This window comes from Adiantum capillus-veneris, chromosome 11 (genome assembly GCF_014529385.1).
Source record: "Adiantum capillus-veneris isolate H3 chromosome 11, ASM1452938v2, whole genome shotgun sequence".
Taxonomy (NCBI): Eukaryota; Viridiplantae; Streptophyta; class Polypodiopsida; order Polypodiales; family Pteridaceae; genus Adiantum; species Adiantum capillus-veneris.
Genome location: NC_140941.1, coordinates 102513769 through 102657947, shown reverse-complemented (window position 1 = coordinate 102657947; position 144179 = coordinate 102513769). Strand labels below are relative to the sequence as shown.

The following is a 144179-nucleotide window of genomic DNA, read 5'->3' as shown; positions in this document are numbered from 1 at the left end:
AAGGCCAAGACTTTGTCCGTAGCACCAAAGGTACCATCATAGGTAAGGAAAGAGATGCTCTTCCCTCCCTCTTTGAATTTCTTCAGCTTGGACGACCTCTTCCATGCGGCATAGGATTTCCTATGGCCTCTTCTTTTGGATGGTTCAAAGGTTGCACCATCTTTTTCTTCAGAAGGTGAAGAATTTGAAGAAGGTGGAGAAGAGGGTGACCTCTTTCTCGCCTTTTTCTTGTCTTGATCTTTGTCGTCCTCACCATAGCTTTCATAAGAGGAAGAGGATGAAGAAGATGGAGAAGAGGGTGTCCTCTTTCTCGCCTTTTTCTTCTCTTGCTTTTTATCATCCCTCTTTGAATTATGGAGTGGAGAAGAGTGTGATGGTCTTCTCCGCTTTGGTGGTGATGGAGAGCATTTAGCCCGTCGTCTTCGTGGATCCATCTCCGCCGAGGTGGCGGGAGACTCGCTTCTTTCTCGTTCCTTCGGTGGAGGCTCTTGAGTTCTCCTTTGGAAAGGAGATGCATCGTCAAGAAGTAAATTCTTGAGCCCTTCATATGGATTCTCTTCTTCTTCCCGAATCAAAGAGAGACCTCTTTTGGTAGTCTCACAAGGAGGCTTCCTAGGTGTTCTCTTGTCATGGTGATGAGCTTGGAGAATCCCGTGAGCACGGAGCTGCCGTTGCACTTCACTTTGGAGAGATGGATTGCCCATGGCTTGTTGAAGCCTAGAAACAAGATAGTTAACAAGCATTGAAGCATCATTAGTAGCTTGCTCATGAGAAAAATCAAAGTTATCAACATTAATTTCACTCTCTTTACTATTGTCAGCCATTCTAACAACTTTTAGGTGTACTTTGGCACTTCAAGCCCTAGTGCTACTCCTCTTTACCCCTTTAGAAAAAGCACTCAAGCTACTGTACCCGCGGCTTGAATACCATTAATTGCAAGGAATAGAAGAGAGGGTCTTTCAACACCAAAACAGCACTGGCTCTTGTCAAGCTTCTAATAGCTCAATTGTGGTTAAGCCGTAGGCAAGCCCCGTAGGACTCCACTATTAAGACCATAGCTCTTGACGGTGATGCCCCGTTAGCTTCACGAAGGTAGGCGCACTGCAAGGCTGAAAAATCCCTATTCTACTTACTCACAGGTAATTAATAATACCAACCATTTGTAGCTAGCTTGAGGACCTCCCTTCATGAGCAAGAAAAGAGAAACCTTGAGCTCTGATACCAATGTAACATTTAATGGCCTAATAACTTATGTCTAGCGGAATTAGCATGAACATAGTGGAAATTTCATTAGAATAGATTCTTAATGAGAATTACAAGAGTGCTTGGGTGGAGAGAGCAACAAAAAGCATAACACCTAGTTAGATAGCATCGACAATACTTTCAAAAGAGAGAGAAATTAAGCTATTGACAACAGTTGAGGACCGGATTTGCATGGAGCCGGTCCCCCCTCCAAAAGGCTTTGTATTATGGTTTCTCCCATCAAGAGAGACATTGTACAATACAATTCTTTGTGTTCCTTCAAGACTAGCTACTACAATGAAGATGAAAGCTTCATGCACTAAGAAAAACACTTAGCAAACACAACTTTAATTATCCCTGTTCTCAGACCCAAGACCTCACACACCTTCGAAGATGGTGAGAGCTAGCAGGGTATGAGAGTAGATTGAGAGGAAGAAGGAGTATCTTATGAGAAAGATGTACATCTCCTCACATAATCACTCATATTAGCATAGCTTTAGCTTAGTAATTAGCTTGGTAGAGGAGATGAGCATGCATTGAAGCTTGGCTCTTGGTTGGATTTGCATCCACATGCCAAGAGTGTGTTGATGTAGGCTTCTATCTCACAAGCTTGGAGTAGGTGATGAGCTCTCCATTAAAGCTTGGGAAGAGATAGTCTTCTTTGCTTCACACATAGACTGTGTGTGAGTGTGTGTGTGATAATGCCTTGCAAAAATCAGCCCCCTCTCTCTCTTGGGCGAGCCCTCTTGCTATTTGCTCTTGCTCCAGCCTCATTGGCCCTCCCCAAGTTAAGCCAATGACTATTAAGCAGCATAAGTGATAGCCTTTTGACATGTGTCCCCCTTTCCCCTTTTGTGAGAGCTTTAGGTAATTTAATAATTAAACTAAACTCTCATTGGACCCCTTTTCCTCCTGGCCAATAGGAATCAGGCAAGCCATTGGGCTCCTGAATGCTCATTGGACCCCTTGGGAGACTGCCCAATAGTCATCTAGGAGACTTAATTCTCATTGGTTCTTTTTATTAAGTGTTTTTAAATTAATTAAACTAGATTTAATCTAGCCTAATTCTCATTGGTCCACCTCCAAGGCCATCTAATAGGAATTGGACACACCTTGTGGGCATTTGGGCTAGGGAGCTGACATGTGTCCCTAATTCCCTTTGTGTAAAGGGAGCCTGTGTGTGTGTGTGTGTGTGTGTGTGTGACTTTCTCTCTCATCCCCTAGAAGAAGGGATCGCCCCCTCCCATGTAGGGATTGCAAAGACCTTTTTTGGTACACACAAAGCATCCATTTTTCCCTAGGGTTGACCTTTGGACACAACCTTTGAATTTTGGAACCTTAGCATTTTGGAAGTCTTAATGGACTGAACCTTAGGGTCTTTTTAGCCCATTGTTGCACATGGCTCTTTTGCAGATGCCCCCCCCTTTGGATCCCTATTTTCCCTCCTTTGGATCCCTACTGTGGCCGGTCTGCTAGCTTAACCAATATTCTAGCTTTTTCTCCCATGGCACTTCCCCACATTAAATGATCAATTTAATATGAGAAAATCATTTAGGAGAATTAGATATTGATTATTATGACACTATTGCACTATCTTCTTGCATTGGATGATTTCCTTGAAAAACTTTTACATAAGTACCTTATGGCCTTAAGGCCATAGGGTGCTCTTTGTAGATATCTCTATGACTTTAGGATAGTTCAATATATATCTATTTATGGCCTTAAGGCCATAGGGTTAGGATTGCTATCAGTTTCAATGTATAAATAGATCTATGGCTTCAAAGCCATATAGTACTTTATTTATGTGCCACCCTATGGCCCTAAGGACATAGGTTGTCATAGGGCCACAAGATGCACTCTATGAGCACTAGTAAGAAACCATCTATGCTCTATGTTGGCACCTTATGGACCGAGGGCCACAAGCTCTACATTGACACCTAGTCCACCTTCTATCCCTAGTTCCATAGGGTGCCCTATATTCAAATCATTGATCATATGGACCTAGGGCCATAGGGTGCCAATGTATAAACTCAAGGGCCATAAGTTTATGTCTCTTGTAGTGAGAGATCATTTGACCCTAGAGACATAGGGCTCAAGTGCTTTAGGTTTCCCTCGTATAATGAGAGATCATATGGCCCTAGGGCCATAGGGTGCCAATACATAATCTAAATTCCATAGGCTTCCCTTTGTTCCACTGAGAGATCCTATGACCCTAGGGCCATAGGTCTACCATGGTGCCCATGTAGGTGCCTTTGAATGGCTTAAATGCTCTTGGTTGGAGAGCTGTTAGATTGATATCCTATATTTTTTGGGACACATTATGTTAATCATGGGTTTCTCTAAGAGTTAGTAAAAGCCTATAATACACCTTTTCATGGCCTTATGGCTATATGGATATGATTTTTATAGAATAGAGAGAACTCTATAACCTCAACGTTGTAGGGTAACTTTTTCTTGTAGCACACTATGGCCCTAGGGCCATAAGGTGGTCTTTGCATGTACCATTGTATGGCTCTAGGTCCATAGGGAATTTATGAAGTACTTTATACATAAAGAGAAATAATATATAGCCTTTGGGACAAATTATATACTTTTAATGAAACAAATCCTTTGCCTATTTACTTAGCATTATGTAGATCCTAAATACAAAGGTGCCCTCCATGTTTGTTAGAAACTTATTTCCCTAAGTCTATAGGGTATACAAGGTGCCTATTAAGAGAATAATGTAATACATTTGAAGAGTATCCAATGGCCCCAAGAATAATGGGTAGACTAGGTGTCCTTCTAAAGCATCTATATTGATATCCTTGGCAGTAAAATCATAGGGTACACAAAGATTTCTTTTAGGTATCAAAGGAGAGGATATTATAGTCCTAAGATTTTAGAATGATTTATATATGCTCTATGCCACCCTATAGACATAGGGCTAGAGGAGCTATATGGTACCTTATAGAGAACTAGCATAAATATATAGCCTTTGGGCATAGGATATATTTTGGTGATCTCACCACAACCCCTTGATCTTTTTACTCAACATAACATAGATCATAGTGCCAAAGGGTTTTTCCTCTTTTTTAGTTAGACGGAGAGAATTATAGTCCTAATATTGTAGAATGATTTATATATGTACCACCTATAGGCTATGGCTATAGGAACTATATGGAGTACCTTGTAGAGAAAATGAAATCAATCTATAGCCTTTGGACATAGGTTAAATTTTGGTCATCTCGTCACAACCCTTTGATATTTTTACTCAACATACTATAGATCATGGTGTCAAAGGGTTCCCTTTATGTTAGTTAGACGGCCCTATGGACTTATGGCCATAGGGTGGCAAAGGTGTCCTATGATTTAACATCTTAATGTACTATAAACAAAGAGTACTCAATGTCCACAAGATCATTGGTAACCTAATTGTATCTATAGGGGCTCTATATTGGGAACAATGGGCCAAGGGGAATAGGGTGCCCTTTGCATGGTTTGACCATAGCATGGTATGATTTTAACATAAGAGTCTGTAGTGTTACATAGATCCTATTTATCTTGGATTCTTAAGTGTCACTTGGACCATCACACAATACCCCCAAATATGCTAAAAACATGTGATGCCTAAAGACCGTAGGGTCCTTTGCAAGTGTAGACTATAAAAGGAGTTGGATTTGGACAATAATCTATGTCCTTATGAAAAGATAAAAGTACAAATAATACTAACAATAAATTTCAAAGTGCAAATGGGAGCATTGAAAAGAGAATCAACAATAGCCTTGTAGGTGCTCATTTTAAATGCTAGATAGTTTTCAAAGTCTTAAATTTCATGGTTTTCTTGATTTTAAATTCACATGATCACAAATAATTATTTCTTATATTATTAAACTCAATAACACATTTACTTTTCTCAATGTTCCTAATAACCTTGTATGTAAATTTGGTTGTCTCACAAAATCTTCAAAAATATAGAACGTTGGAATTTTTGAATGAATTGAAAGGGTGGCATATCTTTGATATGTTAGAAAAACATGCTCAAGAAACGAATCAAGGTCACAAAATTCAAAAGGAAGTTTTTTGAAAGTGCATACACATCCACAATGTTCATTAATAGGTCTAAGATTCTCATTTCAATGCATTTGGTTGTCTTTGATTTAACACCTAAAAGTACAATCCAATTTACAAACTTAAACAATTTTCAGACATTATGCAATCATTTTTTTGCAATAAACCTTGATACAAGTTCTGATTGTTACATGACAAGCTAAAAAATTGTACTAGTCCTAGCTTCCCTCTATTAAAAAAATTTCAAGATATGAATTTCAATTCTCTGCATCATCTAGAAGAAAAACAAAATCATAGTTTGGACCAAAATACTCGCACTTTATATCTTTGAATAAAATCTTGTTGCTATTGAAGAACTAGATCTTCACATAATCCAAGGGAAAAATACTTCATAAACCATTTGCACTTTGATACTCGATGTCTACTATCTAAGCAAGTAATTGGCATTTACAACAAATATTGAATATATGTTTAATCTAGTTATTTGCAATACAAAGATAATTATTTCAAACGCTTACATCATTAATTCACAATAGAAGAACTTATTTCATTCTCAATAGAATATCAAACCTTAATCACAAGCTAAGAAATATAAGTCCCTAATGTATATGAACCCTATGATTCCAAGGCAATAAGTTGACACATCTTCTCCCACATATTCTTCCATAAGTTTGGTCTGGTATTCGCACACTATGACCCTGAGATCTTCAACAAGATAGTAAGGCCAAAGAACAATGTTTTTGAAACACTTAAAGAGTCTTTAGGTGACCTAGAAGAACCAACCTATGGCCTAAAGGCCACAAGGTGTTATGTTATATTTTATAAGATGTGTCCATAGAGAGCTAAGTGATTTGCATCCATGGTGATCTAAGTGCCACTGTGGAGATTCTATGTCAGCACCCTACGGCCCTAAGGCCTTAGGGTATCCCAAATGTTATTGGATAACTTATGTTTCCTTTTAGAGATTTTATGTTGCCACCCTATGTCCCTAAGGCTGTAGAGTAGCCCAAATGCTTATGTGCCCTTTTAGAGACTCTATCTAATCACCCTATATTTGTAAGATTTTAGGGTAGCCCAAATGATTTTGGGGGATTCTATGTTGACACCCTATGTCCCTAAAGCTGTAGAGTAGCCCAAATTCTTATGTGTCCTTTTAGAGACTCTATGTAATCACTCTATATCCGTAAGATTGTAGGGTAGCCCAAATGCTTTTGGGGGATTCTGTGTTGACACCCTATGGACCTAAGGTTATAGAGTAGCCCAAATGCTTATGTGCCCTTTTATGTTACCATATACATGTGGTAGTGATGTGTGTGAACACACTAGGACCGCCGGGGCATTTTTTCCCTCTTTCGGAGGTTTTTTCCCCCGAGCATTGTATGTATGCCCTGTTGGGGTATAAAGCCCAATGTGGTCGCCCAGGTAAGTGGGCGGGCCGCCAGGTATGTACACATATTATTTTGTAAAAAACCTAATAAGAACTCACTATGCTCTACACATTACAGTAGAGCGAGTTCACCATATCGTCGTGCTCTTCTTCTCGCACTCTCTCTCGCGTCGCACTTCCGCTCGTACTCCTTCAACTGGTATCAGAGCTCAAATCGAGGCTCGGGGCAGCACAGCAGGAGGCTAGAGTCACCAACTCAGATTGGAGTGAAATTCGACAGGCGAAGACACGGCCCCAAATCTCGTGGGAAAGCCCAAAGGCCTGGGTGTTGTCAGAATTTCATTCTGAGGTCATCTCGGCCACCGTTCGGCTTCGACAAAGGTCTGCGCAGGCCATTTTCGACTACGTGGTCTCGACGGGTGCAGATTCGACTCTGCAGATTTGGGGTTTTTCGGCCTACGACTGCAGGTGTTGAGGATATCGACACTCGCAGAGTGTTGATTTGTGGCTGTCTACACATCGAAGGACGGCTCACAGTTCTTGGAGGCGTGTCACATACGACACGGGCGCATCTACACACAGACTATAGGCGACATCCACTAGTTCATCAGGTAGCTTGTGTTTGCTGCTTGATATTCCAGATTTCATTATGACATTGCAGGTACTTCCACATGGGATGTATTGTCAGAGATGATGTATGTCTGTTGAGGGTTTGCTGGCTGTGAGTCATGCAGCAAACAACCGCCGCAACGGTTACAGCATATAGTGGGAAATTTGTGGATGTATGACTTTGTGGGAAGTCTATGTACTGTCAGATTTATTGCAGCCTTTGTTGAGGGTCGAGTGAGGTTTTATTGAGCTGGGGGATTCTCGAATGTTGAGATCCTTTCGGTGATACAGGTCTTGGAGCGATCCCTCGAGCACCCTTAGATAGGCATCTAGGATGTATTGACTGTGAGTTAGACAATTGGGATTGCATCTTTGCTTTACTGCCGTTGAGGCATTGTCGCAGTCTATGCTTACAGGACAGTGATAGGACAGTCAGAGACAGTACAGGTGCAGGACAGGTTTACCCGCAGCTTACAGTGTCAGAGAGACTGTGGTTTTTTGAGCTATTTTTTGGTCTGTTTTTAGTACACCATAGCCATTTTACAAAGGAGACTCTGCCGAAATTTATGCAGAATCTGAAGCTTTCTTGGTTCATTTGACAGGTTGATATTGGTTCAGAGGTCAGTTTACAGGGGAAACTCTGCCGAATTTTTCCCAGGAAAGTAAACCACTGTGAAGCGTAGCTATGGCTGGATCACAGGACACTGCTCTTTACAATATCAAGAAGCTGGATGGAACCAATTTCCCATTGTGGAAGAAGCAGATTTGGCACGTGTTGGTACAAAAGAAGCAGATAAAACCTATAAAGCTCAAGGGGATAAAACCAGAAGATATGGACGAAGATGAATGGAGCGAAATGGATGAATTGGCACTTTCTACCATTATGCTGACTTTGGCAGAAAGCGTTTACTTCAATGTAGCAGACGAGATGTCGGCTTATCAAGCATGGTTAAAGCTGAGTGATCTTTATGAGAAGCAGAGTGCAGCTTCACATGTATACTGGCTTAAGAAGCTTGTTGACTTGAAGATGAAAGAAGCGACACCTATGTCCAATCATCTGAATGAATTTAATACAATCTATAGTCACTTGTCAGCTCAAGGTGTCAAGTTTGATGAACCTATTAGAGCTATGTTCCTGTTGATCACATTGCCGGAAAGTTGGGACACTTTTCGCACAGGTTTGAGTAATTCTGCACCTCCAGATGGTTTGAACATAGCAGGTGTAGAAGGAAGTCTGCTTACTGAAGAAACCAATAGAAAGACAATGGACAAAGGCAAAGGAACAGCCTTAGTTGTCAGGGGAAGGACCAAAGAAAAGTACAAAAGTGGAAAGAGGAATCAGTCTCGTAGCAAGTCCCGCAGTGCTAAAGGCAAGAGTGACATAGAATGCTACCATTGTGGCAAGAAGGGTCACATGAAAAGAGACTACAGAGAATGGAAAGCAGAAAAAGGCAAAGAGAAAGCTGAAGACCATGGTGAGAAGAACAAGTCCTCAGTGAAGATTCAAGAAATAAATGTGACAAACACTGTTGCAGAGGATGACAGTCTAGTGTCAGGAGACATCTACTTCTTGAAGAATACAATCGACTCAACTCTTCTTACAGCATCTGATGGAAATGCAATGAGTGACTGGATTATAGACTCAGAGGCATCACTTCATGTGTCTCCAAACAAGGAGTGGTTTACCTCTTATGTGACCACTAAAGATCATGTTTGGCTAGGCAATGGGCAGACATGTGAGATATTAGGTGTTGGAGATGTTCAATTGAAGTTTCAGAATGGCTCTTCTTTCACGCTGAAGAATGTGAGACATGTTCCCGCAATTACAAAGAGCTTGATCAACACAGGTTTACTTGATGATGCTGGCTACGTCACCACTTTTGGACAGAACATGTGGAAGATATCCAAGGGTTCTATGACAGTAGCACATGGAGTAAAGTCTGGAGGACTTTACATGATTTATGTATCAAATGTCTCTAAAAATGTAATCAATGTAACCGAGCAGCCGAACGTTTCTTTGTGGCATAGCCGCTTAGGACATATGTCCAAGAAGGGAATGGAAATCTTGTCTCGTTCTGGTTATTTGCCTGGATTTTCATTTAATGATTTTGAATTCTGTGAACATTGTCTGTATGGTAAGCAAACACAGCAGCCACATAAGCATAGAAGCAGTAGAAGAGATACACAGTTGGCACTTGTTCATAGTGATTTGTGTGGACCTATGCCTAACCTATCTCTAGGGGGAGCTTCTTACTTTATGACATTTATAGATGATTACTCGAGGAAAGTATGGGTTTACTTTCTCAAGCACAAGGATGAAGCGTTTAGTGTTTTCAAAACGTTTGTGACACTTGTGGAGAATCAGAGTGGCAAGAAGCTTAAATGCTTACGCACTGACAATGGTGGAGAGTATGTTTCAAAGGCCTTTCAGGACTTTTGTGAGTCAAAAGGTATAAAACGTGAACTTACTGCTCCTTACAATCCTCCTCAAAATGGTGTTGCTGAGAGGATGAATAGGACCATACAAGAGAAGGTCAGAAGTATGTTGTCTAATGCACAACTGCCAAATGGGTTTTGGGCTGAAGCTGTATCAACAGCTGTTCATCTTGTAAATAGATCTCCTAGCAAGGTTTTGCAGAAGGATTCAGTGCCAGAGATGGTATGGTCAGGAAAAATGCCCTCATACAAGCATCTCAGAGTCTTTGGCTGTGAGGCATATACTCACGTTCCAAAGGAATTTAGGAACAAACTTGAGCCAAAGAGTAGAAAGTGCATCTTTCTAGGCTATGGTAATTCTGGTGAGATGGGGTACAGACTCCAAATATCATTCTAAACCAGAGAGGGTTGAGGAGATTAGAAGAGTTGTCTTCCAAGAAGATGGACTCACGTTCCAAAGGAATTTAGGAACAAACTTGAGCCAAAGAGTAGAAAGTGCATCTTTCTAGGCTATGGTAATTCTGGTGAGATGGGGTACAGACTTTGGGATCCCGAATCCAGAAAGGTTGTCCGCAGCAATGATGTTCACTTTAATGAATCCAAATATCATTCTAAACTAGAGAGGGTTGAGGAGATTAGAAGAGTTGTCTTCCAAGAAGATGGACCTGCACGTGCAAGACAAAATGTCAGGGCTCAAGAGGAGCAAGGACATGATAGAGTGGAACCACAGGTTGTGGCTGAGCCTGAGCCACCTACTGTGCGTAGATCCGGATGTATCACGAGACCTCCTGATAGGTTTGCTCCATCTATGAACTATGTCATGTTAACTGATTGCAATGAGCCTTCATGTTACAAGGAAGCAGTGCAAATGAAGGACTCCAAGAATTGGCAATTGGCCATGCAGTCAGAGATGACAGCTCTGCTTAAAAACCAGACATGGAAGATAGTTAAATTACCACAGGGCAAAAAGGCTCTACCCTGTAAATGGGTTTACAGGTATAAGATCACCGCTCATGATAGTCAGCCAAAGTACAAAGCAAGGCTTGTTGCCAAGGGCTTTAAGCAAGGACAAGGCCTTGACTTTGATGAAGTCTTCTCTCCGGTGGTCAAGATGACTACATTGAGATGCTTTCTTGCATTGGTTGCCATATTAGATTTGGTGTTGCACCAAATGGATGTCAAGACAGCGTTCTTGCATGGCGATTTAGATGTGGAAATTTACATGCAGCAGCCAGAAGGGTTTGTTGAGAAAGACAAGGAAGATTGGGTATGCCAGTTGTTAAAGAGTCTTTATGTCTTAAAACAATCACCGAGGGCATGGTACCATAAATTCCACAAGTTTATGATTTCTCAAGGCTACAAACGTAGTGAGTTCGATTATTGTCTATATACAAAGAAGGCTAAGGATGGCAGTTGGCTGATCCTTATTTTGTATGTGGATGACATGTTGATTGCTGGCAAGCACTTGGAAGAAATTTCAGCTTTGAAGTCAAAGATGGCAAAATCGTTTGACATGAAAGACATGGGTGAGGCAAGTCATATACTTGTTATGCGCATTGAGAGAGACAGATCAAAGAAGTTGATTTGGTTATCTCAAACAGAGTATATTGACAAGGTTTTGCAACGTTTCAATATGGAGAAGGGAAAGGCATTGAGTGTTCCATTGCCACCATATGTGAAACTTAGCAAACAAGATTGTTTTGTGTCTGAGGAAGAACAGGCTGAAATGGATAAGATTCCATATGCGTCTGCAATGGGTAGTTTGATGTATGCAATGATTGCTACTCGCCCAGACATTGCATTTGCAGTGGGAGTAGTAAGTCGATACATGTCAAACCCAGGCAAGAAACATTGGGAGGCAGTGAAAGGAATATTGAGATACCTGAAAGCTACAAAGAGTATGCGTATATGCTATGGGAGTCAGGAGCTAAGTGTAAAGGGTTTTACAGACTCAGATTATGCAGGTGACTTAGACAACCGAAGGTCTACGTCAGGGTATGTCTTTACATTGGCTGGTGGAGCAGTATCATGGCGTTCTAGATTACAAGATTGTGTTACTCAGTCTACTACAGAGGCTGAATATGTTGCAGCATCAGAGGCGTGCAAAGAATCAATTTGGCTTAATCGACTAGTAACAGATTTGGGAATCAAAGAAGAGATGCATGTGTTATATTGTGATAGTCAAAGTGCTATACAATTGGCTCGCAATCCAGTTTATCACTCAAAGACAAAGCATGTGGATGTGAAGTATCATTTCATCAGGGAAATGCTCGAGGATAAGCAACTTCAGCTTGTCAAAGTTCACACCACATAAAATCCTGCTGATCTACTTACAAAAGGACTTCCCTCAGAGAGCTTTGCGCATTTGCGCAAGCAGTTAGGTGTAGGGTAGTACATCACTTCTCTACATCTCTTTTATATTAGCTTGTATAGTAGCTTCTCTCACACTTAAAGTACCACATTGGACTTTAAGTGGGAGGTTGTTGGGGTATAAAGCCCAATGTGGTCGCCCAGGTAAGTGGGCGGGCCGCCATGTATGTACACATATTCTTTTGTAAAAAAACTTAATAAGAACTCACTATGCTCTACACATTATAGTAGAGCGAGTTCACCATATCGTCGTGCTCTTCTTCTCGCACTCTCTCCCGCGTCGCACTTCCGCTCGTACTCCTTCATGCCCATCACTCTAGGGCTATCTATCTTTCTATTGCACGCTAAGTAACACTCTCTCTATTGTGTGCCTTGAGCTTCCTTCGTCTTCTCTAAGCTGTGTGTGTTTCTCTGCAACCCTAATTCCAACAATTGGTATCAGAGCAGGTCACATCCTCCTGGGCTTAGTTGCCAGCTGCTCCAACACACGCCTGCTCGCTTTCTCCGATTTGAGTGAGCTTTGGCGAGCGTTCGCAAGTTGACAAATATTTTGGGCTCATTTCGGCCTCCGTTTCCACTACAAGCACTATTGCACAGGCTATTTTGTCATTTTGTGCAGAATTTCTATCAGTGCCGTTTTTTGCATAACAGGTGCCTTATAGTCTTCTACGGTTTGTGCTATATAGCACGTGTTGTTCTCGCTCCGTTTCTCCTATTTTCGGGCAGTTTTCACATCACGTGCATCATTTACCATGGCTGACAACAACAACACAGATGTGTTCAAGATGTTTGCTGCTGAGGACAGGTTGGATGGGGACAATTGCCCTATGTGGGCTTATATGATGCAACATGTTCTTGTGTCAAAGAGCGTCTGGAACATTGTGCAGGGCATTGATGTACGTCCTGGTTCTGAGGATGTAGGCGATGTTGAGGATGTTGCAGGTCTTGCTGCAAGGATTGCTGTTGTTAGAGTTGTTTTGCCTACAGGAGAGCAAGCTGGTTGGGATGTTAAGGATGCGCAAGCTCATGCATTGATTGCGTTGTCTGTGAAGCGCACCATTGTTCCTCACATTCGTTCAGCAAAATCTACAAAACAGGCTTGGGATATTCTAGCCGGTCTTTATGCAAGTCACAATGAGGCTAAAATTGCTTTGCTGCGTAAAGAGCTAGAGTCAAAGATTATGCATGAGGAAGATGACATGGACACTTTCCTTGCTAGTGTCAAGGATATCAATGAGCAACTCATTTCTGCAAGTGAAGTCATTTCAGACAGTTCCCTAGTGCAGATTGTTCTTGATGCCTTACCAGATTCCTACCAGACTTTTGCTAGTACTTGGAAACTAATGACCCAAGGAAATCCTGAAGTTGTCAAGTTTGATGCATTAAGCACATTGCTGTTGCAAGAGTCACTCTCTAGAAAAAACAAGACTAGGCAGCGTGCAGTTGAACAGGCTTCTATTTCTTCTCAAAGAAAGGGTGGTAACAGTAATGCAGTCACTTCTTATGGTTCTGCTGCGAGTGGCAAAAATTCTGTTCCTAATGCTTCTACTGGCAACACTTTGTCTGGCAATTTTGGTGATAAGGGAAAAAAGAAGATGCCATTATTGTAAAGCTAATGATCACTTGATCAAGTAGTGTCCTAAGTTGAAGGCCAAAGAGGCTAAGAAGAAAGAGGGTGGTTCCATTGCAAATGCTGGCTCCACTACAAATGCAGCCATTGTTGAGTCTTCTGTGAAAGGAGACTGTAATGCTGATGTTGATGCAGAATGGGCTTTTAGCGCAGAATGCACTTACAATCCTGCTGTCCATGATGCATGCTTGTCAGTTGCTGCAGATTCACATGTGTGGTATTTCAACAGTGGTGCTACAAAGCACATTACCTCACATCATGAATTGTTTACCTCTCTCGAGTCTATCCCTCATTGGAATTCAGTCACTTGTGCCAACAACGCTTCTTATCCAGTTATGGAAATTGGAAAGATTGTGCTCACTGCTGCTAATGGCAGTTCCTTCACACTTGTTTATGCACTTTATGTACCTGTGATCAAGAAGAATCTCTTATCTGTATCCACACTTGCTAGACTTGGACTTGTAGTCAAATTTGTGGATGACAGATGTACAGTTCATGATCTCAGTTTTGGTGATGAAATTGTTGCATCTGGCATTTTTTGCCATGGGCTGTATAAGCTCACTTTGTATGACAAGTGTGGACAAAATTTTCCAAATGTTGTTGCAGATTCAAGGGCTATTTCAGATGCAAAACTTTGGCATGCATGTTTTGGTCATCTGAATTTTGCTAGTTTGCTACGTTTGCAGAAATCTGATATGGTTGCTTCTTTGCCGCCTCTTGAAGCACCTATCAAACATGTTTGTGAAGGCTGTATTTTGGGTAAGATGCAGCGTTCTAAGTTTCCAAAGGATGGTTCAGTTCGGGCCACATGCAGGTCGCAGCTTGTGCATAGTGATGTTTGTGGGCCCATGCAAACTCCGTCCTTGGGCAATTACCTGTACTTCGTGACTTTCATTACTCAAGGCATGCATGGGTATTTCCGCTTAAAGCGAAGTCCGAAGTTTTTATGTGCTTCAAACAATTTCTGGCTATGGCTGAAAATGTCTCGAAATGTACTATGGGCACCCTTCGTTCCGATCGAGGGGGGAGTATATGTCTCATGAATTTAATGCATTTTTGGCTAGTCGTGGGATAAAACACCAATGTACAATGCCTTATACACCTTAGCAAAATGGTGTTGCTGAGAGGAAAAACGGTCACTGACGGAAATGGCACGATGTATGGTCAAAAGTCAAGCTTTGCCGCATTCTTTTTGGCTTGAGGCCATCATGTGTGCCACTTATGTACTAAACATGTGTCCTACGAAAGCTTTGCAGTCTATTACTCCATATGAAGCATGGCATGATAGAAAGCCTTCTATTGAGCACATGCGTGTTTTTGGCTGTTTGGCATATGCTTTGGTGCCACAAGTGCAGTGCAGAAAATTGGATGATAAGGCTGTCAAATGTATTTTTGTTGGTTATAGTGCTGAAAGCAAAGGTTACAAGTTGTATCATCCTCAAACAAAACGTATTCTGGTTTCTCGGGATGTAGTGTTTGTGGAAGATTCTGTTCAGCCCTTGCTGTCATGTACTAGAGACAATAATGTAAGCTCACAGGACATTTATGACATTTTGTTGCCTCTTTTCAATGGTGGATATACGAATGTAAGTTCCAATGAGGCAAATGTACAGCCTATGGGGGTTTCTGTAAATGTTTTAGATCAGCCTATTACTGATGCAGATGTACATGATGTACTTGATGAGGAAAGGGCTGAAAATGAGCAGGCTAGAGGTATGCCAAAATGGCTAGAGCACATTTTGCGTGACAGTAAATTGGATGCACCTTTGTCTAGTCGTACTCGTTCAGGCTCTCACCATGCATCTTATGCATCAGATTGTTATGCTTTGGCTGTGTCTAGCTTACATGATGTTGAGGAGCCTCTATCTTTTGACGAAGCACAGAATTCAAAAAATTGGATGGCTGCCATGCAATCAGAATATGATGCACTTATAGAAAATGACACATGGACTTTATGTGATTTTCCTCCTGGCAAAAAGGCCATTGGTACGAAGTGGGTTTACAAGTTGAAACGCAAGCCAGATGGTGAGATTGATCGCCATAAGGCTCGACTTGTTGCAAAGGGTTATGCACAACAGAAAGGCATTGATTATGAAGAGACTTTTGTTCCCACTTTTCGTATGACTACTGTGCGTTTTCTATGTGCATTGGCAGCTCATTTTGGTTGGGATGTACATCAATTAGACATTGTTACCGCTTTCTTGAATGGTTACATATTTGAGGAAGTTTATGTAACGTAGCCTCACGGTTTTGTCATAAAAAGACAAGAGGACAAAGTGTGTAGATGTAAGAAGGCTTTGTATGGGTTGAAGCAATCTCCTCATGCTTGGTATGAGAAATCTGACACTCATTTGGTTAAACGAGGCTTTTGTAATAGTCCAACAGAAAGCACATTGTATGTAAAGCGTGAGGATGATGTACTTCTCATTGTGGTTCTTTATGTGGATGATTTGCTGATCACTGGACCAAATGAGAGACATATTGATGAATTTAAGGGTGATTTGAATGCTACTTTCAAGATGAAATATTTGTGGCTGTTGCATCATTACTTGGGTATATAGTTTAAGCAGTGTGATGGTGGTATTGCCTTGTGTCAGAAAAGTTACATAGAAACATTGCTATGTAAGTTTGAACTTGAGGACTGCAAACCTATTGCCACTCCCATGGAAACAGGTTTTAAGTTGAGTCTACATGATGCTGGCAATCCTCCTGATGTCACTCTTTATCAAACTGCTGTTGGCTGCCTCATTTATGTATGCAACACAAGGCCGGATATTCAGTTTGCAGTCTCACAGGTCAGCAGATTTATGCATAGCCCAGGGTCTAAGCATTGGCAGGCTGTCAAGAGGATTTTCCGCTACCTTAGTGGCACTTTACATCTTGGCGTGTTTTATCTCAAGGGGGGATCATTGCCGCCAGACTTACATGCTTTTTCGGACTCAGATTGGGTTGGTTGTTTTGACACGAGAGTGTCCACAAGTGGTTTTTGTTTCATGCTTGGTAGTTCATGTATATCATGGTTGAGCAAGAAGCAACTTACTGTGGCCACTTCGAGTTGTGAGGCTGAGTACAAATTGGGTTGGTTGTTTTGACATGAGAGTGTCCACAAGTGGTTTTTGTTTCATGCTTGGCAGTTCATGTATATCATGGTTGAGAAAGAAGCAACCTACTGTGGCCACTTCGAGTTGTGAGTCTTCACAGCTACGGTTGAGTGTGTATGGCTCAGATGCCTTATGGCTGATTTGGGTGTTGGACAGGACACTGCCAACACTATCTACACTGACAGTCAGAGCGCATTGGCAGTTGCAGGAACCCAGTTTTTCATGCTGGCACAAAGCACATTGAGGTGCATAACCACTATGTCAGGGAGAGGCTCTCAACAGGAGAGATCAGCTTGGCTTATGTGCCAACACAGGACAACCTTGCAGATCTTTTCACAAAGGCATTGTCTCGTGAGAAGCTTGAAGCTTTCCGCAAAGCTTTGGGCTTTCTCCCCTTTGTGAACTAATCATGTCCTCAGGGCATGGCACTCCCCTTTACTCATGTGCCAGCTCTCGTTCACCGCATCACTCCAGGGGGATTTGTTACCATATACATGTGGTAGTGATGTGTGTGAACACACTAGGACCGCCAGGGCATTTTTTTCCCTCTTTAGGAGGTTTTTTCCCCCGAGCATTGTGTATATGCCCATCACTCTAGGGCTATCTATCTTTCTATTGCACACTAAGTAACACTCTCTCTATTGTGTGCCTTGAGCTTCCTTCGTGTTCTCTAAGCTGTGTGTGTTTCTCTGCAACCCTAATTCCAACATTTTATAGACTCTATGTAATCACCTACGTTGGTGCAACCAAAATTGGTCCGAGCTAGGAGATGGTCTATGCCAAGTAGAGGCAGCATGTGAGTGCAGTGCAGAAGGCTAGGGCAGGTTCCAAGGCCCTAGGTAGCCCAACGATAGCGGAGGTGTATGCTCGAAGTGGTTTTTTAGGCCAAAGGTGTGCTGCAAAGAGCCAAGCAGGTTGGTGGACTTCTGTGCCCGAGGTGTGGGTTTTATGCGCTAGCATGTGGTCTTCAGTGTGCTTTCCAAGCCGGTCCAGACGGCTTGTCAAACGGAGCCCCGGTGCTCAAGATATTGCAGTTTAAAGAAAGAGTGTGTAGCAGATCCCCGACGGACAGGGCAACTGGGGACAGGTGGGCCAGGCAGGTGTCAGTGTATACATGTGTAGAGCTCGAGTTGTGGAGCATGCCTGTCTTCTCGGAATACACATCGGATCTTTGGATAGCAAGATATGGTCAGTTGAAGATTTTTTGGGGGCCAGGTCTGAGCCCATCTTGTTAAGTATGGAGCCTGATTTACCCTTGTAATTTTCTGTGGTAAAAGCGCACATTTGTAAGGCCCCCATTATGAGGAGAAGCCATCGTGCATGAAGGAAAATCACTCACCGAAAACCAAAATTTTCACGGACAAGAATCAGGGGCAACTTTAAAGGCCTCGGGGGCGGAGGCCCCCAAGACTTTTTTTTTCGCCGGAATATTATGGCCGGACGGCGGCCGGAAAGTGGTCGGAAAACAACCGGTCGGTTGGCCGGTAGTCAATGGCCGATGGCCGGTGGTCGGAAGTCAATGGCCGGTGGCCGGTGGCCGAATTCAAAAGCGGACTTGTCTTCTCAAGGGCGGCCACACATGGGCAGATTGGAGGGTCCGATTTGGACTTATTCGCACAAGGGCGGCTACACATGGCTGTCTCTCATAAGAGAGGGCAGCCCTTTTGGCCTATAAAAGGAGGCCATTTCTACACACATTTCGTAGTGTGAAGTTGATGCAACAAGGTGAGTGTGAGGTGGTGAGAGTGAAGCAAGGCGGGAGCTCCATTAAGGGTATAATCCCTTTGTAAACTACTTCTTGTTTTGAAATTGAGTGGCTGCTTTCTTGTGGATGTAGCCCACATTGGGTGAACCACGTATATCGTGTGTACTCTCTCTCTCTCTCTCTCTCTCTACTCTATAATCTCGTGTATATAAATCTGTCTCTCTCCATTAAGTAATCTACTCAATTATCTATTTAGCTACGTCTTATTTCCTAACACATCTGACTACATTGGGAAATGTGCCATCTAGCAGTTTTTGAGCCTTGTTAAGGTTCTCGAAGGTAGTATGCACTATGTGGAGCTAGTCGAAGTCGACTGCACATCAATCGGATATTCGGTCGGCCAGATGCAAGAAGATGAAGTTGGAAGCCTTGGACAGTGAAAGGTTGCAGATGATTTTTTCCGGTTTTTGTGGCCTCAGATAGCGAGCTCAGAAGAAGCATAGTGTAGTGGGGTTTGCATGACCCGGGGGGCAATTCAATGAAGATTTGGTCCGACTTGGCAATCCGGGTTTTCGATCATCCCACAAGGTAGTCGGGGCCAGGAGAAGAAGGAAAAAAAGAGGTTTTTTATATATGTATCTTTGGATATTTTTGGAGCTTGAGGGCCTTGGAAGGTGAGGCTGCCACGTGGCGGGTAAGAGTGGCCCCACATGCGCTGCCCGCGAGCAGTAGCACCGGGTATATGTCCGCAAGGGGGCGCCCATAGTGGGTATTGAAGGGAGTTGGAGAGCTTGTAGCTTCGGGCATGGTGCGGGCGTTGGGTGCTGCTGTGGAGGTGGTTGGTGGCGATCCGTGGTGGTTTTGGAGGCACGACAGGGCAGCACAGCTGGCACGTCCTCGAGAGGATACGGTGTCGATGATGACGACGTGGCAATGCCACCCGATTAGGGGGTGGTCCCGCGGCCCATGGGGCCCCGAAATTTTGAGGAGGAGAAAGGGGGCAATAGAGACATCGCTATTGCCTCCCCCCCTCATGTAAGAGTAAGATCCCATAGCTCGGGCAGAGAGCAAAGAGGGTGAATTCAAGAGCAAGGCCGTCGGGCCAAGAAAGAAGCCAAAAAGGGTTGTCCGGACCAAAAGGAGACCAAAGAGCCAAAGGAGCCAAAGGAGCCAAGGGGGAGTCGGATAGAGAGAAAGAGGGATTCAAAGTCAAGCCAAGGGGCAGTGCAGATGAAGGCCACAAAGGGGTAAAAATGAAAGGTAAAAAATAAAAAATAAAAAATCCAAGGGGGCAATAGCGACATCGCTAATGCCCCCCCCCCCCCCCCCCCCCCCCCCCCCCCCAAGTGCAAAAGAGAAGAAGAGAGCAGATGGAGCAAGGCGGTGCCCCCCTTCCCAGAAGATACCAAAAAAGGGTGCCCCATGGACCAATTAGATAGAAATTTCCCAAATTGAACCCCCCACCCTATAAAAGTCAAAAATTAATCAAGTTAGAGGCTTCTTCTTAGCTTTTTTTTTTGGCTTGTGGAGCCCGTTGGAAGCTACAAAGTGGAGCTTTTGGACAGAGGAGTGTGCCTGTCAAAGCCCTTTGTATGTCTCTTGTGTAAATGGCCATGGTGATGGCACTGTGAGTCTGAATGAGTGTTTGGTGAAGTGCAATCGAGCCGTTGTTGCCTCCCTTGCTGTTGTTTCCCCTTCCCCCCTTCTCTTTCTCTTGCTTTCATGGTTCTCCTCGGTGCCGACTGTGTGGAAGTGTGTGCCCCCCCGGACTGACGGTGTGTTGTGTGAGAGAGTGAGATTGAGTTGTTGTGATTGTGTGTAAGGGTGGAGAAAGGCCATGGAAACAAGTGTGCGTCGTGTGGTGGTTTTGTGAAGTGTGTGAGCAGTGGAAATAGAGCAGGCGGTGGTCTGCTAATGTGAGTTGTGTGTTTGAAGGTGTTTTTCGAGGGGATAGGTGTGCTGTGAATACCCTGAGCTATAGAGAGGCCCTTGTGTTTGTGCCGAGCGTGTTCCCCCATTCCCCCTGTCCATCTTCTGGTGCCCCCATTGAGAAGTATGCTGATGCTCCTAGTTGAAGTCGAAGTAGTGATTTTTGTGATGCCAAAGGTGCGGCCTTTGAAGAGCAGGTGCTAGTAGTGATGGCTTGGACGGGATTTCCCATTTTCACTGGGGTTGAAGATGCGGAAACTTGGCTTCAAGACTACGGATTTTTCGAGTTGGAAAGCGGTCTATCGAAAGAAGATGGTGCGGTGCAGGTGTTTCCGCTCCTGGTTCGTGGTAAGGCAAAGCTATGGTTTGATGGCCTTGGTGAAGAAGATAAAGCATATTGCGAAGCCTTGGAGGTGGATTTTCGAAGCAAATTCGTAGCGGATGCGCAGCTAGATGAGGTAAAGCGGAAGCTGGACAGTTTGAAGCAAAGCTTGGAGGGAGATTTTCAAGCGTTCGAGTGGGAGTTCGAAGCCCTTTGGGGGAAGTAAATCAAGGTAATTGCTACAGAGAATGTCAATTTTTTGAAGTTGTGTAAGTTCATGGATTGCCTGCATGAGGAAGTGCGAGATAAAGTGGAGGTAGATGGCCCAACGTTGTATGAGGAGGCGTTAGCTCTAGCGAGAGGGCGAACCAAAAATATTTTAAAGAAGCGTGAGGCTAGGCAGGGTTTGCCAAATGCAGTGATGCCAAAGCAGTATAATGCGGTGGTAGCCGAGCCACAGGTGGTGCAAAGATAAGTGCAAGTGCGAGAAGAACCAAGGGTTCTTTGGTTGCAAAGAGACAGGATGGTTCCTATGCCGAAGATGCCGGCTAGAGCGGTTCCAATTGTGGAGGATGTGCAGGTGGTTCCAGAGTGGACAAAGGAAGTGTTGCCAAGTTCGAGTGCGGCTGTTGAAGCTCCATTGAAGTGCGGTAAAGAGCAAGGATTGCGGTTTGCAGACGAGGTGGAAGCAGTGAAGCTAGAGGAGGTTCCTGAGCTTGAAATCGAAGAAGAGGCTGGGTCAAGTGGTGATAGCTCTATGGACGCAGACACGAGTTGGGAGACTGAGTCATTTCAATCCAGGTATGATGAGTTCGACCTCTTACATGTGAGTGGAGAGGCTATAAATGTGTGCGAAGAGCAACAGGAAGTGCAAGCCGAAGTGCTTATTGAAGACCAAGTGGAGCAGTTTAGGCCCACAGGTGATAAAGGGCAGGTAAAGCTGGTGTGCAGTACCATGCTAATGGCCATGTTGATGAAGATAGCAGTGGAGTATGCCATAGTGGTGCAGCAGGTGCAAAATTTTGCCAAGAGGGATAGAGCAGTTGTACCTATGGAAGAGGACGAAGAGGATGCGATAGAGAACGAGTTTCTCTCTTCATTGGCAGAGCTTGAGGATGCAGTGGTAGAAGAGCAGGTAATTGTAGTGGACAAGCAGGTGGTGATTAGTGACCTTGAAGGGCCAATTGACGAGGAGGAGCTCCACGATGCTGGAATTGAGTTCATGACTGGTGAGAAGGGCGGAGCATAGTCGAAGTTAGAGGTGCTTCCTACGCGTCAATGCCCTCTATGACAAGGGATGCAGATTCCAAGGTGGTGTCCAAGCTTTGTAAGGAGGTCTGTGAGTGGTGGCTGAAAGGAATGGTGATAAAAGCAGCTGTGCAGTATGCTGTTGAGCAGGTGTAGGATCTTCTAGATGAAGATCTAGCTTTACATGGATGGGAGGGCGGGTAAGATGTGTTAGGTCTGTTTGGTGCGAGTGATGATACAAGCAGGTGTTTGGAGGTAGCACGAGGGTGCTCTATTTGATGTTCTTGAAGGTGCTTTGTTGCGAGTGGGCAGTTTGCCAAGAAGTGCTTGGAGTGGTAGGAGCATGATGCTGGCAGTTTGGCTATGTTGTTGGATATGTGCCTTGGTGTGGTATTATGCAGGTTTGCTGCAAGTGGATGAAAGAGACCAATCCAAGGTGTTTGACCTTGGTGGGTGACAAGTAAAGCAAGGGGTTGGGCAACCCGCATGAGCAAAGACAACGGGTAGTGGGTGCCGGTTTTGTACATATGTTAGGTGGTTTTGCAATGTACAGTGATTCTGTTTGTGGTGTGCAGTTTTTTAGTGCAATAAGGCCATGGGTGGTTGAACATAAATGTTCAACGAGGGGGTGGGCAATGATGGTGCAACCAAAGTTGGTCCAAGCTAGGAGATGGTCTATGCCAGGCAGAGGCAGCATGTGAGTGCAGTGCAGAAGACTAGGGCAAGTGCCAAGGCCCTAGGCAGTCCAAGGATAGCGGAGGTGTATGCTCGAAGTGGTTTTTTAGGCCAAAGGTGTGCTGCAAAGAGCCAAGCAGGTTGGTGGCCTTCTGTGCCCGAGGTGTGGGTTTTATGTGCTAGAATGTGGTCTTCAGTGTGCTTTCCAAGCAAGTCCAGACAGCTTGTCAAACGGAGCCCCGTGATCAAGATATTGCAGTTGAAAGAAAGAGTGTGTAGCAGATCCCCGACGGACAGGGCAGCTGGGGACAGGTGGCCCAGGCAGGTGTCAGTGTATACATGTGTAGAGCTCGAGTTGTGGAGCATGCCTGTCTTCTCAGAATGCGGATGGATCTCTGGATAGCAAGATATGGTCAGTTGAAGATTTTCAAGGGGCCAGGTCTGAGCCCATCTGACTACATTGGGAAATGTGCCATCTGGCAGGTTTTGAGCCTTGTTAAGGTTCTCGAAGGTAGTATGCACTATGTGGAGCTAGTCGAAGTCGACTGCACGTCAATCGGATATTCGGTCGGCCAGATGCAAGAAGATGAAGTTGGAAGCCTTGGAGAGTGAAAGGTTGCAGATGATTTTTTCCGGTTTTTGTGGTCTCAGATAGCGAGCTCAAAAGAAGCATAGTGTAGTGGGGTTTGCATGACCCGGGGGGGCAATTCAGTGAAGATTTGGTCCGACTTGGAAATCCGGGTTTTCGATCATCCCACAAGGTAGTCGGGGCCAGGAGAAGAAGGCAAAAAAGAGGTTTTTTATATATGTATCTTTGGAGATTTTTGGAGCTTGAGGGCCTTGGAAGGTGAGGCTACCACGTGGCGGCTAGAGTGGCCCCACATGTGCTGCCCACGAGTAGTAGCGCCGGGTATATGTCCGCAAGGGAGCGCCCATAGTGGGTATCGAAGGGAGTTGGAGAGCTTGGAGCTCCGGCCGTGGCGCGGGCGCTCTTGTGGAGGTGGTTGGTGGCGATCCGTGGCGGTTTTGGAGGCGAGGCGGGGCGGCACAAATGGCACGCCCGCGAGAGGATCCGATGTCGATGATGATGATGTGGCAATGCCACCCGATTAGGGGGTGGTCCCGCGGCCCATGGGGCCCCAAACTTTTGAGGAGGAGGAAGGGGGAAATACCGACATCGCTATTGCCTCCCCCCCTCATGTAAGAGTAAGATCCCATAGCTCGAGCAGAGAGCATAGAGGGTGAATTCAAGAGCAAGGCCGTCTGGGCCAAGCGAGAAACCAAAAAGGGCTGTCCGGACCAAAAGGAGACCAAAGAGCCAAAGGAGCCAAGGGGGAGTCGGATAGAGAGAAAGAGGGAGTCAAAGTCAATCCAAGGGGCAGTGCAGATGAAGGCCACAAAGGGGTAAAAATGAAAGGTCAAAAATACAGAAATGAAAAAGCCAAGGGGGCAATAGCGACATCGCTAATGCCCCCACCCCCCAAGTGCAAAAGAGAAGAAGAGAGCAGATGGAGCAAGGCGGTTCTTTACTGTTTTACTATAAATAAATGTACGAAGAAAGCTTACCTGCGAGCGGTGTCGTGAGGCACTGCCGTGTTTGGGAGAGAGGCGCAGGGAGGAAGAGAGAAGGCGGAAGGGGCGGCGTTTAAGGACGCTGCGCATTTGAGAGAGAGGCTCAGGGAAGCGTTTGATGTCATGAGGTGTTGCACGCTTGAGAGGAGGCGCACGGAGAGCGACAATGGACGGATATTCGTTTGGCACTGTTCATTTGAGAGAGGAGGCATTCAAGAGAGGAGGTGCTTCGAGGAGTAGGGAGGGCACGCGGCAGAGGCGGTGCAAACGAGGTGTTTGGGAGAGGCACATGGAGGGAGGGCATTTGGGAGAGGTGCAGGGGACGTGCAGGGAGCGTTGTTCGAGAGAGCAAAGGAGGCGCAAAGAGGGCATTCGCGAGAGGCGCAAGGAGCACGTAGAGAGCACTGTTCGAGAGAGCAGAGGAGACGCAGGGAGGACGCACGACAGAGACAACACAGTAGGTTTTCAAAAAGAAAGAAAGAGAGATAGAGATAAGGTTAGTTAATTTTGTCAATTTAAAATTCAAAGTTTGAATTTTAAATTTTAAACTTAAACTTACTGCTCCTCTTTACTTTGAATTTTGAAGGGTTTAGAATTGTTTTTTTATGGGGAGAGTTATACCAATGGATTGGAAACTGCAAGAGCTTTTCGGAAAAAAAAAAAGAAGTAAGGAAATTCTTTGAAAAGTTGGCATGAGATTTTGTGAGTGTCCATATCTTCTCGCTACAAGTGGAATGATACCCATGGTTGAAATCATCGTCTCGGGACCAAAAATCGCATACTGAAAATACACTAAAAAGCAATTAAAATTAGAGAATTTTCGCTCAAAAAAAGTGTGCTATTTTTTGGTGTAGTGTTGACCAGGAGACTTGAAAACTCATTTTGGAAAAATTTGGGGTAAGCAAAAATAAATAAATAAATAAATTCTAGTTTTTTTTTGCACTTGCAATTGGATACTAGTTGCAAGTGTGCTTTGAAAGTGTGAGCATACATGCAATATATACATATTTATACCAATAGTATTTAAATGAGGAGGCCATATACTATAATGGGTTGCAAAGGTGTTGGTGCGCGTTTGCGAAAAGGGTTGTAAGGGTGCACATACGCAATTTGCTCACACATTTGATCATGCGATACGTGCGTACCGCCGTTTTTTATGTCTCTTCAAAAACGTAAACATATCATATGGATGTACATCCACGAGACTACTTGAGACACGGTCTCTAGATATAATCAATGGTTCTGAATGCGCCAGATGGTATATGATCAATCGATGTTCAATCGATGTGGATGCACCACGTGGCATATCTTGCGGGTCATACGACCCCCTTATGTGCTGGTGGGCTCTAGCTTTTGAAAATCACTATATATAGCACTCTATGGTCCAAAGTCCATAGGATGCATATATAGCTCACCACGAAACACGAATAGATAGTACCGTGTGGTCATAAATCCAAAAGATATATATATACTTAGCTAGAAACATCAACATATAGCGTCCTATGGCCTTTGGTCCGTAGGATGTTCATATACTCATCATGAAACACCTACGTATAGGGCTCTATGGACCTAAGGCCATAGGATGTATATATATAATCATATCAAGACACCTACATATAGCATCCTATGGACCTAAGGCCATAGGATGTATACATACTCATCATGAGACACCTATCATTAATCAACTACATACATTTCCTTATGGCATTGAGGCCATAGAATGTATACTTACTATACACAAAACATGTGCATAAAACATCATACAGGCTAAAGGCCATCGGACGTATATATACTCAACACAAGACACCTACATAAAGCATCCTACGGTCCTAAGGCCATAGGATGTTGTATACCCATCATGGAAAAACTACTTATAGTGCCCTATGGCCTTGAGGCCATAGAATATATATATATATATATATATATAGATCAACACAAGACACCTACATAAAGCATCCTACGGTCCTAAGGCCATAGGATGTTGTATACCCATCATGGAAAAACTACTTATAGTGCCCTATGGCCTTGAGGCCATAGAATATATATATATATATATATACATCATGAAATAACTACATATAGTGCCCTATGGCCCTGAGGCTATAGGATGTATACATGACACAACCCATGTAGTGTAAGAAATTTCGTAAGACCATATGATGTATATTTATTCAACACAAAACACCTACATAAAGCATCATATGACCCTAAGTCGAAAGGATGTATACATACTCATTATTAAACACCTATATGTTTCCTCATGAACCACCTACATATAGCATCCTATGGCCCTAAGTCCATAGGATGTATACAAACTCATCGTGAAACACCTAGTTGTAGTACCCTATGGCCTTAAGTCCATAGGGTATATACATACTCATCATGAACCACCTACACGTATGCATTGTGAAACAACTAAATATAGCCTTAGGGCCATAGGATTCCATGTACCCATCATGAGACAACTACATATAGTGCCCTATGTCCTTAAGGCCATAGGATGTATACATACGCATCGTGAAACAACTACATATAGCATCCTATGGCCCTAAGGCCACAAGATGTTATATACCGACCGTCATGAGACAACTACAAATAATGGCCCTCAGGCCATAGGATGTATATTTACTCAACACAAAACACCTGCATAAAACATCATACGGACTAAAGGCCATATGACTTCTATATACTCAACACAAAACACCTACATAAAGAATCTTATGGATCTAAGGCCATATGATGTATACATAATCATCGTGAACCACCTACTATGACCTTGGATGTGTGAATATGTATCGTGAAACACCTACATATAACATCATTTGGCCCTAAGTCCACAAGATGTTATATACCCATCATGAGACAGCTACATATAGTGCCCTATGGCCCTCATGCCATAGGATGTATATTTACTCAACACAAAACACCTGCATAAAAAATCATAGGGACTAAAGGCCATATGATTTATATATACTCAACACAAAACACCTACATAAAGAATCTTATGGCCCTAAGGCCATACGATGAATACAGACTCATCATGAACCACCTACATATAGAATCATATGGCCCTAAGTCCATAGGATTCTATATACCCATCATGAAACAACCACATATAGTGCCTTGTGCATATATATTCATCATGAAACACCTACATATATACTCGCAATGAAATGACTTTGTGATGGTTTTCTTAACAAATATTCCGCTTGTTATTCAAGGGATTAAGACATATCTTGAATTCTGGAAAAGATGGACTCTACAAAAGGGAAAGGAGCATGATTCTACTAAATACATGGAGCCAGTTATTATTTATTGGCAAAAAATAATTAGTGATCTTGAACAACCAACCAATTAAAAAATTGGTGAATATACATCATTTTGGCCAAAGACTACGGGGAGTCATTGAATGTAGCAGATAGAGGAAGACATAGACGAGTTTCAAGGATATGAAGAATTGAATGGTCATTATGTTGGTCATCAAAGTGCAAGGCCATAGGAAGCTTTTAGGCCTTAAATTGATGTAAGGAAAGGGGATTTTGTTCTTGTGAGACCCGTAGATCCAAAATATCCGATATGGCTAGGAGTTGCAGAGTCAGATATTGATGTAGACAGCTCATCTCCTAACTACAAGAAAGTTTTCATTCAATACTGGCAACCAAACATCAAAAAAAAAATCCCACAATCCAAGAGCAATATGAGGATTGTTGGAAAAATAATTGGTGCTACAATCTTCCCGACCCAAAGCGTTGGGAGTGTGTTGATGCAGTTGTGTGGTCATGGACTCCAAGGGGTGGAAGACTTGCAGAAGCAATTAAAATCCCATCCAATGTTGTGGAGAAATCATAAGCTAGCTTAATAGGAGAAACTGAATAGCATTTCATTTTCATATATTGTTTTTCTTGTTATCTGTGTCTATGTATGTTTTATAAAGTATCAATTAACACCAACATGAAAATACAATTTTGGATGAGAAAAAAAAAGGTGTTTCTCAACACCACCATTAGGCTTGAGAATCTATCTCGTTGTCTAATGTAACACAAGTTCTCAACAAAAAAATTATCTATAATATTCCCAAATCAAATGAAAAATAGGAATCCATAGGCACTGAAATCAGTCCCAAAGTTGTGGGATTTTTCCATTTCATCTAAAAGAGTCTTTAAGGTTAGCTATTTCACTTTGGTCATCTGTTTGTGGGTGGTAGGCCAAAGAGAAATTTTGCCTTGTACCTAGATTCTCAAAGAGACCCTTCCAAAAATTATTGGTCATTCGAGGATCTCTATCTGACATTATTGATGTAAATCTAGGATATGAAGAGGGTTGCCATTTGATGTGTCTTAATAGTCTTTTTGACATGTAGAAAGTGTGCTTGTTTACTAAACCTGTCGACTATTGTCCATATTCTGGTATTCTCATGGATAGACTTGGGTAATCCAAAGATAAAATCCATGTATATGCTCTCCCATGGTGAATTAGAAATTGGCAATTGCTGGAGTAATCCAGTTTCTTCCCTCTATCATACTTGGTCTTTTGGCATACCATGCATTTTGAAACATACTCTTGTATGTCTACTTTCATGGTAGGCCAATAGAAATACGTTTCTACTCCTCAAAGAGTAGGTTGAATCCCTCTATGCCCCGCATAGGGAGGAGCATGGGATTCATACATTACTTTCTCATGAAGGGAGCTAGTAACACATAGCCTATTGCCATGGAGAAGATAACCATCCTGCAAGGTGAACGGTTCTTCTTTCTCCCATAAGGCAAGAGCTGAAATTATATCTTTGAAATCAAGGTCAGTAGCATACTCATCTATCATAGAAGATATATCATTGTGAGTTGCTATAGACACTGCATTTACTTTAGGTTGTTGTGATAGTGCATCGGCCACGTGATTGTGCTTGCCATCAATATGAGCAATATGAAAATTAAATTGCGAAAGAAAAATTTTCCACCTCATTTGTTTGTCAGAAAGCTTGGTTTGCATCATGAAGTACTTTAGACTTTGGTGATCCGTTCGTAAGATGAATGGAGTCCCCAAAAGATAATGCTTCCATGTGTCAAGGGCATGTAGAACAGCTAGTAGCTCCTTTTTATATATACCCAATACTTGCTCATCAGAGTTGAGTCTTTGACTCTCGTATGCTATGGCATGCCCTTCTTGAAGCAAGATTGCGAAAGAAAATTTGCCCACCTCATTTGTTTGTCGAAAATCTTGGTTTGTGTCATGAAGTACTTTAGAATTCGGTGATTCATTTGTGGGATGAATGGAGTCTCAAAAAGATAATGCTTCCATGTGACAAGGGCATGTAGAATAGCTAGTAGCTCCTTTTCGTATATGTCCAATACTCGCATTGATTCATCTACTCTGGTATGCTATGGCATGCCCTTCTTGAAGTAAGATTGCTCCGAGGCAATCTCCACAAGCATCACATTGGACCTCAAATGGTTTTGAGAGATCTGGTAGTGTAAGCACAGGTTGAGAGGTTAGCTTTTCTTTGAGCTTGTCAAAAACATTTTTCTTTTTTGCAGTTCATGTATAAACATTCTTCATGTAATAGTCTTGCTATTTGCAAGAATTTTTCTATGAAGCATCTATAGTATGCACACATCCCATAAAGCTTCGTAGTTCATGTAGATTCTTTGGGTTAGGCTATCCATTTATTACCTCTAACTTTGTTGGATCCATACGGATACCATCTTGAGAGATAATGTAACCTAAGTATTGAATCTCTTGAAGGAAAAATTCACTCTTCTTTTTATTAATGAAAAGTTTATTCTTCCTCAAAGCTTGAAAGATTACTTGGAGATGTTGCTTATGCTCCTCGAGAGAATTGGAGTTGATGACTATATCATTAAAGAATACTCTAGTAAACGTGCAGTAGAGCCTAAAAAATTTCTCCATTAGGCGGTTGAATGTGGTCGGAGCATTTGTCAAGCCAAAAGGCATGAGAAGATATTCATAAAGACCAAATGTTGTACGAAATGCGGTCTTTACAATATCTTCATTTACTATCCTTATTCGATGGTAGCCACTTCTAAGGTCAATCCTACTGAAGTAGGTAGAGCCTTGTAGCTTATCATACATATCTTATACCCCCGGTACGGGAAATTTGTTCTTGATAGTAATCCAATTTAGTGCTCTATAGTCAACACACATAGTGTATGTGCCGTCTTTCTTTTGCACTAATAGGATAGGTGAACAAAAGGGAGAGGAACTAGGCCTCACCATCCCCTTATCCACCAGTTCATGTACTTGCCTCATAATCTCCTCTTGTTGAGCTTGGGAAACTCGATAAGGAGGCTTATTAGGTGGTGAGCTCCTAGTTAGAAGCTCTATCTTATGGTCATCATCCCCTTGTTTTGGCGGTAACTCTCCAGGGATATCATCGATAAAAACATCTTGGAATACATTTAGGAAATTAGACAACTCTAATTCCTCTTTATTCCTACCTTTTTCATTAGATAAGACAGTAGGATCATTTATGGACTCTTTGACAAAAATCACAACGCAAAAATTGAGCTTTTTATTGACTTATCAAAAGCAAGAAAATTTACAAGAGGTATAGTACGACCCATTAGCATCTATGTATATATTATTTTCCTTTTAGGTGAAATGAATTCTCCTTTCAGGGAATTTCATATTGGCAGCCATGTGGTTGAATCATGGTGCCCATAGGATAACATCCTCATGTTGGAGAGGGGAGATGAAAAAATCCTTTTTGCCGACGTAGATTTGGACATGAAACCTCAATTTCCCAATCAAGGGAGGAACAAGGCTTGTTGACTCTTGGAAGCTCCATCAGCAAGTCATAGTATCTGCCATCTCAAAAGCTTGTATGCCTAGCTTAGTGGCCAACTCCATTGATATGAAGTTGTGACTAGAGCCAGGGTCAAAAAGGATAAAGGTATCATGCTCCCTCACCTCTTCCCACGAATAAGACAGGGATGATCCTTTGTAATGAGCATCCTCTTTTGGAGCTTCGACCATGGAAGCTCTAGGAGTCTCATTGCGTGAATTCCTTTTGGGACAAGAATGATAGCCATGTACTTGCTCCCCACACTTGAAACATTTATGGTCTTTGCAAAAAGCTTTTAACTCTTCAGGAGAGAGTTTATTTTTACCTTTGTAAACTCCTTTCTCCTTGGTCTTGTTGTTGTTGTTCTTAGAATTGCCTTGGGAATAATTTTGAGCATTGTTCTTCCCTCTAGGTTCATTTCAATCTTTGGTTTCCATGGGCTTAAAATTTCTTTTAGCCCCTTGTTGGAAATTGATTTGTGAAGCGACCATAGTACGGTAAATCACTTTAGTGATGGTGGTCCGAGGCCTTTGAGAGTTGACATACTCGACCATATCTTCAGGTAGTCCCGCACAAAATTGTTGCTTTTGCTCGACGAAGTCTATCTTTGGGTAGACTGTGACTTTGAGATGTAAATCCCATAAATTGTCCACATACTTGTGGATAGACTCATTGGGAGATAGCTTCAAACTTTTCCATTCGGTAAGCACTTTGTCTTTGGCATCACTTGCAAGAAACTGCTTCATTATGGAAACTCGTAGAGTTTTCCATGTCTTGGGAGCTTCGCCATTACCTCGTAGACTAGCCCACCATTGTCAGGCAGACTTTTGAAAATGCAAAGCTACATGAGGTAGCTTGGAGGACTCCGTGAAGCCCTCATCTCCAAAGGCCGCAGCAAATTGTTGGATGAAGGACAAAACTTTGTCTGTAGCACCAAGGTGCCATCATAGGTGAGAAAAGAGATGCTCTTTCCTCCCTCCTTGAACTTATTAAGCTTGTAGGACCTTTTTCAAGCATCATAGGATTTGTGGTGTCCTCTCCTCTTGTATTCTCTAGGAGAAAAACTGATGCTTTCATCGGAAGAAGAGGAAGATGATAAATATGGAGAAGAGGGTGACCTCTTTATTGCCTTTTTCTTCTTTTGATTCCTCTTTTCCTTGTCAAAATGATGAGGAGAAGGACTATATGACAATCTTTTCCTCTTAAGGGGAGGAGTTGGGGATTGTCAAGACCGCCGTCTTTGTGGAGCCACATCTTCCGAGGGATTTGGAGATTCACTTATTTCGCTTTCATAGGATTCTTCCTCTTCTCTCACTAGAGAGAGTCTTCTTTTGGAAGTATCTACAAGAGGCGGCCTAAGCCCTCTCTCTTCTTGGGGAGTTTGGAGAATCCCATGAGTGCGAAGTTGTTGGTTAACTTCGGCTTGCAAGGCGGGGTTGCCCATAGCTTGTTGCAACCTAGTAACAAGATAGTCCACAAACATGGGGGCATCATTAGTAGTAGCTTCATGTGCAAAATCAAAGTTGTCAATATTCATTCTACTCTCTTTATTATTGTCATCCATGCTAACTAAATTTATATCTATGTTACTTTGTGCTTTGGCAACTCAAAACTTTAGTTGTTGCTACTCTTCTTTACTTTTAAAAATTAGCTCTCAAGCAGCCACACCCATGGTTTAGAGACTTTTGATTTCAAAGAGTAGTGGAGAGGGTGTAACAATTCTTGGTCGATTATGGTTTTTGTTGAGCTTTCTAGTGGCTCAATAATGGTTAAGCCAAAGGTAAGCCCTGAAAGACGCCATTATTAAGTCTATAGTTCCCAACGGTGTACCTCAAAATTAGTTCATTCCAACCGGGATAATAAATCCCTCTCCCACTTACCCTCTTGCAATGAACATGTCCAACCTTTCATGCACAACTTAAGGACCTCTCTTCTTAAGCAAGAAAAGAGAAACCAATAGCTCTGATACCAATGTAACGGAATATGTCTATAACATTGCTTGTAGAGGAGTTAAAGTAACAATAGTGAGCATTTCCTAAGAGAATTATTAAAGAGCATAAGGAAAGTACTTAATTAGGGGTAGCAAAATGAACATTATACCTAGTTATGTTGGTATGAACAATACTTGTAAAAGAGAGAGAGAGAGAGAGAGAGAGAGAGAGAGAGAGAGAGAACTAGAAAAATTGACAACAGTTGAGGACCGGATTTACTTGGAGCCGGTCCCCCCTCCAGAAGGCTTTTGTATTAGAGACTCTCCCTTGAAGAGAGACTTGGTATAGTACATACTTTGTGTTACTTGAGACCTTGTTGATGCCATGAAGATGGTAAGATTTATGCACCAATATTATGACCGTTACTAATCTTGTAAAAGCATTAACTTGTCCCCGACCTCAATCCCAAGACCTCAAACACCTTCAAAGGTGGAGAGAGGCTAGCAGGGAATGAGGGAAGGGAGGAGGAATAAGAAGTAACATACAAAAAAGGACTACTTTCCTCACCATATGTTACTCTTGGAGCTTAGCTTAGCATAGTAATATAGATGGTAGAGAAGATGAGCATGCCATTGAATCTTGACTCTTGGTTGGATTTGCATTCCATAGCCAAGAGGTGTTGGTGTAGACTCTCTAATTATCAAGCTTGGAGAAGGAGATGGAGTTCTTGCTCAACACAGTGAGAGAATGTGTGAGTGTGTGTGTGAGAATGAAAAAAATGAGAGTCTCTTCCTTGCCTAGGTCGAACCCTCTCTCTCTTTACTCTAGCTCGATCCCTATCGGCCCTTGCCAAGCTTGGCCAATCACAGGCTATGGTCATTTCAAGCAATAGGGGTAGCATTTGGACAAGTGTCCTTCTTTCTTCCTTTGAGAGAGAGAGTTTAATTAATTATTTATATGCATCTAAATTCTCATTGGACCTCCCTAAACGCCATCCAATAGGATTCAAGCACACCATCAGGGCAGCATGGGTAGGGTCTTCACATGTGTCCTTATTGCCTCTTGGGTCTTGGGCTTGCCTTGAGTGTATGTGTGTGTGTGTGTGTGTGTGTGTGTGTGTGTGTGTGTTCTCTCTCATGCCCCTACCTTTAGGGCTCGCCCCCTTCTTTGTAGGGATCCTTTTTGACTTGCACATCACAAGCACCTTGGTCATCAAGCATGCCAAGCACCTCTAGAACCTTAATCATCAAGCATGACAAGCACCTCAAGCACCTTAGTCAGCTCAAGCACGACAAGTACCTCAACCATCTTAGTGAGCTCAAGCACGACAAGCATCTCAAGCACATGCCTAGCTTGCCTCAGGTCTAAAGTACCTAAAGGTCTTAGGTCTAAGGAATTTTAACACTAACCTTTGGAGGTATTTAATGAAGCTAACCCTAAGGTCTTTTAATCTCCATTACTTGCTTATTGCTCTTTGGTAGACCATCTCCCTTTTGGACCCTTCGTGAGATGTAGCCTTCTCTCCCTTTGGTCCCGTGTTGAGATAGATCCAAAAGCACATATCTATATCCTAACTATTGTTCCCATTCGTTTTCCCACATTAAATGATCAATTCAATATGAGAAAATCATTTGGGATAGTTAGATATTAGATTTTATGACAACATGTCAATGAATCAAAGCTTGTGCAACTGAGAGTTGCAATAAGGATTTCTCGATTTTTTTATGTTAGTCACTAGGTTGAACAAGACTATACCATGGTGAAGAAAAGGGATGGTATGGTCTACCTTGTAGAAAAGTTTAGGTTTTAGCTCCTTATTAACAAGTTCACCCTCTTGTGGACCATCATGCGTGCTTTATTCTTCAACAAACTTAATCGCCTCTTGAATACTATGCCACCCATTCACCTGACCTTTGTGTGCAATGATCAAATTTGTCACTTTAAACACTTTTTCTTGCCTCATTGTTTGACTCAGAAGCAGTGTTGGAAAAAAACCCGAGGTCTAGTGTATCTTAATCGGTTGAAATCCTAAAATCCCGTATAGATTTTGAGCTTGCATGGAAGAAAACCGGGAAATTTTCACAAGTTTTAGTGTAATTACCGGCAAAAGATTCAAATTTTAATCTAAAAACCAGAAGAATTTCAAATATGCCCTTATTTTCTTCGGTTAGGAAAAATTATTTTTCTAGCCCTACGAGTCGGGAGGGTTTACCTTTCAAAAATTGTCCATATCATGTGCAGTCAAGAAGTATTTTTGAAATTCCTTTACGCACACGTTCCTCCATATATTAATGACTCATCTTCCTTCATAAACACTTTACACATTTTGAGGCGAGGACTCCCCCCCCCCCCCCCCCCCCCCCCCCCCCCCCTCCCGGTTTTGACAGATGCATAGTTGGCAAGACCTCCCCGTCACATGATGAGATCTTGCAAGAATGGATCAAAGGTGTGATTGATGATTGTTTTAGGGTCAAATCAACCACATTCAATCATAACATGTTCATCTCTAGTGGCCCATATATTCCCTTCTACGCTAGGCATCACAGGTTGTTCCATAGCAGTTACACCAAGCTCTTAACTAACTACATGTAGGTATTACTGGGTAACATTCATAGATCATATCTCGTACCCACATATAAACCCCACAAACCTTTTTCAACCAAAATATCCTTTATCATGAAACTCCATAAAAATAGTTGATGCATTTAGGTTATCTTTAGCTATAAACACTCCTAAATTATCCTTGCATTTTGTTTGAACAATAAAACAATGCACAAAAGAGAAACAAATCACCCATGAGATGGAAAAAACTCATCTTGCAATAGAGAATTTGTCACTCAAAAGTATTAGCAAAATCCAATACTACTCTTCTTGAAAAAACTATGTAAGGCACAAACCTCTAGGTCTAAGAGATTTTGCAAAGTACCTTTTACTACACAACAAGTTTTTGACATTTTGAAATGTTAGAAAGGAGCTCTTTTCTCATGATTTTTCACTATGGGGCTCAACATGATGAGCTCCTGCTTGGGAGGGAGCACATGCCTAGCTAGATGAGGTTGGGGGCAAGGGAGTGCTTGCCTGAAGTGGGACTCCCTTGCCCCCAACCGCACCTAGCTAGGCATGTACTCCCTCCCCGACAACAAATAACATTGTCATAGTCTGATTTTAATGAGAATTTGTTTAAACTTATTGTGCTATTTTCTCGGAGTAGAAGAGCACATACATTGATAAAGTCAAAATTTGGGATGATAATTAAGACTTATGGGATTATTAAGACCACTTGGGAAGTGATTGTGTTTGTATGGCTCATGCCTAGCGGTGTTGTTAAGGGTAGGGGAGTGCCGGCCCGAGATGGGGGCTGACACTACCCTATCCCAAACGGCACCTAGCTAGGCATGTGCTTCCTCCCTCACAACAACTCATGATGTTGTCTTGGTTTGCAATTTTGATGAGAATTTGTCTAAAACTTATTGTGCTATTTTTCTCAGAGAAAAAGAGAACATACATTGATTAGGTCAACATTTGAGATTATGATTAAGACTTGTGGGATTAATAAGACCACCTAGGAAATATGGCTCCTTCAATTCTTAAGTGTCATAGTTATGGTGACACATCCTGCTAAACCAATAGGAGAGACATTCTACTTGCTTATATGTGGTTATGTGCAAGTTGTTTGAGGATTTTTGGTAGGTTTTTTAGGGGACTTTGCATTGTATCATACACTTCAAGTAGTCTGGGCATAACAACCTTGGCATAATCTCCAACAAAACTTAATTAGAATTTGATCATCTTTAGGAAAATCTGAAACTTTTCAGACCACTTTGAGGTTGAGGCCATTCTCATATAACCTTTATGGTGTAGGAAATGATCCTCTAAGGACCATTCCATGTACTATACCAGAGCCGTGGTTGGAGCACATGATACGAGGGAATGGTCCTCTCCACCGCTTGACATGTGGTCACACATATTACTAGGGAATGGTCCTTGTAACAAGAGAATGGTCCTTGAAGGGATAGGGCATGGCCCCTTAGGGGCCATTCCTTGTAAAACTTGCAACCGGTTGGCGAACGATCGAGGCGGGGAGCCAGTGCTGGATGCAAGTTTACAAGGAATGGCCCTTGAGTGCCTGTCCCCTATCAAACTTGCGACCAACTGGCTGGGAGCCACAATACAATATAGTGACTTCATATGTGTAGTTGTTGCATAGGTCCGATGCCATTACAAGAAAATCATAGTGATGCGGACTTGTCAAGCTTGGGCTATGCCTACATGTTATGCTCTCACCCATTTGTGGTTACCCAAGTCATTGTTGACTACATCTTTATGACGTCCTCGATATGCCTTACAACTACCATCTCAATTACTTCTTTTGAGCCACGAGACTCTAGCTTCTCTACAATTGCCAACATCTCCTCTTGATTTTAATGGAACTCTCTTTATTTTGATTGAGAGCTTTCTTTCATAATTCTCACCTTGATCATGATATCATTAGAGCTTCTTCATATTTTGCACCATGCGTGTCACCTCAACTACCTCAATCACAACAAAATTGTACACGAGCCAATCATGACTAGTGATTGATCTTTGAAACCTTGATGTACCAAAACGTATAGCCATTTGAGAGAGAGAGAGTGTTTTCCATTGATTAGATTAATAGACTTGATCCACCGTGACCATAGGGTCGTAAGTTTGATTCCATCTTTAAAAAGAAAATTTTGGCATAACAAGACTTCAGGGTTGGTTATTTCCATGTCTCAAAGATTTGGGAGGAGCTCTTCTTTACTGGAGAATATTTGTGCCCAAGCACCTTGTACTGATAACAAGTTAGCCCCTAACTTTTTGCTTTCTACAACTAATGAGCTTAACATGAGAACACTTTTTTGCATCAACTCATGTATTATCGCTTTTAGCGCGAGATCTTTATATGACATCAAACCTTGTGATAACAAAATGGAAAAAACATATCTAGCTTATGTTACAATCTCGTCCAGCCATTTGAGTGTTTTCATCATCATCCGAACCTTCATCAACACCCATGTAGACAAGCTTCAAGTAATCATTGATTGTACTTTCATCGTTATCGCTCCCTTCATCCGCCTCTTCTCCCATCTCGCTTTCTCCTCGTGAATACCACCTTGCTAGTTCGGTTTGCACATGTCGCCTCTGAAGCCGCAACACATGCATGATATCGGATAGGTAAGGAGAGCCTTCCTCTCTACCTCTTTGATTTAGCTTCATGATCTGCATCATCGAATGCAAAACCTTAGTAAATGAATTCAAGTAAGGCCCTAATTCTCCTTAAAAGAAAAGCACAAGTTATTAATGCATGTTAGTTGTCAATTATTAAAGAACACAGCTCAATCATGCCTAATCGTGAATACATACTATGACACGACACCAGAATTACATTCTCCCGCATGCATGAGCCCATACAATGGTCTGTGAACTGGATTTGACTCATCCATCATGAAGCCTAGCACTAAAGAAATGCATGAGCCCATACAATGGTCTGTGTACTCAATTTGACTCATCCATCATGAAGCCTAGCACTAAAGAAATGCATGAGCCCCAATGGTCTGTGTACTCAATTTGACTCATCCATGACTAAGCCTAGCACTAAAGGAATGTTCCCACAAGCATGAGTCCATACAATGGTCTATGCTTAGCCTAGCACTGAAAAAATCGACTTAACAGAAAGTAGAAACCTTCTCGGCATTTCGAGGAAGAGCAACATAGTCTTCTGCAATGGGAGCCCATATTTTGGCAGTCTTCTCAATACCGCTTGTAGCAAGGATTGTGGCATGCGGATGCGGTTCAAGGCAGTTTACCACTTGCGTGTCACCCTTGAAAAGAGCTATTAAGTCAGCAGTCTTCTTCTTCCAGATGAAGATATTCCCACAGTCCGATCCACTCACGACATATTCTGAGTTGGGTCCAAAGAAACTCACTCCTTTCACAGTGCGGGCATTTCTATGCCCCTTAAAAGCTTGGGGCTCATTGGGCACTGGACTTTCCTTATTCTCCGTCGATCTGTTTGCCTTACCATTGTTTTCAAAAAGATAGATATGCTCATCATTGTACGACACCAGTAACTCTTCTTGATGAGAATATGCTAGAGCAGTCACATGCACAGGGCCCTTCCCTCTCAGATGTGCTGGAGCATAAGTGTCCACCGGAGTACTCTCTCTGTTTTGCTCCCCCCAACATACCATTCTGACGTCGTAAACTCTTGCATATCTATCCGAGCCACCAACAGCAAAGTAACTGGGATTCCTTCCATTAATTACCACGGCATTTAATCGAACAGGATGACTTCTGATCTTGGAGGACCCTATCAATGCTGTGCACTTGAAAGCTGTCTTATTGCTCCCATCCCGCAAATCAAACTGCAGATCAAACCTACCTCTCTCTCTCTCTCTCTCTCTCTCTCTCTCTCTCTCTCTCTCTCTAGTACTAGAGCTACATCCTGCCCCCCCCATAGACCCCATCACAAACCAAGATTTTCATTGTCCAGTATACTATGAGATACGAGGCTTTCTTTCACTGTCTATTCAGAGAGGGCTTTGGAACATTGGCTAGAGTCATGAGATATCACGGTTAAAGATGCCTCGGGTTGTTTTTGCTAGAGATGTGCAGACATAGGGAGAGTCGCTTGAGGAGATTAGATAGTGGGAGACATTCGATTTAAAGCCGACTTGAAGGTGAATGGATGGCGGCACGCCATCGAGAATGCACCTCGTCAAGTGGATGGCTCGCCAAAAATTTCGCATATTGGGGATCCTTGGAGTACCATAGCATTTATTGAGCACAATTGTCGACCTGCTGTTGACGCTACGTCTCCATTCTTTTTAAGTTGTGGGTGGACATGGACCATACTCCTCTTCTGATTCCTCGGAAAGGGGTCGGCTCCCATTGGAATCCCCATTGGTTTCTTCATTGCCCAAATGATCAGGTATGACAATTTCCTCTTGGCACGATTCTGAATCCATGTGTGCTGCAAGTAAAGGGATTGGATCCTCCGCAGAAGAAGAATCGTCTGAGCTTTTATACCACTGTAATAGACTTGGACAGTCCAAGCCAAAAATCTAATGCAACACACATGAGAGAAATTGAAACAACTGAACAAAACTCAGAGAGAGACGACAAGGCACGACAGAGTTCCACGCCCAAAAGCACTAGCCCCAAAGACTGGTGCCCGTTCTCGGTATTTCTTTATTTATTTATTAAGATTCAACAAGTACAATGTCTGAGGGTCCTCTCTCTGTCAAGCTCCCAAGCTAATCTGCTGGGAGAACGAGGCCTTGGTACACTTATAAAGGCCCTTGCCCTCGCTCAGCAGTTACATGAAAAGCATTAGTCTAAAAGCATCTGAAGTCCCAAAAGCTAGCGCCCCCAAGGGATGTCCGCATGGCATGCCATGTTAGGCTACTAGCACAATTTGTGCCGCAAACCGCGGACGTCCATACAACATGCCAACACAATTTTGGTTCCCTACTTTAATTTTTAAGGTTTTAGGCCTCTCCGGCGGGTTACCATAAGTTGGAAAATCTTTTGGGTTAGGTTTTTAAATAAAAACCTGACCTCTTCTGGGCCACTCAAAAAAGTTCTGTAAGTTGGTAAAACTTCTTTTGCCTCTTTTGCTATGCTTAAGGCCCCCTTTTGTCCTTTAGGCCATGCCACGTCATCACTTTGTGACAAGTAGCGTCCCATACCACAATATGCAAGAGGGTAGTGTTATGTCCTGCTCTCACAGGAGAGGGGATCTAGCCCAGATGCCGTCGGGATGGGCGTCCAGTGCCCGGGCAGACGTAGTGTGAAAACGGCCAGTGTGGCCGGCCATTATTATAAAAGGGAGGCCAAGGCCTCATTTGCAGTTATCGACCCCCACTGGCAGAGTGCCAGTGGTTAGCCCGCGAGGCTAGGAGTGCGCGAGGTCACCTCAAGGAGGTGAGGCCGGGTGGTGGGACGCTCGGTCTTACAGGTGCACGTCTATGTCCTCGGACGTTGGCCCTAGCATGGGGGAGCTGCCGGATGGTGGCTATGGTCGGGTGGTTTGTCCGACGCGTGTCTGTAGGCGGTCCATGTAGCCAGGAGATCCACTCTCCGCGTTCGTTTCATGGTATCGAAGCCGGCTTGGCTACGGGATGGACTGTGTGCACACCTACAGACTGGTTTAAGTCGGATAGTCTTTATTTCATGTAATTTATGATGAATTGGCTATTTAATTAATCGTTTTTCTTCTGATGAGCATGTTTGCAGGTGAAATTTAATGTGTTTTTCACTCATTTTTGATAAAATTCAGCAATTCAACAGGTGGAAGTGCTGAAAATCAGAGGATTCTTACTGAACTTACTGGTTTTCAATGAAGATCAGTGTATTTATCATTAACTTGCTGGTTTTAGATTAAAATTCAGCATACTGTATTCTTTCAAATCTCTCTGTGTCATGCTCCTTTGTGCGAAGTGTGCAGAGAGAGAGAGAGAGAGAGAGAGAGAGAGAGAGAGAGAGAGAGAGAGAGAGAGAGAGAGAGAGAGAGAGAGAGGCTCTCCTCTTTGTTACCCCCAAGGTGAATCGAAGAGTGAGAGAGGATCCTTGCGCAGAGAAATTTATGCCAGAGTGGATCCTTTTCCTTCTAGTGTGGATGCTTAGTTGAGCGCTCATTGCGTGTGCGGCATGAATTAACACGTGCTATGCTTCTCTACTTCCACGCGGCATCCGCAGGCAGACCAGTGCTCGATATTTTGTTAGCATGCGCTGAAGTCTTTTTTTTACGCTATCACTTAAACTTGGTTTGTCTAAATCAAGTGACCCTTTTATTTTAAGTGTGGCTAGGACACCTTAAGTTTTTTGAAAGGATGAATGTGAAACCTGTGATTTTTTAAAAGTCACTTACAGAGACTGAGTTTTCCCGAAGAGAAACTCATTTTTCAGCTCTCTACTTCTCTCTACTGCTCCTCCCTCTCACCTGTTGGCGCTCCCGCGCTCCTGCCATCACCTGCTCGCCTTCGGACGCTCATGCCGACGCGTAGAGCTCCTCGAAGTTCAACTTTTCACGATCGAAAAGTGCAGAAAAAGCCGAGTTTTGTGTGAAACTTCCAGTTTTTTCACGCACTTTGCCATGGATTCCTCCGGCTCAGATGTGCAGCACAACAATGTGCCAGGTAATGTTCAAATTCCATTCACGCATGCTCTCTACACATGGATTACAAGTAGTTTCCAGAGTTTCGACCAGCGTGTTACCGCTCTGGAAAATGCGAACGTTCAGACAAACCTTCGCTTGGCCTCTCTCGAAGGGGTCGTGCAAGGGCTTAGTTCTTGGCTTACTACTTTAGAAAATACGGCTCAGTCGACGATTGCGCATATTTTCGAGGGTGAAACCCATCTCCAGCAATTGCGGACACAGATTGCTGCTTTTGGGCGTTCACAAGGTGATCCCACTGCCACGATTCCGTACAAAACTACAAATTTCTCAGGTGAAGAGAAGAAGTGTACGGAATTGGCCGTAAATAACTGGCTGCATTAGTGGACCACGTATTCTGATCTTCAAGGGGAGCATGATGAACGGAGGATTCAAACGATTCCTCTTTATTTGCACAGTAAGGCGCTTACCTGGTGGCACGACATGACAGAGAAGCCTACGACGTGGCTGATTTTTGTGTGAAATTCAAGAGAGATTTCGCTAAAATGGACCCTTTGAAAGCTTATGCCAAACTGCAAAGTTTTTCGATGAAAACTTTGTCTTTTGATAAGTATACGACAGCTTTCAAAGAGGCGCTCACCTTCTGTAAGGTGGATTCTATGCACGTTGTGCACATGTACCTGCTGGGATTACATGAGGATTACCGTTGGGCCTTAATCAAGGACAAAGCCCCGACTAATGTTGAGGATGCACTGGCAAAGGCCAGGACGTTCCATTTGATAAATGGAGCAAACTATGAGAAGAAAAGCAGTAGACCATCAATCCGGTGAGGGTGCTTTGAGGAAGCGACCCCGATTCTAGCATAAGTCGAAATCCCCGCCAAGATCTTCTCAAGAGAAGAAGAAAGCCAAAAATGCTTCAATTGCTGATACAGTAAAGAAGGGGGCTTGCTTCGGATGTGGCCAGACGGGTCACCAAATCAAGGATTGCCCCAAGAAGAAGAAGACACAGAAACCGCAAGGTCGTCCTTCGGTTCAAAATCACGAGATCTCAGGTAACTCTGATGTCATTCAAATTGAAATTCATCACTTAGCGCACAGTTCATGCACTAACTGTACTTTTAGCACCGAAGTGTTTGATAAGCACGATCTTCTCCGTTTCCCCGGGAAGATCAATGGTCACGACGTGCCCGTACTCCTTGATAATAAAAGCTCACACAATTTTGTGGATGCAAAATTGGTGCAGAAACTGAGTCTACGGACGCGGGACAGTGACCATGAGTATCACGTGAAGGTGGCTCGTGGCGAGGATACGGATGTATGGAATCGGATGGTTCTAGACTTGTCGCTCGAGCTAGTTGATTACAAAGAGAACCTGGATTTCCACATCATGCGCTTTGACAGAGCAGATGTTATTTTAGGAATTCCATGGTTTTATGATAAATAAGACTCATTGTATATAGACTATGTATATCACTTTCTTGTTTTTGTTAAGCAGGACATGCCTCATGTATCTGTGTCGCTTTGTAATCAGAAGTCTGTAGATAATGGTTTTGCAATACCAGTTCTTACTGCCTTGGAAATGTATAAAGAAATAAAGTCTTCTGATGTTGACTTTTATCAATGTGTACCATCTGCTTGGTTTGATTCATTAGTACTTGGTACTTCTATCACTGAATTTCGTAAAAATGTTTCATGTTCTTCTGTTGAACTTCGGGATTCCGACGAATCCAACCTTATCTAAGGAACCATGACTGATTTCAAGGATGTTTTTCCTGATGATCTACCTCCTGGCTTGCCGCCTTCGAGAGGAGTAGATCATGGCATTGAGTTAGTGGCTGCTAGTCAGCCCTTCTCAAAGCAACCCTATCAATTTAGTAAAACCGAGGAGGACGAGATTCAGCGACAGCTGAAAGATTATCTTGACAGGGGTTTTGTTCGGCCAAGTAAGTCTCCATGGGGAGCGCCAGTGTTACTTTCTCGAAAGAAGGATAACACTACGCGCTTTTGCGTGGATTACAAAGGGTTGAATAAACTCACTGTTAAGAACAAGTATCCGCTCCCACGTATGGACGATCTGATAGATCGGCTCCATGGAGCACTGTATTTTACGAAGATAGACCTGCAATCAGGCTATCATCAGATACGGATCAAACTAGAAGATATTCCTAAGACAGGTTTCCATACGTGTTACGGTCACTATGAGTTCTTGGTCTTGCCTTTTGGTTTGACCAATGCTCCAGCTACGTTTCAACAGATGAATGATCTGCTGAGACCATTTTTAGGCAACTTCGTTGTTGTATTTCTCGATGATATCTTGATTCACAGCCGAAGTTTGTCTGAGCACCTAGTGCATATACGCACTGTTCTCGAAGTACTGAGAACTGAGAAGCTTTACGCCAAGGCTTCTAAGTGTGAATTCTTAAGAAAAGAGCTTCTGTACTTGGGTTACATCATTACTCGCGATGGTATTCGCGTTGACCCTGAAAAGTTGGATAAAGTGCGAAATTGACCCATTCTGAAGAATGTGCGCCAAGTAAAGTCCTTTCTAGGCTTTATTGGATTCTTTCGCAAGTTTATCAAGGATTACTCTAAATTTGCTGCTCCGCTTACGCTTTTAAAAGGAGGGGTAAAAGGGTCGAAGACTTCGGGTCCTCACCGTAAAGGTAATCCCCTTGTTGTCTGGAATGAGCGTCTCGACAAGAGCTTTCGGACACTAAAGCACTTGGTGACTACTGCGCCAATATTGCACATTGTGGATCCTAGCAAACCATTTGTGGTTGAGACGGATGCTAGTGCTTATGCCATTGATGCAGCATCATACCAGGATGGACGTCCTGTTGCGTTTGAAAGTAAGAAGCTTTCTGACGATGAGATGCGTTATCCAACGTATGAAAAGGAGCTTTACGCCGTAGTCCACGCCTTGAGGAAATGACAGCACTACTTGTATGGCTCTACGTTTGTTGCATGGACAGATCATCACTCCTTGCGCTATATCTGTGATCAGGGTGATCTCAGAGGCCGGAAGACTAGATGGGTTGAGCTTATGCAAGAGTTTGACTTTGAGATCCGTTAAAGAAAAGGATCCAGCAATCAAGTTGCCGATGCACTCAGCAGGATTCCTGAGGTTAATGCCTTGTCTATGGCTGAAATCTTGACAGATTTCTCACTCTCTCTCTCTCCGAGGGCTATGTCGTTCTGATGGCCATTTTGGCAAGATATGGAACGAGGTCGAAGCAGGGCATGACTCTCATACAGGCTTGGGTGGTCCGGAGACCCAAGTGAGTCGTGCTGGAGAGACGAGACAACGACAATATTGCATTAGAGGTGGACTATTGTTCAGAAATGGTAAAGTCTGCATGCTGGAAATCGATGAGATTCGACAAAGGATTTGTGCAATGCCACGATGTTCCTAGCGTTGGGCACCCAGGCATCCAAAGAACTTTGGCTTTGGTCAAGCGATATTTCTATTGGCCAAGAATGCGCTCTTACATAGAGAGCTATGTGAAGAGATGCGCTTAGTGTCAGGTCAATAAGGTAGAGCGCCTTAGGAAAGCTGGCCTGCTACATCCATTGGAAATCCCAGATGCCAAGTGGTAGAGTATTTCCATGGACTTTATCGTTGGTTTGCCAAATACTAGTCGGGGCAATGACGCTATTTGGGTTGTGGTCGATAGACTCACAAAAATGGCGAAGTTTATACCAACGAAGTCGACAGTAAAAAGCCATGAGTTGGCAGTTTTATTTGTCGATTAGCTTTATAAGCTGTATGGTCTACCAGAGGATATCGTCAGTGATCGAGATACTAAGTTCACTAGCCGATTTTGGCGAGACGTGTTTGCTCATCTTCAGACTAAGTTGAGTATGTCGTCCTCTGACCATCCTGAGTCTAACGGACAAACTGAGAGGATGAATCAGACCTTAGAGGACATGCTAAGAGTCTATGTCTCTCACTGGCAGTCTCATTGGGAAAGGTATCTTCCACAGTTAGAGTTTGCCTATAATAGTAGCAAGCATTTTGCTACTGGATTTAGCCCATTCATGCGGATGTATGGATTTGAGCCTAAATCCCCAATTGCTATTGGCTTAGAGAAAGTCAAGGAACGCCAAGCTCGTGATTTCCTGTATGACATGCAAGAAACGGCTCGTGACCGAGTCACTACGTATGCTAATCAAAAGAGATCTTCAAGGACTCTAGATGTGGGACAATGGGTCTATCTGAAGATACCCAAGGATTCCAAGACTATGCGAACAGGAAATCATTAGAAGCTTTCAACTAGATATTGTAGTCCATTCTTGATCACAAAGAAAATTGGCCAAGTTGCCTATAAACTGGCTCTTCCTTCGGATGTTAGTGTACATCCAGTGTTTCAAGTTAGCCGCCTTAAAGTGAAATTGGGCGAAGCCAACGTTGTTGTGCCTATCGAGGAAAATGTATGGAAAGATATGCAAATTGAGTATATTCCTCGAGAACTAGAAGCAGTTTTAGATCATCGTACCCGTCATTCGCGCCAAAAGGCTTATGACGAGTACTTAATTAAATGGAAGGGTCAATCTGAAAGGTTTGCTACTTGGGAACCTGTTAGAGCTTTGAAGGCTCAGTATCCCCACTTCATTGGTGAGGACATCAATGGTTCTCAAGGGGGGAAAGTATGTTATGTCCCGCTCACAGGAGAGGGGATCTAGCCCACATGCCGTCGGGATGGGCGTCTAGTGTCCGGGCGGACGTAGTGTGAACCAGTGTGGCCGGCCATTATTATAAAAGGGAGGCCAAGGCCTCATTTGCAGTTATCGACCCCCACTGGCAGAGTGCCAGTGGTTAGCCCGAGAGGCTAGGAGTGCGCAAGGTCACCTCGAGGAGGTGAGGCCGGGTGGTATGGGACGCTCGGTCTTACAGGTGCACGCCTACATCCTTGGACGCTAGCCCCAGCACGGGGGAGATACCGGATGGTGGCTATGGTCGGGTGGTTTGTCCGACGGGTGTCTGTAGGCGGCCGTGTAGCCGGGAGATCCACTCTCCGCGTTCGTTTCAGGTAGAGAGCCTGTCAGGCAACCTCATGAGCTCTAAGCATGTTGCCATGTCGTAGGAACGAGCAAGAAGAAGCTATGATACCAATGTTAGTCCCTTGCCGCATCCATCCTGCACACATGACATAACACCCGCCATACTCATGCATAAACGAGAGTGGGGAGCAGACATCAGACTCACCTCCCAACCATAGAGCCAATACGAGCTCACCCCCGAGCCTCGGAGCCTACAGCCAACGGGCTAAGGGTTGGTGTCCCATACCACCAAGCCCGCACATCAAATAGGTGTGGGCCTGGAGTCCAAGTGTGGTGATCACACAAGATAGCTCACAAATGAGCCCTTGGTCCTATTTATCGGATTCCTTAACTGCCCTAACCATAGGGCCATGTTCATACTTGGTTGGACATAGCTCAGGTGCCCATCTTCATGTCTAGGCACATATCAGTACCATTCTCTAATCTCTCTCTTTCTCTATTGCACACATCTCTCATTAAAGTAAAAGGAACCCTGTGTACATGCTGAGCACTCATCCTGAGTTGTTACCATCAACACTTACATTACACCTAACATGAAGACCGGATCTGTCGGAGAGCCCTAAGAAAAGGTAGGTGACCCCGGAAATCACAAAATCCATGCAACTGCCCCCTAGGCCACAAACCCATCATAGATGCCCACTCTGGTCAACAAACCAACAAACCGCCCTCCACACCGATTGAGCATATGAACAAACCCAGAGTGCTGCACAATGCATGGATAACAAGTCAACCAATAAATCTCTGCCCAAGTGCCAACAGCATGCACACTAATCCACATGAACTAGCATATCCGGTGGCTGATCCTGATACTCCAAATACATGACCGGAGACTCTCTCTGAAAAGTGGAAGATAAGCACTCGAATTGACGTGGATTGATGGTAAGGAGGCAGTCGTGTCCTTAAGATGATCCACCTCCCAAGAGAGATGGTGTACTCAAAAAAGGAAAGAGGGCTCCCTTCGCAGGATCCCACGAGTTGTTGGCGGACTCTACGGACGCCATACAGCTCGGTACCAATACCTCACCTTGAAAAGGGAGGGATGTCATAACCCTATGTGCATGTGGACAAGCTATTCCTACTTCTAGGGTTTAGGTAGCCTAGGAAGTGTTTTGGCAACCTCGTGAGCCTGTACAAAAGCCGTGCATGTCCAGGCACTTAGAGTAGATGCATACCCTCTGATTGCACAACCCATAGCATGAGCATTTTCCACCGTAGGAACCCAATTTGCAGCAGGTGAAACATTTCTTATAAAGTCATTTATTTATAAGTGACTTTATTAATTTATCAAATAGTGGAGGCTTATGGATGACTGCTCGACCAAGAATCTCGCAGCTATATAAGGAGGTATGGGGCGCTCATTAGAGGCAGAAGAAGTAGAAGACACAAGGAGGCTCAGCGGCCAGCGGGACCTCAAGCATCTTCCAGTGTTTTCTCCAGGCCAAGGCCAGCGTTTTTGCTCCAAGGCATCAGCGTTTTCAGCCTTCATGATAAGCATTTTTCAGCCAAGAACCAGCGTTTCCAGATCAGCCCTTAGCCTCGTCGTACCGCTCCCGTCAAATCACAATTACTCAATTGTTGCAGATCTGCCAGCACTCAGTTTTCAGCCCAAAACAGGCAGCGTTTTTGCAGATATAGCCTCAGATAGCTAACGTTTTTCAGTTTCAGCCCTTGCTTGCGACGGTGGCAGCAGATCAGCCATGTAGCATCGCAGTTCCAGTAGACCCACAGCAGAACACCTAGGGTTTTCAGCTTTCAGCCTTGACGTCATCATTGTCATCATCAAGTACCACAGCATCTAGAAGCATTGTACCAGACTTTGTGCAATCTAAAGCAAATACCTCTCTAGCAATAGAGAGGGGGGCCCTTGGAGGGGGGTTTGGGACCCCATCTGGTGCTGTCTCTTCTCTCTCTCTCTCTCTCTCTAGTACTCTCTTGCACTCTCACTCACAATTTGCATTCCACTCTCTTGTTTTGGTATTTGCACATTCTCTCATTAAGTCAAGGAAGGCTCTCAACCTTGAGCACCCATTGATCACTCATCCTGAGCCATACACCATCGTTCACTTCCACTCCACATTACAAGGAGCTTCAGAAAGAGATCCTTGATATGGGAAACCTTATCAGTTCACAGGACATGGCCATCCAACTTTTGGCCCAATTGCCTCCTCGGTACTCCAACTTCTATTCTTCTCTGATTATGAGTGGCCGGCTGAATACTATCTCTTGGGACGAGATTGTTCCAATGGTATTGGACTAGGAGGAGAGGTTCAACACGGGGAAGAAGTCGGGCTCCGAAGCCTTGACTGATTCTTCCAACAACAACAAGCATAAGGGTAAGAAGAAAAGCAGCAACACCAAAGACAAGAAGAGTAATGCCAAACGGGATGCCTTGAAGGCAGAACGGCATAGCAACCATCATGGTGAGAAGGGACATTATTGGAGGAAGTGTCCAAAGCGTGTTGGAGATGCTTCTACTTCTTCGGCAGCAATGGTGTAGTCACTGGCCTTTGTTCATTTGGAGATTCTCCCCTAGACGAACTCTCCAGGGACATCGGAGGCTATGATGACTCTTGCGGGTCGAGATGATGAGATGATCATGATTGGATTCTTGACAATGGTACCTCACGGCACATGACACTCAACCGTGATGTTGTCTTCGATGAGATTTTACCTTCAGAGGGGGCTTCCGCTCCCAAGTCTTCCACGACGACCCCCGATTTGCCGATACTTGGGAGACCCGGATTTTGATTTGTCTCTTGATGAGCCCTCTTCTCCCACCCCTGTCCCTCAGGCTTCGAAGGAGCATGGAGTTAGAGCCAGATATACCAATAGCTCCTCCCCCGGGGAGCACGACAGACACGTTACCAAAGAGGCCATTGGAGACTTTGCCAGATTCAACAACTTCAGATTTTCCACCCGATTGGCATGAAGCCGGTACTACATGACGATCTCAGCGACTTCGACTTGCTGAGGTGGATGAGCCTTTACTACAGGTTAACTATGCTTTGATGTCTACAGCGATCAAGGACAGAGATCCTCTCACAGTTCAGGAGGCACTTTTACAACCAAAGTGGAAGTTGGCTATGCAAGAAGAACAACACTTGGGTGTTGGTTCCGCGGCCTGCCAAACAAAAAGTGATTGGTGTCAAATGGGTCTACAAGACCAAGTACAAATTTGATGGTTCTTTGGACAAGCACAAGGCAATACAGTCCTTTCAACGATCTTCTGCTGACCCAAACTTGTACATTTACCGTGAGAAACGATTGGTGACACTTGTGATCCTCTACGTCGATGATCTTGTGATTACAAGTAGCCATGTTGTGCACATCTGCAGTATTATGGCAACTTTGGCAAAGGAGTTTGAGATGACAAATCTTGGCTTGCTTCATCATTTTCTTGGATTGGAGGTTTGGCAGACAGAGGGGGGCATCTTCCTCTCTCACGAGCGTTATATCCAAAAATTGTTGGAAGCATTTGGTATAACCAAGTGCAACCCTATCTCAACTCCCATGGATCCCAATCAGACACTTTGATCTCCCTATGGTAGAAGATGCTACATAATATCGGAAACTGATTGGTTCCCTCATTTGGGTACTCAACATCCGATTTGATGTCAGTTTTCCGGTGGGTCTTCTCAGTTCTTTCATGTAGAAACCCGTCAAGTTATATTTGGAGCAGGCTCTTCGGACCTTGTGGTATTTGAAGGCGACCAAGTCATTAGGCATACACTATGTGGAGGTACAGACTCCCAAATCATTCTGCAAGGATGGAGTGATTCGGATTTGAGTGGAGATCCAGATGGACGATGGTCAACTACAGGTTATAGCTTTTCTTTTGGCTCAGGAGCAGTTTCATGGAGCAGCAAGAAACAACCAACAGTTGCCTTATCTTCCACAAAGGCAGAGTATCGTGCTCTTTGCAGCGCTACATGTGAGTCAGTGTGGATTCGGAGGTTGCTTTTGGAGATGGGCTTTCCATTGAATACCACCATTATATACTCAGAAAACCAGAGTGTATAGCCGTTGCGAGGAACCTGGTGTTCCATGCCCGGACCAAGCATATAGAGATACAATACCATTTTGTTCGTGAGAAGACCAAGGATGGCTCTATCCGACTAGAGTACATCCCGACTTCAAATAACCCTGCTGACATCTTCACCAAACCTCTTCCATCGGCGACATTATCCTCTCATGCTAGCTCCCTTGGACTCGTTTCCCGTCCAGGAGCTGAGAGGGGGTGTTGAGAGTTTAGATTCTTGTCTGGTGGTAGCTCCAGTATCTCCCAAGAGCAAATTAGAAAGTGAGGACTGTTTTGAGGCTTTGCCTGGCCGATCTTGAGGTGGACGTATCTGTTCACGGCGGTGCACTTCACTGTGTTGCTCGCTCGGTAGGCTGGCATAGGCGGGACCCTCGTTCCTAGGGTTTCCCTAGGTCAGAGTCTGGAGTCTTTTGCAGTTCTGCTACTAAATATGCATCCCAGGTCACTTTCCATGAGTTTACATATTTATTAGCATTTTAGGCCATTTATGGGGTCGTGGGGTTTTCTGACTGAGGTAGGGCATGAAACCGGCCCGTAGGGTGGTAGGCTTTGGCTTTCACCCGAGATTCTTTACTTTAGACACACAGTAGTTGAGGTAGACGTATTTGTTCACGGCAGTGCACTTCACTGTGTTGCTCACCCGGTAGGCTAGCATGAGGCGGGACCCCCATTCCTAGGGTTTCCCGAGGTCAAAGTCTCGAGTCACTGCAGTTCTCCTACTAAATATGCATCCCAGGTCACTTTCCATGAGTTTATATATTTATTAGCATTTTAGGCCATTTATGGGATCGTGGGGTTTTCTGACTGAGGTAGGGCATGAAACCGGCCCGTAGGGCGGTAGGCTTTGGCTTTCACCCGAAATTCTTTACTTTAGACACACATAGAGAGAACGTGCAAAGGAAACCTGCGACGGGAATTAACACTTAAGCACACACACGGCTTAGAAGCTAGAATGCTCCGAGCAGACGCCGACAACCTGTAGGCCCCAAATTTGGCACCCCTTTCGGTATTTCTTTTTACTTTGAGAGGGTAAATTACAAAGTAGAGTCCTGGGAATCCTTTACCTGTATCCCGTTAGATACCACCTGTCTTGGCCAAATTTTGGCAGCATAACAGCCACAAAACTTGCGCGAAACCAATTCCCCTGCTGGAACTCACTTTCACTAGCATAAACCCTCTGATTCCTGCCCAAAAACAGTAAATTCAGCACGCTGTATTTACTGGTTTTTGCCCTGTTTTCAAGCCCAAACAGTTCTCTAATTGTCCTCTGCCAACGGGGCACTATTCCCAATGGTTCTGGGGTTCGTATGGCTGAAAAACAGTCAATTTACAGCGCTGAAAACGCACCTGTACGGTGAGGTTATGACCCTCACCGGTGCCTGCTGTTGAGTAGCAGTTAGCTACCCCTGTTCCTGCTCAAGGAGGCTCTTGCCTAAGCGCAAAAGCATGAACCCACACAGCTGTACATCAATCAAATGAAGAGCCCTCTTGTGGGGCATCACATAACTGCACGTAAGGGAGAGAGAGAGAGCAATGTGTAGTGTGCAAGGCATCACTCCTAGCACCACACTGTACATGAAAGGGAAAGAAAGCACTCCATAGCTCTTAACCTGTGACAAAAGCTGAAAAACTAAGTCTTTGAAACCGGCCCATAGGGCGGTAGATGTTGGCTTTCACACGATTCTTCAACACTTGACTTTATGACACAAAGCAATGACTTAAAAAGAACCTGTAAACTGAGACTGAATTACACTTCAAGACAAATAGCACGGCCAAGAAGCTAGAATGCTTCCAAGCAGACAGCGGTGTAGGCCCCAAAGGTTGGCGTCCCTTTCGGTATTTCTTTATTCTTTAACAAAGGGAATAAAACCTATGGTTCCCTACATGCTGCCCCGCACAATCTGGACTGAATTCCATCTGTTCTAGCCCGATTTTGGCAACATAACTGTACTGGGACCCTTCACAGTCAGTATTCCCACGAATTAGATGACTTTCCCGACGCATACGGACACTTTGCAAAACCTTGACAAACGATCGGATACTTTCTGTTGGTGATCCCACCTTGACTTTATGCCTTTATTGAGTTCACTTCCTAGTATCCACCAACTTGCTAAGTGCGACGGGGAGAACTAATGATCTTGCTCTAAGCCTAGACATCCTCTTACCATACGAATTCCAATGCCGATCACTACCCATCTGCGGGTGAAACTACCGTTCACATTGGCCATACAATGTCCGACCGTTTGCTACTTCAAAAAGAGGGTCTCAAAAATTAAACAAAAATCATTGGAAAGAAACCAACAACTAAGGTTAGCAGTTGCCACGTCCTCGTGACAGTCTCCCAGCTACAAATTCAGCGCCACTTCTTGATGCAAGAAAAAAGTGCACAAAAATGTGCCACTTGGCGCGTTTACAAGCATTTGCCTATTTCGAGGTTGCCGCCTAAAAATCTCCCGACTGGTTGCCCAATTAACTTCGCGGCAAAGTTGTAAAATGTTCCCCTTGTCATACCGAAGGTAATGACGTGAACACATTTCACGGCCCAAAATAGCAGTTCCCTAATTTTTAGGAGATGCTTCCGTTGGGCTCCCATTGGTCATCTGACCATCTATCCTCATTGGGACCGCCTCCAAAAGTGCAATGTGGCCCAACTGTCGGATACTTTCTGTTGGTGATCCCACCTTGACTTTATGCCTTTATTGAGTTCACTTCCTAGTATCCACCAACCTGCTAAGTGCGACGGGGGGGCCTACATGATCTTGCACTGAGCCTAGACATCCTCTTAATATATGAATTCCAGTGCCAACCAACTTCCCGTCTGCGGGTGAAACTACCGTTCACATTGGCCATACAATGTCTGACCATTTGCAACTTCAAAAAGAGAGTCTCAAAAATAAAACAAAAATCATTGGAAAGAAACCAACAACTAAGGTTAGCAATTGCCACGTCCTCGTGACATAGTTAACGATTGCCACGTCCTCGTGACGGGGCAATTCCTGGAATGGCCTATATAGCCCCCCTCCCCTTCCCTTGTACTTTTGGCATGTTATTCAATGCAGAGATCTAGCGTTTGGGGAGCGTTTCTCCTTGCTAGTGTTTTGAGTGTGCGACATTCACAAACTGATGACGTGGCATGACCACCTAGTCAGATCAAAACTGAATTTTATAAGTTGTTCCAACTTATGGGTCCTTTCCGACAGGGCCCAAGAAACACTAGGATAAATGAGCATGCGGACTGCAGACGTGGACAACTGTAGGACGCCCGAAAAACGCGCTGACATGCTGACGTGGACAGCCGTACAGAATCCCACAAAACACGTTGACTGGTGCTGACGTGGCAGCATACGGATTTCTACGTTTTTCGCAGGCAACTTTTGGACTAGAAGCTTTTGAGTTTGCAGCTTTTCATGTACTTGCTTTTGAGTTTGAAGGCCACTGGCCTATAAATATGTACTCAAGGGTACTCTCTCTCTCTCAGATTTTGCCACTGAGCAAAGAGGACCCTCGGACTTTGTACTTTGCTGAAGCATTAATTTAATATAAAAATAAATACTGAAAGGGGCGCTAGACTTTGGGGCCAATACCTCTGGGCACGGAACTACGTCAGCTGTGTCTACTCTATTAAATTATGATTAAGTTTTGTGAAGTATTATTTATTCTTTCGTGTGTCATGCCAGATTCCTGACTTGGGGTGGCCAAGTCTGTTACAATGGTATCAGAGCTTCAGACATGTGCATTTCCTCAAAGCATACTGGTCCTACCAAAGAGCAGACATTGTACTTTGGCGCTTCCAAAGTTTAGTGAAAATTTTGTTAAAGAATCTTCGTGGCGACCCCGAACTTATCAGCCACTCCCACTCTTCGTACATCGCGCATCGGGCGTGCTCCCATCTTCATCACTCTGTCTTACAGGGCATAAGCCATAAGGATATACATACATACGTTCAGAATAGTCTAAGAGACACAAGGGGAACAACAAAAAAAAATCACTTTATTTGCTACGAAACAACACTAGATAAAACAAAACATTCTTAAAAATGTTTTTAGAAAAGTCATGCGCAAAATAAGTTGACACAACTTGCTTGACTAAAACTTAAAACAAGTACTCAACTTTAACCAAAAAAGCATAAGACATCTTAAAAACTTTATCCTAGAAATCAAACTTCGCACAACAACTTCTAAAGAAACAAATTCTCAAGTCCTAACGTAAGCAAAATACGAAATCGAAAAATGAATACTACTACAAACCTACGAAGAAGAGGCTGCAAATAACCAAAGAAGTACAAAGATCCAAACTTGACAACATGTGACCTCAACTTCGCTGCTTGTCCAAACAGGAAGAATAAGATTATCACCTTTATCATGCATAGCTTGGACTACAGCTATGACATCCCTACTCACGTCGTCAATGCCCACGAGTAGGTGCAGGTTTGTATAGAGGTCATTCATGCTTTGAACATACTCTACAAAACCAACGAGCTGAGTTTCTATCACCCTCCGGAGGTGATGGGCATACTGAGCCATGATAAAGGCTAGCATTTGTCATGCTAGAGTGAAAATACTAGAAGCGCTAGAGATCAAAACAACAAAATAGTGTGTTACTAAGTCAAACAATAAGTGGGCTTTTAAGCTCCCCACTTTTATTGAATTTACTACTCATTATCTTGAACATTCCAAAGGAAGAAACATTAAAAATAAACTTACTATGATGCAAAAAAGAACGAACATTTTTCATGATTCTTTTGAATAAGTATGCTTTCTCAACGAGTAAAGAAATAAAACGGCACGATTGAACAACAAAAGCAGATTTACTAGAACAAAGAAGAGAAAATCAAAATAATTGAGAGAAAATGACACCGTCCTTAGCTAAAACAGAAATGTTCGAAGAAATGTGAGGCATACAGATGATATTAAGATTTACATATTCTGGTTCAAGGCGCTTATCATAGATATCTACTTCTAATCCCAAGGGAGTCTGAAAAATCTAAAGGTCTAAAAAGGCGCAACAATCACTATTTGCGGTACAAAGAAAAAGGACTTCAAAATCACTTGCAAGAGAACAAGGAGGTTATTTTTGCCCTAAAAGAAAAAACATGCTTTTTGACGCTTTTCTCTGTTGCAGAGACTTTTAAAAATCTCTTCAACGATTGAGAATTTGGATATGCGATAGAAGGCAAAGTTGAACCTCTCAACAAGCTCTACGCATTGACGCGAACGGATTTTAAATCCAACAAGTTTGTTAGATTAGGGTTTTTGCAAAAAAATTCAGCATGTGTGGAATTAATGTTTTTGGAAAATCTTGTTATTTCTGTACAGATAACATATAATAGGTGCAAGCATCTGTAAGCATTGGGAAGCATGGAGCTGGTGTTACAGGCTTGGGCACCTCCAAGTCGAGATCCCGACGCGACACACAAAAGAATCACTTAAAATACTTCACAACTTTAAAATCACAGTTCAATTTGGTCAACACGGCCCGGCGTAGTTCCGTGCCCATAGAGATTGGCCCGAAAGACTAGTGCTCCTTGCGGTATTTCTTTTATATTAATGCTTGATCAAAGTACAACTCCGGCAAGTCCTCAGGAAGAGCGAGGCTTGGGACCCTTTTTATTCTTACAAGGGATGCCAAAAGCAAAGCCCCAAAAGCCATAAACTCAAAAGCAAACTGCCCCAAAAGCAACTAGTCCTCAAAAACTGTTAGAAAAAGCAATCAGTGCAAATTACAAAAATCCATACAATATGCCACATCAGCAGCGCGTTTCGCGGAAGTCCGTACGCCACATCAACTGCCTGTCAACACGTTAAATTGGCCCTCCATGCTGTCTACCATCTCATCAACTGCCATATTGTCCTATCCGTACAAGGTGTCTAAATCATCCTGTGGACAACAGTGCCACGTCATCATTTTGTGACATACCCCCCTCTTGAAAGAATTATAATCACCCTCGATTACGCCTGCAAAATCAGACATAAGCCATAAACCAGTTCAGTAGACATTGGCTCTGTCACAAAGTGATGACGTGGCTGCCCGAGAGTAGAAACCCTAATTTCTGCCAAACCCTAACCCTAAAACCTGCAAACCCTAATTTCTGCCAAAAACCCTAACAATTGGAAACCCTAATTCCCTGGCGGCAGAAATGCCAGGTGGCTACAGTATGGACGCGGGATTTGCGACGGAAATTAAGGGCTGTTGACGGCAGCTTTTGACATTGCTTTTCTCTACACAATTATCAGAGAGAGAGAGAGAGAGAGAGAGAGAGAGAGAGAGAGAGAGAGAGAGAGAGAGAAACTTTGCTTTATTTTTGAAGCTCAAGAGAGCTTGTGAGAGAAAGAGCCTCTGCTTTATTTTTAGGCTTTTGATTTTGAGCTTTTGGGGATTTGCTTTTGGCAACCCTTGTAAATAAATATGTGGTTTGGGCTCACACTCTCCAGAGCATCTGGATGCAGAGTCTGAGAGTGAGACCCAACCACTCTTGTACTTCGAACACTGATTAATACAAAAAGAAATACCAAAAGGGGCGCCAGTCTTTGGGGCCAATATCTCTAGGCACGGAACTCCGCCGGGCCAGCGTAAATCTATTGTGAACTGTGAACTGTTTTGAAGTGGTTATTTGGTGCTGTCACGGTTGATTCTTGACTTGGAGTGTCCAAGTCTGTTACAGTGGTATCAGAGCATAGCTGATTTCTCTTCTACGGGAAATCCGATCCCTAAATTTTTTTTCCGCGGTACCTATGGCTTCACGCAAGGATCAGTCGACTCCCTCTGCATCAGGAGATGCGGCAAGGGATCACAACGAAGATTCCGGTAGAGAGTATGGCCCGCCTCGGCCTATTCAGGCGGAGCGACGAGAGATGGAGCATCGTCAATTGATCGGCGATGCAACAAAGATGATGCTCAATTTTGCGAAGGACCCAAAATTGGCAAATATATCAGCGAGACTTCTTTTCAGGAAGTGCACGAGCAATGGCACAAAACCACACCACCACCCCCGAAACCCGCTCTCAAGAAACCTTATGCTCACAAGAAATATTCAGAGAAGAAATTAGAAGAGGTGGTTGATGCACAGATTGCTCAGCTTTTTGACGCGCAGAACAAAGCTAAAAAGCACGGCAAAAAGCAGAAGAAAGGCGCTGACTTCCCAGGTTATTTGGGTCGTCAATCGACATTTGATAAGGCAAAGAAACAGAAGAAGCGTGTTCAATTTGAAGGAGTACCCAATTCTTGTTCTTCTTCTTCTTCTAAAAGTTCTTCTAGCTCTTCTGACTCGAACGAAGAAGAAAGAAAAGGCAAAAAGCGAAGCAAGAAACAACGCTTCAGAAATGGCAAGAAAAAGGAAAAGAAGTCTAAATCTCGCCTAGTGAGTGATAGCTCTACACAGGACTCGTCTACAGACAGTTCAGACTCTGATGACGGCAACTTTTATGCGAACAAGAAGAATTTTTATAAAGCCAACCAATATGACTTTCTGGAAGATAAAAGCAAGAAAGTCCATTAGCTTAAGGTAGACAATCAATTAACTTTGACACTTTTTCAAGATATAATGATGCTTCAAAGGCTTTGTCTTTTATACAATAGTTTGACATCGCTTTCGTGGGAGGACGCTACTCAGAGCACTCTAAGATTCAGAGAGCTGCCTCTTATTTTAAGGGGAATGCTCGAACTTGGTGGTCCACGCTTCTTTTAAACAAGGCTGCACCAGTTAAATGGCTGAAATTTAAGAAGCTTTTTATTTCTTCTTGGCTGATTCAAGAGTATGAACGCGATATACGATCTGCTTGGAACCATCTTCGGATGACCAAGAGAGATACAGTGGATGCTTATTGCGAGAGATTCTGGAGCTCTTTTCTACCCGCCTCTTCATTCAAGAAGATCTCGTTTAGAGAACAGATTGAGCAGTTCACCTTGGGCCTACCTACAAAGATCCGAGATCACTGCTTGGAACAGAAGTCAGCTTCTATTCAGGAGTTGATGAGTCATACAAAACGGGGTTTTGCCATTCACTCTGGCAATCTGACCCACCCCACCGATGAGGTCATGACACAACGAGCCGAACAGACTTCAGCGAATGAAAGTAGAAAGAGAAAGAGCAACCCAGAAAAGAAGGATGCACGACCCAAGCTTACTCCTCAGGAGAGAGCTCGCTTCATCAGGGAGGGGAAGTGCTTTGGATGCGGGGAACATGGACATATCTCCGCGAAGTGCCCTAAAAAGGCACAGAAAGAACAGAATGACAAGGACAACGAAAGGCCTGAGAGTTCGAGCAGCAGAGGAACGTGGAAGAAAGGGCAAGATGAAAACAAGAGTGGTTCCAGATTGTGTGGGTACCGATCCCAACACCATGGATGACAGTACAGAACTTTGCAGAGCTTGGGGCAAAGTGAAAGACCAAGAGGCCCTGATCTTCTTTGATGGAGGAGCCAAGGCCAACTTCATTTCACCGGAATTGGCGGCGCGGCTCGAGATCACTCCCGATCGGATGGGACCACTTGCGGAGCCCATTCTAGCGGCACCCGGCAGGGACGTAGCCATTACACCTGTCATTGGCAAACTTCGGTTGCATTGTCAGGGGTATTTGGGGCATGAGGACTTTTTCATAATGCCTTTGGAAGGTTGTGATGTTCTCTTGGGGATTCCCTGGTACCACAAGAACAACGCCGTGGTTGATTATCAGGTGAGGAAAGCGACTTTGACTACAGAGAAGGGCAGAACCATTGTACTTGACATTAAACTGAAGGGCGAGTCTGTCCTTATTGTTTCCGCTTCGGCCATTTCTAAATTAATGAAATCCAGTCTGTTTCTTTACTCGATCTTTATGAAAGAGTTGAACGCCAAGATTTTCTCCACTCTCACGCCGACTGCTTCTCAGAGGGGCCTACCAAGCGAGTTACCACCTACTCATCCTAAAGATCATACCATTGATCTGATACCTAGAAGCACACCACCGAACCGGCCACCTTACCGCGTGAGCCAAGCACAGAATGAAGAAATTATGAACCAAGTGAAAGACCTCTTGGAAAAGGGTCTTGTCCAGCCTAGTACTTCACCGTATTGTTCTCGAGTGTTGTTGGTTTTAAAAAAAGACGGATCTTGGAGAATGTGCATCGGTTATAGAGCTCTCAACAAAATCACCATCAAGAACAGATTTCCGATTCCTAGGATCGATGATATACTCGACAAATTATAGGGATCCTCGTGCTTTAGCAGGATTGATTTGAAGAGTGGATATCATCAGATAAGAATCGCGCCGCGGGACGTCTACAAGACAGCTTTTCGGACGACTTTTGGGTTATTTGAGTTTTTGGTGATGCCTTTTGGCTTAACCAATGCTCCTGCGACATTTAACCGGATGATGGACATGATTTTTTGAGAGTACAGGCTATTTGTTGGCACTTTCTTTGACGATATCATTGTTTTCTCCAAGAATGAGGCAGAACACAGAGATCATCTGCTTCAGGTCTTTCAGGCATTACGAGATCAAAAGTTAGTGTTAATGCAAAAAAAAGTGAATTTTTCCTACCAGGAATACACTTTTTGGGACACATTGTCTCAGCAACGGGAGTGCAAATGGATCTGGCCAAGATAGACTATCCGTGATTGGCCCAATTTGAGGAATGTCCATAAGTTAGAAGGTTCTTCGGACTATGTTCGTACTACAGGCGGTTCATTCGAAAATTTGCAGAGGTTGCTTCCCCTTTGCATATCTTGACACAGAAAGGAGTCCCTTTCTCGTGGGGACCGAGGTGACTGCCTTTCAGACATTAAAAGAGAAATTTACTACGAGACCAGTTTTGACTTTGTCGCACTTGCGGAAGTCATTTCAAGTATATTGTGATGCTTGTGGTCCTAGTCTGGGTGCGGTCTTAATGCAAGAAGGCCATGTCATTGCTTACGAGAGCCGATTGTTCTCAAGGCCGGAGATGACAGCACAGATTTATGAGAAAGAGCTTTTGGAGGTTATCCATGCTCTTACTCAATGACGGCATTACCTACTCGGAGCGGATTTTACTGTCTTTACAGACCATCAGAGTTCGCGCTACTCTTGTCACAGAAGCAGCTTTCAAAAAAGCAGATGCGGTGGGCGAACATCTTGTCACAATTTCACTTCCAGATTGTCCATATGCAGGGACAAAAGAATGTGGTGGCAGATGCTTTGTCTCGGAAGCCGTTGGTTCTGGTTATTTCCGCGATACATCATAGGAGCTTCAAGGATATGGTTGACCAATAAGCCATAGATACAGATTTTGCAGACGTTTTCACATGGATACGGGATGGGGAGATAGTAGCGGGATATTCCATTCGGGGTGGCTACTTGATGAGAAAAACCATGTTGTGCGTTACATAGCCGTTGAGGGAAAAGGTTATGACTGAATGCCACTGTCCACCTTTTACAGGTCACCGCGGCATTGCTACCACCATGAAAGGGGTAAAGAGAGACTTCTTTTGGCCGAGACTCAAGAAGGATGTGGAAGAGCTTGTGCGCAGTTGCTTGGTATGCCAGAAGGTCAAGTTTGACAGGCATAAAGCACAGGGATTGTTACAGCCTTTACCCATACCCACCCGCCCCTGGGAAAGTATTGCAATGGATTTCATTTTTGATCTCCCGAGAGCAGAGAGTGGTCACTATGGTATCTGGACTCTTATTGACAGATTTAGCAAACAGACTCATTTCATTCGAGTGAAGAAAACAGTCAAGCTAGATCACTTAGCGAGACTGTTTGTGGCCCAGATCTTCAGATTACATGGCATGCCTGAGACGATTATCTCTGACAGGGACCCCAGATTTACGAGTTTGTTTTGGAAGGCAATTTGGGAGAACATTGGCACGCGGTTTCAGTTCTCGTCATCATTCCACCCGCAGACTGATGGGCAATCTCAGTGGTTTTAGATTTATTGAAGTCTTATATCTCGGATCAAAAGACTCAATGGGAAAAGTACTTACCTTTGGTGGAATTTGCCTACAATAACACGATACACTCTTCGACAGGGAAGGTGCCGTTTGAGATTGTTGAAGGTGTTGCGAAGGTTCCACCCTTTCTAAGCACGAAAGATAAGACTTTTGACGCAGATGAATATACGCGAGACTTGGATACGGCTTTTGCCAAGGTTCGCGAGGCTTTGCAGAAATCTCAAGAATGACAGAAAAAGGCAGCGGATCACCATCGTCGCGACTTGAAATTGAAGGAGGATGATTGGGTGCTCTTACGTTTTGAGAAGGCACGCCTGAGAAAGAAAAAGAGAAAGGAGAGGCTTTTTCCAAAGCTTAATTTCCATACTACGGACCTTTCCAGATCTCTGAAAAGATAAATGATGTCTCCTTCCGACTGAAACTGCCTGACACTTGGAGGATTCACAATGCATTTCATGTGAGTCTCTTGAAACCTTTCAAAGGTGATGTGCCTGATGATGGGGAGCCTGATGAGCAACCCGAAGTGGAAGAAAATGAGGAGATCCTTGTTACTGAACAGATTTTGGCACATAAGGATACGAAGAATAAAGGTAAAGTCCGAAGGCGGTTCTTGGTTAAGTTCAAGAACTATCCTGCATTGGATGCGAAGTAAATGGAGGAGGAGGACCTAGCAGATACTCCTAAGATTGTGAAACTTTACCTCGACGCTTTTGGTTTAGCATAGTCTACTCCAAATGCAACCCAGAATTCAGCTTGGCTGGAGATCTGGTGCAGTGGGATGCACAAGAGGGGAGTTACTCCGCTCCTTTGTCAACAGATGCCTCGATTTTGATACTAGAGTCACTGATGTCTCTTTGGATACTGACAGCTGACAGTATTTTGCTGTATGACTTTATGAAATGGAATTCCTGATATGATACTGATTTGTTCTTGACTTGTTTTTAAGTGCAGGAACTGATAGACGAAATGACTGCAGCATTTTGGTCTACTTAATCTCGAATAGACATGGTTGCGATAGGGGTTAGTCAATCGGACATTGGTGAGGTCCCGACTGGATCTAGATGCGATTGCTAGCTACATTGCCGATAAATCATGGTCTAAGATCCGAATGAATGTTGAATGTCATGTAATGTCCTGTGATGTCGTGTGATGTGACTGTCGATTGGTACATGTGCTAGATGTGTGTTCCTAGTGCGTAGGTACTAACAGTCAATGTCTGCTAAGACAGTTTATGGCCTCTGTCCGTTTTGCAAGAGTAATCTAGGGTGATTACAATGCTTTCAAGAGCGGGGTATGTCACAAAGTGATGACGTGGCTGCCCGAGAGCAGAAACCCTAATTTCTGTCAAACCCTAAAACCTGCAAACCCTAATTTCTGCCAAAAACCCTAACTGCTGGAAACCCTAATTCCTTGGCGGCAGAAATGCCACGTGGCAGCAGTACGGACGCGGGATTTGCGGTGAAAATTACGGGCTGTTGACGGCAGCTTTTGACATTGCTTTTCTCTACGCAATTATCAGAGAGAGAGAGAGAGAGAGAGAGAGAGAGAGAGAGAGAGAGAGAGAGAGAGAAACTTTGCTTTATTTTTGAGGATCAAGAGAGCTTGTGAGAGAAAGAGCCTCTGCTTTATTTTTAGGCTTTTGATTTTGAGCTTTTGGGGCTCTGCTTTTGGCAACCCTCGTAAATAAATATGTGGTTTGGGCTCACACTCTCTAGAGCATCTGGAGGCAGAGTCTGAGAGTGAGTCCCAACCACTCTTTTTCTTTGAACACTGATTAATACAAAAAGAAATACCGAAAGGGGCGCAGGTCTTTGGGGCCAATATCTCTAGGCACGGAACTCCGCCGGGCCAATGTAAATCTATTGTGAACTGTGAACTGTTATGAAGTGGTTATTTGGTGCTGTCGTGATTGATTCTTGACTTGGAGTGTCCAAGTCTGTTACAGGCTCCAAGTACCGACGCACTAGATGACACAAATCGGGTTAGACAAATTGACAAGCAAGTATTTTCGAGCAACAAAATAATCGAGCAAGTCCCTATGGATTTTTCTCTCAATCACAGATATCCAAGCACAAAGAAACCATCATGGGATTGTTATACGGTAGAGCCGTCGCTGCTTGCGGCAAGCCGAGGGCACCTAATGTCTGCTGTTCTAACACTTTCCACCTTTATTATCCACTTGAAATACATTTCCATTTATAGTCTCCAAAATTCGTCCAAGGGTACTTTCCCAACTTATCAATTGACCCATAGCCCCATTACTTTAGAGGGCCCGATAATTTTAAAGGACCCAGTTGCAGTTAGTGTGCACGCCCCATATCCCCACGAGCAGGCAATCTACTTTATGTGAGGCTGCAATAGTACATAGAATGCTATTGAATTGTATGAAGAGGATGAATGGCTCATGAATGGTTAACCGGGTATTAGCAGTTGTAAAGGCGGAACCTCCATGTAGGAGGTGGTTCAAATACCCCTCACCAAAACTGCAACGGTCATGATCGCCTTCATTTTTGCACGCTGATGCTTTTTCTTAAATGAAGGGTATGGAGCACGCATAAATCTTTGGATGGGCCCTTTAAAAACGTTGTTATCTATACTACTCTATTATGGAGAAGGGGATTCAGGGAAGCCACCTGGTCTATAAAGAGCCTTGCGCCATCCTACATCACTTCGTTGCTAGACAGTGGACAGGAGGCCGGCCTCGGGGCGTGCGAAGAAGAAGAAGAAGAAGAGAGTTTTAACGTCATAGGAAACTATCCCAAGAGATCTTAAAGATCTAGAGAGAGAGTCTTAAAGAGAATGAGAAACTTTTCCAAGCTCAGGCACTGAGTGGGAATGCAGAGAGAGAAAGAGAATGAGTTGAGTTGTATGACGACGCGAGTTGAGGTGTGTGTGTGTGTGTGTGTGTGTGTGTGTGAGAGAGAGAGAGAGAGAGAGAGAGAGAGAGCCCACTGACTATGCAGCTCCCTTGCATAGAGAGACAGAGCAGCTTGCAGGCAAGTTAGAGAGAGAGAGAGAGAGAGAGAGAGAGAGAGAGAGAGAGAGACACTCTATTACGTCAATAATTAGGTAAGGCACAAAGGCTCCATTTTCATGATAGCCATTCTTCTCGTGGCTCCGGCATCCTTAATCTGGAGGGGGTAGAATCTCATGGTGGACATGTAGCTCACCAACAATGACTCTGTCTACTCCATTAGAATGGAGAAGGGCAGCCTAGGCTCTAGCACTCTATCTCAACAGCCAGCTCGGCTCGCAAGTACGTACCTATTCGGTCTTGCCTCTCCTTGGATCAAATACTGACCCCATCCTCTCTTTTGCAAGCGGTCTAATTGTCACCAATTCCACCATTAATGAGATGTTGTCCACAACTCCATTAATCTCGACCACTAGGCATATAACACATCAGCGCCAGCCAGTTTTGACTCCCATGCAGGCATTCTTCTCAACTATTTTAAATTTACTTTACAGCCTATTGCAGATGCAGAGATATGCTTCTCAAGCCAGCAAGCTCTACGCTGAGAGAGAGAGAGAGAGAGAGAGAGAGAGAGAGAGAGAGAGAGAGAGAGAGAGAGAGAGAGCTTTCCCCGCAAGCTGCACGAAAAGGATAGCAGGGTGCCTACTAGCCCTGATAATGCAGAGCCACAGCATCTGCGCAATTTGCTCCCCATGGCCATAAGCTTTTGCACCCACACCACTCCCCTCTGTGTTGTTGAGCTTGTGTTTTGAGCTCGGCCCATGGAGCGCAGAAGCTCTTCATCGTCCCCCAACGGGCGAGGTGTTGCTGCTGTAGTTGGTGTCGGTCCAGGCCTTCGCTTCTCTATTGCTTGCCACCTTGCACAAGAAGGATACTCTGTCGTCATCCTGGCAAAAACCTATGGTTTTGCCTGGAATGCTTCAAAGGAGGAAGGGCACTATTCTCTTCACAGGCACAACTGCATCCATCCAAGGGGAGGCGGGGTCTGCTGAATCAGCATGCGGCAAGTTTGAGTTGAGGGCTCTGTCTCAGTGCCTATCGAAGGAATTTCAACCCCTGTACATTTGGTGCCCTAATATATGGGCATAATGACTGCTAAAAAATCAGTTAAATGCTAGGCTAGTGGCATGGCGGGTAATGTGGACCAATGCATCCTACGCACTGGCATGTGTTATAATTTCTTACACATCGGAGCATTCATCATCTGGCTGGCAAGAAAGGCTTCAGGTCTAGCTCCTCTGTCCATGCGCTTGGATGTTGCATGTGAATTTGCCAATAGACTTCAGCAACCACATCAGCGTCTCACTGGTTCGTGATCATCTCTTTGGCTCTCACCACTTTGCAGATCAGCGGGAGCATCTGGGGAAAGTCACACAACAACCCTTTTCGACACCCCTACTGGATTGATGTTTATTTTAATAAAAAATTAGCCCTCCTTGGTCTGCTGCTGCAACCAGTCCGTGCCGGCGCGGACTGGTTGCAGCAGCAGACCAGGGAGGGCTAGGGTCATGCGGGTAGTGTCACTTCTAGTTTAAAAAAACGTCAAACAGGCCAGGGAGTTGCTGCTATTGGTGGCACCATAGGCAAATAAAGAGGTGCAGGTGATGGTTAGCGGTAAGAGATCATTCAATTGAAGCCTGTTGGGCAAACAATGGCGAGGCGGCATGATGTTGAGGTGTTGAGGGTGGACGACAATACAACGACTGCAATTAATGACGAGCAATGAGAGGGCTTTTTTTTTCATGATTGAAGGGACACAGGCGTTGGATTGCAACCAGAGACGTTGGCATGTAGAAGAAACAACTCTGCTCCTACGATGGTTGCTCTTGTTTACGTGCTGCTGCAAAGGATTTGGCAGGCTTTGGAAGCTTTAAATCGCCATTATGTGAGTTAAGACTAAAATATTCTTTCAATCTTGGCCAGGATATCCTAGGACCTTGGGTGTTTTCAACAGTGAGAGCACTCACATCATAGGAGCTTTTAAGAAATTGATGCTTCATGACTTTACCTCTCCATCCAACAGGCAAACGCACCTGAGACTTGGGCCTTCCCTGTGCAGAAGAACTTGCATTTGTCTCTAGGTCAGATTGCTTTTGTTTAATGATCACGATAGTCTCATTAGGCAAAACAATCTCCTCACGAAAAGAGGTTCCACAAGCAAAATGACCAAAGAGGTCCCTACAAGGAACCATTCAAGCTTTATTTTATCCTTGAATTTGCAATTAGGAGGTCTCAAAGAATTAAGAGGCAGCTTAGAAGCCAATGTTGCACAAGCTACCAGCATAGTTACCCGGAACGCGGAACGGGAACGGCGACGGGCCTCCCTGCGGAACGGGGGAACGGGAACGGCGCGAAACGGGAGGCATTAAAAAACACCCAAATAATGCAATTTTTAGCGTTATGTGTTTGAACTTTGAATACAAGTAGTGTTAGTCCTTTGACTCTAATACTCACAAAAAACATACCATTTCACCTTATTATGGCTTGATTGCATCGTGTGGTGATGCGCGGTCATAGTACGTTCACAACAGACATAATGCATGCTTGAGATAGAGAGCTTGAGAGAGGCTTCACTTCTTGAGACGAAGGGGGAGAGAGCTTGAAGCCTTGAAAATTGAGGGCAAGCCCAAGAGAGAGAGCTTGAGAGCTTGAGGCCCGAGCACGAGGGTAGAGGAAGAGAGAGAGAGAGCCTTGAGGCTTGTTGCATTTGGGAAGGAAAGGGGTGAGGGGAGAGCAATTTATAAGGAAAAACACACACCCAAAATTTGCCCCTTTATGCTTTCTTACCATTGCTGCCGTTCCGGGCTGTTCCGAGACGTTCCAGCCCCATTCCCCCCTGCCGTTCCGGTATTCCCTGGTCTGTCGGAACGCCTGGCCGTTCCGGGCACTTGCAGCCGGCCGGAACGCCGTTCCGGCATTCCAAGCCTTGGTAGGGGCGTTCCCCCATAACTCTGGCTGCCAGGGAACTTAAGGGAGACGAGAACTTTTGGTAAATAGTAAACTGGAGCTTGCCACAACCCTTTTACCGCCTCTTCTCAAAAAATCTTGCCGCTTCGCTTTTGTCTTGGACTCCTCCCTGAAAATATTGTCTAAGACCTCATGCATGTCAGCAGCTATGTTCACGAATCCTGAAGACAACAATCAATTCCCACGAGGGTAGGCAGATCTATGATATAGAGATATGTTAACCTCTCTATCAATTTAACTTGATTGTATGAGCACCTACTAAATTCTCATAATGATTCTAAAATCTCATCTTTTGTCAATTAAGTGTCAAATTTGTGATAGTGAAAGTAATGTGCATGGCATAAATTTTCTCTTTCACCATTGTTGCTCTTGTATCAAATTGCTCGGATTTCTCTTTGCTCGGTTTTTTTTGCTCGGTGATTAGAAACCCCCACACAAATCCAACACTTGTACAAAGACGACAAGTCACATCACATCACATATCAAATCAATCACAAAAAAATTCATTCCAAATCTCAGACCATGACTGCCACCAATGTATTTAGTAATAGCATCGAGATCCATCCCAGACCTCACTGATGTCGAATTAACCAATCCTTATTGCGATCATGTCTATAGAGATTTTCAAGACCGAAATGTTGCAATCATTTCGTCAATCATTTGACTCAAGCACTACCATGTGCAAGTACTCATTTCCGGGAATCCCATTTTGAAGTACTTCTTTCGTAAAGTCATCCAGTAGAATACTATCAGCACATCAGTATCTTTGAAGTCCAAAGGGAACTTAGTGACTTTATTCCATCCAGGTAATCTGTGACAAAGGAGTGGAGTAACTCCCCTCTTGTGCAGTCCCACCTGCATCAGATTCAACCCGCTGATCTCCGGGGACTCTTGGAATAGCCAATGCTAGACCAAAAGCGCCAAAGGTAAAGTTACAAATCTGAGGAGTATCTGATAGGTCCTCTTCCTCCATCCATTTCGCATTCAATGTTGGATGGTTCTTATCTAAGAACCACCGTTCACTTTACCTTTCTCTTTCTTTTCAAGTATCTGTTCTAAAATGAGTATCTCCTTGTTCTCTTCCACTTCAGGTTCATTCGGGAACTGTCATTGCTCCAAAATCATCATCATCTCATTCTTAATCCTGTTATCTGTTCACAAATAGCAGGTTCTTCCATTAGTTTCATTCAAAATTCATGATACTGGAGCTCTCATTGCTCCGTATTCATCATCCATTATCATCGATGTCACCTGTTATCCGCACACATCTAGAAAGTTCTTCCAGAGAACATTAATCTCATACATAAATCATCTTGGGAAATTCCTATTTCAAAGTTCTTCATTCGCACACTTAGTTCATATTGAACACAATATTTCAATCATCTAGCCATCTCATCCGTCCTGAAGTCTTGATGCACCTAAATCCCTCTCTAGATCCCTCTGTCTTGATGCGCTCACCACAGTTTCTAGTTATCTCATTCGTATGGGAATCTTGATGCACTAGAATCATTCAACATGCGTCATCATTCAAATCATCATTCTTATCTTCAATTGACGAATCCATTCTTGAGCTTCCGTTGCTCCCGACCTCACCATCTCATCCTCCATTTCACTTGCAAAACACGCAAGGAGATGGCTCACCTCATTGCAAAAGAGTGGAGGTTCAGCTCCATGCTTCCCAATCCATACAGATGCGAGTTCCTCACTCCTATTTCCGGTTATCTGTCACAAACAACCAGATTGTCAGTACACCAGTATCCCTTTCAGTGTCCTTTTCAATATTTGGTTCATCTTTTGGTCAAAAGTTCTACTCCTGCTCTTCCTACGAGTAAAGCTTCCGCTTTTCTGCACTCGTCTGTCCTTTCAACTTTCCACCCCGTCCTGAGAGGAGACTCAATGGCCTCACGTCATCTCGAGTGAATCTCATCAATCGGGTAATCCTTTAGGTGTTTCGCAAATCTCAGGTTTCTGGGGTACTTCATCACGTGTCAACCTGCAGTTGATGCTTGTACTTCCCTCTGACAAACTTCTCTGCTAAAAAATTTGCCCAAATCTTCATTCTTTTCTTTAGTTCCCGAGCCGGATTTCAACTTTTGTTTGCCTTTCTGCTGAGAGGTGTTATCTTTGTCAGATTCTCCACAAGAACCCATGTGTAACCTGGTTTTCTTTTTGGCTTATGCCCTGTAAGACAAAGCGATGAAGACGGAAGGATGGGAGTGAGTAGTAAGTCCGGGGTCGGGACACGAAGCTACTTCAAATAAAATTTCCAAAATTGTGTCCAAGTGCCCTGTCTGCTCTTTGATAGGACTGGCATGCTTTGAGAAAAGCACACGCCTAATGCTCTGATACCACTGTCACAAGCTTGGGCACCTCCAGGTCAAAATCCCGACACGACACACGAAAGAATCACTTAAAATACTTCACAAATTTAAAATCACAGTTCAATATGGTCGACACGGCCCGACATAGTTTCGTGCCCAGAGAGATTGGCCCCAAAGACTGGCGGCCCTTTCGGTATTTCTTTATATTAATGCTTGATCAAAGTACAACTCCCGCGGGTTCTGGGCCCCTTTTTATTCTTATAAGGGACGCCAAAAGTAGAGCCCCAAAAGCCATAAACTTAAAAGCAAACTACCCCAAAAGCAACTGGTCCTCAAAAACTGTCAGAGAAAGCAGTCAACGCAAATTACGAAAATCTGTACAATCTGCCCCATCAGCAACACGTTTCGCGGAAGTCCGTACTGCCACGTCAGCTGCCTGTCAGGTGTTTTACGAGCCTCCATGCAGTTTGCCACGTCATCAACTACTGTATTGTCCTGTCCGTACAGGGTATCTACGTCATCCTGTGGGTAGCAGTGTCACGTCACATTTTATGACAGTTGGACATCCACTCTTTTGCGACGAGGTGAGCCATCTTCTTGAAATTTTGTCTGTTTTGCAAGTGAAATTAAGGATGAGATAGTGAGGAATTTGCATATAAAAGCAATTGGGAGCAATGACGGCTCAAGAATGAACCCGATCACGATTCAAGATAAGAATCATGAATTTTGTTTGAAATTTGAATGATGATGATGAATGATGAAATAAGATTCTAGTACATCAAGATTCCCATATGAATGAAACGACTAGATATTGTGGTGAGCGCATCAAAAGTTTCGGAGGGATGAGGCGGCTACACAAGGATATAGGTGCATCAAGACTTCTGAACGAATGAGATGACTAGACTGAATGATTGAAACACTATGGTCAGTATGAATTAAGTGTGTGATTTGTACACTGCATGTTCAATAAATGAAGAATTGTGAAATGGGAATTCTTGAAAATGAATCTAATTTTTGTGCTCAATCATGTGACTGTGTTTGAGTGCAGATTTGAAAGACGAAATAATTGCAACATTTTGGTCTTGAGATTCTATGGACGTGATCGCAATAAGAATTAGTTAATTCAACATCAGTGAGGTTTGGTGTGGATCTAAATGCAATTGCTAAACACATTGCCAAGAATCATGGTCCTAGATCTAGAGTTCGTCTAGTACGTCGGTACTTAGGGTCAATGTCTATTGAACTCGTCTATGGCTTATGTCTAATTTTGCAGGTGTAATCGAGGGCGATTACAATTCTTTCAAGAGGGGGGTTATGTCACAAACTGATGACGTGGCATGACCACCTAGTCAGATGAAAACTGACTTTTATAAGTTGTTTCAACTTATGGGTCCTTTTCGACAAGACCCAAGGAACACTAGGATAAATGAGCATACGGATTGCTCACATGGATAGCCCAAGAAAACGCGATGACATGCTGACGTGGAGATAGCCGTACGAAATCCCGCAAAACACGAGGACATGTTGATGTGGACAGCCGTACGGAATCCCGCAAAACGCGTTGACTGGTGCTAACGTGGCAACAAATGAATTTCTACGTTTTTCGTTGGCAACTTTTGGGCCAGAAGCTTTCAAGTTTGCAGCTTTTCATGTACTTGCTTTTGAGTTTGAAAGCCATGGGCCTATACATATGTACTCAGGGGTACTCTCTCTCACACATTTTGCCAGAGAGCACTGAGCAGGGAGGACCCTCGGACTTTGTACTTTGCTCAAGCATTAATACAAAAATAAATACCCAAAGGGGCACGAGACCTTGGGACCAATACCTCTGGGCACGGAACTACCCGGGGTCGCCTCGACTCTATTAAATTGTAATTAAGTTTTGTAATGGATTATTTATTCTTTCGTGTGTCGTGCGAGATTCCTTACTTGGGGTGACCAAGTCTATCACAGCGACCACATCCTCTCTCTAACGTTTTTGTCACCATCGTCGATCTCTCTCTTGTTGGCGTTTTCTAGCAAAAATCCCTTTTTCCCTTGCTAGCGCTCCCCTTCCACATCGTGTGCACCCCTCTTCGGTGTGCCACTTCCCATGGTGTGTGCTCAGGCCCGTTCGCTGGGCGGTACGCGTTAGGACCTTGATGGCGAGGAGATCCATCGCAATAGATACAAGATCTATTGGCTGCCCAGTACAGAGAGGTGGTTAGCTCGCGATTGCAGACAAGTTCATCACCCGATTCACCCTTTTCCGTTGCACCTTTGACATCTCCGCCATCAAATCACCTCTGAAGTCAGCCTTGAAGAAGCCGACTAAACCTAGGACTCCTGCTCAGAAGGTTACTTAGAGGATGGATTCGAGGAAGCGGTAGAACGGAAGAGTCAACAAACTCATGTCGCCAGGAAAGCAGAGTCAAGCAATAGACTATCTAGGCTACTTGGGTGGGAAATCTGCTTTTGAAAATGATAAGAAGGCAAAGAAACGAGCGAGATTCGAGAATGTTTCTAGTTCATCCTCATCTTCTTCTGGCAACTCGAATAGTTCTTCTACCTCCGAGTCCAGTGACGAGGGACGAAAGAGCAAGAAGAGGAGAAAGATTCACAGACACAGCAAAGACAAAAAGAAGGCAAAGAAGAGTCAATCCCGTAGAAGATCTCCGAAGTATTTTGACGGTTCAGACAAGGATTCTTCTTCCTCAGACAGTTCAAATTCTGATGAGCCGATGTTTTCAAAGAGGAAGCATTTTTACAGAGCCAACCGATATGATTTTCTCGAGGATAAGGACAAGAAGCCCAAGTATTTCAAGGAGGGCGAGCAAGCAATAAAGTTTTGATACTTTTTCTGGTTTTAAGGACACCCACAAGGCCCTCGATTTTATCCAACAGTTTAACATCGCATATTCCGGAGGACACTATTCAGAGCATTCCAAGGTCCGAAGGGTGGCATCTTACCTCAAGGGAAACGCACAAACCTGGTGGCCTACCTTGCTCCTACGGAGAAGGGCACAAATAAAGTGGCTTCAGTTCAAGCGAGTCTTTACTTCCTCATGGCTCACTCAAGAATACAAACGTGATGTGATCACAGCTTGAAATCATCTGAAGACAACCAAGGAGGACACCTTAGATACCTACTGTCAGAGATTTTGGGGCACTTTCTTACCGACCTCTCCTTTCACGTTTAAGCACCAGATAGAGCGATTTTTTTGTGGTCTACCTAAAGAGATACGGGATTAATGTCTGCTCTGCAGAAGTCCGAGTGTTAGGTGCAACGGAATGAATGTTGTATTTTCTCAAGATTAGTGATCTTTATTGCTCAAGGTTCCTTTTAGTTCTTAGGGAAGGAGAGAGCCTTCCGTCTTATGGAGAGTGCTATGATCACGAACAAAGTGAGTGGATATTGTGTGTGCAAGTGAATGAGACTGAGAGAAGGAGAGAGAAGAGATGACACCCGAGAGGTTGTAAAACCCTCCTCCGAAGGCCCCACTCTCGTCGGCGAGAGTGGTCTACTTGATTGCACAAAGGTGTACAATGCGTATTCAATGGACTGATGCAATGGGACTATGCCGATGATGACGACGACTTAGGCTGAAAACTGTGATCTTCTATATGCTGAATTTCTTGGACTGTTTCGCGGCTGAATTTGATTACTTACTGCTGTCCTTACGGCTGAAAATGATCGGCTTGGTCGGGGGTCATGTTGAAGATGAAAACGCTGATGTTGCTGGCACCATAAGGCTGCGTTTTAGGTTACTGTTGTAGGCTGAAATCGCTGGATCAGCAGGTCTATTCAAGGCTGAAAAACGCTGGAATGGGCAGCAATAAAAACGCTGATCTGCTGTAGATACCTAGCGTTAGTAAAAACGCTGAGCAAGGCAGGTTGTTGGTGAGCAAAACGCTGCAGGGGCTGAAGTGCTAAGGGAAAAACGCCAGGCAATAGGGGTTGATGGCGAGGATCTGCTGTGAAGGAAAACGCCAGAGCTGCTAGAGGCTAGGCAATGGTGCTGAGGGGGGGTACTACTGAGAAGTTGCATGTTGAGCGGGAAGCTCCTACTGCCTCTTCTGCCAGAAAGTGCTAACTTGGGTTTGCTTATATATTAACTTAGCAAAATTGCCCTACCTACTTTTGTTGGAAAGTCACTTAAAAATAATAAGTGAAAATAGCCAATAAATAGGAAAATAGGCTAAATGCACAAGAAAATTCCCCTAACTGATGCTAATGGATTCTGATGGGAATTCCGATGATCATGTTGTGTGCAACCGGAGGATATGCATCTATGCTAAGTGACTGGGCATGCACGGTCTACGAATAGACTCACAAAAGTGTCAGATCACTGCTAATCTAGACTTGACTGAACTGACTAAACCCTGTTGTGGTGTAGCTTGTCCACAGACACATAGGGTTGGGATGTGTCACGTGACACCCAGTCCATGCAACAACTGATAGGACATGCAAAGCAAGGGTTTGCAATGCATGGGGGCACTTTTACGTACCCTACAGATAGATTGGTCACTATTTGGACTGGACACGATACGAACAACAATAACAAAAGGAAGGGAAAGCAACAAAAAAAGAAACTGATAGGCCCTCGATTGTCGGCGGAGCAACGCACCAAATACATCTGTAAGATGCAACGGAAGTGAATGTTAAACTTTGCTCAAGATGAGTGCTCCGAACTGTGCTCAAGGTTTCCTTTGCTTAGGGAAGGGAGAGCCTTCCGTTCTTTAATGAGAGAGTGCAATGGACACAAACAAAGTGAATGGACACTGTGCGTGAAGGTGCTGAGACTGAGAGATAGAGAGAGAAGAGAATACGACACCGGGAAGTTGTCAAACCCTCCTCCAAGGGCCCCACTCTCGATGGCGAGAGTGGTCTACTATTGATTGCACAATCTGGTACAAGATGTTGATGCAAATCTAAGTGATGCTATGTCGAGGCCGACGGTGGTGCCGATGATGACGAGACTATGGCTGAAAATTGAATGCTCTGGGATGCTTCTTGTCGGGCTGTCCTTTATCCGCTAAGTCCGATGGTCCTTCGGCTGAATATGCTACTGCAAAAGGTTGGTTCATGCTGCTACAAATGCTGATTTGCTGGATTCAAAAACGCTGGACTGGCTGGTTAAAAACGCTGATGCAAGGTTTGCAAAAACATTGTCTAAGGGCTGAAATCTTCTGCTGAAAATCGCCCTACTGCTGGCTGAAATCCTGCTGCAGCAAACGCCAATGCAGAGCTAATAAAACGCTGAGGGCAGGGGCTCTTTCTTGTTGATTTTCCTGGCTGAAGACGTTGATCTACAGAGAGGAAAAACGCTGGCCTTTAGGCTAGGAAAAGCCAGGTTGAATGGATTGGTCTTGCTTGAGAAGTGACCTGTTGAGCAATGCTCTGCTGCCTCTTCTGCCAGAAAGTTCTAACTCTGGTTTGCTTATATATTATCTTAGCAAAATTGCCCTACCTAGTTCCCAAAAAGTCACTTAATAAATAAGTGAGAAATGTCAAAAACAGGGAAAATAGGTTTAATGCACTGGAAAATTTCCCTGATGGATTCTGATTGATTCTGATGGGAATGCTGATGATCATGCTATGTGCAACCGGAGGATATGCATCTAAATTAAGTGCCTGGACATGCACGGTCTGCGAACAGACTCACAAAAGTGCCAGATCACTTCCTATTCTAGACTGACTTGACTGAACTGAACCTTGGTCATGCTGTAGCTTGTCCACGGACACATAGGGTTGGATGTGTCACGTGACAACTTCAAGGAGGGTAAATGTTACGGTTGTGGGGAACACGGGCATGTGTTAGACACGTGCCCTAATAAAGCACAAAAAGAACAGTCAGAGGACAAGCCAAAGAGTTCTAAAGTAGCAGAGGAGCGAGCAAAGAAAGGAAAGACAAAAGCAGGACTAGTAGCAGATTTTGTGGGGACCGACCTTGAGCAAATGGATGAAAGTACGGAGCTCTGCAGAGTATGGGGCAAAGTACAAGATCAAGAAGCTTTTATCTTCTTCCACGTAGGGGCCAAGGCCAACTTCATTTTGACTGAATTGGCGGCTCCACTCGGAATTACGCCAAAAGAAATAGGACCACCGGCTGAGGCAGTTCTAGCAGCACCTGGAGGGGATGTTGCCATTACATCTGCCATAGGCAAACTTCGGTTGCATTGCCAGGGGTATCTAGGGCACGAGGACTTTTACATCATAGCTTTGGAGGGGTGTGACATCCTTTTGGAAATCCCTTGGTTCCACAAGAACAATGTGGTGGTTGACTACACGGCAAGAAAGCAACTTTGAAGAATGAAAAGTTCTTGGTGTAAAATTGAAGGGCGAATCAGTCTCACTTGTAACGGCTTCAGCCATTTCTAGGAGAGTTACCTCATCAGCATCCTGAGATGACACCATTGATTTGATTTCACGCAATACGCCACCGAACCGGCCACCTTGAAGAGTAAGCAAAGCCCAAAACGAAGAAATTAGGTATGCACAGATGTCAGCCTGGTTCCACCTGCATGGCTTTAAAGTTTATAATGGACAGATTGCCACCCTTTCAGTATTCCTTGGACGCACCTGCCACCATTGCTCGCATTGATTCATTGGAAGATCAGCAGGATAATCAGATGCGATCTTTCACACGTTGACAGAGAGAGGACACAACTGAGTCCCCCTCACGAGTTGGGAAAGAAAATGGCCTTTTACAAAGAGCATACTGAGGATGAATTTATCTTACGGCCAAGATACATGGATTCACACGTCTCGCATGGGCTTCGTTGTGCAATACGCCAGCCTCGCACTTCCTCACATCAGCTGGAGAAGGAGACAGAGATATACACTTCGATATACCAAGAGCAGCCGATATGCCAGTAACTCGCCCTCTATGTTGAGCTCGCTGTTAGTATTCTCCACCTTACCCCATCAAAACGCATAACAAGCCCATGCACAAAATAAGAAAAGAAAGTAAACTCACACGACGAACAACGCCATCTTCACCACAGCTCAAAAATATTCGTGAGCTCCCTGGTTCAATAGCAAGCTTGTGAACTCGCCCTCTATGTTGAGCTAGCTTTTTTGTCTTGACGCATCCATCCTCATGTATGTCCACTTGCCGCACCTGAAAACCAAATCAGCCACAGCACAATTGTGTGAGCTAATGATTTCAGGTCACTTAATAGCTTTCCCATTTGGTTAATTTACACAAGACATGTTTTAAAAAATTTCAACTTGCAGTAACTTCTATTATGCATGCACCAACACTGTCTGAAAAGAGAGAGAGAGAGAGAGAGAGAGAGAGAGAGAGAGAGAGAGAGAGAGAGAGCTGCTTGTGTGAGAGGCGAAGCGACTGCAGAAAACTTTTGAGTCTGTTATTAACCGGCTACTAGTGGACGTACGGGGCACCCACAAGTATTGAATGGGCCCATGAACTGGATAAAGAGCCCCCCAATTGCAAGGCCCTATAGAGGGCCTATGCGGGAGCCCTCTTAGCATAGCATTATACAACCATATCCCAAAGTGACAACCACAGGAGGCCAACTTCCTAAAGAAACTTCAAAGCCCGTGCCTGAAAACATAGTGCATGATTAAAATCATGATGTATAACTGACTATCATGACTTGAACAAGGCATGACCAGCCTGAGCCAAAACTAGCCACACAAAATATTAGAATCCCATGAATGCAGCAACAAGAGAGACTCTTAATGATGCACAACCTACATTTTGGAGTCTGCAGTCTTTGATTCATGAAGAGAGCACAACATCCTGGTGGTAAGCTGGACGTCATCTTTGATTAGACACACCACTCTTTTCAAAGGGCATGCCAGGTATAGCTACCATCATTACATAAGGATTTGACACACATAGCTCATTCATGCCTGTTTGAGAGCATGTGATCAAACAGGCAGGATTCCCAGCTAGAGAAGTACTAAACAAGCATCCACAGTAAATTTTCCACTACTAAACACTGAATTCCATAAGCAGACAACCCTGCGACCACATTCAACTCATTCCCTACTTTCAGTCCACATCAAGGCGTTAAAAGGCTGCACGGCACTGTCAACCAACAATATGTGGACAAATTCCACCAGGCTCCAACTTCTTGGGATGGAATGAAGTGAAGCTGCATAAGAAGCTTTTGCTAACAATCTGCACCAGTATTGAATTTAATGACAAGAAGCTTCACTTTAATGAAACAAACGGTTATTGGTTCATCTCATGCAACCAAAACACAATACGTACCTGGCCATCTGCAGCGCAGCTGATAAGTACACGATCATCAGAAAATGGCATTATTCTAGCTTGAAAAACATTCTCTTCATGTCCAGAAGGGAAGGACAGAATTTTGGACTTTGCTGCCCAATTCCAAAACACAATATCTCTGTCATCAGAACCCGAAACCAATATGTCACCACTTGGATTGAAATGAACTGTATTTACACAGCCTGTATGCCCATCGAGGTCAGCATATAAGTGGAAGCGTCGAATCAAATCCTGTTACAAAGGTCTAAATTTGGTTATCAAAGTCAAAACTGGCCAAAATCCAAAGGAACAAAGTTTGTCTTGATAACAAAAGTAAGATCCTTGGCGTTAAAAGCTCCAAGGATACAAGGAATCCATTGAAACTATTTAAAAATATAGTGCAGTTTAGAGAATGTAGTTTTAATCAACCGTAATATAGATGTAGACAAACAAAAACTCTTAATCCTCTGCAGCTTGCATCTTATGCATTAAACAGTTAAGGTATATGTCCGCGTCCAGGGGTACTGCAAGATGGTGATAGGGTGGTTTGTTCGGCACATGTCCATAGGCGGTCAAGATAGCGGAGAGATCCTCCCTCTTATTTGCTTTTTTGTATTAGAGTCAGCTTGGCTATGCCATGGACTATGTGCACCAAAATGGAATCTGTAATTTCATTTTATGCTGCAAAAGTGTTATATTTCCCTCTTCTGTTCCCATAACCATGTCTGCAGGTGATAGATATGTTCTGCTGATTCTTGATAAAGATCAGAATTTCGAACCAATATTTTTGCTGGTTTTTTAGTGAACTCACAGATTCTGCAAGTGATATTGCTAATTTTTTAAATATTAGATATCTGCAATCATTTTTTGTTGATTTTCAAAGAATAACATAGAACTAGCCTACATGGCAAATAGATTTTCACAATTTTCACATAAAAGACAGTGATCCTTAATGATTATTTGCAGAGTCTTGTTGATGCAAAGAGAAGAGAGAGAGAGAGAGAGAGAGAGACCTCCATCCACGTAATGCAGGAGAAGTGCCAGTGCGGCATTGCATCAGAAACCTTTAATGTTCTCGTGGGTAGAATTAATGTTAGCATTTGTAAGTTAGTTGCACATTTTTTTAAAGTGAATTGTGAACTTTTAAAACTTAAAAGTTGAAGGGTTTTAAAATTTTAAAGTAAGTGTGCCAAGCGGCGCACTCACTTACCCATGCAAGCTCTCTCTCTCACCCTCCCTCATCTTCTAGCGCCCCCTCTTCCTCTTGTCTATATAAGAGCAGCACCTTTCCCGCTTGGGAGGTTGACATTGCTGTTACCCCCCCCTATTGTGAGCATGCTCTACGCGACGGAGCTCTCCATTAGAGCTTGAGAGCAGCCCCTTGTGGCATATGTGGTAGCTCTGAGCTCCCATTGTCTAGAACAAGGACTCTCATTGTAACAGACTTGGACACTCCAAGTCAAGAATCAATCACGACAGCACTAAATAACCACTTCAAACAATTCACAGATCACAATAGATTTGCACTGGCCCGGCAGAGTTCCGTGCCTAGAGATATTGGCCCCAAAGACTGGCGCCCCTTTCAGTATTTCTTTTTATATTAATCAGTTCAAAGTACAAGAGAGTGGGTCGGGATTCACTCTCAAACTCTGCGTCAAGATGCTCTGAGAAGTGAGGCCCTCACCACTAATTTAAAGGTTACAAGGGATGCCCAAAAGCAAAGCCCCAAAAGCTTGAAAGCAAAAGCTCTTTTCCCTCTCTCACAGAGAGCTTCTGAAAGCAAAAGCAAATTCTCTCTCTCTCTCTCTCTCTCTCTCTCTCTCTCTCTCTCTCTCTCTCTCAATGAGAGCAACAAAAAGCAATTATGCTTTTCTGACCAAAAGCTGAGATTTGCGTCGCTCAAAAATATCCCAAAAAATATTTATTTTTATTTTTATTTTTTTGACCTCCGCGATTTCCGAAAATTAGGGTTTGTGGCAGAAATTAGGGTTTCCAGGATTTTTAGGATTTCTGGCAAAAATTAGGGTTTCTGCTGTCCGCCACATCATCACTTTGTGACATACCCCCCTCTTGAAAGCATTGTAATCAACTGCGATTACTGCAAAACCGACAAAAGCCATAAACCGTCTTAGCAGACACTGACTGTTAGTACCTACGTACTAGGAACACACATCTAGCACATGTACCAAATCGACAGGCACATCACACGACATCACAGGACATCACCAGACATCACAGGACATTCAACATTCATTCGGATCTTAGACCATGATTTATCGGCAATGTAGCTAGCAATCATATCTAGGTCCAATCGGGACCTCATCGATGTCCGATTGACTAACCCCTATTGCAACCATGTCTATTCGAGATCAAGTAGACCAAAATGCTGCAGTCATTTCGTCTATCAGTTCCTGCACTCAAAAGAAGTGAAGAAACAAATCAGTATCATTATCAAGAATTCCATTTCGTAAAGTCATCCAGCAGAATACTGTCAGCTATCAGTATCCTTGAAGCTCAAAGAGACATCAGTGACTTTAGTATCAAAATCAAAGCATCTGTTTGACAAAGGAGTGGAGTAACTCCCCTCTTGTGCATCCCATTGCACCAGATCTTCGGCCAAGCTGAATTTCTGGGTTCCGTTTGGAGTAGACTATGCTAAACCAAAACATCGAGGTAAAGTTTCACAATCCGAGGAGTATCTGCTAGGTCCTCCTCCTCCATCCACTTCGCATCAAATGCAAGAAAGTTCTTGAACTTAACCAAGAACCGCCTTCAGACTTTACCTTTCTTCATATCCGTATGTGCCAAAATCTGTTCAGGAACAAGGGTCTCCTCGTTTTCTTCCACTGTGGGTTGCTCATCACGCTCCCCATCATCAGGCACATCACCCTTAACAAGTTTCAAGAGACTCACATGCAATGCATTGTGAATCCTCCAAGTATCTGGCAGTTTCAATCGGAAGGAGACATCATTTATCTTGTCAGTGATCTGGAAAGGTGCGTAGTATCGCATGCTAAGCTTTGGAAAAAGCCTCTCCTTTCCCTTTTTCTTTCGTAGGCGTGTCTTCTCAAAACGTAAGAGAACCCAATCATCCTCCTTCAATTTCAAGTCACAACGATGGCGATCCACTGCCTTTTTCTATCGTTCTTGAGACTCCTGCAAAGTCTCGCGAACCTTGGCAAAAGCCGTATCCAAATCTCGCGAATATTCATCCGCTTCAAATATCTAATCTTTCGTGCTCAGGAAGGATGGAACCTTCGCAACACTTTCAACAATCTCACATGGCATCTTCCCCGTCGAAGAGTGTATCGTGTTATTGTAGGCAAATTCCACCAAAGATAAGTTCTTTTTCCATTGAGTCTTCTGATCCGAGATACAAGACTTCAATAAATCTAAAATCACTGAATTGGCAATCTCAAATTGTCCGTCAGTCTGCAAGTGGAACGATGACGAGAACTGCAACCGCGTGCCAATGTTCTCCCAAATTGCCTTCCAAAACAAACTCATAAATCTGGGGTCTCTGTCGGAGACAATCGTCTCAGACGTGCCATGTAATCGGAAAATCATCGTGATCATTCTGTGTTCTCGTGAGATCAAAATGAAATCCATTTCAATATTTTCCCATGGGCGGGTGGGTATGGGTAAAGGCTTTAACAATCCCTGTGCCTTATACCTGTAAAAATTGACCTTCTGGCATACTAAGCAACTGCGCACAAACTCTTCCACATCCTTTTTGAGTCTCGGCCCAAAGAAGTATCTCTCTACCCCCTTCATGGTGGTAGCAATGCCGCGGTGAATCGTAAAAGGTGGACAATGGCATTCAGTCATAACCTTTTCCCTCAACGGTTGTGTAACGCACAACATAGTCTTTTTCATCAAGTAGCCTTTCCGAAGCGAGTATCCAGCTACTGTCTCCCCATCCCGTATCCATGTGAAAATATCTGCAAAATCTGTATCTGTGGCATATTGATCGACCATATCCTCGAAGCTACTATGATGTATCGCGGAAATAGCCAGATCCAACGGCTTCCGAGACAAAGCATCTGCCACCACATTCTTCTGTCCCTGCTCATGGACAATCTGGAGGTGAAACTGTGACAAGTTCGCCCACCGCATCTACTTTTCCGAAAGCTGCTTCTGTGACAAGAAGTAGCGTAAACTCTGATGGTCTGTAAAGACAGTAAAATCCGCTCTGAGTAGGTAATGCCGCCACTGAGTAAGAGCATGGATAGCCACCAAAGCTCTTTCTCATAAATCTGTGTTGTCATCTCCGGCCTACAGAACAATCGGCTCTCATAAGCAATGACATGGCCTTCTTGCATCAAGACCGCACCCAGACTACGACCATAAGCATCACAAAATACTTCAAATGACTTTTGCAAGTCCGGCAAAGTCAAATCTGGTCCTGTAGTCAATTTCTCTTTCAATGTCTGAAAGGCAGTCACCTCTGTGGATTCTCACGAGAAAGGGACTCCTTTCTGTATCAAGAATATGCAAAGGGGAAGCAACCTCTGCAAACTTTCGAATGAACCGTCTGTAGTATGAACACAATCCCAAGAAGCTTTCAACTTCATGGACATTCTTCAAATCGGGCCAATCACGGGTAGTGTCTATCTTGGCCGGATCCATTTGCACTCCTGCTATGCTGATACAAAGTATCCCAAAAAAAGTGTATCTCTGAAGCAGATGATCTCTGTGTTCTGCCTCATTCTTGGAGAAAACAATGATATCATCAAAGAAAGTGCCAACAAATAGCCTGTACTCTCGAAAAATCCCGTCCATCATCCGGTTAAATGTCACAGGAGCATTGGTTAAGCCAAAAGGCATCACCAAAAAAACTCAAATAATCCAAAAGTAGTCCGAAAGGCTGTCTTGTAGACGTCTCCCGTCGCGATTCGGATCTGATGATATCCACTCTTCAGATCAATCCTACTAAAGCACGAGGATCCCTGTAACCTGTCGAGTGTATCATCGATCCTAGGAAGTGGAAATCTGTTCTTGATGGTGATTTTGTTGAGAGCTCTATAATCAATGCACATTCTCCAAGATCCGTCTTTCTTCAAATCCAACAACAATGGAGAGCAATACGGTGAAGTACTATGCTGGACAAGACCCTTTTCCAAGAGGTCTTTCACTGCTTTTCATTTTGTACTCGGCTCACACGGTAAGGTGGCCAGTTCGGTGGCGTGCTTCCAGGTATCAGATCAATGGTTTGATCTTCAGGCCCTCTGAAAAGCAATCGGCATGAGTGTGGAGGAAAATCTTGGCGTTCTTTTGATGAGGTCAAAACATATTCAACCTTTATCCATCGTTCAGTTCTCTCTCAAAAGAATGAGTAAGAAATTGAAGTTCATCAAGTACAATCTCAAAGCCCTTCATTTATCAAAGTCGCTTTCTCGGCCCGGTAGTCAACCACGGTGTAGTTCTTGTGGTACCAAGGGATCCTGAGTAGAACGTCACTCGCGTGCCTTGAACACCCCTGCCATTACAAACGAAGTTTGCCAATGCTGGGTGTAATGGCAACATCCCATCCGGGTGCCAATCGAACTACCTCCGCCTGTGGCGCCAGTTTGTCGAGCGTAATTTCCAAATCGAGCCGCCAATTCCAAGTGAGAAGAAGTTGGCCTTGGCTCCTTCAAAGAGCTTCCTGATCCTTCACTTTGCCCCAAAAAGCGGCAAAGTTTGTACTTTCATTCATTTGATTCGGTGCAAGTCCCACGCCATGTGGTACCAGTTATGCTTTTCTATCTGCCACGTTCCTCAGCTGCTCTTGAACTCTCAGGCCTGTCGTCGTTCTTATCATTCTGTTCTTTCTGTGCCTTTTTGGCGCACTTTGCGAAGATATGTCCATGTTCCCCGCATCCAAGGCACTTCCCCTCTCTAATGAAGCGAGCTCTCTCCTCAGGAGTAAGCTTGGGTCGTGCATCCTTTTTCTCTGGGTTGCTCTTTTTCTTTCTACTTTCATTCCCAGAAGTCTGTTCTGCTCGTTGTGTCATGGCCTCATATGTGGGGTAGGTCAGACTACCAGAGTGAATGGCAAAGCCCCGCTTCGCATGACTCATCAACTCCTGAATAGAAGCTGACTTCTGTTCCAAGCAGTGATCTCGGATCTCTGTAGGTAGACCCAAGGTGAACCGCTCAATCTGTTCTCTGAATGAGATCTTCTTGAATGAAGAGGCAGGTCCAGAATCTTTCACAATAAACATTGATTGTATCTTTCTTGGTCATCCGAAGATGGTTCCAAGCAGCTCGTGTATCTCGTTCATATTCTTGCGTCAACCAAGAAGAAATAAAAAGCTTTTTAAATTTCAGCCATTTAACTGATGCAGTCTTATTTAAAAGAAGCGTGGACCACCAAGTACGAGCATTCCCCTTAAAGTAAGAGGCAGCTCTCCGAATCTTGGAGTGCTCTAAATAGCGTCCTCCCGCGAAAGCGATGTCAAACTGTTGTATAAAAGACAAAGCCTTCGAAGCATCTGAGTATCCTGAAAAAGTATCAAACTTGATCGAGTGGCCACCTTCCTTAAACTCTCAGACTTTCTTGCTTTTAACTTCGAGAAAGTCATATTGGTTAGCTTTGTAAAAATTCTTCTTGTTCGCATAAAAGTTTCCGTCATCGGAATCTGAGCTGTCTGTAGACGAGTCCTCAGTAGAATTGTCAGTCTCTGGGCGAGATGTAGCCTTCTTTGCCTTTTTCTTGCCCTTTCAGAAGCTTTGTTTCTTGCTTCGCTTTTTACCTTTTCTGTCTTCTTCGCTCGAATCTAAAGAGCTAGAAGAACTGTCAGATGAAGAAGAAGAAGAAGAAGAAGAAGAATTGGGTACTCCTTCAAATCGAACACGCTTCTTCCATTTCTTTGCCTTGTCAAAAGTCGACTGACGACCCAAATATCCCGGGAAGTCAGTGCTTTTCTTTTGCTTTTGCCGTGCTTTTTGGCTTTCTTTTGCGCGTCAAAAAGCTGAGCAATCCGTGCATCAACCACCTCTTCTAGTTCCTTCTCTGAATATTTCTTGTGAGCAGAAGGTTTCTTGAAAGCAGATTTCGGGGGTGGTGTAGTGGTTTTCTGCCACTGTGCATCCACTTCCTGAAAAGAAGTCTCGTTTATATATTTTGCCAATTTCGCATCCTTTGCAGAACTGAGCATCATCTGTGTTGCATCGCCGATCAATTGACAACGCTTCATCTCTCTTTGCTCCGCCTGAGTAGGCTGAGGCGGGCCATACTCTGTCTGAATCTTCGTTGTGATCCCAACCCGCATCTCCAGATGCAGAGGGAGTCGACTGATCCTTGCTTGAAGCCATAGGTGCCGCGGAAAAAAAATCGGGGATCGGATTTCCCGTAGAAGAGAAATCGGCCGTGCTCTGATACCACTGTAACAGACTTGGACACTCCAAGTCAAGAATCAATCACGACAGCACCAAATAACCATTTCAAACAATTCACATATCACAATAGATTTGCACTGGCCCGACGGAGTTCCGTGCCTAGAGATATTGCCCCCAAGACTGGCGCCCCTTTCGGTATTTCTTTTTATATTAATCAGTTCAAAGTACAAGAGAGTGGGTCGGGATTCACTCTCAGAATCTACGTCCAAATGCTCTGAGAAGTGAGGCTCTCACCACTAATTTAAAGGTTACAAGGGATGCCCAAAAGCAGAGCCCCAAAAGCTTGAAAGCAAAAGCTCTTTTCCCTCTCTCACAGAGAGCTTCTGAAAGCAAAAGCAAATTCTCTCTCTCTCTCTCAATGAGAGCAACAAAAAGCAATTATGCTTTTCTGGCCAAAAGGTGAGATTTGCGTCACTCAAAAATATCCCAAAAAAAATTTATTTTATTTTTTTGACCTCCGCGATTTCCGGAAATTAGGGTTTGTGGCAAAAATTAGGGTTTGCAAGATTTTTAGGATTTTTGGCTAGGCTTTCTGTTGTCCGCCACGTCATCACTTTGTGACACTCACAGCCATAGCCACCTTCTTGAGAAGTTTTGTCGCGAGAAGTTACAGCAGACGCTCTCTTCCTAGAGCGTAGTGGCTGTAGTTTCTTTGTTTTCAGCCCCTAATCGTCTCAAATAGGGTACCAAAGCATTCATAGAATTTCAATCTTCTCTACTGATCCTACGCATACACAAAGTTTGGTGTAATTCCATCGCGAAAAAGGCCTCCGTTTCGGCATTGGAACATGCACAGGAAAGTGTAGAAAATTACAGCAAGCGTATGTGTGTGCATTTTGCATGTTTCTTTCTTATGTTCATTGCACGAATGATTAGGTATGAAGGGGACCAATTAGCGAAAGAGTGTGCAAAAAATAGACTCTCTTCTTTGAGAGCTTTCGTGGAGGTTTGTGGAAGATAAGACTCTCATTTAAGAGAGCTTCCAAAATCTCACAGAAGAGGGGAAAATTCTTGTCACGTGCACATCTAACCCTATGTGCATGTGGACATGCTACTTCATGACAAGGGTTCAATTAGCTTAGGAAGTGTTCTGGCACCTTTGTGAGTCTGTTCGCAGACCGTGCATGTCCAGACACTTAAGAGTAGTTGCATTTCCTCTGGTTGCACACAGCATGATCATCAGATTACAGTCAGTACCCATAAGGAGCATTTTACAGTGCACAAAACCCATTTTTCCTATTTTAGCCATTTTTCACTTATTATTAATAAGTGACTTCGTTGGGAAACTGGGTAGGGCAATTTTGCAAGGGACTATTTAAGAAACCTAGCGCTAGCACTTTCTGGCAAAAGAGGCAGCAAGGAACCAAGTTCTGGCAGTGCACCTTCTAAGCAAGACCGGCAGGAGGACTTAGCATTTTTCAGCCATCAAGATCAGTCTAGCATTTTCAGCAACTGCAGATCAACCCAAGTGAAACCGGCCCGTGGGGTGATAGGCGTTGGCTTTCACCCGAAATTCTTTACTTTAACTTTACGACACAAAGGAACTTCACGAATAAGCCTGTGACTGGAAGTCAACACTTCAAGACAAACCACGGCCTGGCAGCTAGAGCGCTACCGAGCAGACAACGACACCCTGTTGGCCCCAAAGACTAGCGCCCCTTTCGGTATTTCTTTATTTTTATTATACTTGAGAAAAACTTGTAAACATCCACAAGATGTCCCACTTTTATCGGACTTAAATTCCTCTAGTCCAACCAATTTCGGCAACATAACCACAGTAGAAGTCTCCACGAACAAAATCCCAAGCAAACATAGACTTTCCACGCACTTTAGAGCTCTTTGAAAAACTTGGCGAGAAATTTCAGCTCGCTGAATTCTCTGTTTTGCGCTCCGATCTATGTGCAAATCACTTTTCTGGGTAGCCCTCGAGCTCTCGCACCTGTAGGGTCACTTGCCCCTTGAATTAGACGAGATTCCTTGCGGGAAATCTCTTCAAAATGGCATGTACAAGCACCCAATGCTTTCCCGAGACTCCCCTGACAAATAAGCGATCCCAACTCTTGCACCTAACCCTCACCAAGCTGTCCAAACCTGTCCATGGCTGTAATTGCAGGTTTTTGACCCAATTTCGCCAACATATCGGCACAAATATCCCTGTAGGTCAAAAGTACACGTCAAGGACACTTTCCCTTGCGGTATGGAAGCTTTCCAGTAAGCTGTACGTCAATTTCAGCGTGCTGTAATTTACTCTTTTGCCACTGTTCGGTGCCTGCTGCCCTGTACACGCATCACAAGGCCTTTCCGAGGCTCCCGTGGCAATTCCCTGCAGTTTAGGTGCGAAACCCTAAAGCTGCAGAAAAACACAGCAGGCTGTAATTCTCTGTTTTGGACCGTTTCGAGCGGAGCGAGCACGCCTACTCGTGTCTCAGGTGCTCCCGCACGCAATGGGACAGTTCCCCTGTAAATCGGACGAGTTTTCACACGAGAAAACTCTCCGTTTTCGCATTCCTTCGCGATGGAACTGTGCGTACTTGAAGGGGATTAGCAGTTAGCTAATCCGGTTCCTGTACAGAAGGCTCTTGCCATGGCAAACGCGCATAAAACCCCCAGAACTGTACATGGTTATCTGAGAAGCCCAACTAGTGGGGCATTACCATATGTGCAAAGGGGAGAGAGAGATGCGCGAGAACCAGTCATCGCGCTACATAGAGCAAGGGAAAAGGCAAGCTTTCCATTAAAGCTGTGATCACCTGCAGCCACTACTCACACACACTGTAGCACACACTTATGGGTTGAAATCAGCCCCCTCTTCATGCAGACTTGGCAAGTCAGCCTGATGCCGCCATCTGTCCAGTTTGCCTCTTTTGAGTTAATTCCCTAGTACCCACCAACTTATAAGTGTCGCGAGTGGCCTAAATGACTTTGAACTGAGCCTAGACACCCTTTTACTCCTCGGATTCCACTGCCAATTAGCCCGACCAACTCGTGGTGACATGCCCGCTATTCGCAGATTTCAGCATCTGCGTTTTCAGCGCATCGTCGTCACGTCGTCGTCATCGCCGTCGTCACCGACATAGAGTCAGAATTCAGCAGATACAAGATTTGCAGATTTCAGCCCCTAGCATTTTCAGTTTTCAGCTGTCTCGTCGTCTTCATCATCGCCGTCGATATCATCGGCAAGACCATTGCATTTAGACCATTGTAGAGATTTGTGCAATCAATAGTAGACCTCTCTCGCCATAGAGAGTGGGACCCTTGGAGGAGGGTTTGACAACATTCTAGTGTCGTATTCTTCTCTCTCTATCTCTCAGTCTCAGCACCTTCATTCACAGTGTTTACCCACTTTGTTTGTGATCATTTGCACTCTCTCATTAAGGAACGAAAGGCTCTCCCTTCCGTAAGTAAAAGGAACCCTTGAGCACAATTCAAAGCACTCATCTTGAGCAAGTTCAACATTCACTTCCGGTGCACCTTGCTTTCGTGGAGGTTTGGGGAAGATAGACTCTCATTTAAGAGAGCTTCCAAAATCTCACAGAAGAGGGGAAAATTCTCTTAGCGATTAGAGAGTAGTTTTATCTCTCTATCCGTCAGAAGCAAAAAAAGAACAAGAAAGAATCAAGGACGGGGCAAACTTTGCCCCGTTCCTGTGCTTGTGAAGATTCTCCCTTAGCAATAAAGATATTCTCTTTAGGGGGGGGGGGGGAGAGGGACCAGCCCATCTTCTGGTCCCCAATGATGTGTCAAGCTTTTCTCTCACTTCTTAGTTCTCTCGAGTATATGAATTTCATTTAAAAGTCAGTTTACGCTTCTGTCTTTTGTGACAGTGGTATCATAGCAAGGTCATCTCTCTCTTTCTTAAGAGATTGACTCCTCTTGGCAGACTGCAGAAATGGAAGGATGTGAGATAGAGTTCACTCTCCTCCAGCAGCACGTTGCAGAGTTGCAGAAGCTCTCTCCCATCCAGAAGTTCAGAAGATTCTCCATACCCTTGAAAAAGGGAAGGAGAAAGTGCAATTGGAGTCGAGAGAAATTCCCCAGAACTCCAAAATGCAAGAACCTCAGGAAGATCCTCTAGTCGGAACCTCCCGCACGCATGAGAGTTAGAAGAATGCTCAAGAACGTCATGAGCAGTCTAATCTTAAGATTCAAGAACAGAATCCTCTTGATTCTCCTCGGTTCTCTTTCATGAAGGATTTGGAAGACATAGTCCCTCAAGAGAACATGTTCATTGAAGATCGCAGCCGCAGGAGGCGTAGTCAAAGGAGAGGCCCTCTATCAACAGGGAGTCTAAAGATAGGAGCATCACAAGAAGAAGCACCGTAGGCAGAGGTCCTTCAAGGTAGGGGATAAGGATGTAAAATTTGATTCCTACAATGGACGGCGGGATAATAACAAAGCTTTAGCTTTCATCAGCCAGTTTGAAGTAGCATTTGCAGAAGGGGATTTTACAGAAAGGTCTAAGCTTCGCCATGTCGGTATGTACCTGAAAGGCATAGCCAGTAGTTGGTGGTTGACTCTGATCCTGGAAAAACACAAGCCTCGAGATTGGACTGCCTTCAAGAAGGATTCTATGCGATGCAACGTCAACAACAAGGTGAAATTGTGCAAAGCAGATGCTTCAATTTGCAAAGGATTCCAGTATGCTAAATTCTTGACCCGGAACCCGATCGATGAGGTGCATTCCCATTGGCAGAAAGCCATCGCTTCCCCAATAAAGTCAGCCCTCAAGAAACCTCCTATCCCACGGATGTTTACTGAAGATGAACTTGAGGACAGTATCGAAAGACAAGTCAACCAACTTTTGGGGGCAAAGAAGAAGCAATTGAAGAAAAGCAACATGGGAAATGATTGCCTTGATTATTTGGGCCGAAAATCCTCTTTTGCGAATGCAAGAAAACAGAAGAAACATGTACACTTCGAAGGATTGTTCAGTTCGTCCTCATCTTCTTCTGATAGCTAGGACAGCTCATCCTCTTTTGACTCGAATGATGAGAACAGAAAGGGCAAGAAACGACGAAAGAACAAGATATTGAGAAAGATCAAGAAGAAGGCCAAGAAAAGCGGTTCTCAACACTTTTTAGACAGTTTAGATGAGGATTCATCCTCTTCTGAGAGTTCGGACTCCGATGACCATACGTTTTACTAAAAAAGAAAGCACTTTTACAGAGCCAACCAATTTCAGAGCATCTGGACGCAGAGTCTAAGAACAAAGGTCCCCTCGAGTGTTGTACTTGGCTCAAGCACTAATATAAAAAAACAAATACCGAAAGGGGCGCCAGATTTTGGAGCCAATACCTCTAGGCATGGAACTACGCCGAGCCATGTCAACTCAAATTGAATTGTGATTAAAGTGTGAAGTATTTTTAAGTGATTATCTCGTGTGTCGTGCCAGATTCCCGACTTGGGGTGACCAAGTCTGTAACACTGGGTTGCATAAGGGCTTGCAGAGGACTATGAAGCTTTATCCACGAAGCAATTTACAAATACTTATGGAATCAGCTCGCATAGCTGACGCTATACACCGAAAAGGTACTCCCAAGAAGCTGGAACAAAGCACTTATCATGCTAACCATAAAACTCTCAACAATCAGCCCACTTCTACTTCTTCTCAAAAGAAGAAAAGAACCGCCTCAGATGCAAAAGCAAAACCTAATCACCCCAAGAGAGGGAAATATTTCTTGCCCGCACAATTGAGAACCTATATGAGTGAAGGGAGATGCTTTAAGTGTGGAGAAATTAGACACATGAAGGGTGATTGCCCCACTAAAACCCCACAGTCTCCTTCTAATGCAATAACAGATGTACAGGGTAATACAACAAAGGATGGTAAAGAAAGATCTCTTCTAAAAGCATAGCCAGATTAACAACCAACGGACACTTATATTCTTTGAACCACGCAGTACGGATAACTTCTATCTACGAAGCTTGCTGAAGACCTCCATTTACATTCAAGCATCCTCTGCTTTTAAAAGACAAAACTCCAGTTCTACTCTACCATACAGAAGCTGAATTTAAAGATAAGAGACTATAAAGATCAAGAATTTTTCTGTCACAAACTGATGATGTGGCACTAATAAAGTTGTCCCAACTTATGGCCAAGGAACGAGGGGCCCAAGGGACACAAAGACCTTTAAAATTGTGCAAAGGCCTGCTGACGTCGCAACTCTACAGACACTACAGATCACGCTGACTACTGACGTGGCTGTATGAATTTCCGCAGATCGCATTGACAGTGCTGACGTGGCTGCGCTGGCTGCTGTTTTTGGCTGGCAGCTTTTGGGGCAATTTGCTTTTGGGATTACTTGCTTTTGGGGCTCTGCTTTTAGCAACCCTTGTACTCTGCAGAGCATCTGGACGCAGAGTCTGAGAGCGAGCACCCGCGGGTCGGTTGTACTTTGCTCAAAGATTAATATAAAAGAAATACCAAATGGGGCGCTAGTCTTTGGGGCCAGTATCTCTTGGCACGGAACTACGTCGGGCCGTGTTGACTTTCTTTTGATTTGTGAAGTGTTTTGAAGTGAATCTCTGCTGTGTCGCGGTAGAATCTTGACTTGGGGTGCCCAAGTTTGTTACAGTGGTATCAAAGCACGGCCGATTTCTCTTCTACCGGGAAATCCGATCCCTTTTCTCGCAACACTTATGGATTCTGAAAAGAATCATTCGACTTCTCTGCAACCGCAGAGGCAGGAGGAGACAACGCAAACGATTTAAACGACCTAACAAAAGATGAGTACGGGCCACCTCGGCCTACACAGTATGAACTTTTGGAGATGCAACGTCAACAACAGGTTGACGAGTGCACAAAGCAGATACTTCAATTTGCTAATGTCACAAATTGCTGACGTATCAAGCCACTAAATAACGGAGCCGACTTGCAGATCCCGGCCGAGGGGCCTATGAAACTCGCCCGTGGGGCGATAGGCTTTGGCTTTCACCCGAAATTCTTTACTTTACTTAAGACTATCACGTGCACAACTAACCCTATGTGTACGTGGACAAGCTACTTCATGTCTAGGGTTCAGCTCAGCTTAGGAAGTGTTCTAGCACCTTTGTGAGTCTGTTCGCAGACCATGCATGTCCAGGCACTTAGAGTAGATGCATATCCTCTGGTTGCACACGGCATGATCATCAGATTTTCATCAGAACCCATTAGGAGCATTTTTGCAGTGCATAGACCTATTTTCCCTATTTTAGCCATTTTTCACTTATTATTTTTAAGTAACTTTTGTTGGGAAACTGGGTAGGGCAAACAAACCAAGAAACCCTAGCGCTAGCACTTTCTAGCAGAAGAGGCAGCAAGGACCTGACATCCAACAGTGCACCTTCTCACCAAGACCCCCCCCCCCCGGGCAGATGACCTAGCGTTTTCAGCAAAGAACAGCCAGCGATTTCTTCAAGTGCAGAACCAGCCCAGCGTTTTGCATTTGCAGCAGCCCTAGCGACAACAGAACAGCAGGGTCAGCCTAGTGTTTTTGCAGCAGGCCACACATCAACCTAGCGTTTTTGCAAACAGCATATCTCCTAGCATTTTGCAGATTCATCACGACAAGATCATCATTAGCCTCAGCGTTTTCAGTTTTCAACATCAAGACACCGCAGTAGAAGCCCCGAACTTCGCAGATCTCACCTTCCCGCAGCAGATCCTCGCCGCACGGTCAAATCAGCCATAGTTTGCAGATTCAACCCGGAAAACACAGATTTCAGCATCTGCGTTTTCAGCGCATCGTCATCATCACCGTCGTCACCGACATAGAGTCAAAATTCAGCAGATAAAGGTTTGCAGATTTCAGCCGTTAGCATTTTCAGATTTCAGCCCGTCTCGTCGTCGTCCTCATTGTCGTCGTCGCCATCAGCAAGTCCAAAGCATTGTAGAGATTTGTGCAATCAATAGTAGACCGCTCTCGCCATAGAGAGTGGGGCCTTCGGAGGAGGGTTTGACAACATTCTGGTGTCGTATTCTTCTCTCTCTATCTCTCAGTCTAAGTACCTTCATTCACAGTGTTTATCCACTTTGTTTGTGATCACTTGCACTCTCTCACTAAAGGAACGGAAGGCTCTCCCTTCCGTGAGTAAAAGGAACCTTGAGCACAGTTCGGAGCACCCATCTTGAGCAAAGTTCAACATTCACTTCCGCTGCACCTTACATTGGTATCAGAACCACATAAATTTTTTTGCTCGTTGCGGTCGCACGTAACCCACGTCCTCTTGGGCGTGTCGATTCCTAATCGTGTTTTGAAGAGTGACAGGAAACCCAAGAAAGAAGGGCTTGTCCAGCCTCCCCTTGTTTCTATTTTCACTCATTGAGAGCGGACCGTGCACTTAGCGGCCGGCCAATCGACGTGGGGGGGGGGGGGGGGAAAAGCAACCTTGGTGTGAGCGCAAGGCCGCCAAGGGGTGCGCCCGCGGAAAAGAGAAGAGCTCGGGTGAAGAGAAGATCCTTCTCTAACACAAATTGCAAGCTAAAGAAGAACCTCAAGACACCCAAGAACCTCAAGAACCTCAAGAACTCAAGAACCTCGAGACTCAAGAACCCAAAACCACAAGAACCCAAGTTCCTCGTGAACTTAAGAACCCATGAAGGTGATGAGCATGAGGGTGGTGAAGAAGAATTTTCCCCACCAGGAGGTTTTTCCGACCCTCCCCCTTCCCCATCTACACCAAGGATTGCATTAACTCCTATGGAGGCTTTCAACAAGATGATGATGGACAGGAAGTTAGAATGCGAAGCAAGAAGAGCAGAAAGAAAGGCAGAATTTGATCGTGAACACAAAGAAAGAATGGCAGCCATAGAGCGTGATCGCGAGCAAGCACGCTTGGAGGCCGCAGAAAGAAAACCAGAATTGGATCGCGAACACAAAGAAAGAAAAGCGATGAGAGACCAACACATGAAAGAGTTGTTGCAACTCTTTTCTAGTGTGCAGGCACAGATTGAACAGAATCAGGAGAAGGAGACTCTCAGTCTTTTCTTTTCCAAAGCACGACACACATGATTTGCAAGATAATGATAAGCATGATGATTTGCATAATCAAGATGTGATTATTCACAAGCATGATGCTTTGCATGATATAGATGTGATTACTCACAAGCATGATGATTTGCATGATAAAAATGTGTGTTCACAAGGATGATGGTTTAGTTGCTACTTTGTCTAGTGAAGCTAACCTCATTGCAGATTCGATTAATCACGAAGAACCGATCTTGGCTCTCGAGTCGAGGTCCACAAAACCCCCACAGGAAGTATATTGTGTTCGAATGATTAGTCAACACGCATTGTTCGAGTGTTTCATTCGTGATGGTTTCCTGTATTTTAGTCACTGTGCTTATGTGATCCCTTTTCATAGGCATGCCATATTGTACGATGAACACGATTCACTCATGAATGAGCACGGATGTATGCGGATTACTCATGAAATGATTAAATGTTTCCATTCAAGGAATTCACATTGCATGTCTCTTCCTTGGCATGACACAATATCCGAAAGAGCACAAGAAGGATTGACCATCAAGCATAGGCATTTCCATTGTGATTTGCCACAGTTGATAGATTCAGATCAGAAAGACAAGTTTCGAATCCATTGTTTGCATGTGTTTGATGAACCGTTTGACACTCCGTCTATATGTTCATCTACATTGCATGCACAGCCTTTAAAGAAGATAGAATTTTTCCAGTCACTTTACGTGGAATGGGTATGTTCATGTTTTTGTGTTGGAAGTGATTTCAGAAATTTTCATCCTCGGAGATTCTTGAAGAAGGAAGATGCATGACTATAGACGAAGTTGAAGCATTGAAGGAGCCACAGATGACTTTGTGTCGCTTTCGGCGCGGCCAAAAGAAGCAAGCGTTGCAGACCTTTATGAAGTTCAAGTATCGCATGACCCACGCATCAGAGTGGGCCGGCGAAGAGTAGTTGATAGATTCAGATCAGAAAGACAAGTTTCGAATCCATTGTTTGCGTGTGTTTGATGAACGGTTTGACACTCCGTCTATATGTTCATCTACATTGCATGCACAGCCTTTAAAGAAGACTAGAATTTTTCCAGTCACTTTACGTGGAATGGGTATGTTCATGTTTTTGTGTTGGAAGTGGTTTCAAAAATTTTCATCCTCGGAGATTCTTGAAGAAGGAAGACGCATGACTATAGACGAAGTTGAAGCATTGAAGGAGCCACAGATGACTTTGTGTCGCTTTCAGCGCGGCCAAAAGAAGCAAGCGTCACAGATCTTTATGAAGTTCAAGTATCGCATGACCCACGCATCAGAGTGGGCCGGCGAAGAGTCCTTTCCAGGATTCCATACGATGTTGGCGATCTCCCTCGACGCCATACAATTCGGTACCAGTACCTCACTTTGAAAAGGAGGGGATGTCACGTGCACATCTAACCCTATGTGTACGTGGACAAGCTACTTCATGTCTAGGGTTCAGTTCAACTTAGGAAGTGTTATGGCACCTTTGTGAGTTTGTTCGCAGACCGTGCATGTCCAGGCACTTGGAGTAGATGCATATCCTCAGGTTGCACATAGCATGATCATCAGATTTTCATTAGAACCCATCAGGAGCATTTTTACACTGCATAGACCTATTTTCCCTATTTTAGCCATTTTTCACTTATTATTTTTTAATTGACTTTTGTTGGGAAACTAGGGAGGGCAGACTGACCAAGCAAGTATAAAAGAAAACCTAGCGCTAGCACTTTCTAGCAGAAGAGGCAGCAGGGACCTGACATCCAACAGTGCACCTTCTCAGCAAGACCCCCCTCCCCCACGGCATATGACCTAGCGTTTTCAGCCAAGAACAGCCAGCGATTTCTTCAAGTGCAAAACCAGCCCAGCGTTTTGCATTTGCAGCAGCGCTAGCATGTCACAAAGTGATGACGTGGCAATTTGAGGCTGAAACCCTAAAATCACTGCAAACCCTAAAAACTGCCAAAAATCCTGATTTCTGCAGAAACCCTAATTTCTGACAGCAAACCCTAATTCTGCCGGGGTGCCACGTGGCAGCAGGAGCAGCTTTCGGATTTTGCGCCGCAAAACACGCTGACAGCTTTTGGCTTGCTTTTTGGGCTCCACGCCGAGAGAGAGAGAGAGAGAGAGAACTTGCTTTTTTTTGGTTTAAAAAAAGAGATACTCTCTAAAGAGAGAGAGAGAGAGAGAACTGCTGCTTTTGATTTTAAAAGCTTTTGGGGCTCTGCTTTTGGGCATCCCTTGTACCTTTAAATATGTGGAGAGGGCTTCACTTCTCAGAGCATCTGGACGCAGAGTCTGAGAGTGAAACCCTAGCCACACTCTTGTACTTTGATCTGATTAATATAAAAATAAATACCAAAAGGGGCGCCAGTCTTTGGGGCCAATATCTCTAGGCACGGAACTCCGTCGGGCCAGTGCAAATCTATTGTGATCTGTGAATTGTTTTGAAGTGGTTATTTGGTGCTGTCGCAGTTGATTCTTGACTTGGAGTGTCCAAGTTTGTTACAGTGGTATCAGAGCACGGCCGATTTCTCTTCTACGGGAAATCCGATCCCCGATTATTTTTTTTCCGCGGCACCTATGGCTTCAGGCAATGATCAGTGGACTCCCTCTGCATCTGGAGATGAAGGTAGGGACCACAACGAAGATTCCGACACGGAGTATGGCCCGCCTAGGCCTACTCCAGCGGAGCAGCAAGAGATGGAGAGTTGGAAATTGATTAATGATGCAACAAAGATGATGCTCAATTTTGCCAAGGACCCGAAGATGGCAAAATATATGAACCAGACCTCTTTGGAAGAGGTACAGATGGAGTGGCAAAGAACCACAACACCACTCCCGAAACCCGCTCTCAAGAAACCTTTTGCCCCCAAGAAATATACGGAGAAGGAACTTGAGAACGTGGTTGATGCACGGATTGCTCAGCTTTTCGACGTGCAAAAGGACAAAAAGCACGGCAAAAAGCAGAAGAAAGGCACTGACTTCCCGAGATTTTGGGTCGTCGATCGACATTCGACAAGGCAAAGAAACTGAAGAAGCGCGTCAAGTTTGAAGGATTACCCAGTTCTTCTTCTTCTTCTGACAGTTCTTCTAGCTCTTCAAACTCGAGCGAAGAAGACATGAAAAGCAAAAAGCGAAGCAAGAAACAACGCTTCGGAAAGGGCAAGAAAAAGGCAAAGAAGTCTAAGTCTCGCCCAGTGAGTGACACTTCTACAGAGGACTCGTCTACGCACAGTTCAGACTTTGACAACGGAAACTTTTATGCGAACAAGAAGAATTTTAATAAAGCCAACCAGTATGACTTTCTCAAAGATAAAAGCAAGAAAGTCCGAGAGTTTAAGGAAGGTGGCCAAGCACTTAAGTTTGATACTTTTTTGGGATACTCCGATGCTTCGAAGGCTTTGTCTTTTACACAGCAGTTTGACATCGCTTTCGCGGGAGGACGCTATTCAGAGCACTCCAAGATTCAGAGAGCTGCCTCTTATTTTAAGGGGAATGCTCGTACTTGGTGGTCCTCGCTTCTCTTAAGCAAGACTGTGCCGGTTACATGGCTGAAAATCAAGAGGCTTTTTATTTCTTCTTGGTTGACTCAAGAGTTTGAGCGAGATATACAAGCTACTTGGAACCATCTTCGGATGACCAAGAGCGATACAATGAATTCTTACTGTTAAAGATTCTAGAGCTCTTTTCTACCCACCTCTTCATTCAAGAAGATCTCATTCAGAGAACAGATTGAGCGGTTTACCTTGGGTCTACCTACAGAGATCCGAGACCACTGCTTGGAACAGAAGTCAGCTTCTATTCAGGAGTTGATGAGTCATGCGAAGCGGGGCTTCGCAATTCACTCTGGCAGTCTGACCTACCCCACAGATGAGGTCACGACACAACGAACCGGATAGACTTTTGGGAATGAAAGTAGAAAAAGAAAGAGCAACCCAGAGCAAAAGGATGCACGACCCAGACTTACTCCTCAAGAGCGGAGTCGCTACATCAGGGAGGGGAAGTGCTTTGGATGCAGGGAAACTGGACATATCTCCGCGAAGTGCCCTAAAAAGGCACAAAAAGAACAGAATGACAAGTACTACGAAAGGCCTGAGAGTTCGAGAGAGGTTGAGGACCGTGTACGAAAAGGCAAGATGAAAACAGGACTAGTTCCAGATTGTGTGGGTGCTGATCCCGGCACCATGGATGAGAGTACAGAACTTTGCCGAGCTCGGGGAAAAGTGAAAGATCAAGAGGCCCTGATTTTCTTTGATGGAGGAGCCAAGGCCAACTTCATTTCACCGGAATTGGCGGCGCGGCTCAAGATCACTCCCGATCGGATGGGACCACTTGCAGAGGCAGTTCTAGTGGCACCCGGCAGGGACATAGCCATTACACCTGTCATTGGCAAACTTCGGTTGCATTGTCAGGGGTATTTGGGGCATGAGGACTTCTTCATAATGCCTTTGGAGGGTTGTGATGTTCTCTTAGGGATTCCTTGGTACCACAAGAACAATGCCGTGGTCGATTATCGGGCGAGAAAAGCGACTTTGACTACAGAAAAGGACAGAACAATTGTACTTGATATTAAACTAAAGGGAGAGTCTGTCCCTATTGTATCGGCTTCGGCCATTTCAAAATTATGGAATCCAGTCTGTTTCTTTACTCGATCTTTATGAAAGAGTTGAGTGATGATGTTAGGACAAATATGTCTAAACTTGATAAAGAACGCCAAGATTTTCTACACTCTCATGCCGATTGCTTCTCAGAAGGCCTGCCAAGAGAGTTACCACCTGCTCGTCCTGAAGATCATACCATTGATCTGATACCTGGTAGTACACCACCGAACCTGCCACCCTACAGTGTGAGCCGAGCACAGAATGAAGAGATTATGAACCAAGTGAAAGACCTCTTGGAAAAGGGTCTTGTCCAGCCTAGTACTTCACCGTATTGCTCTCCAGTGTTGTTGGTTTTGAAGAAAGACGGATCTTGGAGAATGTGCATCGATTATAGAGCTCTAAACAGAATCACCATCAAGAAGAGATTTCTGATTCCTAGGATCAATGATATACTCGATAGGTTACAGGGATCCTCGTGCTTTAGCAGGATTGACTTTGAAAAGTGGATATCATCAGCTCAGGATAGCGCCGGGAGACGTCTACAAGACAGCTTTTCGGACGACTTTTGGGTTATTTGAGTTTTTGGTGATGCCTTTTGGCTTAACCAATGCTCCTGCGACATTTGACCGGATGATGGATAGGATTTTTCAAGAGTACAGGCTACTTGTTGGCACTTTCTTTGACGACATCATTGTTTTCTCCAAGAATGAGGCAGAACACAGAGATCATCTGCTTCAGGTCTTTTAGGCATTACGAGATCACAAGTTAGTGATTAATGCAAAGAAAAGTGAATTTTTCCTACCAGAGATACCCTTTTTGGGACACATTGTGTCAGCAGCAGGAGTGCAAATGGATCCGGCCAAGATAGAGACTATCCGTGATTGGCTCGACTTGAGGAATGTCCATGAAGTTAGAAGCTTCTTGGGACTGTATTCGTACTACAGGCGGTTCATACGAAAGTTTGCAGAGGTTGCTTCCCCTTTGCATACCTTGACTCAGAAAGGAGTACCTTTCTCGTGGGGACCCACATAGGTGACTGCCTTTCGGACATTGAAAGAGAAATTGACTACGCGACCTATTTTGACTTTGTCGGACTTGCAAAAGTCATTTGAAGTATATTGTGATGCTTGTGGTCGTAATCTGGGTGCGGTCTTGATGCAAGAAGGCCATGTCATAGCTTACGAGAGCCGTTTGTTCTCTAGGCCGGAGATGACAGCACAGATTTATGAGAAAGAGCTTTTGGCGGTTATCCATGCTCTTACTCAGTGGCGGCATTACCTACTCGGAGCGGATTTTACTGTCTTCACAGACCATCAGAGCTTGCGCTACTTCTTGTCACTGAAGCAGCTTTCGGAAAAGCAGATGCGGTGGGCGAACATCTTGTCACAATTCCACTTCCAGATTGTCCATGTGCAGGGACAAAAGAATGGTGGCAGATGCTTTGTCTCGGAAACCGTTGGTTCTGGCTATTTCCGCGATACATCATAGGAGCTTCGAGGATATGGTCGATCAGTATGCCACAGGTACAGATTTTGCAGATATTTTCACACGGATACGGGATGGGGAGACAATAGCTGGATATTCCCTTCGGGAAGGCTACTTGATGAAAAAGACTATGTTGTGCGTTACGTTGAGGGACAAGGTTATGACTGAATGCCACTGTCCACCTTTTACGGGTCACCGCGGCATTGCTACCACCATGAAAGGGGTAGAGAGATACTTCTTTTTGCCGAGACTCAAGAAGGATGTGGAGGAGTTTGTGCACAGTTGCTTGGTATGCCAGAAGGTCTAGTTTGACATGCATAAGGCACAGGGATTGTTACAGCCTTTACCCATACCCACCCGCCCCTGGGAAAGTATAGCGATGGATTTCATTTTTGATCTCCCGAGAACACAGAGTGGTCACGATGGTATCGGGACTGTTATTGACAGGTTTAGCAAACAGGCTCATTTCATTCCAATGAAGAAAAAAATCAAGCCGGATCACTTAGCGAGACTGTTTGTGGCCCAGATTTTCAGATTACATGGCATGCCTGAGACGATTGTCTCAGACAGAGACCCCAAATTTACGAGTTTGTTTTGGAAGGCAATTTGGGAGAACATTGGCACGTGGTTGTAGTTCTCGTCATCGTTCCACCCGCAGACTGACGGGCAATCCGAGATTGCCAATTCAGTGGTTCTAGATTTATTGAAGTCTTACCTCTCAGATCAGAAGACTCAATGGGAAAGATTTTTACCTTTGGTGGAATTTGCCTACAATAACACGATACACTCGTCGACGGGGAAGGCGCCATTTGAGATTGTTGAAGGTGCTGCGAAGGTTCCACCCTTCTTAAGCACGAAAGATAAGATCTTTGAAGCGGATGAATATACGCGAGATCTGGATACGGCTTTTGCCAAGGTTCGCGAGACTTTGCAAAAGTCTCAAGAACGACAGAAAAAGACAGTGGATCGCCATCGTCGCGACATGAAATTGAAGGAGGATAATTGGGTGCTCTTACGTTTTGAGAAGTCACGCCTACGAAAGAAAAAGGGAAAGGAGAGGCTTTTTCCAAAGCTTAGTATGCGATACTACGGCCCTTTCCAGATTACTGAAAAGATAAATGATGTCTCCTTCCGATTGAAACTGCCGGATACTTGGAGGATTCACAACGCTTTCCATGTGAGTCTCTTGAAACCTTTTAAAGGTGATGTGCATGATGATGGGGAGCCTTGAGGAGATCCTTGTTCCTGAACAGATTTTGGCACATAAGGATACGAAGAATAAGGGTAAAGTCCGAAGGCGGTTCTTGGTTAAGTTCAAGAATTATCCTGCACTTGATGTGAAGTGGATGGAGGAGGAGGACCTAGCAGATACTCCTCAGATTGTGAAACTTTACCTCAATGCTTTTGGTTTAGCATAGTCTACTCCAAATAGAACCCAGAATTCAGCTTGGCCGGAGATCTGGTGCAGTGGGATGCACAAGAGGGGAGTCACTCCACTCCTTTGTCAACAGATGCCTTGATTTAGATACTAGTGTCACTGATGTCTCTTTGAGCTTCAGGGATACTAAAAGCTGACAGTATTCTGCTGTATGACTTTATGAAATGGAATTCCTGATAATGATACTGATTTGTTCTTGACTTCTTGTGAGTGCAGGAACTGATAGACGAAATGACTACAGCATTTTGGTCTGACTGATCTCGAATAGACATGGTTGCAATAGGGGTTAGTCAATCGAACATCGATGAGGTCCCAATTGGACCTAGATGTGATTGCTAGCTACATTGCCGATAAATCATGGTCTAAGATCCGAGTGAATGTTGAATGTCATGTGATGTCCTGTGATGTCTGGTGATGTCATGTGATGTCGTGTGATGTGATTGTCGATTTTGTACATGTGCTAGATGTGTTTTCCTAGTACGTAGGTACTAACAGTCAGTGTCTGCTAAGACGGTTTATGGCTTTTGTCGGTTTTCCAGGCGTAATCGCGGTCGATTACAATGCTTTCAAGAGGGGGGTATGTCACAAAGTGATGACGTGGCAATTTGAGGCTGAAACCCTAAAATCCTTGCAAACCCTAAAAACTGCCAAAAACCCTAATTTCTACTATAACCCTAATTTCTGACAGCAAACCCTAATTCTGTCGGGGTGCCACGTGGCAGCAAGAGCAGCTTTCGGATTTTGCGCCGCAAAACGCGTTGACAGCTTTTGGCTTGCTTTATGGACTCCATGCCGAGAGAGAGAGAGAACTTGCTTTTATTTTGTTAAAAAAAAAGAGATACTCTCTAAAGAGAGAGAGAGAACTGTTGCTTTTGAATTTAAAAGCTTTTGGGGCTATGCTTTTGGACATCCCTTGTACCTTTAAATATGTGGAGAGGCTTCACTTCTCAGAGCATCTGGATGCAGAGTCTGAGAGTGAAACCCTAGCCACACTCTTGTACTTTGATCTGATTAATATAAAAAGAAATACCAAAAGGGGCGCCAGTCTTTGGGGCCAATATCTCTAGGCACGGAACTCCGCCGGGCCAGTGCAAATCTATTGTGATCTGTGAATTGTTTTGAAGTGGTTATTTGGTGCTGTCGCGGTTGATTCTTGACTTGGAGTGTCCAAGTCTGTTACATAGCGACAGCAGAACAGTAGGGTCAGCCTAGCGTTTTTGCAACAAACCACACATCAGCCTAGCGTTTTTGCAAATAGCAGATTTCCTAGCGTTTTGCAGATTCATTGCAACAAGATCATCATTAGCCTCAGCGTTTTCAGTTGGTTCAAGGGGAGGTTTGTTGGGAGGATAAGTCTTTGTTTCCTCTATGTATATCCTCTCTAAATAGTCATGTATACACATGAGGTCTGCACCTTTTGTCACATGGAGTCTTCACCCTCTCAACTACATTAAGCACTTGAATAGCTCAAGGATTCCAACCCTCATTCAGCCCCTTGATTCCCTCCTTTGATAGGTGAGAAATCCTCATTTAGCGGAAACTCTAACTACTCTCTCCCTCCTATAAAATGGTGCCATCTCCACACATTTTGTGAGAGAACATTGTATCCCACATTATGAGTCAATGAAGTCAAATTTATTATTGCCATCTTTGCCAACTTTCGTTAGTGTTTTGAACACTTCTTTAAGTTTGATTGAGCTATATCATTGACACTATAACATAGCTTTTTCATACACCAAACATGTTCATATGCATACGGATATGAAAGTATGAAAAAAGTATAATTCAGTCCTATCAAAATGTCTTCCGTCTAATTTTACACGCCCTAAGGGACTATGACAAGTCGCATGAATTCCATTATCGTCAAACAATAAGACTTTAGAACATCAACAGACTACACGTTAGAAGCTAGAAGCTCAAACCTAGAGGCTAGAGAACATGTGCACATTCCAAAACTTGCAAATCCTAGGCATCAAACTTTTAAAGGCCCAAAACATAGACTCTCAATAGTAGGAATTTGGAATGACTTGAGACCCAACTTCTTGAAAGTTTGGGCCTTTGGCCCCAAAAAACTTGGGCGCCCCAATTTTCAAGCTTCGAGAATAAACCTCCACATTTGCAAATGTATGATTGGGCAATCCTACACATATGAAATAAACTATTACTATAAATGCTACCCTAATCTATCCAACCTATAGTCCTTACACATAATAGTTACATTCCTACATCCCTTTGGCTTGTGAACAATTGTTCTCTACGTGTGAAGCAGTATACATCATTTTCGGAAAAGGTTATTTAGTCGTCTGTTGAGGAGCTATAGAAGAGTAATTCCATCAATATTAGAAGACAAGACAACAATAGACGCTGCCGAAGTTTCCCTTCATACATCAATTTCAAATTCTGAAAAAACTTCCTAGAATCCAATAAACCTTAAAACAAGTGGCCTGACTCTGGTGGTCACGGGTTTTGGCTTGCATTCCAGCTGCTCTCTCTCTCTCTCTCTCTCTCTCTCTCTCTCAGAGGATCACAGCAATGGGCATACCTCGCAGCCGCCCACTTTGCGCGCAAAAGGGAGGGGTCGCACGCGTCCGATTTCACGGCCCAAATGCTCGTGCAGATGCCAACGATAAATTTCTGGACGTTCCTGCATCACGCACAAGTCTGCTGCTGCGTTGCACCTACAACGCTGCAATGGCTAGTCTCTTGTCCTCTCTTCCATAAAGCACGGTCGTTTTGCTCATGACACTGCGTCGTGCCACGTGGCAGCCAATCACCTGCTCATCTCGACCGTCCCCCCCCCCCCCCCCCCAAGTGCCACGGGGTCCCAAAGCATGGGATCAATGGTCTCAATTGAAAGGCGGGATGGCGATCGATCTGGATCGTTGATCGATTAAAATCTAAACTCAAGATCTCGAGTTTAGATTTCGAAAAACTAATCTCGGGGGGTCAGTCTAATCTCGAAACGCCTCGCTTTCCCAGCCAGGTTTTGAACCCTCGTCATCAGCTTGGGGGGCACACGCCTTGACCAACATGCCCGCGTGCGCCTCGTTGAAATAGATGTGATTTCACATTTATTTGAAGTTAAACTCGAGATCTCAACGTAAAAACTAAACAAGGAATCCCGAGTTTAGTTTTTGTGGACCCCACCATAAAAACTAAACTCGGGATCCCGAGTTTAGTTTTTACCCGTCGACTACTGAGATTTGCGCGCGCCTTTGATTTTGCACAAGAGCCATTGATCCCATGCTTTGGGACCCCGTGGCACTTAAAGGTAGAGGGGGGGGGGGAACTAGTTCGCAATGGTGGGCAACTGGTTACACCAAGATTTTAGTACTCAGAGATAGCTTATTGAAAAATAGACTAAGACTTACGACAAAGAGAGAGACTAGAACAAATAGTTGGAACTAAAATGTGACTGGAATGGAAGACATCATTGTGTTGAGTACGAATTGATACAAGAGAACAATTAGAACTTGGATTGGCGTACTATAAGTAGAATGGCCAAAACTATTCAAGGATTTAGAGTGCAAAGTATGACCATGGAATAGCAAGAGGACCAGTAGCCTCAAAGTGTAGTGGATGCCCTTTATATAAGTATACATAGTGTCAACCTCCATCATCGTCCATTAGTGTGCATTGGTTGTCCCTTGATTCCCTTTATAGATCATCCAAACATTGTTCCTATTGCAACAAAAATGGTGGAAACCAAACTGTTGGGCAAAATAATATGATGAAGAGCATGGCGTGTTGCCTACTCACCAAAGTATTTTTTAAAGTCACATGCCATGTGACTATTGTGGACGTATGAAGCATTCTTCTTTATGTTACAAGAAGACTTAAGAAAAAGAGCACAACCAAGCCCATAATGTTCAACATTGTTTGCAAAATAAAATGTGGTAGATTAGGTGAGCTGCATTAATTCTCATATATGCGGATAGAGTTCTTCTTGTCAAAGATGGTGCAACATTTATTGTGGATTTTGAAGCAACTTGAAAGATGACTTTTCAATCACAATGGCTACACAAATATTGCACTTTACACATTCAGAAGCTTGTTTATCTTGTCAATGATAAAGCTTGTAAGGTTAAAGATATTGGTGATCTTTATTTGGGGACTTTTTCTTCTACAAATACACTTGCTTGTGTGCTTCATGTTCACAACTGTCTAGCACAATTTGCTTTGTGTTGCACGGTTAGTTGTTGATACTTACCTATTTGTTGGTTTTTAACATAATACATGGCGTATCAAAAAAGATGGCAAGACTCTTGCGGCAACGCCTTGCCATGGTAATCTATTTGAGATTTCTTTAACCAGTGATTTTTCTCATGTTGTTGCTCCTTTTACAGATCATGATTGTAAATTATGGCATCATTGCTTTGTGCACTTTGATTTTTCTAGGATTTTTGACCTACATCAACATGAGTTGGTTCTAAGATTAAATCAAAAATTTTGGTGCACATGCCAATTTTTGAACATTGCACTCTTGGAAAACATCATGGAAAGCCTTTTTCTTTATCCATTGCAATACACTCATTAAATTTATTGGATCTTGTGCATATATATATATATATATATATATATATATATATATATATATATATATATATATATATATATATATATATATATATATATGTGCGCCGTTTCCTCCCTCTCATTCTTTCTATAAGTAATTTTTGACTTTCATAGATGATTATTTTTTATACACTAATATGTGTGTTTTGAGACACAAATAAGAAACGTTCTCAATATTCAAGCAATATTGCAAGCATGGGTAGCTTTAGATGGGTCACAAATTGTAGGTACTTTGCAGTGATAATGGCGGTGAATATCTCTCAAATGTCTTTAACGATTATTATATTCTGAAGATATCCAAAATAAAGTTACCATTCCATGTTCTCCTCAATAAAATGGAATTGCAAAGCATAAGAACATAACAATTCTAAATTCTTTACCGTTTATAATTTTACATTGTTCTTTCCAAGACATTTTGGGCTGATTTAGTTATCATAGCAGTTCATGTATAGAATTTTCTTCCAACAACATCACCTTCAGGAAAAATACCTTATATGCCATGCTCAGGTAGTAAGACTCCTTTTGTATCTCATTTCGGAACCTTTTATTGTGTTGCCTATATACATATTCCCAAAGAGGCATGACACAAGCTAGATCATCAAGGGAGAAAGGTTATCTTTATTGAGTATCTTCATGGTGCAAAGGGATCCAAGTTCTATGATCCTTGTTCCAAGAAAGCTGTGTGCAGTCATGATGTTTTTTATGAGCATACAATGGGTGGTGCACAGTCTTCATATGATTTTGATGATGCACAATCTCTTTTAATAGCCTTTCCATTTCTTCTTGATGATTTAACAACTAGTTTGGACTCTAGCATTGCTCATGTTCATGTCTTAAACTCTGAACAACCTTCGGCCTATCCTATAGTAAGTGATAGTTTGAAGCTGAGCTCATGTATCTCCTTATCGACAATGAGCATGGTTTATAGTATTTTCTTGATGATCATGAAGAGGCTATGATGACTATTGATGAAGATCCAGAAACATATGACCAAACCATATCTTCAACTTAAAAGAATCAATGGATCAATACAATGCAAGATGAGCATGACTCCCTCATCTCTAAAGGTACTTGGGTTCTTATAGATCTTCCACATGGCCGCACACCTATTAAGCATAAGTGGGTATATAAGACCAGACTAAAGGCTCATGGTACATTTGATAGGTTTAAAGCTCATTGTATAGCCAAGGTTACTCTCAAATTGATGGTGTTGATTATCATGATGCTATCTCCCCAGTTGCTAGCATGACAAGATTAGCTCCTGCTACTCATCTTGATTTGGAGATTAATCCTATGGATGTTAAAACAACTATTCTAAATGGGGATTTGAAAGAGGATATCCCTATGGAACAACCACTTGGATTTGAAGTTCCAGGGTGAGAACATCTTGTTTATCACCTTCATCAAGCCCTTTATGGACTCAAACAAGCCTCACATGCTTAGTACATCAAAATTTACACCTTTATTTAGTCACAAAACTTTCTCTTTGTTTGTAGACCCTAACATTTACATTCAGAGGAGGGATCTATTTTTTGTGGATTCTTTTAAATGTGGATGATACTCTTCTTTTTGGGAATTTCCTTGCTTTCTTAAACTCTATGAACACACTTTTTATTATCAACCTTTGAAATGGTTGATCTTGGTGAGATTCATTCTTGTCTTGGCATTCAATTTGTATGTAATTGGGCAGCATGCACTTTACTTCTTCAATAATCAAGGTTTATTTCAAAGACAATAAGATTTGGCATTTCTTACGCTCATGAATCAAACAGATGTTTCATAAGCTCTACAAGGTATAAATCTCCCATTGCACAAGATTCTCTTACAGATCATCCATATGCAAATCCTATTGGGTGCTTGCAGTTTATTGGTCTTAATATCCATCTTAACATTCTGTTTATTACAAACTCTCTTTTTCAATACTTATCACAATTTACAGGATTGTAGCTAAGTGAGCTCTTAAGTATTTGAAGGGCACAAACGAGTTTGCTCTATTGTTTCAATGTCAAAAAAAATCATCTACTTTGGATGCATTCAGTTTCATAGGTTATTTTGATGCTAATTGGGCTAGTTCTCATTTTTCTATGAGATCAACCAGTGGAAATCATTTCCTTTTTAATGGTTCTTTGATATGATGGTCTAGCAAGAAGCAACGATGTGTTTATTGTTAGGTTTATTGGTCATGTGGCCGACCGACCATCACTAACTCCTACTAACCCTAAGTGTACAGCTATACACTTGTGTGAGTCACTAACACTAAGTAGAGTGTGTATTGTGCCTTAGTGCATAAGATAGAAAAGAAAGAAAGGGGGGACACAATGTGTGTTGGCTCTCCCCCTCCAACTTGTGTGTGTGGCTATGGTGGGGTGTGCATAAGATAGGAAAGAAAGAAAGGGGACACACAGTGTGTGTTGGCTCTCCCCCTCCAACTTGTGTGTGTGGCTATGGTGGGGTGTGTGTGTGTGTGTGGGTGTTCCTCTTCCTCTTTCGTCGTTCTCCCGGCTCCTCTCCTTCATCTAGTATCAGAGTTGTTTCATTCCTGAAATTGCCTCCATGCGCGCGCACTTTCAAGAGTGCAAAACAGGGTTCTAGCTTCGGCATCGGCAAATTCTGCATTCCATGAGCGTTTCCACCATGTGTGTTGGTGTTTTACCCCCCTTTCGGAGCCATTCGTGCCATCAGAAACCTCATTCGAGCTACGGTTCAGGAGCTGCATTTTTCAGCCCTCTTTTGGTAGTTTGTGTTTTAGAGCGTCCATAGCCATTACAGGTACCATTGTCGCAGTCTCTTCCATCTATGAGAGCCCACGGCTCATTCGGGAGTGTGTAGCCTCTTTCGGAGTGGCCTCATACACACACATAGAGTGGGAGTTTGACGACGTTGTCTTCTTCAACTACAGGTACAGGTACAGGTACATAGAGCAGCTTGGTTAGCTTTCTCTATGCTTCTTGGCCTCGATCTCGGCTTCGGCAACGGCATGGCTACGACATCGGCATCGACTCACAGGCTACAAGTCTCAGTGTTTGTGATATTCTAGTTCCAGTGGGAGCAATTTTGACAGTGTTTGAGCTCTTTTGAGAGCAGTTTGACTTCTCGTAGGGATATTTCTTTGCATGCACATGCTTTTGGCGATTGTGTGAGCGTCATGACATACTTGTACGTCTTTGTGGATACTGCCATTGTACACTTTTGTAGAGCCATCTTTTGGCTAGTACGATAGTCTCGGCCATTTCTGAGACTTGGTTCGAATGATAGCCATTTCTGAGACTTGGCTATATGTTTTGTTGTATAACCTACGTTGTTGAGGGTCGATAGCATAAGGTTTTCATTGAGCTGGGGTATTCTCAAATGTGGAGATACCTTCGGTGATACAGGTAGCTGGAGCATCCCTTAGGACATGTATAGAGTGGTATAGGTGCTTTTGACGCCGAGTTGGTGATCTATGGTCAATTTGACACTTTATGTGCCTCAGTTGGTCTCTATACAGTGTGCTTTTGAGAGGCATTGCCCTCTTTTATGCTTTGTGAGTGACATACTTGGTCATTTTGTCTCATATTTTGGTTGACATAGCCCCAAATACAAAGGAGACTTTCAAAATTTTCCCAGAATCTTTTGTTAGTTTTGTCACCATGTTTACTAGCAAAGACCGTGACATCTATGACACAAAGAAGTTTGATGGCACTAATTTTCAGCTTTGGAAGAACCAAATGCATGATGTGCTTGTCCAAAAGAAGCAAAAGTTGCATATTGTCTATGCGGCTAGAGCTGAAAATATGCACATCACTCAGTTTCAGTGGGAGGAGCTTGATGAGCTATGCAGGTCTCTGATTAGAATGCACCTTGGTGATTCGGTGTACTTTTCAGTGTTAGAATGCGAGACTGCTCATGCTTTATGGCAGAAATTATGCGATACTTACGAAAAGTATACGGCTAGCAAAGGTTTTCCTCATCAAAAACTTTTCAACCTTCGTATGAAGAAGTCAGCTAGCGTTGCCAGCCATATCAATGATTTTGATTCTCTTTTTGCCCAAATTTGTGCACAGCGCATGACCATTGATGATGAGATGAAAGCAATCTTTTTGCTTTGTTCGTTGCCACCCTCTTGGATATTTTTTTGCACATCTGTTAGTAACTTTGCTCCTAATGGTACGCTAAAATACGATGATATTACTAGTGCACTGTTGTCAGAAGAGATGCATCGAAAGCCATGACTAGCTTGCATTATGGCGAAGCTCATTATGTGCAAAGGGATGATAAGCAACGCAAGGACCCTTCTTCGCAACATGAGTCCAAAAAAAAAGGCAATAGAGATGCATCAAAGGGTAGATAAAAATCTAGTGGTTGCCATAATGTTCAATGCCATTATTGTGATAAGTTTGGTTACACAAAGAAGTATTGTTATGTTTGGAAGCGTGACAAAGAGAAGGGAAAAGGTAAAAGCAAAGATCATGATGATAAAGAGGCGAAACCAAAGAGTTTGGTTAAGATTGAAGAACTAAACATAGTTTGGGATGACAGTGATGCACAAGACATTAATATGTTGATTGAAAATAATGATGTCTTTTATGATGCACAGGAAACTCTATCTTTGCAAAGTTCTATGCCAGTTGAACTCCTTGTTAGTGGTGAAGTATCCCATACATGGATTCTTGATTCGAGTGCTTCGTTGCATGTCACAGCTCATAGGCATTGTTGGAATTAGGGTTGCAGAGAAACACACACAGCTTGGAGAAGACGAAGGAAGCTCAAGGCACACAATAGAGAGTGTGTTACTTAGTGGGCAATGGAAAGATAGATAGCCCTACAGTGAATATGCGTATATATAATGCTCGGGGGAAAAAACCTCCTAAAGAGAGAAAAAATGCCCCGGCGGTCCTAGTGTGTTCACACACATCACTACCACATGTATATGGTAACAAATCCCCCCTGGAGTGATGCGGTGAACGAGAGCTGGCACATGAGTAAAGGAAAGTGTCGTGCCCTAAGGACATGATCAGTCCACAAAGGAGAGTAAGCCCAAAGCTTTGCGGAAAGCTTCAAGCTTCTCATGAGACAATGCCTTTGTGAAAAGATCTGCAAGGTGGTCCTGTGTTTGCACATAAGCCAAGCTGATCTCTCCTGCTGAGAGCCTCTCCCTGACATAATGGTAATGCACGAGCATAAAAAATTGGGTTCCTCGCAACTACCAATGCGCTCTGACTGTCAGTGTAGATAGTGTTGGCAGTGTCCTATCCAACACCCAAATCAGCCATAAGGCGTCTGAGCCATACACACTAAACCGTAGCTGTGAAGACTGTCCTGTACTCAGCCTCACAACTCGAAGTGGCCACAATAGGTTGCTTCTTGCTCAACCATGATATACATGAACTGCCAAGCATGAAACAAAAACCACTTGTGGACACTCACGTGTCAAAACAACCACCCCAATCTGAGTCCGAAAAAGCATGTAAGTCTGGCGGCAATGATCCCCCCTTGGGATAAAACAAGCCAAGATGTAAAGTGCCACTAAGGTAGCGGAAAATCCTCTTGACAGCCTGCCAATGCTTAGACCCTGGGCTATGCACAAATTTGCTGACGTGTGAGACTGCAAACTGAATATCTGGCCTCGTGTTGCATACATACATGAGGCAGCCAACATCAGTTTGGTAAAGAGTGACATCAACAGGATCGCCAGCATCATGTAGACTCAACTTCAAACCTGTTTCCATGGGAGTGGCAATAGGTTTGCAATCCTCAAGTCCAAACTTACATAGCAATGTCTCTATGTAACTTTTCTGACACAAGGCAATACCACCATCACACTGCTTAAACTGTATACCCAAGTAATGATGCAATAGCCCCAAATCTTTCATCTTGAAAGTAGCATTCAAATCAGCCTTAAATTCAGCAATATGTCTCTCATTTGGTCCAGTGATCAGCAAATCATCAACATAAAGAACCACAATGAGAAGTACATCACCCTCATGTAAAGAATGAGGATGCAAGAGAGCTACACAAGACAAGCACAAAGCACACAGAGATGGAAAGCTTCTTCTTCTTCGTACAGAAAAGAGAGTACAAAATGACTTAGTGCTAAAAGTGAAAAGTAGCACATATGTACATTCGGTCACTAAGTGTGAACTCACTAGAAGCGTACTAAGCTGGCACTATAAGTGTAGTCCAGCTGTAGAATCACTGGCAGAGATCCTCCGTGTCGGTCACCTAACGCGCCAGTGAGTAAATGTCATAAGCGGCCAAGACTCGTAGTGGATACCAGCTCAAGATGTAGAGCTCGGCATCTCAACACTCCCCCTCGAGCTCTGCATGTCGTAGAGTCCAAGCATAGTCCGGAAACGTTGAAGCTTCTCAGCTCCGAGGGCCTTGGTAAAGATATCCGCTATCTCTGTGCTAACGTAGACCAAGTCGATGTCACCCGCCAACACTCGCTCTCGAACGTAGTGGTAATGGACCTCTATGTGCTTGGTCCTGGCATGGAACACTAGGTTCCTAGACAACTGCATGCTGCTAAGGTTGTCACAATGGATGACAATATGCTGGTCCACCTGCACTCCCAAGTCCTCAAGTAATGTGCGTAGCCAAGCTACCTCGCACGTTGCAACTGCTGCACCTCTGTACTCAGCCTCTGTGCTCGATAAAGCAACCATAGGCTGCTTTTTGCTGCTCCAAGTAACAGCAGCACTCCCAAAAGAGAACATGAAGCCACTCGTAGATCTCCTATCAACAATGCTACCTGCCCAATCTGCATCTGTATACCCATACAATGCTAATGGCACATCTGCTGCATAGAACAATGTGTAGTCAAGAGTCCCTTGCACATACCGAAGTGTGCGTCGTACTCCATCCAAATGTGGCTTCCTCGGAAGCTGCATGAACTGACTCTCCAAGCCTACTGTGTAGATCAAGTCTGGCCTCAAGATAGTCAAGTAGATTAGACTACCCACAATCTTCCTGTACATCTTGACATCCTCAACAACGTCACCCTTCTCTGCACTCAGCTTTGCATTCATATCCAAGGGAATAGAAATTGGCTTACAATCAGCCATACCATACTTTGACAACATGTCCAAAGCATACTGTCTCTGTGACAGCCATACACCCTCTGGAGTCCTGATCACCTCAATGCCAAGAAAGTAGCGCAACTCGCCCAAATCTTTCATTTCAAACTCCTGTTTGAGAAGACCCTTCACATGGTCAATCTCCATAGCATTGTCACCCACAATAATGTCATCTACATATATGGTAATGACCACAATCCCCACATCACTCACGTACATAGAGTGAATGATCAGCATGAGCTCTCCTAAACCCAATACTGACAAGATACTTGGCAATCCTGTCATACCATGCTCTAGAGCCCTTCTTCAAACCATACAAAGCTTTGAGAAGCCTGCATACATAATCTGGGTAACCTGGATCGACATAACCAGGTGGCTGATCCATATACACTTCCTCTTGCAACTCACCATTCAAGAAAGCATTCTTTACATCCATTTGATGCATAATCCATCCTCTAGATGCAGCCACTACTATGACAGCTCTCACAGTCGTCATCTTTGCCACTAGAGCAAAGGTCTCCTCATAGTCTATGCCATACGTCTGTGCATAACCCTTTGCGACCAGCCTTGCCTTGTGACACTCAATGTTACCATCAGCCTTATGCTTAGTTTTATGCACCCATTTACAGCCAATAGCTTTCTTGCCACTTGGCAATGGCACCAACTCCCATGTGTCGTTTGCTTCCATGTAGCCATCTCTTCATTCATTGCATCATCCCAATGCACATTTCCAACTGCATCCTCAAAACATGTGGGCTCCACATCCTGCATCACCTTAGCCATGTAGGCTTGGTGATGCGCTAGATACCCATCATAAGTCAATTTCTGAACTGGATTTCCGACTCTGATAGATCTGCGCGGTCCTGGGTCACTCCTTTTCCCTCTAGCATCTTCTTGTACTTTCCTTACACCAGGTGTCCTGACAGCCGGAATTCCAAATTCCTCATCAAGACTTTGTTCAGAATCATCTGAATCCATGTCTACATGTGAAAAACCTGATGATCCATCAGCCATAGGTTCATCAACCTTTTCCTTTCCTTTTCGTGATACATTCCTTGTACCTGCTGGTGGAGTAACCTTCGTACGTAGTCTACCATTCCATGGCTTCTCAACAGAGCCACGAGAAGATGACTCTCGTGGTCCACTCAAAACCTGTGACTGTGGCCTCACATTTGGTACAACCACATCATCTTTTACATCAGCCCCAATAGTGCCATGTGCATTACTTTACCAGCTGCTTATCTCATCAAAGACTACATCTCTGCTCACTTGTAATTCTCGTGTAGTAGAATTGTAGCACCTGTACCCCTTTTGTTCAAGGGAATATCCCACAAGAATACATTTCTCTGCTTTAGGATCCAAGTTCCTACATAGCTCATCTGGTACATGCACGTAAGCTATGCAGCCAAACACTTTTAAGTGTGCCAAATCAGGCTTTGTACCTGTAAACTTTTCCTTGGGCGTTACATCATGCACCGCAGCTGTAGGTGTCCTGTTCATAATGTACACAACTGTATTTACAACTTCAGCCCAAAAATGATGAGGCGTGTTCTTCTCATTCATCAATGCACGTGAAACCTCTGCAATGTGCCTGTTTTTCCTTTCTGCGACTCCATTCTACTGTGGAGTATATCTGCATGTAAACTGCCTGCGTATACCATGCATTCGTAGAAAATCTGAAAAATCATTGGAGAAGTACTCTCCCCCTCCATCTGACCTCAATGTCTTGATTTGCATATCTGTCTCCTTCTCAATCATGACTTTGAAGTCTTGAAAGTGACCAAATACTTCACTTTTGTTACGCATGAAGTAGACCCATACTTTCCTTGTATGGTCATCAATGAAAGAGACATAATACCTGCAACCATGTATACTTGCAGTATCGGTTGGACCCCAAACATCTGTGTGCACCACCTCAAGTGGTTTTTTACATACATTGCGCTCATGTGGAAATGAGCCCTTTGACTGTTTTCCAAACTGGCATGCTGCACACACTTTATGCATACCATCCACCTTGAATTTGGGCAAACCTTTTACAATCTGTTTTGATTGCATGCTGCGCAATCTCTGCTCATTGACATGGCCAATGCATTTGTACCAAATGTCAACATCAGCCACAACACCTGTGCCCTGTGCAAATAATGCAGCTTTTACCTCAGGCATGTCTACATTCAACGTAAACATTATGCCCACACATTTGCCCTCTGTGATCAGCTTACAGCCATTCTGGAAATCTTCTACATAACAGCCATTTGGATTGAAGCGAACCTGCAAACCCTGCTCAACCATTTGTCCAACAGAAACAAGATTCTTTGTAATGTTTGGGACATGAAGTACATCTGCTAAGTACTTTGATTTCCCACTCTTCGTATTTAGAGGTATGTCCCCTACATGAGCAATGGGGTGAGCTGTGTCATCTCCTGTCTGCACATAGCCTGACACATCTGGTTTGCGCATATCTCTAAACCACTCTCCACGAGACGTCATGTGATTAGAGGCACCTGAATCCACATACCAAACATCATCTTGGGTGGAATTCTCTGCAGTCATTGTATTCATTACATGTTGCATAACAAACATGCGCTCGTTTTTGCTGTCATCTGCATCTCTGCTAGTAGATGCATAGTTCCCATGTTCTCTCTTTCCACTTGCTTTTCCCTTTGGACAGTCACGTGACATGTGCCCTCTTTCACCACAAGTCCAACATTCACTGCTATCTGCAGTATGTTGTTGCCTGCTTGATCCTGCACCACGACCTCTTTGACTCCCCCTGCCTTGAGACTGGTTTCCCCTGCCACCTGTATTGTTTTGATTTGATTGACCTTCTTGAAATTGTCCCCTGCAACCCCTTGGGCCTCGACCACGACCTCTACCTCTACCTCTGTTGGAGTTAGAATAGAAGACCTGTTTCAGACTTATTTCTGCCATGAGAAGAAGATGTGTCAAGGTTCTTCTCCTCAAGAATAAGCATAGAAATCAAATCTTGGAACACGGGGATGTCGTCTCTTGTATTCATGGAAGACCTGAAATGTACATACTCATCTCCTAGGCCATCCAAGCATGCACGGACAATGTCATCGTCTTCCACTGAGACTTTAATAGATCCAAGAGCCTCAATGATACTCTTGATCTTCAAAGCATAATCATTGATGGAGAGGTTGTTCCTCTTAACCTTATTTAGCTCCGACTTTAGTTGAAGCTTCCTGGCCTTGGTGTTCACCTCGAACACTCTGCCTAAGTTTTTCCATGCAATGGCAGGGGTTTCAGCATCCTGTCGATAGCCCATCATGCCATCTGTGATGCTCATAGAAAGCCAATACATCACTTTGCTCTCGCCTTGTTGCCAGTCCCTCAAAGCTTTTCTTTGTTCTGCTGTAGCATTTGCCTCGGGAATCTCTGGTTCCTTTTCATTGTCTCCTTCTACATAGTCCCAATAACCTTTTCCTTTAGGAAATTAGTTATTCTGAACTTCCATGCAGGGTAGTTATTTTTCTCAAGCTTCTCAGTAACAATCTGACTGAAACCGTCAGACATCTTGAAGCACTAAGACAAAATAGCTGCAATCTGCAAAACCTGCAAATCTGCTGAACCTGCTATCGTGGTACCTGTAACGCTTTCTACACTCAACGAGTGTCCACAATCAAGCGTACATACAACCACTGTACTTGTACAGTAAATCTCTGTGTACTGCACGATTGTGATGCTCTTGCTCTCTTAGCCTCTCTTGCCTGCACCAGGCTCTGATACCATGTAAAGAATGAGGATGCAAGAGAGCTACACAAGACAAGCACAAAGCACACAGAGATGGAAAGCTTCTTCTTCTTCGTACAGAAAAGAGAGTACAAAATGACTTAGTGCTAAAACTGAAAAGTATCACATATGTACATGCGGTCACTAAGTGTGAACTCACTAGAAGTGTACTAGGCTGGCACTATAAGTGTAGTCCAGCTGTAGAATCACTGGCAGAGATCCTCCGTGTCGGTCACCTAACGCGCCAGTGAGTAAATGTCGTAAGCGGCCAAGACCCGTAGTGGATGCCAGCTCAAGATGTAGAGCTCGACATCTCAACACCTCACGCTTTACATACAATGTGCTTTCTGTTGGACTGTACAAAAGCCTTGTTTGACCAAATGAGTGTCAGCTTTCTCATACCAAGCACGAGGAGATTGCTTCAACCCATACAAGGCCTTGTTACATTTGCACACTTTGTCCTCTTGTCCTTTTATGACAAAACCACGAGGCTGCGTTACATAAACTTCCTCAAATATGTCACCATTCAAGAAAGCAGTAACAATGTCTTATTGATGTACATCCCAACCAAAATGTTGCCAATGCACATAGACAACGCACAGTAGTCATACGACAAGTGGGAGCAAAAGTCTCTTCATAATCTATGCCTTTTTGTTGTGCATAACCCTTTGCAACAAGTCGAGCCTTATGGCGATCGATCTCACCATCCGTCTTGCGTTTCAACTTGTAAACCCACTTCGTACCAATGGCCTTTTTGCCATGAGGCAAATCACATAAAGTCCATGTGTCATTTTCTATAAGTGCATCATATTCTGATTGCATGGCACCCATCCAATTTTTTGAATTTTGTGCTTCATCAAAAGACAGAGGCTCCTCAACATCATGTAAACTAGACATAGCCAAAGCATAACAATCTGATGCATAAGATGCATGGCGAGAGCCTGAACGAGTACGACTAGACAAAGGTGCATCCAATTTACTGTCACGCAAAGTGTGTTGGGATTAAAGCCCAAGTGGCCTCTTATGCGGATATGGCCGGCCGCCCGCCTAACTCACTTACCTCTGACTCTTTGACATCGACATACATCACTTATTCGTCTTCAGAGCATCATCTATAGACCAGGTACACATATATATCATCAGATATATATATTGCAGTCTGCATTGTTACTTCTTGTGCTTGCCAGGTTCCAGGGGAGGTGTGGCCATACGACGGCTTGACACCACTGGCATGTATTGCAGATTGATGTACTGTGATTGTGGGTCTGCTAGTTGTGAGTCACGCTAGCAGACAGACCGCCACAGCGGTCATAGGACAGTGATTGGTCTATTATAGGATGTATGCTAGTTCTGGGCAGTTTGCTGAGCCATCTGAGAGGGTCGTGTGTGAGGTTTTTTGAAGCCAAGCACTGGGGGCTGGGTTACCCAGTGTGAGGTGGATTAGGTTGCTGGAGTTCCCCTCTACATGCATCCTCTTCGACGACTTTTATCCCTTAGGATGTATGACTTTGTGTAGACACTGGATTGCATCTTATGCGTCAGGCCGGTTGAGGCATTGATCAAGGTTCAGTCTTGAGACAGATACAGGTTCTGTCATCGCCCAGAGAGGAGACAGTGTATGCTTACAGGATTTGTCACTGGTCAGCTATTTATGATTGTTTTTTGAGCTATCTTTTGGTTCCCAGAGCTCAATTTACAGGGGAGACTCTGTCAAAAATTTTCAAAATACTGACAGTTCCTGAGGAGAGGTGTTCAGCTTGTTGATTACAGCTTGTTTACTGTGTACAGAGGCCAGTTTACAGGGGAAACTCTGCCGGATTTTTCTCAGGAGTAAACAGTTTGGCAGATATGGCATCTTCTCAAAGTGAGACTCTTTACAACATAAAGAAGCTGGATGGCACAAACTTTCCATTCTGGAAGAAGCAGATTTGGCAGGTTTTGGTGCAGAAAAAACAAGTGAAGCCACTGAAGCTCAAAGGGGAGAGACCAGAATTTATGGCTGAAGATGAGTGGGAAGAGCTTGACGAGTTAGCTTGTTCCACAATCATGCTGACACTGGCAGAAAATGTTTACTTTAACGTAGCAGAAGAGACTACAGCGTATGGCGTATGGCAAAAGCTATGTGATATGTACGAGAAACAAAGTGCTGCTTCTCAGATTTACTGGCTCAAGAAATTGGTGGATTTGAAGATGAAGGAAGGGACAGCCATGTCAAATCATCTGAATGAATTTCACTCAATTTTCAGCCAGTTAACAGCACAGGAGATAGTCTTTCCAGATTCAGTGAAGGCTATGTTTCTCTTAATCACTTTGCCAGACAGTTGGGATACTTTTCGTACAGCGTTAAGTAATTCTGTCGCGCCAGAAGGTCTTACAAGTGCCAATGTAGAAGGCAGCTTGCTCACAGAGGAAGTGAACAGGAAGAACATTGACAAAGGCAAAGGCAATAGCGCTTTGGTCGTTCGAGGGAGACAACAGTTTAAAGAGAAGAAGGGTAAGAAGGCACAAAACCGAAGTAAGTCAAAGGATGACATAGAATGCTACCATTGTGGCAAGAAGGGTCACATGAAGCGAGACTGTATGAAGTGGAAACAAGAAAAAGGCAAAACAAAGAGTTCTGAGCAAGATGAAAAGAAGAGTTCAGTGAAGATTGAAGAGGTGAATGTCACAGGATCTGGTTCAGACAGTGATTCTGGTATAGCAGCTGGTGACATCTTCCTTACAAGCAATCTTGATTCTGTTTTCTTGACTGCAGAGGATGGACATGCTATGAGTGATTGGATTATCGACTCAGGGGCATCTTTACATGTTTCTCCGCCCAAAGAGTGGTTTACGTCATATGTGGCTACTAAAGATTATGTCAGACTTGGCAATGAGCAGGTTTGTGACATACTTGGAGTGGGAGATGTGCAGTTGAAGTTTCAGAATGGCTCTTCTTTATGGCTCAAGAATGTCAGACATGTTCCAGCAATCCGAAAGAGCTTGATTAGTACAGGGAAGTTGGATGATGCGGGTTATGTGACAGTTTTTGGGAACAGCGCTTGGAAGATCTCCAAAGGTTCGATGACTGTAGCACATGGCAGCAAGTCAGGAACTCTGTACACTTTACATGTTTCAGAGGTTAAAAACCATGTAATTAATGTGATTGAGCAGCCAAGTGTGTCACTGTGGCATCGTAGATTGGGACATATGTCAAAAAGAGGAATGGAAATACTTTCTCATTATGGTTATTTGCCTGGCTTTTCATTTCAAGATTTCGAGTTTTGTGAGCATTAAGTTTATGGTAAGCAAACACAGGAACCGCACAGATCAAAGAGGAATCGTAGGGACGAACGGTTAGCTCTTGTACACAGTGACCTATGCGGACCAATGCCTAGTTTGTCACTAGGGGGAGCAGCGTACTTTTGTACATTCATAGATGACTATTCTCGCAAAGTATGGGTTTACTTCTTGAAGCACAAGGATGAGGTGCTCAAGGTCTTTAAGACATTCTTGCAGCTGGTGGAGAATCAGAGTGGTCAGAAGCTGAAGTGCTTGAGAACTGACAATGGTGGAGAGTACGTTTCCAAAGCTTTTCAAGACTTTTGTGAAGCAAAAGGGATTAAGCGGGAACTTACTGCACCATATAATCCTTCACAGAATGGGGTTGCAGAACGTATGAATAGGACCATACAAGAGAAGGTCAGAAGCATGTTGTCAAATGCTGAGTTGCCTGATGGATTTTGGGCGGAAGCAGTGGCTACAGCAGTCCATTTGATCAACAGGTCTCCTAGTAGGGTTCTGGATAAGAGTGCAGTGGCCGAGATGCTATGGACAGGCAAGGCACCTTCGTATAAGCATCTCAGAGTCTTTGGTTGTGAAGCTTATAGCCATATTCCTAAGGAGTTCAGAAATAAGTTAGAACCAAAGAGCAAGAAGTGTATATTTCTTGGCTACGGAGAATCGGGCGAGATGGGTTACCGGCTTTGGGATCCTGAGTCCAGAAAGCTTATTCGTAGCAATGATGTGCATTTCAATGAAGCCAAGTTTCACTCTAAGCCAGAGAAGACAGAGGAGATCAGAAGAGTTGTCTTCAGGGAAGATGGACCTAGTGCTAGCACATCAAGACAGCATGGTCAGGCTCAGGAACAGCCTATAGTGGCTAGAGAGGCAGAATCAGTTGTGGTGAGACGTTCTGAGCGTGTCTCCAAACCACCTGATCGTTATGTGCCATCTCTAAATTATGTCATGCTCACAGATTGCGGAGAACCATCTTGTTACAAGGAAGCATTACAAGTGGTTGACTCGAAAAAATGGCAGTTGGCCATGCAGTCAGAGATGACAGCTCTGCATAAAAACCAGACATGGAAGTTGGTTAAATTACCACAGGGCAAAAAGGCTCTACCTTGTAAATGGGTTTACAGGTATAAGATCACCGCTCATGATAGTCAGCCAAAGTACAAAGCAAGGCTTGTTGCCAAGGGCTTTAAGCAAGAACAAGGCATTGACTTTGATGAAGTCTTCTCTCCAGTGGTCAAGATGACTACATTGAGATGCTTTCTTGCATTGGTTGCTATATTGGATTTGGTGTTGCACCAAATGGATGTCAAGACAACGTTCTTGCATGGTGATTTAGATGTGGAAATTTACATGCAGCAGCCAGAAGGGTTTGTTGAGAAAGGCATGGAACATTTGGTATGCCAATTGTTAAAGAGTCTTTATGGCTTAAAACAATCACCGAGGGCATGGTACCATAAGTTCCACCAGTTTATGCTTTCTCAAGGCTACAAACGTAGTGAGTTCGATCACTGTCTATATACAAAGAAGGCTAAGGATGGCAGTTGGCTGATCCTTATTTTGTATGTGGATGACATGTTGATTGCTGGCAAACACTTGGAAGAAATTTCAGCTTTGAAGTCAAAGATGGCAAAATCGTTTGACATGAAAGACATGGGTGAGGCAAGTCATATACTTGGTATGCGCATTGAGAGAGACAGATCAAAGAAGTTGATTTGGTTATCTCAAACAGAGTATATTGACAAGGTTTTGCAACGTTTCAATATGGAGAAGGGAAAGGCATTGAGTGTTCCATTGCCACCATATGTGAAACTTAGCAAACAAGATTGTCCTGTGTCTGAGGAAGAAAAGGCTGAAATGGATAAGATTCCATATGCGTCTGCAGTGGGTAGTTTGATGTATGCAATGATTGCTACACGTCCGGATATTGCATTTGCAGTGGGAGTGGTTAGCAGATATATGTCAAATCCCGGCAAGAAACATTGGGAGGCAGTGAAAGGTATCATGAGATACTTAAAACATACAAAGAGTATGCGCATATGCTATGGTAGTCAGGATTTGAGTGTCAGAGGATACACTGACTCAGATTATGCAGGAGACTTGGATAAGAGGAGATCTACATCAGGCTATGTCTTTACATTGGCTGGAGGTGCCATATCATGGCGATCTCGATTACAAGATTGTGTTACGCAGTCTACTACAGAAGCTGCGTATGTTGCAGCAAATGAGGCATGCAAAGAAGCTATTTGGCTTGGTAGATTGGTTGCAGACTTGGGAATCAATGCAGATATGCCAGAGTTATATTGTGATAGTCAAAGTGCTATACAATTTGCAAAGAATCCAGTGTTCCATTCGAAGACTAAGCATATTGATGTGAAGTATCACTTCATTAGGGAAGTACTTGAAGACAAGCAGATACAGCTGCTGAAGATCCACACCAAGGACAATCCTGCTGATCTACTCACAAAGGGACTTCCAGGAGAGGGCTTTGTGCATTGTCGTGAGTTATTGGGCATTGGATAGATGGCAGCCATGTAAATCTTTGTACATTTATGTTCATAGATTTACAGTTACTTAAAGTGCCACATTGGACTTTAAGTGGGAGGTTGTTGGGATTAAAGCCCAAGTGGCCTCTTATGCGGATATGGCCGCCCGCCCGCCTAACTCACTTACCTCTGACTCTTTGTATATACTAACATATTCTTTGTGAATACTAAGGAATTGGGAGATAACCCTTCTAACAGATCTCTGCGTACTGTGTACTGTGTAAGCTCATTGTGTGTGTGTGTGTGAGAGAGAGAGAGTCGACCCACGCTCCGCTCCGCGACTTCAAAGTGTGCACCAGCCATTTTGGCATACCTCTAGCCTGCTCATTGTCAGCCCTTTCCTCATCAAGTACATCATGTACATCTGCATCAGTAATAGGCTGATCTAGAACATTTTCAGAAACCCCCATAGGCTGTACATTTGCCTCATTGGAACTTACATTCGTATTTCCACCATTGAAAAGAGGCAACAAAGTGTCATAAATGTCCTGTGAGCTTACATTACTGTCTCTGGTACATGACAGCAAGGGCTGAACAGAATCTTCCACAAACACTACATCCCGTGAAACCAGAATACGTTTTGTTTGCGGATGATACAACCTGTAACCTTTGCTTTCAGCACTATAACCAACAAAAATACATTTGACAGCCTTATCATCCAATTTTCTGCGCTGCACTTGTGGCACCAAAGCATATGCCAAACAGCCAAAAACACGCATGTGCTCAATAGAAGGCTTTCTATCATGCCATGCTTCATATGGAGTAATAGACTGCAAAGCTTTCATAGGACACCTGTTAAGTACATAAGTGGCACACATGATGGCTTCAAGCCAAAAGGAATGCGGCAAAGCTTGACTTTTGACCATACATCGTGCCATTTCCATCAGTGACCTGTTTTTCCTCTCAGCAACACCATTTTGCTAAGGTGTATAAGGCATTGTACATTGGTGTTTTATCCCACGACTAGACAGAAATGCATTAAATTCATGAGACATATACTCCCCCCCTCGATCGGAACGGAGGGTGCCCATAGTACATTTTGAGACATTTTCAGCCATAGCCAGAAATTGTTTGAAGCACATAAAAACTTCGGACTTCGCTTTAAGCAGAAATACCCATGCATGCCTGGAGTAATCATCAATGAAAGTCACGAAGTACACGTAATTGCCCAAGGACGGAGTTTGCATGGGCCCACAAACATCACTATGCACAAGTTGCAACCTGCATGTGGCCCTAACTGAACCACCTTTGGAAACTTAGAATGCTGCATTTTACCCAGAATACATCCTTCACAAACATGTTTGACAGGTGCTTCAAGAGGCGGCAAAGAAGCAACCATATCAGATTTTTGCAAACGCAGCAAACTGGCAAAATTCAGATGACCAAAACGTGCATGCCAAAGTTTTGCATCTGAAATAGCCCTTGAATCTGCAACAGCATTTGCAAAATTTTGTCCACACTTGTCATACAAAGTGAGCTTATACAGCCCACGACACAAAAGGCCTGATGCAACAATTTCATCACCAAAACTGAGATCAGGAATTGTACATCTGTCATCCACAAATTTGACTACAAGTCCCAAGTCTAGCAAGTGCGATACAAACAAGAGATTCTTCTTGATCCCAGGTACATAAAGTGCATCAACAAGTGTGAAGGAACTGCCATTACCAACAGTGAGCACAATCTTTCCAACTCCCTGAACTGGATAAGAGGCGTTGTTGGCACAAGTGACTGAATTTCCATGAGGGACAGACTCGAGAGAGGTAAACAATTCACGATGTGAGGTAATGTGCTTTGTAGCACCACTGTCGAAATACCACATATGTGAATCTGCAGCAACTGACAAGCATGCATCATGGACAACAGGATTGTAAGTGCACTCTGCGCTAAAACCCCATTCTACATCAACATCAGCATCACAGTCTCCTTTTAGAGAAGACTCAATAATGGCTGCATTTGTAGTGGAACCAGCATTTGCAGTGGAACCACCCTCTTTCTTCTTAGCCTCTTTGGCCTTCAACTTAGGACACGGCTTGATCAAGTGATCATTGGCTTTACAATAATGGCAACGCATCTTCTTTTTGCCCTTATCACTAGAATTTCCAAACGAATTGCTGCCAGTAGAAGCATGAGGAACAGAATTTTTGCCACTCGCAGCAGAACCACAAGAAGTGGCTACATTGCTGTTACCACCCTTTCTTTGAGAAGTAATAAAAGCTTGTTCAATTGTACAATTTCTAGTCTTGTTTTCTCTGGAAAGTGACTCTTGCGACAGCAATGTGCATAATGCATCAAACTTGACAACTTCAGGATTTCCTTGGGTCATTAGTCTCCAACTACTAGCAAAAGTCTGGTAAGAATCTGGTAAGGCATCAAGAACAGTCTGCACAAGGGAATTGTCTGAAATAACTTCACCTGCAGAAATAATTTGCTCATTGATATCCTTGACACTAGCAAGGAAAGTGTCCATATCATCTTCCTCATGCATAATCTTTGACTCCAGCTCTTTACGCAGCAAAGCAATTTTAGCCTCATTGCGGCTTGCATAAAGACCTGCTAGAATATCCCAAGCCTGTTTTGCAGATTTTGTTGAACGGATGTGAGGAACAATGGTGCGCTTCACAGAAAACGCAATCAATGCATGAGCCTACGCATCCTTAATATCCCAACGAGCTTGTTCTGCCGTAGGCAAAACAACTCTAACAGCTGCAATCCTTGCTGCAAGACCTGCAACATCCTCAACATCGCCTACATCCTCAGAACCAGGACGTACATCAATGCCCTGCACAATGTTCTAGACGCCCTTTGACACAAGAACATGTTGCATCATATAAGCCCACATAGGGTAATTGTCCCCATCCAACCTGTCCTCAGCAACAAACATCTCGAACACATCTTTGTTGTTGTTGTCAGCCATGGTAAATGTTGCACCAGCTGTGAAAACTGCTCGAAAATAGGAGAAACGGAGTGGGAACAACGTGTACTATATAGCACAAACCGTAGAATACTATAAGGGACCTGTTATGCAGAAAACGACACTGACAAAAATTTTGCACAAAATGACGAAATAGCCTGTGCAGTACTGCCTGTAGTGGAAACGGAGGCCGAAATGAGCCCAAATCAAAATTCTGAGCAGACCAAGCTCTACGAGTCTTCCCAAAATATTTGTCGACCTGCGAACGCTTGCCAAAGCTCACTGAAATCGGAGAAAGTGAGCAGGCGTGTGCTGGAGCAGCTGGCGACTAAGCCCGGGAGGGCGTGACCTGCTCTGATACGAATTGTTGGAATTAGGATTGCAGAGAAACACACACAGCTTGGAGAAGACGAAGGAAGCTCAAGGCACACAATAGAGAGTGTGTTACTTAGTGTGCAATGGAAAGATAGATAGCCCTAGAGTGATGGGCGTATATATAATGCTCGGGGGAAAAAACCTCCTAAAGAGGGAAAAAATGCCCCGGCGGTCCTAGTGTGTTCACACACATCACTACCACATGTATATGGTAATAGGCATTGGTTCACTACATATGGGGAAACCATTGGCTCTATTACACTTGGTGACAATTACTCTTGTGACATTGTTGGCGTAGGTGATATTGCCATGGTTATGGCAAATGGGGTGAAGTTTATCATCCATAATGTGCGTCATGTTCCAGCCTTGACACGCAATGTGATTTCGGTTGGACGTCTTGATGACTTGGGTTACAAAGTCATTTTTCATCAACATTCTTGGCGTGTTGCGAAGGGTCATCTTATTATAGCCCATGGTTTTAAAGTTGGTTCACTTATCCTCTTTATGTATTTGATAAAAATAGTGTTCTTTTTGTAACCGAGCTGCCAACAGTTGCTTTGTGGCATAGCCAATTAGGACATATGTCAAAGAAGGGAATGGAGACACTCTCTCATTTGGGCTACTTACCGTCTTTTTCATTTTTTGATTTTCCCTTTTGTGAGCATTGTCAATATGGAAAGCTAACACGGACACGTCGTACACATTCTTTTGACAAAGAAAGAAACCCCTTAGAGATTGTGCACAGTGATTTATGTGGGCCTATGCCTTCTAAATCCCATGGTGGTGCATCCTATTATGTTACATTCATTGACGATGCCACACGTCATGTTTGGGTTTATGCCATAAAGTCTAAAGATGAGACTTTTTCTTGCTTCAAGAATTTCTTATCTAGTGTTGAAACTCAGTCTGAACATAAGTTGAAAGTCTTGCACTCAGACATGGTGGAGAATATGTCTCCAAAGAGTTTACAGACTTCTATTCAAGCAAGGGAATTAAGCGTGAGTTTACAACTCCTTATACCCCTGCACAAAATGGTGTTGCGGAATGAATGAATAGGACCATCCAAGAGTGGATTATGTCTATGCTATTACATGCTAACTTACCGCAGGCGTTTTGGCTGAAGCATTATACACAGCAGTGTACTTGATCAATAGATCACCACATGCTTCATTATAGTTTTGTGTACCTTTGAAGTTATGGTCAGGACATAAATTGTCTTATGAAAAACTCCGCACATTTGGCTGTGAAGCTTATGCACATGTACCCAAGGAGTTGCGTGCTAAGTTAGATCCTAAGTCCAGGAAATGCATCTTCATTGGCTATGGTGTAGATGGTCAGTTTGGCTATCGTTTATGGGATTCAAAAAGTCGATCAGTGATCCCTAGCAGTGATGTTGTCTTTAATGAGACAAAGATGCATAGACAGCTGGTGAAAGAGGTTGAATTATGGAAAGTGACATTTTCTGATGTATCACCTCGTGTCCAGAGCCACTTACTACACAGGCTAGTACGAGTTTTGATTAGTCGTGGAGATCTCAAAGAGTCTCACATCCGCCAGAACATTTTGTTCCAAGTGTGGATTTTGTTTTGCTGACAGATAGTGGTGAGCCTTCTTGTTACAAAGAGGCTATGCTAGCAAATGCTAAGGTTCAATGGGAACATGCTATGAGGAGGGAGCTCTCTAGTATTGCAAAGAACAAAAGATGGAACTTGTTCCATTGCCAAAAGAAAGGAAAGCATTTCCTTGTAAATGGGTTTACAAGAAGAAGATTGACAATTACAAAGCTCGTTTAGTGGCCAAAGGTTTCAAGCGAGAATATGGTGTTGATTTCCAGGAAATCTTTTCTCCAGTGGTCAAGATGACCACACTGAGAATGTTCCTTGCTATGGTTGCCACTGAAGATATGGAGCTTGATCAAATGGATGTCATTACAGCTTTCTTACATGGTGATCTCGAGGAAGAGATTCATATGCAGCAACTTGAAGGGTTTGTACTAAAGGGCAAGGAACATTTGGTATGTAAGCTTCTGAAAAGTCTCTATCGCTTGAAGCAATCATCCAAACAATGTTATCAAGAGTTTGATGCGTGTATGTGTTCCCTAGGCTATAAGCGTAGTAATGAGGATCCATGTCTTTACGTGAAAAGACAACCCAATGGACATCTTATTATGCTTATCCTTTATGTAGATGACATGCTTATTTTGGTGGTCATTCTAAGAAGGACATTGCTGACTTGAAAAACAAGCTAAAAATTTAATTTGACATGAAAGATTTGGGTGAAGCGAGGCGCATTTTGGGTATGCGCATTGCTAGTGACCGTAAGAAGAAGTTGTTGTACCTTTCTCAAAAAGAGTATGTGCACAAGGTTCTTGATCGTTTCAACATGCAGAAGGGGAAGGCTTTGAGTACTCCATTGTCTGCATATTTGAAACTTAGCAAGAATGATTGTCCCAAATCTGCTGAGGAAAAGCTGCAATGGCTAAGGTTCCTTATGCTTCAGCTTGTGGTAGTCTCATGTATGCCATGGTGGCTACAAGACTTGACAATGCTCATGTAGTGGGAGTTGTCAGCAGGTTTATGTCTAACCCTGGTAAAAAGCATTGGGATGTTGTCAAGTCGATTCTCAAATACTTGAGTGGCTCTGTAGATAGACAGTTATGATATGGTCGTGGAGAGTCATCCATTTAGGGATTTGTAGACAGTGATTATGCAGGCTACGTTGACAGTCGTAAATCAACAACAGGTTGAATTTACACATTTTTTGGTTCTGCTATTTCTTGGAGATCCGTTCTTCAAGACTGTACATCCATTTCTACCACAGAGGCAGAGTATGTTGCATTGCGTGAGGCATGCAAAGAAGCTATTTGGATTGCTCGCCTAGTGAAAGATCTTGGATTGGAGCAGTGTACACCAATTCTTCATTGTGATAGTCAGAGTGCTATTGCCTTGGCTAACAATCCAGTGTTTCATTCCAAAATGAAACACATTGATGTGCGCTATCACTTCAGTCATGAATGCCTAACAAACAAGAGCCTTGATTTAGTGAAGATTCCTACGTTAGAGAACACAGAGGATGCACTCACTAAAAGTCTCTCCAATCATCAGTTTCAGCACTGTCGTGAGTTGATGGGCATTGAGTGGTTTTCTTCCATTCTTATGGTCTCCCACATTGGCCATCAAGTGGGAGAATGTTAGGTTTAATGGCCATGTGGTCGACCACCCATCACAAACTGCTACTAACCCTAAGTGTACAGCTATACACTTGTGTGAGCCACTAGCACTAAGTAGAGTGTGTATTGTGCCTTAGTGCATAAGATAGAAAAGAAAGAAAGGGGGCACACAGTGTGTGTTGGCTCTCCCCCTCCAACTTGTGTGTGTGGCTATGGTGGTGTGTGTGTGTGAGTGTGTGAGCGTATTCCTCTTCCTCTTTCTTTGTGCTCCTGGATCCTCTCCTTCATTGATATTCCTTCAATTGAACTAGATTATGTTGCAGCATCATTGGCAGTGCATGAATTGGTTTGGTTGAGGCAATTTCTTTCATATCTTGGATATTCTATATCTTCTGGTACTTCTCTATATTGTGATAACCAATTAAGTAGTCCAAATTTCAACAAGGATTCTAGATATGGATGGGATTCAAAGTTTGGGTCAACAAGTGATTTCTAACTAAATTCAAGCTAGAAGGGATCCAAATGTTTTAAGAATGTAGCCATAGGCTTCAAAAGGTGCTAGGGATGCAAGGAAGTTTTTCTAGGTAGGAGATTTAAGTTTCCATGGATTGCAATCCATTATCAACCAAGTATACCAAAAATGTCTTTCTAAGCTTCACCTACACTATATTGCGAGTCAAATCCTCAAGTTTCAAGGAAATTGGAAGATCACAAGTCGATCCAAAAAAAAATCTTACTCAAAATTTTGATCAGTAAAAGTGTGGAGTGAACCCTCTAATGTGATCCAAATTTCATGTAAATTCACCAAACATATCTAAATGACATAAAAAAGCATATCATGTAATTTGTTTTGCATGATCCAAGAACACATTGATTACAATCCATGGCCGACAAAAAAATTGGCTAGGGACACTTTTCATGTGTTCATAGAGTCCAAGAGAAGCACTTGGCTAAGTTTGCATGGAAAGTACACTCAACTACATATGAATTACATCCAATCATTAATATAATATTTTGTGCTACATTAACAAAGCTACCTCATATTTCCATCCATATATATCTTGATAAACTTCAAGCCATCTAGGAACGCTTCTCAACAGTGCCCACAGACGGGCACTAGGATTGGAAGGGAGGAATGTTACTAGCTACAATGGTGACTTCATAATAGTGATAATTATTTGACATGAAGAGAAACGATTCAAGCAAGGATTCAAATATGACTAGAAAATTGGAGAGATTGAATTCATTAGCCAAGGTGGACGTTAAGGTGCATTAAAGCTGTAAAAAATCACTATATCTTTTGCAAAACACGATTGTATAAAATCACTCGAGCTCAAGAAGACTTTCAACTTGTGGTGGATTCACATTTGATGAACCTAAGTGAGTAGATTGTAAAAAAATGAACTATGCTAAGCCTTATTAACCTTATGGATTTAATATTTGTAAAATTATTAGGTATAAAAGTGAGTTTTAGCTCATTTTTAAAGGTTGTCATCTAAGCTGAGCACCATTCTATACAAGCCTAATTATGTTGCTCAACCCTCATTCTTCACAGTCTTGCATAATGATGGGGTATCAAAATACCCAAATCACATTCTCCTTGATTGTCATGCTTAAACATTTTCTTCAATTTGTTGTAAGGCCTTCCCCTTTGCAAAGGTTTACCAAGGCTAAGTAATGGGAGTATTGGGTTGTTCAATATCCCAACCCATGTGCTTTTCAACATTTTTATATGTATATATGTGGGGTTCATGAATGTGGTATTTTCATATATGTGGGGTTCATATATTTGGTTTACCAAGGCTAAGTAAAGGGAGTATTGGGTTGTTCAATATCGCAACCCATGTGCTTTTAAAAAAATTCTAAGTATATATTTGGGATTCATGAATGTGGAATTTTCCCAACATTTTTTTTACATGATAATTGGCCATAACAAATGGTGTTTAGAGTGTAGAGAGAAGAGATAATGAAAGCACCATATATACAGCCAAAAGAGTAGTTCATATTGACGAAGTATACATTTATATAGGTGAGACTTAGTTTAAGGAAAAGGTTAGATAGAAGCATCGTTCAACACCCTAGCTCAAAAAAAGGTCTCTACCGAGTGAAAATACCCTTGAAGCGTACAAGGGAAAACCCCAAGCTCCTACATATGTGTACGAAACATATTTGCATTGAGATGGATTAGAAGACTACCATATGTGCAAGATATACAAAATGGGTATTATTAAAACCATGTGCATAAAGTGAGAAATTATATGCGTATAAATAGAGATTATAAGTGATAGATATGTATAGAATGGACTATAAATCTTCACTAAAAGCTAGCAGATGGAGTTGTAATGCCAAACTCTTCTTGCAAAGTAGCAAAGTGTGTCTCACCAAGGCTCTTAGTGAGAAATCTATATGCATTTGGTTTGTACTTGATCATAATCAATCCTTTCCTTACTTCATGTTGAACAAAATGGTAATTTACAACAATGTGTTTTGATTTGCTATGCTGCACATAATCCTTTGCAAGACTTATTGTGCTTATCAAGGAATTGTGTTCCATATTGTCATATTTAGATGGGGAGATGCCTCTAGGATTCTCTAATATAGATGCATGCTGGATGTTGAGGTTAGAGGATTTTGGAAGTCTCCACTTTACATTTACCTTTCTTTTAATGTGTGACTTTGGTAACAATAAAGGTTGACCTTACCAAATCTTGTGAGTTTAAGGTTGTTGCATTTGGCTTCTTGTTGAACTCTTCCACTAGAGGTACTTGCATTTGGCTTCTTGTTAAACCCTCACACTAGAGGTACTTGCATTTGCACCTCTATGGAGAAGATAGGAAAATTAAATTTTTCCTCTATATCACTGGCATTGTGCCATCCATTGTCAACCAAGAACTAGTTCTTTAAGCATTTTTCTTAGAACTATCACTTTAATTGCACCTTCTCGCAGTTTTTATCGATGCTACGTGTGATAATCATTGTGTTGGTCCCTTTTTGAAGATAAGGTGCTTTACGATCCTTTAGAGCTATGCATCTGATGCTAGCTCCATTTGTACATTCTAGCACCACGCATATCCTTGTTGGCAGCAATATAGAAGAAATCTACTCGCTTTTGTCTAGGTTGCTATTAAGAGCTATTAAGATCTTGACTTTTTTCTGTGGGGGATGGTTCCACAAAACTACCTTGACTAGAACATCTATCATTGGGATCCAATCTCATTGGTAGATATGTTCTCTAGATTTTTATAATTGAGGCTACCTTTCATCTTTGGTACCTTGACCTTGTTTTCATTTTGAACCTCTATATGCTTCCATTGGAATGATAGTAGTGCTTGCTCCTTGACCCTTATGAAGCTCTATGTTATCACTCCTGAATAGCTCTTGTATAGAGTTGGTTCTTGGCTTGATTCATCCTTAGCAATCTTTGTTTGCACTGTGGATTTTTTCTTCTTGTTGGCCTTCAATTTGTGAGAATCCAATTCAGTTCATTTGGTTGTGGCCAATTGGGTAGTATGATCTTTGATTAAGCTCTTATATATTGTGAGTTGATGATTTTGAACTTTACGTATAATTGTTTGTCCTTGATTTGTTCCAAATGGTTCGGTTTGCTTGGCCCTCATATCTTGAGACTGCTAGAGTTTGAGGAATTTAGGAGCTAAAGACTTACCCAAGACCATATCTTCTTGCATGTTTGTCGTTGTGATCACATAAAATTTACCTTCCAATATTTGAGAATCGATGGTGATGGGAGTAGACCACTCCTCTACTTTCACCTAAGATGTTTTCTAACATGGAAATGAAGTATGGAGCATTGTAGAGGTTTGGTTTACTAGAACAATAACCAAATCTCATATGACATGAGATTCTGGTCTAGCTTTAAGTTAATCTTAGCTTGTCCACATAGTTCCTTTTCACCATAATATACCAAATGTGATACTAGCTAGAGCATATAACTCACTTTCTTTGTTAGTTGGTTTGCTTTCTATATTAGCTCCTTTGGTCCTTCTTTTACTTTATTTGTTGGTTGTACTTGTTGGAGATCTTGTCCCTTAGTATCACTAGTGTTAGCTATTTTCTTTACCATGTCTTTTTCTTCCTCTAGAAGCTGTGTGGTTTTTGGTCTCTTCAATAAGTTTTCTCTCCTTATCCTCAACACTCACTAATGGATCATGTTGACTACTATTTGCTATAACACCCCTTTTTCTAGCAGGCTATGCATTGGTAGCTCGAATTTGTGCCACTTTTGACTCAATAGATCCATCATATTTTGTGGTCAAATTTGTTGCTGTGGTGGTGAGTTAGGTCCTAAGCTTGATGATTCCTTGGGCAAGAGCCCTGGAGCTACAAACAATTACCTTGAGGAGTGAAGTGTTGTTGAAATTGATAGCTTGTTCAAGTTGTTACCTTCCTTATGTTGCTCTAAAGAAGTTTTTCTAGCTATCCACTGTTGCATGGTAGCAGATGTGGACCTCCCCTTTCTAGAGGGTTCTGCGAGTGAAAAGCATTTTTCACTTTCCTAATTGGATTGTCTATTTGTACTTCCTCATGTTCATTTTTTAAGTCTCCCCTCCCTAGAGGGTTGTCCAAGGGAAAATTTCATCATGGCATCCTCTAGAGTGCCTTGAAAATTTGCATCTATTCATGCATGAGGTATCGGCCAATAATCAAGTATAAGGGGATAGATGCATGAATGGGTTTGACTAGGGACATGTGTCTAGGATAGATTGCTACCATGTTTTTGTGGTTAGGTAGTAGCATATCATACAAAGTCTAATTTTACTACTTACTAGCTCAAACTAGATTTCTGCAACCAATGTTTCTATTTTGAACCAACTACCTACCACTTTGTATCACTATCTACCGACTTTACTAGTTAGAAGTATGCTACTAGGTGGTAAATAACATGACAAAAAATAGGTAGCTAGTGTACCACCTATTTATTCTTTTACCCAAGATGTTGGCATCAGCCATTGAGACAAAACATTTCTTCAAGCATATGAGAAATTCTTGATTGTGCAACATTTGATATTTGAGGTGTTGTTGGTGAATTCTCACTTAATGGTGGAACTTGAGGTGAACTCAATTGTGATCCTATGGATGGTGCACTATTGCTAGATTGAACCACAAGTCCTAATTGATGAGAATGCATACTAATGAAAGAGTCAAATGCACTTACACAACCATGTTTACAATTTTGTTGTAAGCTATGGTTATTTGTTGCTGGTTGATCATCCCTTGGTGGCTTGCTAACTCATACCATTATCAATCCTTGTCCTTTAAAAATTCATAGATGGTTTATCCTTGCACACATAATGGTCCTTTTGGTTAGTTGTGCATACTTCATCCAACCTTGATGATTTGTTATGTAACTTGAGTAGCTCTCTTCCTAATGGATTTTCATAATGCATATTCTAGGATCTTCTTCCCTGTCAAACTCAAGTACCACATGGTGCCTGACTTGTTATGTAACTTGAGTAGCTCTCTTCCTAATGGATTCTCATAATGCATATTCTAGAATCTTCTTCCCTGTCAAACTCAAGTACCGCATGGTGCCTGATCTTGGGAGTTTGTGGCTATGTGCATCATTGCCAGTGTTGGAGTTTCAAATTCTGGAAATGATTCACTTTTTGTTTTAGTTTCTTGTTTCTCCCTTGCTTGAGACATTACATATACTTCTCCATCTTCATATGTTGTAATAGTCTTTCTTGCATTTGTTGTATAACATGTACATCTTGGATTGAGACTAAGCCAAAACTAGTACACTCAATGTGCCCTTGAGACATTACATATACTTCTCCATCTTCATATGTTGCAATGGTCTTTCTTGAATTTGTTGTATAACATATACATCTTGGATTAAGACTAAGCCAAGACTAGTACACTCAATGTGCCCTTGATATGCACTTGGTCTTGTTCTCTTGCAAATGGCTTCCTTGCAAGCCACATTCTCTTGCAAAGTTGGTGCATTTACATTGTCCAACATTGTCCTTTGATCACACACACCCAATTGTCCAAAATTTAGGTCACCCTAGAACCTATCCAGCCTAGCTATGCTACTTGCACATCCTCTACAACTTTCATCTGTTGGTGCCCATCTTTGCCATTGCACATCTTTTACACCTTTTGGCTGCTAGTGCCCCATCTTTGCCATTTTAACTTCTCGGATCTAGTTGTCCTATGATATTGGCCATAATTGGGTCTTCTCTAGGATTTAAATCCTCTAGAATTTATTGGTAAAATATGTCATTGTCACATCCATTTATAATATCATGATGTTGCAATTGAATCTTTGCCGAGTGATTGCATAATTCCTAGTACTTGTGTGTATCAATTTGCCTAATGTGCATTTGCACATGATCCTTGAGTCTATTCTCTCAAAGAAGGCTTGCTTGTAATCCACATTTCTTGCAAAGTTAAGCACTTGCACTATCTGACATTGTGTTTTGATCATATAGGCCCACTTGTCCATAATTTAGGTCATTATACGCCATTTGGCCCAATTTTGCTATGCGCATGTCTTCTACATCTTAATTCCAAATTCAATTCAGTATACATTGTCAACTTTATATGATGATAAACCAAATCCAATCCAGCTCCTACTCTAAGTCCAAACCCAAATCCAAGTCCAAATCCAAATCTAAATCTCTTCTATTACATACTTGAGTAACAAAAATCATACTAAAGGCAATGGTGGCAACCCATTGCAACATGATTTTGTAATCGGTGTTGCCTAGATCGGTGAATCGACACCAATGAGATGTACTACCTAAATGGACAAATCTACGCTCGTGCTGCCTAAATTGGCAAATTTGCATTGATATTCTTTAAACTAGTGAATATGCTATTTGTTGGTGTGCTATTAGAATCGGCAAATCTATACATGTGCTGCTTAAATAGGAAAATTTGCACTTGTATTGGTGTTGCCTAAATACGAATCTACACCAGGATGAGCATATACACACTGCATAGATTGGCGAATTGTGTGCAAGTGACCAATGGACTAGGCAAAGCATAAAAGACAAAATATTTACTACCTGTTTAACAACAAATTGGAGGATGTTTGAGTAGCAAAGTACTTACAAACTATTGTTTATTATCCCAAAGCACTAGAGCTTATGTGAGTAGTTGTAGCTTAATGTCAAGTGAGCTTGATCGCAATTCCATTCAATGCAAGTATACGCTACAATGTTTGAGAGGGTTGATTTCACAACTCATAAGCCAATGCAGGCAATTAAAAGAGCCTTGCCTTCTAAAAGCGTCCATCGATATTCTCCCTTATTGCACAACTGCTTGATTGTAGCCCTTTAGGTTTATCTGCAGAGAGAGCAACCCTAAGAAAGTAAATTTAATGCGCATGTATCAAATAAGAATATGAAATTGGGAGAGTTTTGTACATAAAGACATGTTGTAAGAGGTGGCTCATAAATTGATAGGTGACCCAGAAATTCATAAGATGTTGTAAGAGGTGGCCCATAAATTCATAGCAAGATTGTATAAAATATTATTAGGATAGTATCTCATAAGTGTGCTTAGTGACTTTATAAAAGAATCAACCAATAATGATCTTTTAGATGTATATATATAGAGTGATTAGTACATTTTTGAATCCATAGATGTTTGGAGCTAGATAGGTACCAGGTTAAGAATAAAAGCGATAAATATTGTGACCCTTGCTCATAAAGAGCACTGCAATAACAAAATATCCATAAATGCTATAATATTTCATCATGTGTAAATTAGATGTGCTTTTGCCACATGGCATCTGCAATAAGCAATCATTAATGCATCATAAATGAATCCTAGATATTCTATAACCCATTGAGAAACAATTTATCAAAGTTGATTGTGTGTGGTTATGTTGTGCTTTTGGAATGGGAAAAGGAGGCTAGTCTATTGGAGATGTAGTACACACAATTGAAATTCACTTCTAAAAGCATTATATTGAACAACAATAGAGAGGTTAATGAAAACAATAGCAACCATAAATTAAATTAGCTTATTGAGAAAAAAATGAATACATGTTTGTGGGTGTCTACATTACGCAAAACATGTTCTATGTGAGAGAGAGTTGAAAGATTTAAGAGAAGTGTCATATAAAGAAAAACCGAGAGGGTATACAAAAAATGAAAATTCATTCCTCTACTACTTAAGAAAACACTAAGGAAATGATAAAAAATCCTCAAAATATTTATATAGGTTTTTTTCACCATGGATGCAGTGGATATCTGCTTCCCAAGTGTAGCTTGCAACGGGGTCATGATATTCCATTTAAGGCATGTGTCTTGAGGTTCATGAGACAACCAGGACTTATATTCCAAGCGGAAAAATAGGGTTTATGGTCGTCGTACCAGTGTTCGGGTAAAGTGAGGTTGGTGGACGTCCATTTGTTTTAAAACTCTAGGCATATAAGCGAATTGTAGGTCATGTGAAACGGGAGACATCATTTTGAGAAAAAACCTAGAGTATGGAGGAAGAAGGAGGAGGATATGGAGGTAGAGGCTTGGAGCCGCATGTACTCTCTTCACAAACCGATTAAGCATGCAATGAAGTTGAGTCCTATTGCTTCTCTCTTTGTTTTTCCTTCAAGTTGTGTATTAGTGTCTTGACTTGTGTGTATGAATTAATCACCCTCTAATTGCTCAACTTCCTATTGTGTGTTTGATTATGGTGTTGTGTGCATGATTATATTAGTGTGTAGATAAGAATTTGTGTGTGCATTGCTCGAATCATTGTCAAGAAGTGTACAATGCAGCTAGGAAAGCGTCGGGTCTTTGACTGTGAAGATTCGTAGCAAAATCACGCAAGTCGTAGAAGATTTGAAGCGAAAAACACACTCAAAAAGAAAAAAAATATAGTCATGAAAGCTTCACTTTGGAAAAGAACAAAGATCAACTCAAAACTCTTGTGTGTGTGAAGATTAGGTGTAGCCTCGCTCCCAGTTGCACAGATGCAGTGCTCTTTTGCCCTGTTAAAAACCCTAAATTGACGCTTCAATTCGTGGTTGTGACCATTTCATGGAAGCTTCAGAACTTCATTGGAGAATCCTGAGTGGTTATTTGAGAAGGGGAAACCTTAATGGGTGGCCTCACAGCCTCAAAAATGTAGTGGAAGCAGCATGGGACTGCACTAGCACCCTGGATTGGAATGGTTGTATGTCCTTGCTTAGATGCCCAAATGAGCTCATTCTTGGCTCTATAGGTTCCTTCTCAGATTGAGAAACAACAAAGCCTTGTTGATGTGGCATTTTCATCCCTTTTTTGCTATTTAGGGCTATTTTTGACCATTTTTAGCTCTTTTTAGCCCGAAAATGTGACTTTTTATCAGTAAAATATCCAAACAAACTAGAAAAAATCATTATTTTGGAAAAATCCCTTTGGACTCAAATTTCATGTTGAAACCTCATTTTCCCACTTGGAAAGCACTTTGGACACGTCTTTTATGCTCACGCATGAGACCTATTATTTTTGGCCAAAATCGCCCGAAAACGAGTGCGCCACTTCAAAACACTGGAAATTTGTACATTTCTAAAGAAAACTAGGCATGCTTTAATGTGGTTAAACACGCAATAGTGCCACGTCTTGGCCTCGCTTGCGCGACAAGGTATGTATAGGCTTGCAATCGTGGCATCCGTTTTTGCATATATCACACTATGTGCATTGTACCATTTGATCCCACACATTATGTGCATTGTGGCACTTGGTCCCACATATATCACACTATGTGCATTGTAATATTTGATCCCACACATCAAAAGCATTAAGAGTGAGGTAGATATTTTTAGTTTCACATTATACACGTGCCATGGCACGACATCCACCCCCTCTAAACGTGCATATCCTCCAAGATGTGCCACACATGTTTTTGCAGAGGGTTCAATCTTCATTAAGTCCACATACATGTCATCACTTTCAATGAAATCTAACACATTGTCCTCTCTTTCTTCATCCTCAATCATAGAACTTTCATCAGAGCCTTCATTTTGACTTGCCTGTGAATCAAAGGGATCTGTATCACCTCTTCTTTTGAATAACTTGATTCTTTTCCCTGCGATGGGAATCTTCATTTTTGTGCAATCCAGCTCACACAAGGTATAAGTTGCATTCCCATGTACATGCTTGACCACATAGGGACCAAACCATCTCTTTGAAATCTTTCTTATTGTTGAATGCTGGTTGTCAAGACTACTGTCATACACAAACATCCAATCACCTTCCTCAATAGCTTTAGGTATGATCCTATGCCTCTTATCAAATCTATCCTTTTTCTTTAACCTTGCATCTTTCAATCATTCTACTGCAATCTCATAATCTTGAGTCCTTCTTTCTAACTGTTGTATGCGCGAAGCAAGAAGGTCTTTCCTACTCATTCCATCCTCCCAGGCAATACACTCCATGTGGGAATTACATCCTAAATTGGCATTACAGGTTTTTGACCATACATCACCTCAAAAGGCATATAAACAGTAATGTAGCTATGAGTTGTACGATCATCCCATAAAGTATAAGGCAATAACCAAGGCCACTCTCCTAGTTTACCTTTGCACACCTCAGCCAAAGCTTTAGTGATAGGAGGATGCCCACGCTTTGATTTACCATTTCTCTCAGGATTGTATGCAATAGTAAGAGCAAGTTTAATGCCCAACATAAATAAAAATTCCTTGGCTTTGTTGGCATCCAACTCACCTCTGTTTGCTATTATTTTCCGAACATCGTCATAACAACTAATTACATCATCCAAGAGGAACTTACATATCCCTTCCGTGCTTTTTGTTTTTAGATCATGGCCTTCAACTTGGTTGGTTAAGTCTTCTTATGCAAGCACTATGTATCTCATTTTCATAAGCCCAATGGCATTGTAGCCAAATCTACTACCCGCTTATAATGCATGGCCAATGGGTAAGTAGGGTGAAACCCATCATCATGGCACACATTTGAATACCTTTGATAGGTTACACAAGACTCCACAAAGTGAGATACATCTTTATACATACCTTTCCACCAATACCTCTCTTTCATTTTAGTAAAGGTGGCCCATACACCTCTATGTCCAGCATAAAGACTCTCACGAACCTTTTTCATAAGCTCATTTTGAGTGCTCTTATCATTCACAACTCTCAATGGAATTACATTTCCTAGTTTTGGATGCTTCCACAAGTACCCAACTTTCAAAAAGCATCCATAGGCCTTTCTCCATATTCTTTTGAACTCTTGATCGCTCCACCCTTTTTGCCTTGTCAAAGTGCTCAAATACCGTCCAATGAGAAACCAGTCACCTTGATATAGGTCCTCTGTAAATGACTCAAGTGCATTTAATAGGCAAACATGATCACCCTTGGCATGAGATATACTATAGAACCTCATGCCTACATCATTGCCCTCGACAATCATGTCTTCTTCATTTTCATACCTTGCTCTTGAAAGCATATCCACAACTGGATTATCTTTCCCTGCAATATGCTTAAATCTTGGATTTAAGGACTTTATGTATGAAATCCATCTCAACATAGCAATGTCAGGAGTCGAGCAACTTCTAATCATTCCAAAGGGGTAGACAATCAATCTCCACCATTATATTTGTTCCTGTTAAATACTCTTTGTCACATTTCAATGATGTGTCTACTCCCCATAACTCTCTTTTTACCTGTGGATAGTTGCATTGATGAGCACTTAGGACCTTTGCTTCAAATCTCACCACTTATTGCTTGCCATAATCATCATCTTGCCTAATCGCCCATCTAATTCCTGTGGGGCTAGTATCCACTGTCACAATTACATGTCTCCACATTCATAATTTACTTTTCTCAAAGTTGGAGACACAAGAAACAACTTCTTTTATTTTCTTATGGCACGGGTATGCATTTCTTTCCATTTTGGTTCTTTCTCAAAAGTTGATACAAAGGTTCTTCCACATGCACATAATGTGGAATCCAAATAACATAGAACACACATGCACCCAAGAACCTTCAAACCTCAGTTACATTAATACATGTCTCTTTCATTCTTTGAATCACATCAATCTTTGCCGGACAAGGCCTTCTACCATATGGCCCACAATAAGAACTTCATTCACACAAAACACCGACTTTTACCTAGACAAGGTAATGTTCACTTTTTCCAACCTTGACAATCACAGTCATTGATATGATATTCCACATACTTGCGGCACCCCCTCAAGTCTAAAGCCACATCTATATCATTTACATCACATCCGTTGATTGGCACATCATCAAGAAAGAGCATCATAGTTTGAGGTATGAAGTCACGTAGGACTTTGTTCATACCATTCATCATATGTGCAACTGAATTAGTTGCTCCCTGAGGTAAGGTGCACATCCTTATCAAACCCAAAGGTGTTCTCATGGTAGTCAAGTCACCACTTTTGATAGCTAGTTGGATTGATCATACCCCAAGTACAAATCTCCCATAGAATATATTGCCCTTCCTGCAAATGCCTCTGCAAACTCATCTACAACTAGCCTTGTATTCACATTCTAATTGTAACCTTGTTCACCAATTGCATATCCTGAATAAAGCATAAAGAACCATTTTTCTTTGGAATTGTGAACCACCTATTTGAATATGGAGCACAAGAAGGGTCCAAAATACCCATCTTGATCTTTTCATTAAGCAACTCAATGAGTTTTGGCAAATGAACCTTTGGAACCAGAATAGGCCGCAAGTTCCAAGGTAAATGAGGGATAGTGAAGATCACCATAGGAGCAACAATGTCAGGATCAACACACCCTACCTCATGCAGCTCAAATGCAAAAGCCTTTCCATGTTTGACAAGCATTTCTTCAAAGCATATTCTTTCAACCCCTATCAAACTGTCCTCGCAACCAATCTTAACTCCTTTAAAGAATCATGTGTAAACTTATCCCCAATCTTGCTCGGATCACGAAGACTAGGTTGCAAAGCAACTTGATCCATCTTATCCATGCAGTCTTTTGGTAGAGGTAATTCCACTGGGTTCACTTTCTTTGCCATAGACTTATACTTGGTCTCCACTCACACATCAACACCTTGAGAATTTTCTCAATGACTTTGTACATTTCTATTGAGCATACCTTCACAACCTCATTTCTTATGTACAAATTATAATCCACTAAAGACTTCAAGTTTTGTATGGTATCCACAAATGAACACTCATCAAATACACCAGCAATGCATTCATCATCTTCTAGCCAACCATTCATCTTCAAACCTCTTTGTACACTATTTACATGTTGTCTTTCACCCTACTTTAAGTCCTCACACTTTGTAAAAGTAATAGATCCATAGTCTGTTAATCCTACAAGACCTGTGGAAAACTCTTCCTTTGCATATACATCATGCAAGAACTTTTCTCTTCTTGTACCACTGCAATCCCGCTCTACAATGGTACATGGCCAAAACCCCTCATATCCCTGTAGTCCTTGAATTCTTTGTTTGACTTTGGCAAGGGTTGCTCTCTAAGACTTGCACAATTCCTTTCTTGGTCCACACAAACAATAAGGGATTGGACCGCACGCTTTCCATCTGTGCTCCTTATCCTAGCATAAGCTGATCTATCATCTATCACTTTGGTTTCCATATGAGTAGCAATAATGTATGGTTGCCCAAGGATAAGAGAGTATGTAGACATCTCCTATACAAAGAAATTATAATCATCTTTCACATCTCCTATAGTCACCCGTGCATTTGGATAAGCTCTGTATAGCTCCCATGATGAGTTGTTTGCCGCATGGATCATCCATCCATGATTTATATCAATTAGCCTTTTCTCTTTTTGAAAATACTCTTTCACATGAGGTTAATTTCTGACCCATGGTCTATCAATGCAATGTATGGCTCTTTTAAATCTCCCACTTTTACCAAGGTCTTAGTAGTTGTTCTCGTTTAATGACTCTTGGAATAATAACTCTTGTGAGTTGTCTCACATTCATCTTCATCATCCAAGAAGCAAACCTGTTTTACTCCTCCCCCAGACTTGTAGCATCCAACAATAGTTTCAACACCTTGCTCGCCATA

The 144179-nt window shown here is 43.1% G+C and overlaps 1 protein-coding gene across 1 annotated transcript; it reads right to left on the bottom strand.

The window, feature by feature from the left end:
• Positions 1-37687: 37687 nt before the first annotated feature.
• Positions 37688-105279, bottom strand: LOC147447751 (uncharacterized). The gene is made up of 5 exons (XM_086523462.1): positions 105056-105279; positions 78641-78892; positions 77375-77518; positions 38712-39392; positions 37688-38247 (listed from the first exon to the last, which is right to left on the bottom strand). The coding sequence occupies exons 1-5, from the start codon at positions 105161-105163 to the stop codon at positions 37972-37974; spliced, it is 1461 nt and encodes a 486-aa protein (XP_086379588.1). The 5' UTR covers positions 105164-105279; the 3' UTR covers positions 37688-37971.
• Between the last annotated feature and the right edge of the window lie 38900 nt (positions 105280-144179).

Excerpts from the sequence above, each read along its gene's own strand:
- LOC147447751 (XM_086523462.1), bottom strand. The coding sequence starts at position 105,163 with ATGCAGGAACGTCCAGAAATTTATCGTTGGCATCTGCACGAGCATTTG. Across the intron at positions 78,893-105,055 it reads GCAAAGTGGGCGGCTGCGAG|GATTTGATTCGACGCTTCCA; the intron begins GTATGCCCATTG and ends CCTTTGTAACAG. Across the intron at positions 39,393-77,374 it reads AAGATGGCGTTGTTCGTCGT|TTTGATTTGCGGGATGGGAG; the intron begins GTGAGTTTACTT and ends TTTGATCTGCAG.